At 36.6% G+C, this 144,179-nt stretch overlaps 1 protein-coding gene across 2 annotated transcripts; it reads right to left on the reverse strand.

The window, feature by feature from the left end:
- Positions 1-47,092: 47,092 nt before the first annotated feature.
- LOC149802598 (uncharacterized) lies at positions 47,093-111,484 on the reverse strand. 2 transcript variants are annotated; one of them, XM_089951876.1, is made up of 17 exons: positions 111,393-111,484; positions 107,709-108,212; positions 97,829-97,988; positions 94,408-94,541; positions 92,226-92,294; positions 89,373-89,502; positions 82,022-82,143; positions 75,088-75,564; positions 71,719-71,750; positions 69,571-69,602; positions 65,730-65,798; positions 63,832-63,908; positions 63,153-63,227; positions 60,753-60,827; positions 58,657-58,731; positions 52,338-52,580; positions 47,093-48,385 (listed from the first exon to the last, which is right to left on the reverse strand). In XM_089951876.1, exons 2-17 carry the CDS (start codon positions 108,121-108,123, stop codon positions 48,363-48,365), a joined length of 2,208 nt encoding a protein of 735 aa, XP_089808002.1. In that variant the 5' UTR covers positions 108,124-108,212; positions 111,393-111,484; the 3' UTR covers positions 47,093-48,362. The 2 variants fall into 2 exon arrangements, with proteins under 2 accessions (XP_089808002.1, XP_089808001.1); XM_089951875.1 differs by having other exon boundaries at positions 111,363-111,467.
- Positions 111,485-144,179: the final 32,695 nt, after the last annotated feature.

The raw sequence follows: 144,179 nt of genomic DNA on the forward strand, positions 1-144,179 counted from the left end.
AAACACGATGGAATCGCCTTGACTTTCTCGCAAGAGGCTGTACACCGATTGCCACTATTTGTAACACTACACGATCTGTTGAGGTGGACGATCGATCAAATGATGTTTATGTTCGATCAAACGTTTGACAAATTCGGTTTTGCCTTAACCGCTGGGTCTGGCAATCAACATGTTAAAGGGACGGCGAAGATACAAGGCCTTCCAACTAGCACGATCTAAGCGTTCGTCGATGACTTTGAAACTGGAGGAAGAAGGAACAGAGACAGCAGAGTTAGCCGTAGTGCAAGGAATGACACTTTTGACACGAAAACAAACAAGACAACACGTTTTATACTTTTTTCAGGACACGTTATTTTTGTAAAAATGAAACAACACGAAAGACAAAAATACATAAAAGCCCAATGGTTAAGTACAGCAATAAAACACACATCACAACAATCAAAGTGAAATATAAACAATACACTGTACAAGATGTTTTTGGTAACAACGGTGTCCTTGGAACAGTGTGTAATGTTCCTAGGGTGTCTACAGTGGGTACAGTCACACAGATGTCCTCCCGGAATGGCCTTTCAGGAATGTCCATGAGAGTCCCGTCCTGAACGGAGCGGTTTTCCTCGGTGATGGGTTCTTCTGGCACTGCAGTTAACACAGGTTTAAAATATGCTTTTTTCACTGGGCACTTTAAGTTCAATTATTTCTTTGAATGCATAACAAAATCTCGGCCAATGTATGCCACTTATCTTGTCCAAGTCTCGAAACCCCAACTTTTCCAGTCACGTACATCTTTCCAGTGAGAGTGTAAGTCACAAACTATACACACATCTTAGTAAGCATCCGGAGTGGCTACAAGTTCACAAAGAAACTTTTCTTCAAACAGAGGTCCACAAGTTTGTAGAAGAAAGCGTAAGGCTTTTAGCAGAATGAGTTTCTCGTGCTCATTTAAACGAAATACCATCATGTTTTAGGTACAGTGCATATCGTTTCGAGCCCATAAAGAATCGACTGGTAAACGAAATCGCAGAAAGCAAGTCACTATGACACACACCACACGTCGACCCCAATTCATTCTCGTAATAAGTGTTGGTATTTATGCACAGTTTGAATACTCTCATTGATTTCGATCCACGAAATCTGTTGTATCACCACTGATAAAGGCCGTGGCATGAGAGCTCGTTTCTATCTTTTTGTCGGAGAAAATAAGTGTGCTTTCTGCACAGAGATGATCGTACTCCAGTGGCGAATCTAAATGGCATAGTCACTAACTTGCACATCACAACACACCGTTCAGAAGTTTCCGCTTAACCAAGTTTACATTGTGTAAAAGATTTTGGTAACCCTCTAACTTTTCCTCTGGAATTCATTGAAGTATGTCTACCTAGTAGTAAAAAGAAGCAGTCACAACAAACCAATCCTTCTCGCCCACGTATAGTGCAACAATGTCTGAACACTGGAACACTTTCATCTGAATCAGTCCTCTTATAGCATTCAGGTACCAGTGGTTTAAACATCGTTGACGTGACGGATGCAATTGTTCTTTGCATTTCACTTATATTTTGACCAGCTCTCAGTAAATGCGTTCTCTTAACTCCGAAGGAATACCAAGAATGCAAAGTATCCACCAGAGATTACTGAGGTCGTCCCACTAAAGGTAGGTAGTTACAATCCAGAGACCATCTAGCATGTTCCAGGAAAGCTGGATCTTTCTGTTCCCACTCGTGAAGTGACACACTACAACTGAAGCACTTGATTTTATCCCATGTGCCCAAGTAGATAAATACGGCTATGGCTATTTCTTCTTGGGTAGGTCCTCCAAGATTTTTAGGCCATTTTCCTTGGAACGATTGAAATCGACTTTCCAAGTCGCAATCTTCAAGCAAGCGCAGATGGAACGAATATTCGTCTTTCACAGGTTCATTTCGATGAGGGTACGGTGAAATCCGCATGCGTTTGCTCATTTTTGGATGATATCCGTAGTGTGGTATCTGCATGGTTTCACGTGGAGGATGACATTGACAACGAAAACCAGTAAAGTGATATGGTTTTCTGTAACGAGTGGCTTCGCTTTCGCATCCCGCAGGTTTGACACGCACAGCATCACTTTCCATGGTAGGTGTGGTGGTAGTAGTAGTAGTCACAGCAAAGTTCTCATGAAGTGGTACTGAATCGCTCAGGTCACAGCGTACAGCATCGCACTCATCGCAAGGCACATCATCACACTCCACTTGAGAATCACCGAACTTGAATGATGTCTGTTCAAAAGTATTCATCTTTCTCGCTTGGTCTTGGCAGTTATGATGAACTATTGGTTTTAGACGTTGTCCCTTTTTATATGCTGACCAATATCGACGTGTCCGTACGGCAATGTGAAGTGGTTGAGGAGTGGGTGGCCTTGAAACGAACTGTTGGGTGTTTGTTTGTTTTTTTTTATATAAAAGAAACTCAGGAGCGGTACGTAATCAGCTTTAACTGCCTTAAGCCTTTGACACGGCCAAGGCCTACTTCTGGACTGGCTCTTGTCGATGATGATTTGGTAGAAATCACTAGGGTGGGTATCTCAGGTGTAGTATCAGGGTTGGGATGTTTGGCTCAGGAAGGTCTTTTTCTCTTGGGTAGTAATAGAGAAGTCTGATACATTTGTTTCAGACACCTTAACTATGCCGAAATGTGTGGATAGTATATTTGGGCTTGTTTTTTCTTCTTCCCGTGTATGGATAGTAGTGTGTGTGTTTGTATGCGTTCTCGTACGTTTGTGTGGATAGTATATTTGGGGTCTGTTTTCTCTCCCTTCTGTGTTGATAGTATATTTGGGGTTGTTTTTCTTTTTCTTCTTTCCGTGTGTGGATAGTAGATTTGGGTTTATATGCGTGCCCGTACGTTTGTTTGGATAGTAGAGTGTGTGTTTGTCAGCATTCGCGTACGTTTGTATGGATAGTAGATTTTGCGGGTTGTATGCGTGCGCGTACGTTGTGTGGATAGTATATTTATGGTTGTGTGGATAGTAGGTGTGTGTTTTGATAGTAAATGTTGGGGTATTTTGCATAGCAGAGATTGGTTTCTTTACCCTTCCGTTCTGTGCGGATAGTAGAGTGGTTTTTTTTTTGTCCCTCTTCCCTCTATGTGGATAGCATATTTCGGGTTAGTATTTTCTTCTTCCCTCTGTGTGGTGTGTGTGTATGTGTATTTGTGTGTTTATATGCATGCGCGTACGTTTGAGTGGATAGTAGAGTGTATTTGTGTGGATAGTAGAGTGTGTGTTTGTATGCGTGCGCGTACGTTTGTGTCGATAGTAGATTTGGGTTGTGCTTTTTTTCTCCTCTTCCCGTGTGTGGATAATATATTTGGGTTTGTTTTCTTCTTCTTCGCGTGCGTTGATAGTAGAGTGTGTATGTGTGTTTGTATGCGTTCACTTACGTTTGTGTGGATAGTATATTTGGGGTTTGTTTTTTCTCGTCTCCCCATGTGTGGTTAGTATATTTGGGGTTTGTTTTTTGTTGTTTTTCTTTGCCCCTTCCCGTGTGTGGATAGTATATGTACGGGTTTTTTTTCCCTCCTGTCCCCGTGTGTGGTTAGTATATTTGGGGTTTGTTTTGTATTTTTGCCCCATCCCGTGTATGGATAGTATATTTGGGGGGGGGGGGGGGGTCCTCGTATTCCAGTGTGTGGATAGTATATATGCGGTTAGTATTTTATCCTCTTCCCATGTGTCTATTGCAGATATTGTGGTTTTTTGCTTTCTCTCCTCTTCCCGTGTGTGGATAGTATATCTGTGGGTTTTTTTCCTCCTCTTCCCGTGAGTGGAGAGTAGATATTGTGGTTTGTTCTTTCTCCTTCCCGTGTGTGGATAGTATAGTAAGGGTTCGTATGAAAAAAGATGAAACGCAAAGGCCCTTTTTAAGGACCACTCATATGACTCGAACAGATTTGTTTTCTTGCCTAATTTGTTTTAGTCAGTTGTACTGTTGTTTGTGAGATAGAATGATGTTCACCAATCTATGTCTATTTGTTATATATGTCTATGTCGATATCCGATCAGTCCCGCCCCCGCAAGGCGTTGTTTTATTGCTATGGTTTATGAACTAGCTAAACTTACTCGCCACTCGCTACCCGCTGAACTAGCTGATTTCATCCGCCACCCGCTACCCGCTGAACTTAGCCGCTACCCTCTGTCACTGTTTGCTGTTTGGCCTGATTGAAGTCAGCTCCTTGCCACACTGTTGCTGATGTCTAGTACATTGACGTCACCTCACCTATTCCATTCCTATTATCCCTAAACAGGCCCAGTACTTTTTGTCTCTTTATAGGCCCATGTTAAATTAACATTATCCATATAAATCTTGTCCCATTACAGCCCCAGGGCATATTTTAATGGTAAGTCCCATTATCCCTATACAGCCCCCATACACAACTTATATCCGAAGCATATTTTAGTCGCGCAGAAATAGCTGAGGTAGTTCCAGTGAGCTGTTGAATTACACTAACGTAAAGTGTAAAAACCGCAACACATACGGTACTCACTTTACCAGGCTTGAAGGTGTGGATATAAAGCAATAATATGGGCTGACGCATATGTCTAATTTCTTAACTCAGAATGAGAACATTATTAGGACTTGCTAATTGATGATAATCATAAGATTGAAATACCATATTAATTCACTCCCCTTGTCCTTTGTCTGGATAATCAAATCTGGTCACAAGATATAACAAATAAAGCTGCCTCAGATGGTGTAATATTAAACTATTAGCAAAACAATTGTTTCAAGTGCTTTAATTATTCTGAAATAAATTTCATCAAACAATTATATAATTCTAGCCACTGCATAACTGTATAAATGAAACTTATACCGTGAGTCACTAGGATATAAATAGTAGTTTTTCTCAGCTGGTTTACATTTTTGCAATAAGGTTAATGTGAACAAGTTTGGAAACATGTGTTTTATTTAGTTTCTTGCACGTGAAGTTCATTAATATTTATTAATCAAATGATGTGTGATTAATGCTTATCAGACTGTGTTCTGTGAAAATTATATAACGCTTAATAAAATAACAACAACAAAGCACTGGAAATAATCTTTGGGTTAAGTCCTTCGCGCTGCTAGTGAAAACACCATGCCGCTAGAACCATTGTTTCTTCTCGGAGCAATAATAACACTATTTTGAACATGGTTACCTTGTAATTAATGGTTGATTTAAGGGAGACATCGTTTTCATATAGGGCCACCAACATTATAATAAGAATGCTTTTGTTTCTCTAAAATTCAATCTTAATATGACCACCTGTGAACGAGGACTAACAAGAGAAAAAGTTTCAAGATGGCAGCATAATTTATGCTAAAGAAACGAATTACCATTACCTACATTTAAATGAAGATCTAATGTAGAAGCAATCATAAGTGCAGGAAGAGCATAACAGTTTTTCAAAAATATTATTTTAAGATGGTTTCCGTGGCAGCAAAGTTGGACGTCATTATTATTTTTTATCCTGGAATCAATATATCGAAATAATATTTTAGGCGAATTACTCATATCAATATGTTCATCCGCAAAGAAAAGAAAAATTTGTATGCATACAGCCTTGGCAATAAGCTAGAGGTCAGATGAGTACCAGTTCATTTATACCAGCTAGATTTCGAAACAAGCCATTTATCTAAAGACCCATGTTGGTGTGGCTTTTTGATCAGACGGTGGAGGTATACCAAGATATTGAGGATATACACAATGGCAACTACAGTGGGCATCAAGTTGGCACCATTTCTTCAAGGACCAAAGTGAAAAACTAATGGCTTCCGATGTAGAAGTGATAAAATATTTTCAAGATGGACAATATACAGATGTATATGTGCGATGTCCGATAACACGATTTTTATCAGGCCCAATTTGAACGTAGGCCTGAAATCATATGCTAAGTTTCATGTACGACTTTCTTCCAAGCAGTTTATAAATAGTAGTCTTAATTAAGAAACCGATAACAGGTAGCGAAATCTGGAAACTTGATAACTGTAAAGTGATAACAGACAACAGGCCATATGATAACGTACAACTGATAACAACGAATTACTTTGGTGACTAAACAATGGACAAACTAGATAATTGAGAAATAACTATTCAACACACAAAAATATCCAGTGATTTATCGCAATAATGCCCTTTGGCTCACATGGAAGAAACATATAAGAAAACAATTGATCATCTGACTTTATTATATAAAATTCATGCTTTGAACTCTTTCTTTCAAGTTCAGCATGCATATTGAAATAGTGCACTTAAAATTAACAAGGGCTTCAAACGAAGTGTTAGTACTACTCTAATTGATCGCGGCCATGATCGGTCAACCCTAAACATCGCTGTCATGTGGGGACATGCGTCAATCATTGCGAGCTACAAGTTCCCCTGGTTCTAGTCCCAACGGTGGATAACTATTGCATGGATGTATGCGGGGTTGCTTTCATTGCGAGGCCATGTCATACGATAACATAATACCCAGCGTAATGTGGATAGAATAATTTATTAACACATGATGTAAAAAATTGGCAGATGCGAATGCGTATGACGGTAACTGACTGCTGCCTTAAATAGTTGCTAATAGAAAATTACATATGTACATAAGCACATCAGTGCTGTGAGTATATTTATCATGTGTTGGTATAAAGTATTTTCTTAACCATCAGTGGTAATATTGTTTGTGATTTCAGTCTCATTTTTCTAATATTATTCTCAAATATAATGTTTGTTATAATATCTTTTGTTAGAGAACACTTTTCAGAATCATTTCAGTCATGCCTCACAGTAAGAATGCAAACCACTGACGTTTTGGAAAAGTAACTTGAACTATCGATGGCAATTTTCAGTTGCCCACTCTGTTCTCAGAAACTCAGAAAGTTATGAAAGAGTGATTTTAATAGAAAACATACTTTGATATGGGCCTTTATTTGGCATCTAAAATGAATGTTTGATTTTAATTTTTACAACTTTGTTCTTGATCTTTATATTATTGATGTTGGATATCAAAGATTGGATTGCAGGAACCGTGACTCTACTTTTTCACAAGGTTCCTGTGTTTGTGGAGTTCGTCTATGATGAAAACCAAGAATTTAAAGACACAAGGAAATGTCACTTTTATGTGGAAATATCACGTTGCCTTTTCAAATGGAAGACATTAAGGTGTTGAAAATGTAACTGTTCGCATAAACACTAGACACTTAAACATATGAATCCAGACGAGCTTACAGAACATTAAGATTTTTGGTTTAAAAGAATGACATTCGGCTACCTTATGGAGAATAGGCGATCCATAATATACCAGACTATGATAGTAGCACGAGAGCTATTCCTGTAAATCACTTTATTTACCTTTGAATGCAAATATATTATTCATAAAAACATTGTACTTTAATATTTTCAGAGTAACAAACCATGTAAAGTTCCATAGCATTGGTCAGGACAGTAATGCTTGAACTACCACTGTGTATAGAACTTAAATAAATACCAACGTATTGTTCGCAGAACAAGATAACGGTATTCATAGAGTATTTAATTTACATAAGAAGTCAGCATTGCAATTAGAACTCATATGTCGTATTTTTGTATTGCATTGTGTTATGATTTCGGTTATTAACATTTATTTTTCAACGTGCTTTTCTTTACAGATTTCAAAAATGGCGTCAGTTTGTTGCTATCTCACTAACTAATAAAGAAATAGTACTTGCTAGTTGCAAAATCTAGTTTGCTCTTCGATACATGAATGTTGCCTTGCGCGTCATATTGATATTGGTGAACGCACTTTTCACAGTTAGATGGCATTTTAAGACGTCCAGTATATTATGGTACCGTACAACAAAGATGTATTTATTAACGAACAGAACTTCAGTGCACCCACTCAAAGTACTCACTGAGCACTTATATAAAACTTCTCAATCTGAGTATCCAATGATTATGTCATATTGTATTCACTTTCTGATAAATTGTTCATACTCTTGAAAGCAGCATATTGCGACTGTGTAAAAGGCTGTTAACAAGCGGATCTAAATTTCTGAATCAGATAAAGTACAGAATAGATAGTTGGATGCAAGGGATGTGAGAAATGTGGTATTGGCACACACCGACGTACGTGAATAACTAGTTGATCAGCATTGTCTTTAATGGCATAGACCTATAATTAAGTCAGTAACTTCGTAATTCTATACTTATAGTTTCTCTCCACAGCTTTGTCATACACAGTTTTTAGATGCAAGAGGCACACGTAATAATCACGCAGTAATAACTAAAGGCAATATTATCGTCGCCTTTCAGCGTACTGGTTCCTATTTGTACTCATCTGTATTCGTTATTTTTGTAAGATAATAGCGTGCAGCCGTCCTACTAGCAATTTGAAACATGGTTATCTTCTTTTTATGTCGTAATTAAGGTTTTCACTTACATCTAAATGCAAGGTCAACTAAACAAATTAAATCCAAAAAATATTTCACCTATCATGTTCCTTCGCATGTTTTTGTTGTTTTGAAGTGGGACTCTACATTTTAGGGCCATGATTAAAAACACATTTACACCGAAAATCAGATAGATACAAAGACGTTATAGTCATATCCTACATTTTGTACGTGTGTAAAAACACGTCCCACCCCTCAGTCTACCTATCTATCTATTAAATATATATATATATATATATATATATATATATATATATATATATATATATATATATATATATATATATATATATATATATATATATATATATAGAGAGAGAGAGAGAGAGAGAGAGAGAGAGAGAGAGAGAGATTACTACAAATAAAGAAATTATATTTAATTATTTTATTTCAGTATGATTTTGTGTAAAAGACAATATTTTCAAATATTACAGATTTGTGTACGGTCTACCAATTTGCTAGTTTAAAATGAAAAGAAACAACCTTGCTCTTAAAAAGCAATTACTAACATTTATATCCAAGTTATTAAAACAATCAATATTATTGGCACATATTTTAATGTAAGTACAAGGTTTTAAAATCCGCACTATTTATTTCAAATAATAATAATAATAATAATAATAATAATAATAACAGCAACAACAACAACATAACTATTTTGGGGTACTTTACTTGTTCAGTATTAGAAAATGGACCTAATATCATTATGAAAAACACATTCACTCTTTTCATTCAAATTAGTAGACTGCAGCCTTAGTTTTATTTGAAGGTAGAGTAAATGTTTAAATTTTTGCCCAGAATCAAGCCACCCCATCTTAAATTATCAAAATCTGTTTTGTTCGTATTCACTTTTATTATTGATCAAAGACTGGAGACTTTTGGAGTTCTCTGCAAAGAGAACCGTATCGTCAACATAAAGAAGCAAACATAGTTTGAAATGTTGAGTGGTTTCATAATAATCTACAATTCTTAGTTTGAAGTCATTGCAGAGTTTCGATTCAAAATATTATACAAGGGCATTTAGATAGACAGTAAGTAAAAGCGGTGATATATTATCAACCTGACGAACTCCTTCCATGAAAGGAAAAACAAACATAAAAACATTGACATTGTTATATATACTTGATTTTCTGTCTGTATACATATTAAATAAACAATTAAATAATTTTACTGAAACATCGCTCTTGAAGTCGTTTTTCTCATAACCATATTTTCCATATATTATCACAGGCCTATTTAGAGTCAACAAATTGCAATATTATTTCTATTATTTGGCAATTTCACACACACACACACACACACACACACACACACACACACACACACATATATATATATATATATATATATATATATATATATATATATATATATATATATATATATATATATATATATATATATATATATATATATATATATATATATATATATATATATATATATATATATATATATATATATATACTAGAAGATTATGTATTGCACAAATATGGCCATTGGAGAATAACCTGATCTAAATCCGATTCTTTGAAAACTGGTATATCAGAATAATAGTCATTTAATCGGTTGTTGATGATTGAGGTAAAGAAAAATCACTCCCCAAAGCAGGTATGTTATATTATGGGTATATATTTATTTGGTTGTATAGGGTTTCAGTATTTTACATTACTTTTGTTATCTGATAGTCCATGCATGTAGAATTATTCATGTGTTTAGTGTTTAAGTGAAAAATGAAACGTATATTTACATACTAATAAATTCATTATATTTAAATATTTAAGGTCTTCATTACATATATCATCTGACACTCACTGGAGTTTTGCTATCTTTATAGATTTGACAGTGCTTTACGAAAGAAAGAAAAAAATATGTAGGTTGTTTCTACAGTGGACTTCACTCATGGAAAGGTTCTAAATATTTTAAAAAGGAAATAATAAATCTTACAAGAAAGCTGCTGTGAATCATTTGCTGCATTTCTTATGTCAACTATGCATTATGGATCAAAAAAATGGTGTATTAACAATATCAAAATATTGAGAGACTAGTATCAAACTTTTGTAAATCTTTTTAAGAATAGATTAATGTACCAAGTACTACCTCATTTTGCGGTGAGTTAGGTCATTGTAAACTTCTGCGAATAGATATGTACAGTTTCTTGAAGCATTGACTTAGAAGGTAAAGAAAAATCACACTTCAACTTGTTTACAATATTGTTTTTAATTAATCAATTTAGGGGAAAAGTGCTAGGCGAAAAAATGTTGAATATGTGCAGCATAGGTAAGGTTTGTCCTTTCTCCGTGAATCAATATATATATTGAAAAAATGGATTTTCAAAATGTGATCTTTCAAAATAGCTAATGTATAATTTTACTACAACAAGTTGAGAAAAAAAAATAAACAGTGATGGTGAAGCTGTTTTTCACTGATATATATTTTTGTGCATCAGTGTTGAAATTAACCATGTTTTATGACGACATGAAAAAAACACAATTTTACAATACATGCCACTACATCATTTACATCATTTAATCTTAGCATGTAACGATTAAATGAACAAGGTGGCCATTTCAGGTGCTCGTCAGGTGCTCGTGACAAGTGATGTCTTGCTGACTGTAAATACATTACCTTATGAATTTTAGCAGCACAGCCACGCACTTTCCCTGTTAGAGCTACATGCACGTGAACCTTCAATTCCATCAGAATAACCTCGCAATGATTTGTCGCTCGAGCTAAATGGACGCAAATATGTGGTTCTAACAACATACATGTTTGCTATTAAAATAATCAATTTAAAAATGAATAAGTTTTCATTATCAATTATATGCCAGTTTTTAATTTGCTAGACGCGCCTACGTTTACTGAAATGTGTTGAACTAATACCTGGCAAATAACGAAATATGTCTGACTTCACCAAAAAAGGCAACTTGTTATTAGCATTGAGATTCTTTGGGTTAGATTAGGACAAGAAAATACGGAGAACTTGCAAAAATGCATATGTTTCTATAAACACTTACCACAAAATCGTATACCATCCCTGTTTAGTTATAAAAAAAGTATTGCATATTGAGAAACAAGAAGAAACAAATAACAGATTGTTGTTGTTGTTGTTCTAGGGTTTAACGCCATTTTTCAGCACAAGATAGGCTATACATGGCGGCCAATATAACTGGTGGAGGAAGAACCCTGGAAAACCCAGGGAAGAACCACCGACCCACGAGAAGCTACTGGCAGGCTTTCCCACGTACCCACGCTAGCCGAGCCTTGGACTCAAACCCACGCATACAGAGGTGAGATGGCAGTGATCCAGAACGGTGAGCGTTTTAGACCACTCGGCCACTCGGGGCCCCCAAATAACAGATAATGGAACTACTAGTACAAGAATTGGTATAGATGTACCTACGGCATGCTTTCTAGTCATAGTTAACAACAAGTTTCAATAGTTCTCGAAGGATTTTAAACATAAAGATGGATTTCAACAAGAATTTTAAACACCGAAAACCTGGAGACGAACAAATTAAAAAACTAGCTGAGTAACCATCCTACGTTACAGGAGGCGGGCCTTTAAAACCTTACATGTATGTAAAAGTCGAAGAAAGTGATTTTGAATTATTGGTAAAATTGATAGTCAAATGAATATTCCAGAAAAAAACACAGAATATCTTAGTTAAATTTGCAAGTGATAAAAACTTATTAGACAACTTCCAGGGAGAAAAAATAATAGAATCAAAGGAGTCTATCTTTCATATTCCTGGAAAAAAAACCGTTACAAACCTATGTAGCTGTGGTCGAAGACCCTTTCCAGAAATATGATTGTGATGAAAGGCGAAAACAATTTTTCGATGAGATACATATAAGTGTATGCTAGAAGATAACTTGCAACAAACTGAACACCTTCTGTTACTTGATCTAAACACTGTTCAGAAGGTTGATAAATTATTCCGACAACAATAAATTGGTCATGAACAATTATCGTCAAAGTAAATGGCTGATATCTGAACATGGTTTTGTCTTTTTCTCGGAAAATCAACCACAGGAAGTTTTATCTCGCTCTATCAGCATTTAAAACAGAATTTAGTTTTGCGTCATCGTGTTAAGCGTCGCCTTTTCAAGGCATACATTTCACTTCTATTTTTTTTTTTTTTTATTGTTTCTGATATTGTTTCCTTCTTTTTACATAGGTTAACTTACAGCCTATTCATGTATGCAATATTCTTACTAATATATACCCATTTGCTATTTATTATCCTGTGCTAAATTTATGTTTTAATCTAATAAAGACGTTTCACATTCAATGATATTACAGAACTGTTATGGATAATTATTCTTTCATAAAATGGCCATATGGCAACAAAAAGTTTTCCAGATTTCGATTTTTCTACAACTCGTTTTTGTAAGAACTCAGTTGAACCTTCTGCTGATCTTCATTTTGGCAGCGACAGCAAAGTGTTCTGCTTGTCTTCCGTTCTTAATAGAATGAGAGAGGTGTTTTGTAAAAAAAACAAATCATCATTGGCAAGGTGTTCTGTTTGTTTTCCATTGTTAATAGTCAGCGAGATGTTCTGAATATTTGTCATCATTGGCAGTGTCAGCGATATGTCCTGTTGTTTTTAATTATTGTTGATAGAGTAAGTGATATGTTCGGCTTGTTTTCATTTTTACCGTCAAAGAAATGTCGTGTTTTTCATTGTTGACCGAGTCATCGAGACGTTCTGTTTGCTTTTCATTGTTGTTCGAATCGGCGAGATATTCTGTTTGCTTGTCATCGTTGATAGAGTCAGTGAGATATAGTGTTTTTCACTGTTGACCGAGTCAGCGAGATGTTCTGTTTTTTATTGTTGACCGAGTCAGCGAGATATAGTGTTTTTCATTGTTGACCGAGTCAGCGAGATGTTGAAGAGTCAGCGAGATGTAGTATTTTTCATTGTTGACCGAGTCAGCGAGACCTTGATCGAGTCAGCGAGATGTTGAAGGAGTCATCGAGACGCAGTATTTTTCATTGCTGACCACGTCATCAAGATGTTCTGTTTGCTTTTCATTCTTGGCAGAGTCAGCGAGATGTTCTGGTTTTCAGTATTGACGTTGTACAAGAGATGTTTTATTTGCTTTTTCATTCACACATCATGTATTGCGAATATAGCAGCATAGAATGAGCGGGAGTGGTCGTTTGTATCAATAGCAATGAGTATTTCAGTATAGCATAGGAATTTATATAAATTAGGCTGAATATTTTGTTAAGTTATTTTATTTCATTTTTAGTTGAAATTGTGCTATATCATGTGTCTTATGTGTTATATCATGTTATACCATGTGTCTTATGTGTTATATCATGTTATATCACGTGACTTATTAAGCACCTTTGTGGTCTGATGATTCTTTTTGTAAGTTAGATAAACCTTGAACGACCCATTATTTCGAAATGCGAGCTAAAAGCCATACGCCTTTAAGATGATAATATTTTTCTTACTCAAAGCATGCTGCATATTTTCGATATGATTCTTGCTTTTTTCTTCTTCAGACGAGGAACTGTACAGATCAAACCAATAAAGATATATTTCTTTTCTTTTCTGTTCGCGTCAAATGTCAAGAACAAACTAACGAAAGGTAACATTTACATTAGAATGTTTGGCAATACCTTGTACAGGCTAACTCCTGCTGTTTAAGACTAGTAACATGAGACTATCTAACCCACTGTCACGTAATTCCAATAATATAAGGGCTGACAGTCCATTAACAGTTTGTGGCTAAAAGAAAAGGCATCCGTCGATGAAAGGCACAGAAGCGATCTGTGATACAAATAACTATGAACGTAAAGTCAAGCTATATGTAAGTGAGAAAATTCGAAATTCAAGTTCTGTAATCTTAATCAATAGAAACTATAATGTTCTATGCAACTAATTGTATTACCTTCTTTAAGCAAAGTCGTTATTATTATTATTATTATTATCTTTATTATTATTATTATTGTATTATTATTATTATTATTATTATTATTATTATTGTTGTTGTTGTTGTCGTTGTTGTTGTTATTTGAATGCAAACATCTAATTTGAGAACAATTGGCAAGATTCCAGGAGGACAGCAAAGAGGAAAATTTGGTCTGGCTCTGGTTAGGCGACATTTGAGCCATTTCCAGTCCATGATATGAATTTGTATTTAAATGAGTAAATTTTAAGTCAAACTAAATCCCTGCAAGATTTTAATTTGTTTGCAAAACATGAAATCGAGTTTATTTTATTAAAAATTAGCATATAAATTATGAGAATTATATCCCAAGTAGAGAGTTTTACACACTTCCCTATAACTTGTCCTAAGACCACCAATGACCAACACGACAAACGTCATTCACTGGTCACAATCGCTGTTGGCACAGGATAATGTGATTTCTAAATCTAAAGGACGATAAGACTAAAAAAAGTTAATATGAGGGCAAAAGTCATACGGTGAAATTTGAGGCGACATTTTCTCAGTTTTAATTTCCGATGGGGGATACGAAATAAACTGACATTTGCTAACAATCATAAGTGCCTTCACCGTTTTATAATTACCGTAGCTGACAAATGTTACATAAAACTTTAGCAGATTTTGCAGTTATTTATTTTCGGTCGTTCCCTCCCCCCCCCCCCCATGCTTTCAGATGTCATATTTAGCAGAGTTTCTAATCCCCGTGTGGCACTTCCTTAATGGATGTAAAATTACTGACCTAAAAGTGGAGCCTTGCATGGTAATATCTGAGACAATACGGACGACTCATTTCACCACTGAGGAAAGTAAAATAGACCATTTTAAAATTACCTCCCCTTGATGCCATCAAACTAGGATAATTGGCAGAAGCAACACGCACACATAAATGATTGAGAATTTCTGTCGATAAGTGGGATGGAAATGTTTTGTTCTCTGTATTATTGTTGTATAAAAAAGGAGTGGTTGTTTAATAAGCTGAAGATGATCACTGAACTGTTTAGACATTAACGGCACGGCGCTGATGGAAGGAATCAACTAAACTGGTCCAAAATTACACTCTCATTGGCAGCTGTGAGATGATCAGCCTAGCCATTTTCTTTTCAGTCGATTAAAGTACCATGCCAGATGCTGAATTTGAGTTATAACTTGTCAATAATATGATAGATTTTAATCAAGAAACTGTCGGGAATTAAACATTAGTGCATTTTATGAAAGCACTATTCCCACGTTGTGAAGTAAACTCTGTCTGAAACTTTCCTGTATATGGGGAAACCTTTTTCATGTATCATTTCATAGATAAAGATTGAAAATTAATATAAAAAATCAAAGTTGACGTTTAAAATTATCCTCACAATAAAAATGCATTAATCAAAGAAACTGCACGTATCTTAATTAATAAAAAGGAATTTAAGTATGTAGACCGTTCGCACATATTATATCAAGATCGATAATCCATTTCATAAATCAAGATTCGATTTTAGATCGATAATCCATGACATAATTTAAGGCTTTATTTAAGATCAATAAATCAGTAGCATAAATCAAAGTTCGATTTTAGACCAATAATGAGTGCCATAAATCAAAGTTCGATTTTAGATCGATAATCAGTGACATAAATCAAGGTTGACTAAATATTAATTTTACTTTAAAACAACTATCCTAATACTATAAAATGTAAGAGAATCTAAATAAATATAAGAATTACTGTATATATTTAACTATGTTCACTTTACCTGAACATCAAAAACCGTTGTCATAAAAGCCAGTTTAATAAATAGATTCTAACACTGAAGGATGGATAAATTAAAGGGTCAAACAGGTAACTCTGCAGACTGTAATTATTAAAATATTCAATCTAAAGTTTGCAATTATTTCAGCTTTACATATAAGCATTCTTCATGTGTCAAGAAACCACTTCTTTCTTTCACCTTTCACTTCTTCGATCAATATTTTTAGACCCAAGAAGATACAATAAATTGTAAAAAGGATGAATTAATGACCTATACGTTCATTGATAATAAAATAGAAAATGTAACTGTTGAATTGTTCCAAATTGTCTCGATGGAAAGAGGTCGATGTCAGTAGAGTTGCCTTGAATATCCATGTTAAAAAGGACGACCATGATAAAGTAATTCCCTGTTTGCTGAATCCCCTACCCCTAGCCCTTCCCTACCCATTTTTCAGATTACGAAATGGAAAGTACTATACTTTAACAGAAACAGAAATATGGATGAGAAACAAAATCAGAAATACTCATTAATTAAAATGATCTAAATATTAAATATTCATGTATCAAAGAAAGGCTACACATGGCGACCAGTATGACTGGTGGAGGAAGAAACTGGGAAATCCAGGAAGGAACCACTGACCCACGGAAAGCTACTGGCTAGCTTTCACACGAACCCACATTTCCCGAGCTAGAGACTGGAATCCAGGCAGGCAGAGCTGAGATGGCAGTGACTCGTAACAGTGAACGTTTTAGACCACTCTGCCACCTGGTGCCTCGCAAACATATATAATATGTTGAGTATGATATGAACACTCAGATGAAAGAAATTATAGTAATATATATATATATATATATATATATATATATATATATATATATATATATATATATATATATATATATATATATATATATATATATATATATATATATATATATATATATATATAACAAAATAATTTTTAGGTGAGAAGATTATATTTTAAATCTACCATGTATTTTTTGAAACAGTATTTTCTTTTTATTATTATAATCATCATTTAAGCTTTCTCCAAGGTGTCGAATGTGCTATGCGGGAAAGATATGTACGACTGACATGCTGAAATGTATGTATACGTGTGTATATTTATTGTTCATATACGTACGCGTTGACCACTATAGTGACATATATTAACTAATTTTCAACCTGTCTGATTGGTGTGCAAGCAAAGCTGAATGTCAGTAAGTTACATTTTCGAATAGCATAACCAGTTACAAAAATTGAGGATCACATGGCAGATGGGTCTTTCCTGATCAAATGTGTATCCTCGTTAAATAAGGATTATTATTATTATTATCATTATTATTATTATTATTACCCGTGTTCATAGTAACGGTACCTATCGTCTAGATTTCGTGCAAATGCGCCTTTACACACACAAAAATGCCTTCAACTCCAACCCACCCGCTAAGGATGAAAATAAGTCTGAAGGATTCGAGAATTCAGTCCTAGGCAAGTGGTAATTAACGAATGCTACAACCTGATTTTTCAGTAGAAATACATTTAGATTCAGATTCGGAATCAGAATTTTTATGATAAATTTCCGCTAACAGGTTCTAAAAAAATGGCGTTAACCCACTAAACCATACAAAATCAATATAGGACTCACGGTACTAATGATAATGAAGAATGAGAACTAGCCTAGACTTGGGTGAAAATAATGTTGGGTATATATTGGTTTGCATGTCCATGATTGGAGATTTCAGTATATATCAAAAAATCTTTTTCGAGTTTATCCTAGTTGTAACTGAAAACAAACCCCATTAAAAAAAAATTATTGATGGAATTTCATTCCTTATACAGACCTGAGTTTGGAAAACTCTTTACTGAAATCAACACCTGACTCCTTGGTGTAGAATTGAAATCATGTTTCAAAGACATCCTGGAAATGCCAAGGCTCATACGGTTTTCTCTGCACAGAAGCTGTCATCAACGATTTGTCTATAAATAATACAGGTTTGATCGTCAGCGTTCGGAAATTTTAAAGTAACTGAATTTTTAATATTAACGTCGTGGCATAGGTTTACAATGTGAGCCCAGCAAGTCCAACAAAAAAATCTTGCAACGTCGTCAGGGAGAAAACTCTGACAAGTTCACCTTTCAAGAGTCTCATCATGGGTTGTCGCAAACCGGCTACCACTACTCGCTTTAAAACTTAAAAATTATATGTATTATTTAAGACGTGATATCAGTGTTGATTGGTGGTATCGCGCAATCATCATGAAGATAATGATGCTGAGGAATGTGATTAAGATCATCAATCTTATCATCTTCGTCATTTGTTTTTTCTGTGCCCTCATGAATGTTACTGATTAGTGTTTATGACTTAGAAGAGACTATTGTATCTGTTTTAGTAGTCTTATAAAGGGGTGTTCTAACCCCAAATCCTATTTTGAACTTGACGACAACATGATTCTTCCCCCCCCCCCATGGCCCCCTCAAGTTAGTCTAAATAACTACGAAAACAACTTTGTTGAGACAACATCGTCTATTTCATAATCGTTTACTCGTCGAGGACATGTTATTGAATCGTCGCCGTCGTCGAACAAAATAGTTTGATCGAGAAAAACCCCTTGTATTAGATTATTCATATATTTAAAACAAAATTTTACTTTGAAATTGCTAACAATTTTTATATCTGATGTTTCACGCAAAATTACTGTACATAACATTCACAAAAAATTTAGTCCGCTATTAATAACTCGCTGTGATTTGCAGGTCAAACGTCTGATTAATAAAATGAATGCGCTTTTAATAACTCGCTGATATTTTACAAAAAAGCAATAATTACATATATAACAACAGACGTTCTAGAGATTAGTGTCTGCTTCGTATAGTTATGTATCTAAATTTCATTTGTATATCTGTAAGAGCTCGGTAGCCGTGTGGTTAAGGCGTACAGACGATGTGATGTGATTTTGATTTTTAACGTAGCTTTAACGATTTTTCAGTCATATCGCTACGATGTCTGCAATGTGGCAATTTATAGTGATGTCTAGCACTGGGACATCATGCCGCAGATATGTAGCATGATGTCCCACCCAGTCACATTATCCTGACACCAGGCCGAACAGTCCTAACACTAACCTCTTAATGCTGAGCGCCAAGCGAGGCAGCTGTTAGTACCATTTTTGTAAGTCTCTGGTATGACTCGGCCGGGGATCGAACCCACGACCTCCCGTTTCTGAGGCGGACGCTCTAACCACTAGGCCACCGGAGCGGTCAGACGAACAAAGAAAAAGGCGTACGAACGTTAGAATCGACAAGCGGAAACTACTTCATTTGCTCGAGTCCAGAAAAACGCGATAGACATATTGTCTTGCGTTCCGCAACAGAAGCTATTAGGATGGGGGGGGGGGGGTGCCTGCGACGCATTGAAAGTAAAAAGAGATATACTTAAATAGGTAATTGTAAAATCGCAAATAAAAACCTAATTCCAGGTGCAACTCGCCGTGTACCTCTGAACCTCGAAGCGTCCGGGATTCGCTTAGATTGTAATTGTATTTTATTACAATCTCGCGCTTAGCGTTCCAACAATGCAAATTTTGTTTCTTACTTAGCGATTCACCAGGGGGATATGTTTACTCACAATGTAAAAAGAAATATAACAATTACTCAAGATAAGAGATATCCAACATCATTCAACCTGGTCGTTAGGTGCTCCCTTTTGCCATTTTTTTATAGTATGGTGGCTCGTACTGTGATTTATATTTCACACAAAAGTTTTATTATCCTTATTTTTTAATTGAAATCGCCGGCGATTTACTGTAATAACCAATCTAAAAAAATTCAACATTATCAGACATTTTATATCCCAACGCAAATGTATTAATTCCATTACAACAGTATATCTTATCATCGAAATTGCAAAGACCAGATTTTATTATAACATCTTTCTCAATTTATGACAATTTGATTTTATTGCCATCATTTCAACATGGCTACTAAAACCGTCAAACGCCGACTTATACTTGTCAAATCCGATGACTTTACCGATCACATTTCTTTTTATTCCCTTGGCTCGTTTTCTAACCTTATTGTCTGATACTTTTAAGCAATATATTTGACTACGTATCCCAATAAATTCCGTTATAATTTTCATAGAAACTTTATCTATAAACTTTTCTATTACTTTTTTATTGTCATTACAGTGATATTTGTTGGATAATCAGAAAGATCAAACAGATCCTGGTGTTCATAAAATTCTTTGTAAATATCATCAGATTCTATCTTGTACATCAACGAGTCAGTATCTGTAAATTGCAGCTCTGCATCAGGTCACACAAGCTCAAAAAAACTGTAATGAGACTGGTGCATCAACCATTTCGATATCTCACGTACCGCCATACCAACATAAACTGATTTATCCAACGTTAAATTTTTCTTTCTCTTATGTATAAAAATGTTCATACTGACTAAATTATCAGCTGCTACAAGTTTATTACTTTCAGCGTTATTAACAATTTATATAATGACTCTCTTTCTAATGTTTTCCATGGTCATTCCAAAGACACAATAATTCTTGAGCTTGAAGACGTCTCTCTCCAATTCTTGTACTGCAGTTGCTCTTTGTTTAGTATTAGAGTCGATACAATATTTCATCCAACAGGACTGATTAAACTTTAACACGATGAACTTTTCTTAGTATCATACCATGATCAAGTGCCTGTTTCAGATTTGTATAGTGCAAAATATATCTCCGTTTGTCAAGAAGATTTGGTACTAGTTTTTTAACAACAGATTTACAACTAGTGCTAGAACTAGATGAGTAATTACGTTGTTGCTATGACAACAAACTGTAATCGATCAGCAATGACTCAGGACAAAACAGATAATCGTTATGTACGTCATGTAGTTTTACCGATAGTCGAGATCAACTTCAACAAAATAACCAATAATATCAGGTACAGTTTTATCCGTTTCATTGAAAAACTGCTCTGGACTTATCCAATGAAATACGGCATCAGCTCAGACATTGCATAATCGTAGAGGTTATTGATGTCAAAATAAACTATGAAAAACCACGGCAGTGTCATATCATAGTTGCTCATGTACTTGTTATCGGCGCTAGTACATTGTTTTGTTATGACGCTTATTCCTCCTCCGATTTTACATTCTATGAAATAAAACATGTCAGAGTCTGTTAACAATTCTATTTGTATTTTACTGTGCATGAGTAATGCGTCGCAGCCTAATCCTGGGGCTGAGTAATACCATGCTGGGTCGAGTCCGTAGTTATCAACACTGATATCTCTGAAATTTTCAAATATATCAGCGACCAACTACACATCTATGATCAGATACAGATGACGATAATCTACAAATGTTTTACAGTCGAAATCATTCCTAACTTGCTGAGCATAAGCATGGTCGTCATCGCTAACACTTTCAAGATTCAATCGAGAATAAAAACTTTCCCGGTCAGGTAAACTTGTTCCATTAAATCTATCCCAGTCGTCAAGATATTCATATGGAAAGATACATTTTGTTGTAAGTAAATTTGCTTTGTCACCGAAATGACCAGTCAAATTATCAAACTTTCCACATCCTTTCACAAGTTCGTCTAACGATGCCGCCATGAACTGGAGACTATCAATAAACCTCAACTTGCCGAGTGTCACATATATATACTTTTCCGTATTGCATTTTATTTTATCGTTGTTATTTATTTTAGGCGGTTAATTATATCTTTGTTGCCGAATGCTTCTACGATAATATGAAAGTCATAACCACGGAATTTATGTGCGACAACAGGAATGAAATCTGGTGCGGTATATTTAAAATTACATTTGTCATGAGCTGAATCGCTATACTTACCTGGAATATGACAATGATCTTTTACTCGATCTTTAATCGTAAACAACTGCTCGCAAATATGACATATTTTTGCCGAAGCAAATTCTGTTTCTTGTTTTTATTGTCAGCGGCTTCATTTTCGTTATCCTGCCTAGCGAAATCATGATGCAATCAACCTCGCTAATGAGATTTTTCGACCACAAAGCAGGATTTTCTTCATAAAAACGTAAAACAGGTTTTGATAAACATTTACCATCAGCACATACAATTTTATCGAATCTCCAGCCAGATCCGGATGTTGTGCATTCATCAATATTGTTATGTATCCACTGAAAGATATCATTTGACAATGACAACAAATTTGTTCCAATCATCAAGTTCTTCGAATTGCTATTGAGATGATTGCTTCTAATCATATTGCCGATCCAATGAATTTAACATGAAATTGCACAATGATTTTTAGACCTTTATGCGATGTAAGCGCAGACTGTACGGTTGATTGGTGTAGATGAAACAGATTTGTTGATGAGAAATTTGTTAGTAAAAGTTGATTATCAAATCTCCAGCTATTGTCTAATCCAGCAAATGTTGTTGAAAATTTATGGGACTGATATCTTGTCACGAACAAACTTAGTTTTGCGATATCTGTAAGTTTCAGCATCATATAGTGTTTTTTATTTCTCTAATAGTACGATACAAAATTGTTAATTAGAGATTTGAAAAACGTTATAGTTTAACATGGCAAAATTTTACCAACGACCTGTCATAGGCAATAGCATTGCAAGGTGCCAGGAAATATTCTGGTGTCATCCAAAATATATTGTGTTCGTCGGCAATGAACTTGGAGTTATTATTAATCTTAAAACTAAAGCTTCGTTTGGGATCTTAACACCACCTGGCTATAAGATAAAAGTAAAGTCCAGCGATGATGCAAAGTACACTGACATGTTCTTGCACGACTTTATCTGGACATTGTTCTGTGATGATATTCCAGCTGGAATGCAAGTTGATCATGTTAATGTTCAAGTCACCGACAATAAAATTGCAAATTTGTCTTTAAGAGAGGAGTTCAACCCACATCCAATATATGATTTGTATGAGGCTAACAGAGGAGGTGTTGTCAGTAACATTAGAACAAAAACGTTTTTGGTAATATTAATAATACAGGATATTTTTGTGTAACAGTACGAGGAACACACACCGCTTGTATTAACTATTACTCATATCGTTTTATTTATGAGGTATTTAATGGACATATCCCCGAATGTCTTATCATTGATCACATAAGCGGAATAAAGACGGACAACCGACCTGAAAATCTTGACATTGTTACACCAGAGAAAAATTCGAGACGCGGAAGAGGAACACGAATAAGTTTATGTTGCAGCACGATCACAACATAGTGTCAAGTATCACTTTGTGAAGAAGGTAAAAAAAAATGATTTTACTGTCACAGACCATCAGATATTTTCGGATATACTTAAGCCGTGTATGCGTATTGGACAACTAGAATTTATGGTCGTAAAAATGTATAAAGTTTGATTTTATTCATTTTTTAAAGATTTTGAACCTTATGATAGATTTAACAGAAGATCGAAAACAGTATCTGATATCGTTGTGCAGACCCATTAAATGCATGTCTGTTCTGCTAAAATATGAAAAGATCTACGGCGATCTAATCGGATCGCAGAGATCTAGTCAAAGATCTTTGATCGAACTAGTTGGAATCCAACTGTTAAAACTATCACCGTAACCGAGCCATTTAACTAACCGTTTTACCACGTTTTTTAACATTCGTTCGATGACAAATATATCTTGTGTTGTTAGTTGAAGTTCTTGCTCATGAAAACTTCCTATGACGTCTTCGTTTGCAAGATCTTTTAGCTTGTATATTACCGGTATTGTTGTTAAAATCTTGTCGATGACAATCACTAATTCAGACCAGTTTGGGGTAAAACCTTTTTCAAATGTCTTTTTTTAAATGAAATTCTGACACGATCATCAACGTTAAACTTTCGTCTGTCGTATATGTTCTCGTTTGCATGAACCGATTTTTTTTTGCATCATTCGGTGACATACATGTTGTACTGTGTTTAGTGTTATTATATTATGTCATCTTTTATTTTATCGTACGATTAACTCGTTCGAAAACAACACTCTTTCCTTCGTTACCGGTAACATACTTTTTATATTGTTTTGTTTCAGAAACTGGTAGAACTTTTTGTTAAAAAAAAAACTCTGTTCAATGGTCAGTCCAAATCTTATCTTCTAACGCATTTGTTATCGTCAACCGGTTTTATCTAAAACAGGAACGCTAAACGCGTATTTGCTAAAGACATAAATGATGTTAAACAAGTTTATTTTGTTATCGTTGTACTGCGCAATGTTTTGCATATCTGTGAGATCTATCGACCAGATATCATCAACTGCATTTGCAACGACCTTCCGTCGAAGAAACTATTTTTAGGTATGTGTAGCTCATGCACTAGCCGATTTGACGCAAGCTTTCCAGGCATCCCAATACCGAGTTTGTATTTGCTCCAATGATATCTTGTACTAGTTTTCTGTCAATTCGTTCTCGCATATTATCCGGTTTCATATCTCGTATTTCGTCAAGCATGACCCGATCGCAACTTTGTTTGTTGTCGACGTGATCACGATAACAGATATCATGAGCATCGCAATTGCATCAACTGCTTTGTAAGGTTCTTGTCCTGGCAATGGATTGTCATTTTCATCGAGTTACTGATCAAGTGGATTCCATGGACTGATATATTTATGTCCTGGCAACGTCCAACCTCCCTTTGGTTTTGGTAATTTGCCAATAATCGTAATTATATCCAATCCTGCTCTGTGATTCCAAAGCTGACAATAAGCGACTATCTTATTTTTTCGAGGCACATATCTTTGTTCACATCTTCGCAATTACATTCCATTTATTTTTAGTCTCTTACTAAAATAACTTAATCGTCGGATGTTATTGTCGGAGTACAAGCACTCTGGGTTTGCATTGCACAACCATCAGTGATTGTATCACCAGATTTATCTTGTTTAAGGATCTTTTTCTTACCACAGACATCATATATTCTTTGTAGAATTTTTCTGTTATTAGCGGTTATTTCTGTTGTTTCTTCAATGTTATTGGTTTTGGTTCTGCATTTGAGACAATATGTTATCATTTTTATTGTTGATGTCAGACAAAGTTAATGCTAGATCGTTTACAATCGAAGTACCGCTTTACAATCATTGATCATCCTAAGAAATGGGTCAAATTGCAGAATAAATTTTAAGAAATCATTGTGTTTAGATCCGCTATCGAAACTAGATATTTGTTTGATAAACATAACTCAATAATAACCGCAAGCTGACGTTCCAACTGCCTCAAGCTGATTTGAGTTATATTTTATTTTCATATATTTTTTAAGATGTACTGTTTGATGACATCATTCGGAGGAAGACCAAACGAATCAAAGTAGTTACTGTTGTAAAGCGCTACCCAATGCGTTCCAGATCAGTCGTTGAAATCTTGTATATTGATGACACAACTTTGATTAGTTTCTGGTGATCTATTTGCCAACTCATCTTTTGAACATTCTCCGATAAATCCGCTGGCATCATTAAGTGTATCAGCAATTTCAAAATTGTTTAACGCGGACTATTTCATCTATTGGCTCCCGGTAGCGTCCTGTTATTTTTGCATTGCCTCCATCAGATACATATAAAGTATACACGAGATAAATTTTTATCAGCATTGTCAGCAAAATTACATTCGATTGCTCGTTCAGAATATTGTTTAGAATTGATTCTAACAAATATTCGTCTTACGTTAATGTTATCGAAAGCAATTGTTTTGCAGTTGATTATTACATCGATCTTGTCGATGAAACACAACAAACACATGACGTGGTAACTGTTCGTTGGGTGCTTTTGCTATCAGCCATGTGTTATCAGCTGGATTTGGTACAGCTGTTTGATAAACCCTGTGCTGTTCGAAATATAATCTTCTGCTTTACGTGGCTAACATTGTCTGAAGCTTTATCAGTTTTGAGACGGATACGACAACTCCTGGAATCCGCAGCACAAGCCAGGAAATCATAAAATTAAAATTATTATTAATATCATTAGGGTTATTAGTACAATCAACACCAACAACGTTTCTCATCAAACAATCGTTTCGATCAGCTCTGTAAAGTATAAGCGTATGTTTTATACCACGAAATACTTTGTATAATCGCGACAAAAAAACAAAAATTGGTCTCAACGGTAACATTATCGTAATTTGTTTTGATCTGTCCGTGAACGCTCTTCGTTTACTATTGTCAGCATTACAACTCCATCAGCGGCGGCGGCAGGTGGATGAATTTCAAAAAAGGTACAAACTTTTGTCAGTAAAGTCCTTACAGCATCTGCAACTTCAGCTACTGCTGATGCAAAAATTCCAAAAGATTCAGAGTTAACAATAAGAAAATTTCTTACTAAAGTTAAATCAGCAGCAGCATCAGTTCCAGAATTAATTACAGTAAAATAAGTGAACTCATTTGAAGTAACATTTCCGTTTCCAGTATTTTTTTAACCACATCATATTTGTTGCAACAGATACAACGATACAACGTTTAAGATTGTGCTTGAAACTGGTAGGTGCATAGAAATATCTTCAACTGTTTGATTGGCGAGTTGATATCTGGCGCTTTCGAACAAACTTCAACCATTTTTGAGCACCAATATTAAAATCAGCATTATTAGTTGTTTTTATACTACCTCGTACTTCAAGTACTGCTTTGTGTGGCAGCAAAAACACATCGATATCTCGAGTATTAAATGTTATGATGCCCATCTTGTTAGGCTCATTAAAAGATTTATCCGCACTTTGTCCATTATTGTGAATAACACTTTAATTTTATACTTCTTTACAGTCTAAAAACTTATCAATTCCGCGTTGAAGCATATACTTGGTATATGTGGCACATTTACTGAATAAGAAAAAAATATGATTGCTATGAGCTTCCTCATGATAAAACTCAACACATGTATCTCTGGAAACATCACTGCACTGTTCTCGTGATATTTTTTGCACGGTAATATTGTCCAGTCCGTTAAGCAGTATAAAACAACCCGTATTTCTTCTGATAAAACGACCAACGTTATAACAACCTTGGGCAAGATAAACTGCATTACATCTTCGATTTCTTTGTAATGAAAAGTAATATTTGATCTTGTCCATTTCATCATTTCTCAACGGAATATCATCAAACACAATAATTTTATGTTCGTCCGAGTCCGGTTCTGCAACAGGAACGAGGTCTTTTTGGTGTCCTTATAACAAATATATCTTCATCAAATCCAAGTTCATTTTTAGTTTTTCGTTGCACTCGTTCAGCACTTCATATTTTTCCTGCTGAGGATTGGTCGTATAGATTAATAATCGATAGCAGTTGAATATTTCGTTGAGTAGCAAGTTCATTATCAAGTTTGTTTTCCAGATCCAGTAGGTCAAACTGTCAGGTAATGGCAATCTGGTAACTCAAAGTTATGTTTATATTTTATCACTCGTTCCGTTTCAAAGTTTATTATGCCTATCACATTACATGTGTACAAAATTTTTTCGGCAGTAATTACAATAACATGAGTTACTACACAAAATTTAGTACGTTAGTAAGTGGTTCATCTGCTGAAACAACTGCAACAACAACAGATGTTGATCTAACAAATTATCTGAAGTGATCCGGTGACATAATGACCGACAACCTTAACGTGTCAGGGCAACGAGTGATAGATCTAGAAATAACATATCATCCTGTCAACGTCAATAACACACAAGCCGTTAGTTATAATCAACTAACCACAGCTGTATCTGGAAAACATTCACATGCATGCGCCATAATGACCGGCAACATCAACATGAGCAATAATAAGATAACAAATATCAGCACATCTTATACGCTAAACAACCCTGATATCACACAGGCGGTAAGTTATAATCAGCTAAATAAAGCAGTATCTGGTAAACTTTCACTACCAGGTGGGATAATGACTGGTTTTTTAGACATGGGAGGTAAAGTGATATACAACACTCAGCTTGACAATACTCCGCTGTCCAACGATAGCTGGGTAGCAAACGTAAAATTTGAAAGACAAAATTTTGTGATGAAATCTGGCAATACAATGACGTAATCTTGACATGGGCGTCAACAAGAAAATATCAACTGCGTTTCCAACAACAACATCTGATCTGACAAACAAGAACTAAGTCGATGATATGATCACTGGTTATACCGCAATAGGAGTAGCAAAATCTGGAACACAATGACAGGCCGGTTAAACATGGGATCAAATAAAATAACAACAACATATTATCCAGTATCTCCATTTGATCTGACAAATAAATATTACGTCGACGTTGCAGCAAATAATTATCTTGCCGTTGCAAGTACATCAGCTGATGATCTTTATGTTAAACGAACAGAAGGTACAATCACAGGAGCCATCGACATGGTATCAAATAAAATACCGTCAACATACGTTCCTGTTGAGTTTCTGATCTTGCAGATTTAAAAAAAAATTATGTTGATAGTGTTGTTGGCAGCACAAAACCAGCTCGCAGTAACGTCGGTTATGTTTCACATCTTGCTGAGTCGACAGAAAATCGTTGGTGTTTTACAGCGACAGCGTCAACACAATACCCTGGGAATAATCCAAATAATGCTTTTTCGTTTAAAAACGCTATATCAGGAGGTCTCGAGTTGACAACATATCGAGAAAGAACTTATTTTTTGATGACAAAATACAATCTCCAGCAGTTGTTACCGTTTGGAGGTCTCATTTACGAGGACGATCAAATGCTGGTGTCTGCCGCATATACAAATGGAGATTAGAGGGATAGACAGATACTACATGGACAACTCTGTGCAGCGTAACGGGTGTTTATATCTCAACGAATCAACAGTTTACCATCGCTGATGCTAACACGGTTAGCTACTGCATCCAATAAGAATCAAGATGTTCAAATATGAACAATCTTCCTACCTGATCGAGACAAGGGAAACACACAACTGGAACGGATTAATAAATAAGCAATTTTCAACTGTCTGCACAAATACATCTTTTTCCTCTAATACGCATGTAATGGCTTCTCTCTGGTATGTAGTCAGACTTTCTATATTAAATTTACAAAGTATCCTTTTGAAGTTAATTGTCAACACCATTTTTTGCGTATGTATAATGCACCGCGGTTAAACGTTATTGCTTAGCTGGCATTACATACTAAGGGAGGCAGCTCGTAAAATTCAATAGATGTCGCTTGTACAAAGCACTGAAATATCTTATCGATACGCCAAGGTCAAGATAATTTAATATATCAGAACTTTCGTTCATGACAATTTGACGATGGATTTTATTATTTGTTCCTTACTATTGCTTCTTGCTCTGTAAAATACTTTGCTTTGCCGTCACATTCGCTGTTATTGGACAAGTTATAGACTTCTGACATTTCCTGTTAAATACAGTTAGTTGTGGACGGACATCCTTCTGTACTGATTTTCGAGTTCCTTTTTGGAGCAATTAGTACTTAATGATATAATTTCTCAGTCCTTGTTGTCCTTAATAGAGTTACAACCGTTTGTTGTCAAGTAAATTTCTTCACCTATCGAATGTAAGTTTGTTATGTTTAGCTAGTGTTAAAGCTAGCTAAACCTGGCATTTTACAGTTAATGGTCCACATTGAGCATACCCTGCCCCCGGAAACCTTTACGCACACACACACACACACACACACACACACACACACACACACACACACACACACATATATATATATATATATATATATATATATATATATATATATATATATATATATATATATATATATATATATATATATATATATATATATATATATATATATATATATATATATATATATATATATATATATATATATATATATATACACACACACAAATAATATTATCATGCAGATTAGAAATTTTTTAATTCGTACTCTACGGAAGTTCAAATCCATGTCTGTGGGTAAACGGCACCCATCGCCTTGCCTCCACATACGAGCCCATATTTCCTCACGACTAAGCACTCGTCACCAAAAAATGATGTTTCTCAGTCGGTGTTATATGCATTCATGCGTACCAGGCACACTCGCATGACGACCTAGTGATTAATTCTCATTTATCTACACAGTCATTCCGAATTCCTATGCAAGAAATCATGCTATATAGAATTAATTATTGAGAATTATAAATATAAACCAGACAGAACGGAAAGTGCTATCCCTAGATTCTATAGAAGAATTCTTGATAATGGTATGCAGAATTAATATCTGAATACAAATAATAATATCATGCAGATCAGAGAATTTTTTAATTCGTACTTAACGGAAATTCGAACCCATGTCAGCGGGTAAAGGGCACCCATCGCCTTGCCTGCACATACGAGCCCATATTCACTCACGACTAAGCACATATCACCAAAAAATGAAAAAAAGATGTTACTCAATTGGTGTTATAACGGTATTAAAGTAATAAAACAATTAAGGGATGGTGTTTCGCTCCATGCTTTGTTTTATTTATGCTGTCAAATATAGATATTGGTCACTGTTTGTGTAACATCATGATGTTATCTATGGCTCTTCATTTATACATGGCAATTAAAACAAGCTCCTGACATTCCAGAATCCGAGATCAAGGTATGGCATAGTAAGCCTTAAGTAGTCAATTCGTGTCATGGATAGCTTTCTCGTCCGCTTTCAATAGGAGTTAAGTAGTCAACCCCTATCATAGATAGGTTTCATCTAGTTATATAACCGCATCTTGAAGACTGACAGATGGTTCTTAGCCCATCTTGAATTCTGTCGACATGCCTATTTGATGTGAATAGTCCTCTTTCTTCATGATGCTTTTATATTCTATTGTTGCTGCTGCTATTATTATTATTAGAAGTAGTAGTATTGTTGCTATTATTATTGTTATTATTATTATTGCTGCTGTTTTTATTGCAGTTATTTTTCTTGTTGTTTTTTTTTTTCTTTATTGTTGCTATTGTCTTTGTAATTTTCATTTTGCTTGTTTCTTCGTTTAGAATAATATTTTGGGGTGATACTGACAACCTAGCTAATCAAGATTTTTGAAACTCTTTTAATAGCGGTTAATTAATTTAAGAAGTAAGTAAATAGGAAAAATATTTCAGTTATGTTTTTATGGCATATTTATATTGACAGATCACCTGACAGTAGCATTTTAGTCCTCTGGGTATGTAGTGCTACTGTTTCGAAAACGAAACAATGACACATAAGAGGATTTCACGATTATCTTGGATTAAACAAATTTCTATATAACAAGCACGCATACAATCGGTTTGTCTGTCTCAGAGAAATAACCGCATGTTTGCTTATCTTAATGAACTCTCGCACCGCATCGCCACTTCTCCAGCGACACATTTTATGTGTCAAATTGAACAAACAATGGACGTGGGAGTAAGCGTGTACAAATAAAAAAAGCTTCTAAAATCAAATGTAACAGCAGTCTGATTTAATGTTCTGTCATGGAATAAAGATTGGTGTTTTATTAGACCGACAATAGTCTTTCTACTAATTAAGTCATGCTGCTAAAAATAGACATGGTTGTAATTGTTCAAGTGTTGATTAATGACGTTATAGGATTAAAGAAAGAGTCATCAGAGTCAACCTGTTAGTTAAACAAATAAAGTTATAAATACAACTGTTTGCGAAAAAAAATGAGCCTAATCAGTTCACGTTGTTACACAGAAAATTAAAACCCTCATTACGGTTAATCTGAGAATGTTTCCAGTGTCGTTAGATTAATATGTTCTCTCTCTCTCTCTCTCTCTCTCTCTCTCTCTCTCTCTCTCTCACACACACACACACACACACACACACACACACACACAGAAAATTAAAACCCTCACTACGGTCTCCATTTATTAGCTTACCGCTGGACAGTCGTCGGAGTCTAGACATTTTATCAAAATTTTAAATGATATTATATGCAAATACACGCATAATCTTGCTGGAACATTTCTGGAAGGCTTTGGTGGTAGTTATGTAACCGTTTACTGTTTGAGTTCTGGAATGGTTTATATTTCTCATAAATTCTTATTGACTCCGAAATATATACCATCATTAATCACAATAGTCCGATACTACTTACGTATACTTCCTGTTTTACTTATTCCAAAAATATTTCAATATGTTTATCTACTATCTTAATTTTGCTTGGAATAAAACTTAAAGGATTTTGCTGGTTTTACTTCACATTCAACTAAACTCATCTTTCATTTAATATCAAAAGATGTATATGTTCTTTTATACTTCCCCTATGCTATATCAGTTTTTCTAAAGAGCCCTCTTTTGACATGCAGATTATGTACAGCTGTTACACTGCGTTAACACATTTACTATCAATATTTAACACTCTGTTTGGATAGATAACCGTAATTACCTTTTTACATTTCATGGGTCGATCATGTTTTGACCAGTTTTCAAATGTAATTGACTTCGTTATCTGGTACATCTTACGTGCGTGTCCTTTACACTGACAAGTAAATGACTAATTTGACATGGCAATTGCCTGCCAAGGCAATTAAAGGTGTGCGATTTGGTAATAGGAAAGTTGACGTGACATGGCGCATTAAAGAAGAAGCATATGCTCTTATTATTCTCTCGCCTGTCTCGATTGTGTTCAAACATTTTGAAAAGCGTTCTCTCTGAAATAAAAGAAAAACTAAATTTCCATTATGGCAAAAACATCTTCTCTATTTCAATAGGCAGGTTTTCGTTGTGCTGTTATAGTTCATTATGTCTAATGCCGTTATCATACTCCTGAATTTGACCCCAGCTTGAATCCTTCTTTGAATAGGACTGATTTTACAGGCATTTCTGAATTGTAAACTTTTGTAACTGGGTAGTTGTCATTGTACAAAGAACAAGAAAAAAAGACATCTAACAAAAATCACTTGATTTTATTCATCAATCATGCTTTTTATGTTTGCGCAGTAATGTAGATAAGGATTATCTGGGGAACTAAGCCAATAGAGAAAATGCCTCGTAAACCTGCTTAAAATAGAAAAAGAACAGCAGTCTGACGGCCATGTATAGACCCATATAAAACAGAGTCCGACCATCACTTGCGTACAAGCAGACCAATAAGAAAAGAACAGAACATTTAAATATGAACTTGAAATAAGTGGAGCATAAAAAAATGTCATAAAATAGTGTAAGCTTGACATCTTTTCTGCATGCTGAATATGTTATAACGCACTATATTACAAAGAGATCAAGATAAGTGATGAATCAACAAATTTATATAATTTAGTCGATTTGCTGTTTCGTTATTACTTAATGAACTAATAGATATGGTCTCTGATTTAATATTTTTAAAATGTTTTTCATGTATTAACGGGAGCGTAATCAATAATTGTTATGAGCAAAAAATTTATTTTTACTTTAATCTATGGAACTATTTCAAAGCAAGTCATTGATGTCAATAGGATGCGTCACTTTATAAAGAAATATATAACAAAAAGAACAAAAAGCAAAGGAACCGATAGGAACACATTTAATAGAAAATGTATTAGTATTGTTAAATGCGTATTGCCCAACTCCATGTAATTAATTTCTATTACAGAAGCACAGATCAATTTTCTCGTTTTCCGCTGCGCGTTAGCGTGAAATATTTGCCAAAAACGTCCTTTCTAGATGTTAATGACCACTTACGAAGTTCCTTTTCAGACACTGAATACGTTAGTTACGATATCAGAATGTAATATATAAGCTTACCTGATAGTTTTATAATTACACGCTTTATACAAAGATGGCACATGGAATCACATAAATGTGTTATTATCAGTAATTACATCGTCTTACCTTGCATCAGTAGTTATTATCAACTCTTTAATAGACATTTTCTTTGAAAATAATAAAATAAGGTATCTGAAAACGATTTGAAATATTTGTTATTCGCTCATATTCCAACCACCAAATCTAGCGAGGGAGATACATTTAAAAAACCAAATTCTTAAGTGCATATATATATATATATATATATATATATATATATATATATATATATATATATATATATATATATATATATATATATATAGATATATATAGATATATAGATATACATATATAGAGATATATACATACATATAGAGATATACACATATACATACATATAGAGATACATACATACATACATACATATATATATATATATATATATATATATATATATATATATATATATATATATATATATATATATATATATATATATATATATATATATATATATATATATATATATATATATATATATATATATATATATATATATATATTCAATCCTTCGACTCTTGCTTCGCTACACCATCTTTACATATTTTGCTTGGGGACCCGCGCTCATCGTTTGCTACCTTGGGCCCCACACATCCTAGGACCAGGCCTGACAGTGTGAATTTGTATAGGGTAACCATTAAATTCCAAATGAGACAGTTAATCTGCTGACCATATAGCGTTACAGTCAGACATGATTAGCATTCTGTTTTATACCTAACAGAGACCGGCGTAAGAATAGGCAGTAATCCATCCGATTGACCGAGGGCGGGGGGGAGGGGCATTGACTAACATATAGCAGCAGGTAGGATGGAGCTTGGGGATTCGTTAAATGTTGAATAATCTCGGGAATACCCGCCTTTACAAAACATAGGTCACGAAGACAGACTGGAATGCTTTGTTGATTTTGTCAGTGAAAAATTAAGTGTTAGCTAACACTACTTTTCTAACTCGGATTAAACCCCGTAAGTGCAAATTTTGAGGTATTTCCCCACCTTCCGAAACTTGCGTTTATGTGGACCAGTTTTTACGTCTGCCTTGTTTTGTCTCCGAAATGCACTAGTCATATCCTCAAAACCATAATCCAATCACTCATGAAAATTTCTGGAGACACATTTTATTGCCACAATGCATCAACAAAATTAGGTCAGTGTGACCTATTAATGATGCTTTGATGATTATTTTTAACCAAGACATTTATTAATCCTATGTTCGAAAGCATACGCAGCACTCATCACCACAAAAAAGAAAGACCTTAACCATAAAGTTTACCAGAATCCTTCCGGTTGATATATACGTTTGCCTGGTTGGAATTTACAATTAAAAAGTACAGCCGGCGTCGGGACTCGTGTTTTCATAAACATTAGGATGCTCAAACAGCATGATGCTGCATTTTGTGAAATACGCGCCACAAATTCTATTTAGTTTGAAATGTAACCCATATCACTAATTAATTGTTTAACCATATAGTGTAATTGTTTTCGATCTACACCCGAGCAAGTGGTATATTTTCAGTATAACATCATGCAAAAAGAAAGAGTTATTTGCGCCAAAGTACAATTGTTTAATGTGTTCATATCGTCGTAGATAAAAATAGGATGGAACAATATGGTTACGTAGTTTTCTTCGCTGAATTCGTGGTCTTTGCTTTGGTCAAATTACGAGCTACATGCAGAAATACTGTTGGAGCGTCCTTAAATATTATTGCAGATGAAGCTCAATGTTATTCACAAGATATATGTGCGTTTTACTAATTTTATTTTCCGTTATATCAATCCTCTAACAGAGTATTAATAATGAATATTTTCAATCCTTAGGCATTCTGTTTCAACGACTTTATGCTAAATTGCTTTTAAAACTTCAGGCTTTTGTCCACTGAATATGATAAACGGGTATCACCGTTTACTCGAAATTTCATCTATCGAGATTCTTTGTCTCAGATATATATATATATATATATATATATATATATATATATATATATATATATATATATATACATACATATATACATATAGATATATATATACACACACACAGACACACACACACACATATATATATATGTATGTATATATATATATATATATGTGTGTGTGTGTCTGTGTGTGTGTATATATGTTTGTGTGTGTGTGTGTGTTACCTATAATCAAATAAGTATAAACCCATCAAAAGGTCTCAAATGGAAATAGGAGTACAAAAGGACACCCTGACAACACGCAGTCCCAGTGCGTTATCTTTTCCTTTTATACTGCATGCATGGATACCAAAGAAATTGAGAAGCGCATCATTCCAATTATTGCAGTCTCAAATTTTCAAATATTTGCCTTTTATTTTCGAGTGTTATTAACTGACTTTATTTTTTCAATAGGCTTTGCTGGTGACATGTTTGTCATTTCCCAACACAGAGAGCTATCTCTAAAGAAAGGAAATTTACTCTCAAAACTGCTAAGAATGAAGCCACCAAAGCTGTTAATTTGACTAGTATATGGTACTGACAAAAATGCGAGTTGCTGATGAGAGAATAAGTAATTAATGCAACTTTCCATTGATTTAAACAGCACAAATGCAAAATGAATATTTACCCTATTTACAAATTAAAGTGCGAAATATTTCATTTTAAGAATGCTCCAGGATAACATTAGTATTCTTATTACTTTCTGTCTCACAAATATTTTAAAATTACAAGTGGTAGTTTACCAGAGTTTAAATAAAAGTGTTTTATTTTTTCTTCATAATCAACACATATCTAAGACTTTATTCCATCGGAATTGAATATACAAGGGAATGACACTCAAGTGTAGATAAGTAGTTAAAGACTAGTATAGTCCCAGTAAGTGTGTGTGTGTGTGTGTGTGTGCGTGCGCGCGTGCGTGTGTGCATGTGTGTGAAATGATAAAATGGATTAACAAAGATTGTAGTAATAATTGTAGTAACAGCAGCCGAGAAAATGGGACCTAAGTGCCTTTCCTAATTACACATCTGGGCTGGTATCTAACTTGTAACCCTTGGATTATGTGTCCGACGCTCATCAAACTTATCTTCCGTGACTATAATTATCAAGAGGATGTGAATCCTCAGTTCTCAAATTTTAAAAATAAATTCTATATAGTATTAATTTCACAAAAACGTGGTCTTCATCATGTGAAGCATAAATATTAAAAAACTAAATTCATGCAGAACCGTAGATGTCTAGAAACCTTTTTTAGAAACCTTAACCAATACGAACTCCTTGATATAACGAACGCCTACATTGGACCCCAGAGAACAGGAGAATACTTCGTTGTAACGAATACTTATAAAGAACAATTGGTTTAGGCTCAGAATTGTTCGCTATAGTGAGGGATTACGGTATTTAAGTGTTTCACAATATCTTTTTCGAACAGTAGGAGCTACTTGTCCTCAAATACATTTCATGCAATACATGGCTTATTGAAAGAACTTAATTTCACACAATACATGGATTATTGGAAGAATTATATTTATGCAATACATCGCTTATTGGAAGAACTCTATTCACGCAATAATTGGTTTATTGGAAGAACTTTATTTCATGCAATACAGGCTTTTTGGAAGAATTCATTTTCATGCAATACATCGCTTATTGCCGTATTTCTGTTTTAGACAATAAATGGCTTATTGGAAGAATTCTTTTTTAAACAATGCATGGCTTATTGGAAGAATTATATTGATACAATACATGGCTTATTGGAAGAATTCTACTTTAAACAATAAATAGTCTATTGAATGAACTTTTATTTCATGCAATACATCGCTTATTGACAGAACGTTATTTCATGATGTTGTTGTTGTTGTTGTTGTAGGGTTTAACGCCATTTTCAGCACACGATAGGCGATACATGGCGGCCAGTATTAATGGTGGAGGAAGAACCCGGGAAAGCCCAGGAAAGAACCACCGACCCACGAGAAGCTACTGGCAAGCTTTCTCACATACCCACATTGGCCTAATCCGAGACTCGAACCCACGCAGACAGAGGCGAGATGGCAGTGATCCGTAACGGAGAGCGCTTTAGACCACTCGGCCACTCGGGACCCCGTTATTTCATGCAATACATGGCTTATTGAAAAAAAAAAACTTTATTCATGCAATACATGGCTTATTGGAAGAATTTCATTTCATACAATACATGGCTTGATGGAAGAAGTTTATTTCATAAATTGCATTTCTTATTTCTATTCATGCAATACATGGCTTATCGAAAGAACTTTATTTCATGCAATACAAGGCTTATTTAAAGAACTTGTTTCATGCAATAGATGGCTTATTGTAAGAACTCTTTTTCATGCACTACACCGCTTATTGCAAGAATTTTATTTCATTCAATACATAGCTTATTGAGAGAATTTTATTTCAGGCAAGACTCGGCTTATTGGAAGAATCATATTCATGCAATACATGGCTTATCGGAAGAATTCTATTCATGAAATACGTGGCTCATTGAAAGAACTTTATTTCATGCAATATATGGTTATTGGAAGAACTTTATTTCATACAAAAAATCGCTTATTGAAAGAACTTAACTTCATGCAATGCATGGCTTATTGGAAGAATTATATTCGTGCAATTCATGGCTTATTGAAAGAATTATATTCGTGCAATACATGGCTTATTGAAAGAATTATATTCATGAAATGCATGGCTTGTTGAAAAAAAACTTTCTTTCATGCAGTACATGGCTTTTTTAAAATGAACTTTATTTCTTGCAATACGTGGCTTATTGGAAGAGCTTTATTTCTTGCAATACATGGTTTATTGGAAGAAGTTTATTTCATGCAATACATGGCTTATTGGAAGAATTATATTCATGAAATGCATGGCTTGTTGAAAAAAAACTTTCTTTCATGCAGTACATGGCTTTTTTAAAATGAACTTTATTTCTTGCAATACGTGGCTTATTGGAAGAGCTTTATTTCATGCAATACATGGCTTATTGGAAGAATTATATTCATGAAATGCATGGCTTGTTGAAAAAAAACTTTCTTTCATGCAGTACATGGCTTTTTTAAAATGAACTTTATTTCTTGCAATACGTGGCTTATTGGAAGAGCTTTATTTCTTGCAATACATGGTTTATTGGAAGAAGTTTATTTCATGCAATACATGGCTTATTGGAAGAATTATATTCATGAAATGCATGGCTTGTTGAAAAAAAACTTTCTTTCATGCAGTACATGGCTTTTTTAAAATGAACTTTATTTCTTGCAATACGTGGCTTATTGGAAGAATTATATTCATGCAAAACAAGGCTTATTGAAAGAAGTTTATTTCATGCAATACATGGCTTATTGAAAGAACTTTATTTATTCAATATGTGGCTTATTGGAAGTTTTCTATTTCATGCAATACATGGCTTATTGGAAGAACTCTATTCAAGCAATACATGGCTTATTGAAATAATTCTATGAAAGAATTTTTTACTGAAATGTTTGTAATTTTGTATCTTTTATGCACTTGCAAGCAATAAAATATATATGACCATATCTAACACACAAAACAGCTACATATCTTGCCATTTCCGTTGAGACGCACTTGTGAGAAAGAGAAAAAATGTCTCCTTGAATCAAAATTACCTTTAATGAAAATTAATTCCGAGTCTTTATTTCCACTTAGTCAATGTCAATGAATTACTTGTATGACTGATATTAATTACGTTAAATTGTTTGCCTGTGACATTTTTATATAGCTTGAGTTGTACGGGTGTTTTGTGGTCACTAAATAGTATTAGTCTAAGATCATCGAATTTGTCAGTTAAAATCGTTTTAAGTATAAATCGATTTCTCTAATCTACTCCAAAAATTAAAAATTCAAACGTTTCCTTAAAGAATAAAAAAAAAATTCACGCATCTTTCTGCTACCGTTCAAACAAAGTTTATTGCTTATACTTTTCATAGTTAATTTCAGGACGTAATTTTTGGAGGAACTTAAAAATTAATAAAATTAAAAGGTTTACTTAGTAAATATTTATACTGCAATTTTTCTACTCAAGCTAAAAACAAATCACTCATAGTATATCTCGCGTATTCATTGCAAGCTAGTAGAAGTACCCGAAAAAAAAGTGTTTATTGTTATTATTGTCTATGTATTTACAACCGTTGCACTTATTTAAGTTATGTTTCACTGGGCTTGTTTAAATCACGTGTTAATTGGTTTACTTAAGTCATGTTTAATTTTTTCCCTCTGGCATCCTCCCCTCAATTTTAGTTATGAATTTCGCCATTTTACACAGTTCCATTAAAAAAAAATCAAAATTTCTGCCGAAAACACCACAAACCCAATCTGATTAAAATCAGATATCCACTGCCCTACGTGAAGATCTGACAGCGACTGTTTAATGGTCATGTTCAGGTGACCTTTGAATTAGCCAATTGAAATGCAGTTTTCATGTATCTGAAAGTAAATCAAATCGTTCGGCAGACATTGATGCTCCTTTGTGTTATTGTTCAGTCTTCCAAACGTCAAGATGTAAGACTTCATTTGATCGGCTGATAAAATTAGCGATTATGGTAATAATATAGGTCACCAGAACATGACCCCTAGGAGGTCGCTGTTAGAACTTCACGTAGGATAGCGGAGATCTAATTTTAATCAGATTGCCCATAAACTTATATTTAATCAATTTTTGTTTTCGAAAACGATCACAATTAGGTTTTAATCTCGCGTAAGAGGTGCTTTTGACAATCAAGTTGTGCAACATATAATTTGGTTCCACACAGAATATGTAACTTGATATCCACATATGGCCGACCAATGGCCAACATTAACTCAGTGGGAAAGTCACAGTCGACTGTAGGGAAATTACTTCTACTATCTCATAAATATAGAATTTTAGTCCCATGGTGAGTTCTTTCATACCTTACAATATCACCCTTACTACGATATGAAGAGGCCCCGAGTGGCAGAGTAATCTAAAGCGCTCTCCGTTACGGATCACTGCCATCTCACCTCGGTCTGCGTGGGTTTGAGTCTTTGATTTGGCCATTGTGGGTATGTGAGAAAGCTTGTGAATAGCTTCTCATGGGTCGTTGGTTCTTTCCGGGGGTTTCCCGGCTTCTTCCTCCACTATTAATACTGGCCGCCATGTATAGTCTATCGCGTGCTGAAAAATGGCGCTAAACCCTACAACAACGACATGAAAATTTTGCAAGTAAACAACACACGGCCCTACAACTAATCAATATTTCGCAAACGCTTTGCGCAGTTTTCGTTGCGTGCATGCGTTGGTCCGAGCGTAACGTCGCACAGATTCAACAATCAAATAAAACATAAATATGTATATTGTTTTCGTGCTACAATGTTATGGAGCAGTTGTCTCATTAGAAAAGCGAATCATCGGATGTTGCTTTATATTATAATTAATACAACTACAGATCCATATCAGCTTTAAAATACCGTATTTTTTCGTTGTTTCGTCGTTTTTGTTTTCTGTTGTTCCTTCTCAAAGATAGATCCTAGGTGAGTTTTTCACCTGAAATGTCCACAAAAATGTAAAAACCGTTTAGTACAAGTGTGCGCGGTATTAACGGTATACCGGTTTAACGTGGTATTTATTTCTGGTGGTACGTAATACGGTATATTTTCACTGTACCGGTACTTAAGTAATTTCTGTCATTCAGGAATGTACTGAAATCCGGAAGGATTTTTGTTACGAATTTAATGTGATGTGTGATGTGATGTGATTTTGATTTTTAACGTAGCTTTAACAATTTTTCAGTCATATCGCTACGATGTCTGCAATGTGGCAGTTTATAGTGATGTCTAGCACTGGGGCATCATGCCGCAGATATGTAGCATGATGTCCCACCCAGTCACATTATCCTGAAACCAGACCGACCAGTCCTAACACTAACCTCTTAATGCTGAACGCCAAGCGAGGTAGCTGTTAGTACCATTGTTGTAAGTCTTTGATATGACTCGGCCGGGGATCGAACCCACGACCTCCCGCATCCGAGGAGGACGCTCTAACCACTAGCGGTAGGAATATAATGATATTAACAGCATGTTTTCATTTTTCATGATAAAATAAAGCAAGATTTTGTTCAAAACAGCCGTACTTGTCTCAAATTAATTTTGAATATTACATATATAATTATATTCATGATCTTAAATTACACCATTGATAGGTGTGACGCATGCCAACGTGGTGGCCGAATGGGATGTTGTGAAAGATATTTGGGCCAAATCTAACTTTTGGATACAAATTCAGATTAAAAAACCGCACACACACAAAACACAAAATGGCAATTTTAGTTATTTACAATTTTCAGGAAAGTTGTGGTTTTCTGTTTTAATTTAACATAATTTCTCAGGTCCACTAAAAGTTTCTCATCTGTTTTAAGTTTATTGGCCCTCTCTGGCAAATTCCTGTCAGCACAACGTCTTCTATAGGGTGTCAACTATAGTGCCAGCTTAATGGCTCCAGTTTAATTAGTTTTAGGATTACAGCTTATGCAAGAATTAACATACACATAAAATCCATCTAAAATATAAAGTAGTTACCATTTAATTTTCGGGGGAAGGCATGCGAATTATTCTGAGCTGAGAGATTTAAAAAATATTTAATCTCAAGATAATTATTTTTCTTTAAAAAAATAAAACAACTGATATAATATGTCTATTTTGATTTTTTATAAAAAAAAATCACAGCAAGATATTTTTCCAGCTATTGAGAGACTGAAATTCAGAAAAGGCACAGGCCCCTGCCCAACAGCAGTATAGTGTTGCTCCTTAATATAATTGCGGTATATCGTGGTGTTCAGAAATACCGCAGTATACTGCGGTACAACTTTTCTTCGTACCCAGCTCTACCGTTTAGGTCCGTCTTTCTCTCTTTCTTACCTGAGCTCAAGCCTATGTCATTTAATTACAACTGAAGAACCATATTTTAAGAGAATGACACTTTTTTTGCTCTTGGATGTTGTTCACGTATTTTATATTGTCACTCCTGCATTACCTGAATAGTCGACGATGGATTATTTACTAACACCTGAACATGCTGAGCAAATTGCAAAATGTAATTGTACTTCTTTCTGCGAGTCTCTAAATGTTCCTCTTCATTAAAATAACATGTAAATGACTGCTTTGATATTACAATGATATGTAAATGACTGCTTTGATATTACAATGACATGTAAAGGACTGCTTTGATATTACAATGACATGTAAAGGACTGCTTTGATATTACAATGCCATGTAAAGGACTGCTTTGATATTACAATGCCATGTAAAGGACTGCTCTGATATTACAATGACATGTAAAGGACTGCTTTGATATTACCATGACATGTAAATGACTGCTTTGATATTACAATGACATTATATCAGCGGTACAAATAAAAGGATGGTTGTGGGTAAATGAGTAGTTGCACAATATGTTACTCGAAATAAATTGCCATTTTAAATTCTCACCAGCCCGGAGGAAGTTAAGCAATCTTCATTTGTAATCCTGGGAATCGATAACTGCTATGATAAATTTCATTACGATTATCCTTGCTTGATTTCAAAAACCGATACAGATTTTCTTCTGCTGATATTACCGATTTTCTGCACATCGTCTTTTCCCTCCTCTGTACTACTAGGATAGCATTTCCCTCCTCCGTACTACAAGGAATGCATTCGTATTTGAATGAAAACGATCGCAAATATATACTGGAACTTGTATAGATCATTAGTTGTTTACTAAAAGAGAAACAATTATTTCATTGCAAACTTTATTGAAAGTTTCAGTCACACGCTTTCTGTTCGTTATTTGTAATTGTTTTGTGTGTGTGGGGGGGGGTTTACAGTATTTCACAACGATGCCATGGACAACTGTGCAGGTCAGAGTAAATACTATTAGGCCTACTACGTTTACCCTTATTAATTATGAAAATGTGTGTGTAATTTAGTTTTTAAGGGATGAATTATCTCCGTTATGAAATTTAATTGTAAATATTTTTTCTGAATAATTTCATCTTTTGCAACGTAAACATCACAACCCCTTTAAGACTGCATGTACACCTGTACTCGGACACACAGTTCAGTGTTCCTCCACATACCAAAATTGATATGGTTCGTGCTTTACCCTTAAGTGCAATCCGACCACAAAGTTTGGTAAATGTAGACCAGGAGTCTCAAACTCAAACAACCCGGAGGGTATTTGCGATGGTCCAACGGCCGCACCACCTTTGTTATCTCTCATAACACCTTGTGAAGCCAATAACATTGCGGGCCACAGGATACGGCTTGGCGGGCCGCGTGTTTGAGACCCCTGCTGTAGACGGTGGACAACTGGAATTAATGTGGAAACAAAACTGGTATCATGTGGACAAACATGTTGTTGACATCATAACATAATAACCACATTAGGTCGATCAAACAAAAAACAAATCAACCCTCAAACCTGTGCCGATACTGACGGACAGTAAAGGTGTGATGTCATCAAGTCATTAAATCGCGCAAATGATGCAGATAAATGTATAACACATCGATATACATATTCTCGCGGCTCACGAGTTACGGTGGGCCGAATGGTCATTTCAGCGACACGCACACCATATTTCCGGGTCATATCCTCATGTGACCATCTCGAAGTTTATGGATAAATACTGCTGTTCCCATCCGAATTTCAACCAATCTAATACGACTTCGGCTCGTTCGCTCCAATTTTCTTTTATAAAATTCTGGGAGTTTAAAATCAGTCACGTGACCAAAACAACGGAAACGTTCAAATAAGCGAATGAGCGGAAGTAACATCAGGTTAATTGATTATCTGATAAAACAGCAGTATGTAGCAACGAGCGAAGAAATGCGAACGGGGGTAGGGTTGAACTTTTACATATATTGTGTACATATCGCCGAATGGACCATTCAGCCGACTGTGACTAAAGCTGCGACAAATACGGATGCTAAAAACATACACCGATGTGCTGTGTACAAGTTCGTCTGCATCATTTGCGCGATTTAATGGAAAGGTGACATTAGATACTATTTTGTTGGTCTAGGCGAGGATTAAAGGAATATCCAATGCAAATTTATAATTAAAAAAAATCAATTTTAGCGCATTTAACGTTCTTTTTATTGATTGATCCATAGCAGACTAACACATTTCTGATAATTTAAATTTTAAAAAATTTCATATTCATGTGATTTCGAAGGCATTCACAAATTTGTCATGCGTACCACAAAAATGGACGATTTTCATAATTCTATTATCTTAACAATTTCATTGCTAATCTGAAATTACGCATTAAATTACTCAAATACACGTTTTGGAAAAATGGTTTCCTTAAATAATTTCTCCTAGACTACAGATGAGCTATTACTCTGTTCATTTAAAATAATTTTCAATAATTCCTTTTAGGATTGGTTAAAACGTCAAGCACTTGACACAGTACCTTGATATCAATTAAATTTTATTTCACAAAAATATGGCTATTGCCTTTCATTATTTATGACTATCACTTAGGTTTAATTAATATTGTCAAACTTGACAACTTCAATAAGTAGGTTAACAAACTAAAGGCATTTTTCAAAGTCATTTTTGTTGAATACATTTTTTGTATAATTATTTAATTATTCACAATTTATATCCAAACAAGAGTAACTATTATTAGCTGCTTAAGTCTGGATATCAGGTTAATGGTGATATTCTGTTGTGGCTATGTTTAACTCTCTCGCTCTCTATATATATATGTAATTCGTTTTAACATAATATGGCAAACAATATACCCTTTGGTATTCTAATGCATTTTTCAAATTCTCTCTCATTTTGCAGAACCTATTGTAATTTTCTAAATTTAAATTTTCTTATATGTCAGCATATTATATTTGCTAAACATTTGATATAGCTACCATTGGAGGGCTATCCAACCCATGAGCAGTCAAAATATGCAAGCAATACAGCTGCCTTTGGAGAGCAATCCAACCCATGAGCAGTCTAAATATGCAAGCAATAGCTACCATTGGAGGGCTATCAAACTCACGAGCAGCCTAAATATGCAGGCACTACAGCTACCATTGGAAGGCAATCCAACCCATAAGCAGTCTAAATATGCAAGCAATACAGTGACCATTGGAGGGCAATCCAAGCCCATGAGCAACATAAATATGCAAGCAATACAGCTACCATCGGAGGACTATCAAACTCATGAGCAGTATAAATATGTAAGCAATACAGCTACTATTGGAGGCCTATCAAACTCATGAGCAATATAAATATGTCAGCAATACAGCTACCATTGGAGGGCAATCCAACCTTTAAGTGGTCTAAATATGCAAGCAACACTGCTACCATTGGAGGACAATCCAACCTTTAAGTGGTCTCAATATGCAAGCAACACTGTTACCATTGGAGGACAATCCAATCCATGAGTGGTCTACATATGCAGGCACTATGGCTACCATTGGAGAGCTATTCAACCCAAGAGCAGTCAAAACATACAAGCAATACAGCAACAGCAAAAACGGATTCTGATCGGTCAGTGCATTATGCAACAGCAGATCAGGGTCTATGTTACTTGCAGCTGAAATCCTCATACAAGTAATTATGTATGTGAAACATATTGCCCGTAAATTAAATAATATAATAAAAATAATCTTCTCATTGATGACTGACTTATTCTAGAATGTCACCAAACCAGTTTTGGTACTCACACGTCAAAATTAGGTGCGAGTCAACTGCCAAAGAATTAGATTTTTAACTTCCACATACTTCTACATGCATCATGAAAAATGTACTTTTCTCCACATTTGACTTTTAAAGATAAATTAATACATCTTTTCTCATGCAGCTGTTTTTTATGTTAATTAGAAAATTACTACACATGAATGATCAACTCCTTCATATCTCTAGCCATCACTCACTACGTAGCTGAATAAATACAATTTCTAAATATGGTCTTTATTTCATGCTTTTCTCATTTCTTTGTAAAAGTGAAGAAAATAAAGGTTTTCCAGTAAATCTGTATATCCACAAATTCATGTAGTCTGGCATATAAATGAGGATACCTGATTCCATTATTCGTTAGCTGCTTTCTGCCTGCCCATGTTTCTTCTTTCTCTCATCCTACGGATCAACCAATGAATAAATACATGTATTTATGTTTGTCAACTAATGCAATTACATAAAATAAACTCCTGGAAAAGTGTTACCTAACACGTTTGTTATCTGTCAAAATGGTTTGAAACAGATTGATACATCTGTAAGCAATTTAAATCTGTATTTGAATGAGTTATTAGCAATAGAAATAAACTGAAAAGAAACACCATGAAAAGATTGAGACTCGGACGTTTTTATTACAGAAATACAGGTAAAAAATGCAGTGATCAATCATGAAACGTTCTCCTCCTGCATCAGAATTCTGTTCAATGTAATCTTTACTTTTAAACATTTCAAACAAAAAGAAACTAAAAAAAAATAGTAACATCCAATAACAGCTGAAGAATATGTAATTATGAGAGTGAATCAATTTTAAAGCATCTTTATTATGCAAATGAAGATTCATGTGATGAATATGCTTTTCAAGAGAAAAAAATCAGGCCTTCTTTCTCTCAATTCCATGTCTGGTTGTGTGTTCTTTCTTTCTGGCTTTTTCTCCTGGTTCTCTCTCTCTCTCTTTGTTCTATAAATGGTAATTGTGCCAATTTATCACACTCACAAAGGTGTAACTGAAGTGATGCAATTAGTAAATATGACTTCTTCATCACTGTGTTGCCAAGGATACAGCACTCAACTAGCTACTGATTTAGAAATTCACTAAACCCTAATGATGATAACAACAGAAAATGGACTGTTATGTCTCACTTTTCACAAACTTTGACTCTACCATAAATCAGACATAGCAATTATAGATATGTGTGCTTATATACAAAGTGTGCTTAATGATGACAAGTACCAGGACAAATCTGCTGTCACACGTTGCTCTGGGATATCAAGATCTATACTGTTCATTTTACAGCACTGACCCTAATCTGCGAACAAATTATACTATGGCTTTCTCAATGGGTAAGTTATACACATATTTTGATTCATTCTGGCCACGTTACCATGGAAATTATACCTGAAATTTTTCTGATAATTCAAAATGTGGTATTTGTTAATTTCAAGTAATAGCTTCAAGACTGAAGTAAAATATTGTTACATGAAATGCTAAGTAAAGTTTTATGACAGAGGGGCCTGAATGTATGATTTGCAAGATATTCATTTGCAAATCTCTTGTCTCTTTAGTATGTTCAAAATATACAAGTTTTAAAAATGGATTTCTTTACACAAAATTTCATTAATAAAATGCTAGCTGTACAATCGTTTCTTAATAAAAAATGAGTAGTCTAATCCATTTCTTACTTAATAAACTGATCATTTCCCAAATTTTAATCTAGTTGAAGTAATTCCTTGCTAAAATATAATGTATGAATGTCACTGATGAGCACCTCAATGTCCCTTTATGCTAAAATAGAGATAAACAGAGTGTTATTGCATGTCTGGTGACTATTCTTTACAACGTCTTGTGTCTGTGCAATTAAAGCATTCCTTCAAAGTTTGAAATTTATCGTCCAGATATGCTACTCACTGCAAAAGAAAAGAAAAGGAAAGAAATTTTAACAATGGAACAAAGATTCCTGAAATTTTTTTCAAAACTTAATGACATTATTTTACTGTTATAGTTATTGAAAAGATCATTGGAAACTCATACAAATAAACTGGTGCAAGCTATTGATTATTCACTGGTGTGCATTGAGAGTAATATTGTAAAACTTTGGAACAATATTCTCAAACCTTTTACAATATTAAACTTTCAGCATCATAAAATGATGAAGATACAAAATTCATGTGAATACATAACTCAATCAAGATACAGGCAGAACAGTTCTTTTAGTTATTGTGACAGCTGGACATTTAACATTAATCTGTGTTACAAATATATTTTAACTATGTTAAACACTTTTAGAGTTGAACACTTATATATATATATATATATATACACACACACACACCGCTCCCTCGATAACTCGCGCCGGAATAACTCGCAATCCCGCTTATAACATGGTGTCCGTCTTGGCTCCCGATTTTTTCCAGAGAAAATGTATTTAAAATATCTTTAAAATATGCTGAACATGAAAAAATTACGATAAGAATTGATGAACTAAACCTTGATACATTGCTCATTTTATCATCGAAAATGGTGATTAATGCCCGTAAAAAATATAATCCATATTTTGAAATTTGCAAGTTCTAAAGAAGAATTAATTTCAGAGATCTCGAAAACGCTTAATTACACGTATTTGGACGCCAATTTTTGATCTGGGACGCAGAAAATCACTGAGACGGGAGTCCTCCGTACGCATGTAATAGGTGCGCGGGAAAATTCAAAGATTTGCCGGTCCTGTTTCAGCCACCTGCTTTGTGGGAAAATGTGTTGATCAGTTAACTGTGCTGATATTTACAATGACAGAATTCAGTGACTGAAAGACTCTTTGATGTACAGTTGCCATTTTATAAGAGTACATTAAAACAAAAAAAGAACATGATGCAACAGCTAGGCGGCTAGTTCAAATGCTTTGACTAGCGGCCGAGTGAGAAAATGTACTGATATTTAGTGATTGAATTCAGAGGCAGAAAGACCGAGTTTTAAAATCCTAGCGAGACCTCTGTTTAAAGATATCATATATTATGTAAGTTTTTATGATAAATAGTTGTCAGTATACTGTAAATAAACAGTCTGGTGAAATAGCGATCAATGAAAACTTCTGGTAAATGCTAACAGGTGGCAACAGAAAATGAAAATAAACACCAATTAAACATCTTCCTGTGTGAAAGTCATGTTCTAATCCTTTAATTCCGTTTCAGTGTAAACATTATAATCACAACATATTCTTTTCATTGAAAACATGAAAAGAGTCAATCAACCGTCACATCGAAACCCGTGAGTACTTCTGTGAGAATCTAATTACATGTACATGCCGGCTTTGTTTTGATCAACAACTTGGGAAAGAGTTTGTTGCATTAAAAAAAAAAATCGATTACAAGAGACCTCGGGTGCTGGATTAAGGGTCTTGGAGCTGCCTTTGATGTAAAGCAAAACAGTAACAGAGACAACAACGATAGTGACTTCGAATGTTTCAGTGAAACTGATGTCATTAATGCCGAGGCTGCTTGGGAGAAATTCATACAGACTCATGGTCCTGAGATGGGCGTTTCTCTTGATGACATGGAGGAGTGGATTTGTGCTGACAATGATTGCCCCACAGCCGAATACATGTCAGATGAAACTATAATTATTTCTACAGCGAACAAATTTGCAGCAGAAGACAATTCTAACTGGAGTAACACAAGTGTTGAAAGTGATGCAGACGCAGATGTTGCACCCCCCACCCCTCTGCACAGGAAGCAATCAAATATTTTGATATTGCCATAAGGTGGCTGGAGACCCAAAATGTTGACTACATAAAGCTCATGCAGTTGAGAAATCTGAGGGATTTTGCTCAGCGGCAGAGAAACCAAGAGTAACACACACACACACAAAAACAACTGATTTTTTCAAAAAGTGAATTGATATTTGTCAAGTGTGGCACAAACGGCAAGTATTAACTTGTTCTAATTTAAGTTTTTTTAATTTTTAGACCAATTAAATATGTTAGTACTGATTAACCCTTTTTTTTTGTTTTCCATTTTACTTCTATCACATTCAACTCTATTTATCTATCTATCGTTCGATCGACACAGTTTCTCGAAAAGAGTCGATCTTTTGTATATAAAAAAATGTCTAATTTGGATCAAACAATAAAACTAGAATGTATCCAATTCAACATAAAAATTAGTGATGTAGTACACAATGTGTGAAGTGGTACACATGTTAAGCGAACGGAAACCACGTGGAATAATGTTTTCGATGATCGCTCAATATACTGTAATTTATCCTGAAATTAATGTTGTCCTATGAGGAAATAATAAAGTACACCGTTATGAAGAGATATTTATTAACAGTTAATCTCAGAACGATTATAAAGTGAGTATTCAACTGTATAATCTGCCTACCCCCACCCCCATATTTCTCCTTTATGTCGTCAATCACTTTATTGGTTTTGGGCTTATTTTATAGGTCCCTCGATAACTCGCGCCTCACTTATAGTACGGTCAATGTTTCTGCACCCCGATGTGCGCGAGTTATCGAGTGGTGTATATATATGATACCAGTCAATTCCAAACAGCAAAGATCCTGATCTACCATAGCATGATGCAGCTGCTGATCAGAGTCTGTGCTGTATGTTCTACAGATTACTCCTAATTACTCCTAACAAACTACACAGACCAAGATCTGCCAGAGCATTATGCAGTAGATCTGGGTCTGTGCAGTTTGCAATTGGATTTGTCTTACAAGTATATATGGTAACTCAAATATTACAAAGTCTTATATGTGTGTCACTCGTGTTCTGACAAAGGCACAGTCATCTAAAGACAATAAACCCACACACATTGTATATCTAACTTTTCAAGTATTTATGTCATTATCATGTTTATGTATCTTAATTAAAAGTGCAACTTGCATGCATTAATGTAACAATCACCCTGATTACAACTGCCAAAACTGAATATCAAATACACACTGTTTCAGTATTTCGATATGGTGATCACACCATCATCATCTAGTCAAACCCTACATTTTACATCACACTTGAGCAAGAATTTAATTTTATCTCTGATGGCATATCTATCATTAAACTGAAGAATAAGTACTTTTAAATCTCGAACATGTTTTTGTTTTGAGTCAGAGGAAGACCATACAGTACACTAGGTATGACTTGTGTCATGCTATGACAGTTTTCTAATTTTTAGAAAATATACTTTACCAAATTCAAAGTACCTTAAGAAAATCATTTAATTATTTTGAAAATGTAAAGAAATTTAAATTATGATTAGAAAACTTAACAAAATTACAGAAATTTCTCCACAAAATTCCTTCCAAATTGGCAATAATTTCTTATTGTCCTTTTGACATAATTGGTATAATGTTATAACCTGAATGGTTTGTCTCTGAACTCAACAACAGAATTTAACATTAAAAGGGTGCCATTTCTGCAAGGAAAATGACCCTAATCAAGTGTTGCACATAGGACATTAAAAGCAATGTGTGCCCCTGCCTTCCAAATCTTAGGAAGATGCACAATGTTTAAGGATATACTAATTCCATTTTTTTCTTCGCTAATTTTCTTTTCAAGCTAATAATTAATTGATTAAATACTAAATTACATCAATCAACTCTTAATTAACTCTGAAAATATGTTGCACTATCTGCCATCAGTGCCTCTGTAAAACCCAGAATATCTGAACTGCCAATTTGTTGTCATTTTAACTGAAATCAACCGCCAATTGAAAATTTTCATTGCATTTCGCAATTCTGGTGATCTACACTACAAACACACAACAATTGTGTACAAGGTCTTAATTACACCTACATGTGTATAATGTAACTGTACGTCTTTACTAAACTTCATGTGGATTTTAACTCCCAACTAGAACTTACTAAACTTGTTGTATGCATCCTCAATCCTACTTGATCCTCCTGCAGATCGAGGTTGGCTTCCTGTATGGTATGCAGGGTAAGCAGTCTGCATAGAATCTGCTGATGTGTGGCCACCTGATCCATAACCACTATAGTTGTAACCACCTGTGTATCCACCAGAGGCATAACCACTAGCTGGTCTGACTGTGCTGCCATATCCACTGGTTTGGATACCTGATGAGTAGCCAGCCCCACCAACTCCAACTAATCAATATATATATATATATATATATATATATATATATATATATATATATATATATATATATATATATATATATGTACACTCACACACACACACATACACACAGACACAGAGGGTATATCTGATCTTTTGAACATTGGTGCTTGGATGTAAAGACTGAAATGACATTAATTCTCTACAGGACACATGGTACTAAATGTATGGAAAAATTGGAACCAGACTGGGAATGGGTGAACATAAAATGAGTATATAAGGGTTTGGCAAGCCAGGATTGGTTAATAATGTAAGTTATTTTTAAGGAAAAAGAATCATTAGAGATTATCCTAGTTGTAGCTGAAAAAAAAATAGAGACATTGTTTTATTGAGGGAATTTTGGTTTTTAACAGTCTTGAGTTTGGAACAATAATTACTGAAATTAGCACCAGACTCTTTGGTAGGCTTGAAAGCACCAGTTTCAAACACATGTAGGTACAAAAAATGCCACAGCTCATATCCTTTTCTCTACACAGAAGCTGACATCCTGGTTTCATCTATACTGATAAATATAGGTTTGCTCATGAGCACTGAGAAATCTGAAGTTATTGAATTTTTAATATACTGACGTTTGCATAGGTTTACTATGGAAACTGAATTAGTACCTCGAGTCCTACAAGCACAATTCACTTAACTTCAAAGATCATTTAAACACCAAAATTTTATCATATAATGGTACAGTGTTAGTGATAACATAAAAGCACAACTCTGCTTTATATTGAATATATTGATAATACAAGAAAGCACACAATTTCCTCAATTAAGTCCTGTCTACTCATTCTACTGGAACAGATTTATGCACTGGAACTTACTAGTACATATGTATTGCAGTGGTATTTACTGGTACAATGTGCATGTGTTATCTGGATTTTTAATGCAGCTTTAACAATTTTCAGTCATACTGCAATGATGTCCCACCCAGTCACATTATCCTGACACCAGGCTGACCAGTCCTAACACTAACCTCTTAATGCTGAGCACCAAGTGAAGCAGCTATTAGTACCATTTTTGTAAGTCTTTGGTATGACTTGGCCAGAAATTAAACCCACAACCTCCCACATCTGAGGCAGATGCTCTAACCACTAGGCCACTGGAGAGGTTATTTACTGGTACATATTTATGCACTGGTATTTACTGGTACATATATATGCACTGGAATATACTGGTACATATGTACACACTGGTATTTACTGGTACTTATGTATGCACTGGTATTTACTGGTAAATATGTATGCACTGGTATTTACTGGTTCATATGTATGCACTGGTATTTACTGGTACATATGTATGCACTTGTATTTACTGGTACATATGCACTGGTAGTTTCTGGTACATTTGTATGCACTGGTATTTTCTGGTACATTTGTATGCACTGGTATTTAATGGTACATATGTATGCACTTGTATTTACTTGTACATATGTATGCACTGGTATTTACTGGTAAATATGTACGCACTGGTATTTACTGGTACATATGTATGCACTGGTATTTACTGGTACATATGTATGTACTGGTATTTACTGGTACATATGTATGCACCGGTATATACTGGTACATATTTATGCACTTGTATTTACTGGTACATATGCACTGGTATATACTTGTACATATCTATGCACTGGTATTTACTGGTACAGATGTACGCACTGGTATTTACTGGTACATATGTACACACTGGTATTTAATGGTACATATGTATGCACTTGTATTTACTGGTACATATGTATGCACTTGTATTTACTGGTCTCTTGTATGCACTGGTATTTACTGGTACATATGTATGCACTGGTGTGTGTGTGTGATTTGGATTTTTAATGTAGATTTTTTTTAAAATCAGTCATATCGCAACAATGTCTGCAGTATGACAGTTTATAGTGATGTCTAGTACTGGGACATCATGCCGCAGACATGAAACATGATGTCCCATCCAGTCACATTATCCTGACACCAGGCGGACTAGTCATAACACCAACCTCTTAGTGCTGAGTGCCAAGTGAGGCAGCTGTTAGTACCATTTTTGTAAGTCTTTGGTATGACTTGACCAGGGACTGAACCCACAACCTCCTGCATCTGAGGCAGACGCTCTAACCACTAGGCCACCCGAGCGGTTGTATGCACTGGTATTTACTGGGATATGTGTATGCACTGGTATTTACTGGTACATATGTATGAATTGGTACATACTGGTACATATTGAATGCAAGTGCATCAGAATTGCTAATTAGGGCCTAATTACAATAATATCCTTGACTTTGACACAGTACATTTACTGTTAAGTCATAACAGAGATCTCACTTGCAAGTAAAGCACAAAATTGTACAGTGGAGATGTCCAGTCAGACCATGAAGCCTGTTACCAGGTTTCATGCTAGTGCAAAACCATTTCATGATATTTTGTCATGAAAATTTGGGTCTAATAGATGATGCAATAGAGGTCTGACAAAGTCAAAAGGAATGTACATTTGTAAAGTCTTGTGTTCAAATGACCAAACAGAATCATAAAGCTTTAACTGGGCAGATAAACCTATCTGATCATCCCCATCACAGATATGACAGATGGGAATCTCAACAGGTAGAGGAGTTAGTGAAGGAAGGTGTTTTTGTCAGAAATCCCAGAGTGAAATGAACTCATAATTACCAGTAAACCATAAACAACACTTTTCTACAGACAAAACATTAAGTTTAATTGCCTCATGGATGCTAAAAATAGTAGAATGGTAGTTTTATTGGAAAAGTTCTCTAACGAAGCTTCATCAATGGTTCATAAAGGGGTTTTGACAAAGGCCACAAAATATTGGAGAATACATCTAGGTATTAGCGAGCATGATACAGGTCTCTGCAGCTCAAAATACTTATAAAATTGGTGATGCAGATCAGAACCAATGGTCAGACCCTTGGAAAACTTGAGTGTGTTAGACAGGGCTTCATTATAGCTCTCAACAGTTGAGACTGAACAAAGTTGACAGTGACAGCTTGGATCAACACGCTTCCTGCTGTACCGATCACAAATGATTCTCCACTTTGCATTGCAGACCTTAGACACGGATCATCCCTTAACAAGGACAATGTAACTGGCAACTTTATTAAAAAATTATCCAGACCGATTTATCTATTGAGCTAAACCAAATGTAAAGTTGGAGAATCTGGGGGATACTATGAAGAGACCCACTGCGCTTCAAATTCAGGTCCCTTCTCTGAGGTAATGCCCTGGGTTGGGCCACCAATGTGAGAAATAGATCATGAACCACAAAATTGTTTCAGGCTACAGAGGGGCTATCAGAATAATCTGAGAAGTGAGGAGTGGAACTACCGACTGTTGAGCACCTGCAGAAGAACTCTGATGGGTGGAAATGGTGTAAGTGAACAGATAATTCCACTTTCAACAGGTGACAACCACTGCCAATTCATCTTGCCATGTACTGGTGAGATATAAAAAGGGAGCTTATTGTGGTTTTTTGTGTGTGAAGAATTCCTCTAAGAGACTGACATGGACTTTTGCAGAGACAACTGCTTAAAGACTACCTTGCACTTCCTGGACAGCTGTGTACCAAGCTATCAAGGTGCAACACTGCAAGCATCCTAAATTTGCCTTGAAATTTATCAACCATTTGTCATTGAAAGAAAGGAAATGGAAAGTAAGCTTATTCTATGTTTATTGCTCTTGCATTTAAGAACAAGTCATGTTCCACAAGGGCATAACATTTTTCTGACACCAAAAAAAACACCACTGTGTGAGGGAGATAATGTTTTGTTCCTTTACACCTGGTAGTCTATGCACCAATCAGGAACAGTTACTTTGATGAAATATAATAAACATATCTGTGCATACTAATTTATGGATTAAATATTGTGGTGCTTGGTCAAATTTCTTATAAGCTACACTGCTCATAGTGCTATTCTTGCATAATTTTATCTCGATAAAATGTACATGAATTTTATGTCATAACATTCTGTTATTATGCTAAGTCTAGGTTTAATATTTCATATCTTTATTTAAGCATACAGGGAAAAATGTCCATTGACATCGCTCTGCAAAGTGTGGGAGGATGGTTTCCTCCAAGAGAGAAAATTAACTCCCAGACACTGACATGTCTCTCAATTTTTAAAACAAAATTTTCAAAGTAAAATCATTTCCATTGTTTAAAGTGGGGAAATCTGCTTGAACATCTAATCAAGTTCTTCACTTGACAGGATCTGCTTCATGCATGACATGATATCATGTAATTGTAGATACATTTGTCAACACAACAGACCTTTGAATGACTGATAGAAAAAGTGACAAAAAATGCAATTACTTTCAGGATACATTTAACACTACTTTGCAAATGTCCAGTTTATCAGTTTCATTCTGCATTTAATTTGTCATATGCATTTGTGGCAAAAAAGTGACTGTATAAAATGTTAACATTATTTTTTCTTCAATATGGCCTTGAATTGTCTGTGTACCTGTCTTTATACTAGCACAACCATACACAATCCATGTGGACACTTTCACATCAAAACAAAGTTCCCTCCATCTCCCTCTCATTTGCAAACATACACAAAGAACACAACCACATGTGTGCATGCACATTCCTTCAACTTCTTTAATTCCACTCTATGCAAATCACCTAAACTTGTAAACAATATTTTCAAGAGAAATATATTTAATAAACAAGAGTCCCTTGAAGGCACTGATGCTCTACTGGCTGAAAAGAATTTCCATGAATACAATGCAAGACCATTTCTTCTTTGTAACTGTTCAGTGCCGAAACTTGTTCTAATATTAAGAGACAGCACGATTTTCAAAATATTTACTTGTGGTGGATATAAGATTAACACCATTTAGGGTCAAGAAGACATCGTACAAAGTCTTCTTGTTGCAATTTCATTTTCAAGCAACTTTCCTACAATAGCAAGATTATCAAAATGGCTGCCATGGTGGCCATTATCAAACTGGTACCAATTTACCATTTAGTACAAACTAGTCTTCCGGTGCAAGCAAAATGTTATGTCTAGCCACCTAATAGAAGTAGTGATAGAAAGATTAAGCTGGTCATTGTAGAGCCGTATTAGAAGTCAGTCTGACACCATGATCATTTATGACAAACCAGACATAAGTAGTCTTTCAGTGAAAATCCAATGCTTAAATGACCATTAATTCAGGAAAAATAGTAATAAATTTTTTTTCAGAAAGACCACTGTAGCAGGCATACTGGATGACTGAGTGGCACTATTTTCATTTAGTGCCAAATAAACTGTTAAATAATTCAGTAACAGCACAATGTTGATCCAGACCATCCGATCAGCAAAGGTAGTGACATTTTCAAGATGGCCACTGTGGTGTCCATATTGGATGAACAAGCAGCACCATTTCCACGTAAGTCTTGAGTCTTCTGATGAAAACCCCATGACATTAGTACTTTTCATTCAGAAGGTGTAGCAATAACAATATTTTCAAGATAGTCACTGTGATACCTATATCGGATAATAAATCAGCACCATTTTCATTTAGGACCAACTAAACATCATAAAAAGTCTTCTGTGAAAACCCACATCAAAAAAAAATCTCCAATGAAGAGATGTAGCAGATTACAGTTTTCAAGATGGCTGATGTGCCAGCTTAGATCAGTCAGATCAGTACCATTTTCATTTACAGCCAACTAGTAATCTAATAAATATCCCAAAGGAAACCTTGTGCCGAGATGAACATCATTTCACAAGTAGAGAAAACAAGATTTTTAAGATGACTACTGGTCTATACTGCATGTCTGTGCAATACAGGCTGACAGTATGTGCACTCCACTTTGCTTTGTCCACCTAGAGTTAATAATCATCTCCATATTTTTTATATTAAAGTCACAAGATATCCTCCTTCTGACTCAATTTGTCCAAATATATAATTACAAGTTGGAACCTGGAGATTTTTTGCACTACTAGTCTGGTTTTGAACCCTGGTTACATTAAGGGAAGATGATTCCAAAAAAGTGGACCTCAATATCCTGTCTGCTTTCTTCACATACCATCCTGCTTTAAAATTGTATGATATTCTTAAGTCTCACCTGTAAGTCCTCCACTGCTGTAGCCACTGCTATAGCTCCTACCTGAACTGGAAACAGGACCAGCTGGAGGTAAGACTGGGAAAAAAAAGGGTAAAATCTTTCAAATGCACCATCATTTCATTTCTATACACAGCCCACTCATTTAAGTCCAAGAGGTCAGCTGGAACATCATATCTCATACCCCATAGGAACAGTCTGCCTTAATTAAATGCCTCTTAAAATATGCATGAGAGTGTACTAAGCTTACTCTACATCCCTAAGCCTGCAGGGGGCCATTGAAGGTCTTAGACTGATTTCACGCATTCCATATCATGCAAATACTAACACAACACTCAGTATACTACAGTGGTATTATACTTGCATTCAGCATTTACAGTACTGGGTTAATTCCTCAGTTTCAGCAGATGCATGGCTTGGCGATCATCCACTGAAGATCAGCAGTTTTCTTGTTTCTTTCACTATTTTTGCCATTCTTACAAACAACCAAAAACATGCTGTACTATCAACATAAAATGAAGTTAAAAGCTGCATTCCATCCTAAAATAAATTTAAAACTAAACTGTTTATAGTGTTCTTTGCAGCCCTCAACAATATAAAATGACTGTCTTGCTGCCAAAATCCCCCTAGACCATCCAGTTTGGCTTAATTAAATTTTGGGCTAATAGAACTGTAGCAGACTAAAACCCGAGTAGGGCATAATACAAATTCACCCTGTCTATATAAATAATTTATCCACAAGGTATGGTGTGCATCGTCATAATGTTTACAGACAAAAAGAACAAAAGGTGAGTGCACACCATGTGATGCTTATCCTGAACCATACCTTATACCCTGTGAACTATGTTGTTATGCTGATATCAAGATGTACAAAATAACACTTGAAGAATAAAATATTAACCAGATTTAGTCATCAAAGCAAAGCAAAACTGTTATTTTCTTAATGACTTTAATGTTTCTGATTTTGGGAGATTAGTGATTTATCAGTTATGAATTGTTTGATTCTTTGGTAAAAAAAAAACTTACTAAAATATTCCTTTACACAGTAATCTCTGTTCACTGTCATAATTTTCATCTTTTATTTCTACTTCTGGTTTCAGCAAAATAATAATGTCCACTTTGAAAAATGTTATGGTCTTTTCTTGCTGTTTATTCTTGTTCATGTGTAAATTCATATAGTTTGTAATTCTCTTACATGTCCATCTTCCCTTACATTCATTATAACTGTTTGTTATCTGTATGAACATCTTGCATGCACCTACCTCTGTTCATCCATTTCATTGTGAAGTCATTTTAATTATAATAAATCAAAAACTAAATAAATCAATAAATCTGATTATTAAAGCAATTTTAATAATTATTTACAAGAAATGAATCCTCAGAAAAATCTTAAGAAACAGTTATAATTAAATTGATACAGCGCTTGTGAAAGAATTCTTAAACATTATTTCAATTTTTTTTCTAGCAAACAATTTGTGCAATTAAAAACTTTTCACGCATTTATTCTTTCAGACATTAAAAAAAAGATTGTATGTGTCCAAAATTGGCATGAAAAGTCAAATCAGTTAACAAAATGTATTTTTGATAAAGAATACAAATCATTATGTCATGCTGAGAAATATCTATGAAAAGGACTGCCTCTTTATATTCCGCTGTACTTTTCTATTCAATTACACTCATTTTTTCAGATTTTGAAAACAAGACTTACTTTCTATAGATTGTAGCCATGTATTGTGTTCTGATGATTATTCTGGTTTATATTTGGTCTATTACACTCTTCAAGGTAAAAAAGGTTTTAAGTCGAATACAACTTGTCTGACAGATCCATCTGGCCTAGCAGCATGTGCTCTACACTTTGCTTTTCCCCATCCCAAGTTAATTACTTCATCATCTTTTATTGGGAAGGCCACAAAATTATCTCCATTTTCATTTTGTGTAAGTGAATGCAGCTTCAAGCCACAAGATATAACTCAACATATCCAAGAGGATAATTACAAGCCAGAAGCTGGTGATTTTCCACTGCAAACTTTGCCATTGAACCATTGCTATATTAAATAAGAGTTGATTCTAACCCCAATATCCCATTCTTGATGTCTCACCTGCAAGCCCTCCAGTGCCATAGCCACTGCCGTAGCTTCTTCCTGCAGAGGAAACAGGACCACCTGGGGGTATGGCTGGGGATAAAAAAAGGTAAAATCTTTAAAATACAAAGTAATTGTTTTTAATACATAAACCACACTCTTTTACGAAGTCCAAGAGGCCTGTAGGAACATTATCAGGATACATATCCCACAGGAAACTGGTTAACTTCATTATTTGCCTCTTAAAACATGCATGAGAGTGTACTTGTCTTACTATCCTTCCCGAGCCTGCAGGGGGCAAAGGTCTTAAACTGATTTCATGCATTCCATATAACACAAATGCTCATACAACACTCAGTATACTGGTGTGGTATTATGCTCGTGTTCAACCTCTACAGTACTGGGTTCACCCCTCAGTTCTAGCACATACATCAGTTTGTGATCATCTATCCAAGATTAGTGATTTCTTTGTTTCTATTGTTTCCTGTCCATTGTAGCACTGCGTTTGTCATCCCCTCGCCAACATGATGTACAATCAATTTCAAATAAAGTTTAAAGCTGCAATCCCAACCCAAATAAATGTAAAGTTGTTTATAGTGTTCTTTGAAGCTCTAAACAAGAAATGATTGTCTTGCAGCCAAAATCACACATGATTTATGATCTTCCATAAAAAAAGCTGAAAAAATTTAAAGGGGGGTTTGTGGGTCCTCAAGGGGCAGCGCCCCTGATGTGAGGGTCCAGGGCCCAAAAACACATTCTACACTCATATGATCATAAAATAAACCAAAATAATCATTTGAAAAACTATTAAACTTACCAAAACGTGTTCAACTTTACTTCAACAATTTCACAATACTTATAGTCACATGAATTTGTTCTCCAATACAACTGATGCAGAAGTTATTTCATGTGCATGTCAGTGTTCAAATCGTAATTAAGTCACAATAATTTGTCAATTTTTGCAACAAATATATTATACTATTATACTTCCCTCTTTTCATAACAAATCTGTAAAATGAACACCCAAGTATATCAACTATATACCATTAATCCCATACATTCACTTTTTCTCCAATGGACACAACCTGTTAATATGCAATTGGAGCTCTTTTTGCAGCTTTGGCAAAGATTTCTTAAGCCGTCCTTTTTGTCATCACTGACATTTTGGGCTCAATGTGCAATCATATCTTTTCCTTCACAATGAAAGCCTTTTTCCTTTCAAGCTGGGGCTTGTATTGGCGACATGTAGTGCGCATATTCTGACAGAGGGCTATATCTGTTCTCTCATGCAAGAAATCTTTCTTCTTATAGTAATTAACTGCACTTTTTCCAGATGTCTTCTGAGCTTTGATTTTTCTGTGTGCAGCTTCTTTTACAGGTGCTGTTCTAAACTCTTCCATCCACAATTACTCTAATTCAGATCTTTCTTGCTGAGGTCACAAAATGCCAGTCCTCTAGCATTCAGTTTTCTTATAAACTGAACAACTAAAATTTCCGTCATCTTATAGCTCCAGCCATTCCCATTTCAATATGTTTTTTAACCTTTATCTAAACTTTTTGTGTCATGGTCTCTCTCAACAACTTGGGATGCCATGTTTTGCAAGCATGCTTCATCTTTCCATTGCCATTAGTTTCCATTACACGAAGATTCACTGGATGAATTTAACCTCTGACATCAGAATACTCTTTACGAGAGTTGTGTGCTAACTAATATATGAATGAATAATTTACTCATTGCAGAATGGAACCGAAAAGACCGTTTTTTTAAAATTAAAAAAACCGGATCAGAGACGATATAAAAAACGACTATATCAAGAAAAATCTGATTCACGTCAGGAGAAAAGCGGAATTCCACTTTAAAATGGAGAAAAATCATGTCTGCAAAATCCACTAAGGTTATCCAGTTAGGATTATTTATGTGATGCAGACTAAAAATAGAACTGATTGCACTAAATTTCATACAGATTTTTAAAACAAGACGCACATTCTACAGATTGTAAATATGCATTATTTTCTGATGATTATTCTTGTTTCTTTGTTCTATTACACTCTCTGGGGTAGCAAAGGTTTTAGGTCGAACACAACCTGCCTGCTGGATCCATCCTGGACTGGCAGCATGTGCTCTACACTTTACTTTGCCCTCTTCAAGTTAATTATTTCATTATTCTTCACTGAGAGAGCTACAAAAGCAACTTGAGATTACATTTTGTGCAGATGAATACAGCTTTCAAATCGCATGAGATAACTCATGTCAATGAGGGTAATTACAAGCTGGAAGCTGAAGATTTTTCACTGATGACATGACCTCTGGTTACTTTAATGGCTGCCAGTTCTAATAAAGCTTACCCAAATATAACCTGTCTGCTTGATTCACATATCCTCAAGCTTCAAAACTTTCTGACTTTCATAATATCTCACCTGTATGTCCTCCACTGCCATAGCCACTGCCATAGCTTCTTCCTGAACTGGAAACAGGACCAGTTGGAGATAAGGCTGTGGGAAAAAAAGGGGTAAAATCTTTAAAATATTAGCTCTATATAAACCACACTCTTTTAAGAAGTTCAAAATGCCAGTAGGAACATCACCCGCTCTACATCCCTAAGCTTGCAGGGGGGCCACTGAAGGTTTTAAACTGAGTTCATGCGTTTAATATGACATGCATGCTCATACAACACTCAGATGCAGACTTGAATTGATTACACTCAATTTTGTTGAGATTCTGAAAACAACACCCACATTTTACAAACTGCAAACATGCCATTAATCTGTTGTTTAGTTTTTGTCTATTTAGCTCTCAGAGACCAAAATGGTTTTAGGTCAAACACAACTTGTCTAATAGATCCACCTGGACTAGCAGCGCAGGCTCTAAGCTTTTTTTCTCTAAGTGACTGCAGCTTTAAAGTCATTAAATGTTACTCAATATATCCAAAAGTATAATTACAAACCAGAAGCTGGAGATTTTTCATTGCTAACATAGCCTTGAATTCTAGCTACTTTAATGTGAGTCGAGTCTAAAAAAGTGGAAACCAATATCACCCATCTGATCTCTTTACATACCCTCCTGCTTCAAAACTTTATGACATTCTTGATGTCTCACCTGTATATCCTCCACCACCATAACTTCTTCCTGAATTGGACATAGGAATGGCTGGGGGAATGGGTTGGGAATGCACCCTACAGGAAAAAATTGTATGGAAAATCATTTTTCATGGAAAAAGATTTTTTGTGTCAGTTGTGTTTCTCTAATAATGCTTAGCCATTCACATGTTAGGAAAATAAACTCTGCTACCTTGCGAATCCAGCAATCCATGAAAGTAAAAAATTTGAATTTCTTCTCTAGATACTAAAGGGAAGAAACTCTTACCCATTATCTCACCTTAGAAATGCTAGGTGGCTACCGCATCAACCATATGCTTATCAGTTTAACTTAAGCTATACATAAAAAAGAGGATGTTTACATTTGCATCAAACTGTGAATAGGTTTAATAGTAGCTGAGTTATTCTCTGCAAAACATAACATATACATTCCAATCACATTAACATAATGAAAATTGGGAATAGGAGCATGAAGACCCAATCTCTACAATGGGCGTGTGTGATTTGGATTTTTAATGTAGCTTTAATAATTTTTTAGTCATATCACTATGATGTCTGCTGTGTGGCAGTTTATAGTGATGGCTAGCACCGGGGCATCATGCTGTAGACATGTATCATCATGACTCACCCAGTCACACTATCCTGACACCATGCCAACCAGTCCTAACACTAACCTCTTAATGCTGAGTGCCAAGTGAGGCAGATGGTACTACCATTTTTATAAGTCTTTATTATTACTCAGCTGAGGTTCAAAACTGTGACCTCCTGCATCAAGGCGGATGCTACAACCACTTAGGCCACCAAATCCATGCCCAATGAGAAGATGCCAATTTGGTATGGTGGTCAACTTGACCACAGTTACTGAAACCATCACTTTTATCTGTTGTCTCTGTGAAGCCTGATCACAAAGTTGAAAGCCTGAGAAGGGTGACTGTGCATGCCTGCCAAACACTTCTATTATGTCTCAGATGAAGACAGGTCAGATCAAGTAGATTTTGCCTTGCTATCTCATATTAACAGTCAAGAAGGTGTGGATGCCACTGTTGGATGGTAACGAATTTGAGCCTACACAGCCTGGTTGTATCATTAAGACCACTGAACCATTTCATTTGAACTGTAGGTAGTTTGGGTTCATTGTAAGAGCAGGCAACTCACTCACAATGAACGCCAAAGCTAGAGCTAACAAAAAACATGTTTATATGATAGCAGCTTTAGCAAGGTTCTGACTCAAGTCTCAAACTGATCTGAGTTGAGCCTTGTCGAAACACATGACAGACTCCTTTTAGAAAACAGGTGGATGAGTCAAAACAATATCCCTGAATTCTGAAATTTTAAGTGGTACAATCAACATCCTAAAAAGTTAAAGCTTTAACTAGTCACCATCCTGTCGATGGTGGCTACCTAGCTGTGTTAAGAGTAGATCTGTAAGGGTTTCTTTGTCTACATGACACAGATGAACTGATGAATTTGAGAGGTAGTGGAGTTAATTTTCCTAACATAAATGTGATTTGGGAATGTATCTGACAGAAACAGAGAATGTATCTTTCATGATGAAATAAATCCAAAAGAAATATAAAAAATATATCAAAACAGCATTACCTTTTAAGAAACACAAATATAAAGAGCTGAGACTACACATACCAGCATTAATTTTACAATTACTTTTTAACAAGATCTTAAAGGCAAAAAGTGAATATTAAAGAAAATAACTACACAAAAATAAAAAGTTTGTGCTTGAAAAACAGATCAATCTGCAAAACCCATTTCTGGAAAAAATCCATCTAATACTGGAGTAAGAAGGTCAATTAAAAGGATATCAGAAAGAGCAATCAAGATTTGAAATATAGCCACCTTATAAGTATTTTGATTTTATTAACAAATGGGAAACAAAAAACTCACAGCTTCTTCTCCATTACTGCCAGTTGCTGCCTCAGGTATGCAAGCGTTGCTTCTGCCTCACCATCAGGGCTATTGGTAAAATATGATCAAGTTTCACATCAGAATATATATATATATATATATATATATATATATATATATATATATATATATATATATATATATATATATATATATATATATATATAAAGATAGTAATTTGCAAGGGTAAAACTACTTGCCTGTCAATATTGCCCTGCTATCTTCTCAGGAATGCAGGTTCCCTCATCCAAACTCTTGTAATTTCAACTTTCCATTAGATACAATGTTCTAGAAATTTAGAACAGAAAGAAACCAGAACTAGTCTGGCTACCATGTCATAGGTTCATGTGGTATACTCTTTCTCTCTGAATTTGACAAAAAACCTAGGATTGAGCCATTAGTGAAAGGTTGTAGGATGAACTGTGTTATAGTGACAAGTACTACATTATTAAAATTAGTTTTACCCCTCCCCCATTTCAACAGTAGTATTCCAATACCCGTCACTATCGCCTTTCTGAATTTGCCATTTTGGATGTAGTTGATAGATTCAGAAAAACTGGAATAAAAATGATCCTTACCGTAGGAATGTCCACTACTCTAAGTAGGCAGCAGAATGGACCACTTGGTGTTAAATTAATTGGTCCAAGAAAATATTCCTTCACTCCAATGTCTCAAAGACCAAAGGTAACAGAAGGAAGTACCAAACATACGTCATAACATCTTCCAAAAAACAAATGATTAAAATGGGATCATGAAGTAGAAATAGATTTGACTTTATGGGCTTAATTCTTGTGAATGAAGGGTTTCTCAGCAAGGGACAGATAGGCTCTTACTTTTCGAGACACCACAACGGGAATGAAACCTCAGACGAACATCTCTGCAGCCAAGGAAGCTTTTTTATTGTTGTTGTTGTAGGGTTTAACGCCATTTTTCAGCACATGATAGGCTATACATGGCAGCCAGTATTAATGGTGGAGGAAGAACCCGGGAAATCCCCAGAAAGAACCAACCCTCGAGAAGCTACTGGCTAGCTTTCTCACATACCCACATTAGCCGAATCCATGACTCGAACCCACGCAGACAGAGGTGAGATGGCAGTGATCCGTAACGGAGAGCGCTTTAGACCACTCGGCCACTCAGGGCCACGCCAAGAAAGCAACCCGAAGGAGATTCTTAATGAGGTTTAGTACGACTATTTTAGTGTCCAATGCAGCATCCTGCTCTCACGTCTGGGGGTAGGGGTGGGGAGAGGGCTTTCCAACCAAGAGTCTCTTTGATCAGGGTAGGACATCATAGTATGGGTAACTTTCCCACAACTACTCATTCTGACTGGTGGGACTGCCCCAGCTGGCTTTTAAAAGGACTGGGAATGTTTCTCATCTATTCAGTGGGTATATCATTGCCACTCAACTGCTTATAGGAGTGGAGGGATTGTCACTATCTGCAAGCTGTTTATTCTTCTTATACCTCTTTGACTGACTACGGGTAGAGGACAGCCCCCTCCTTTTGTCTAGGTCCAAGAAAGCAAATGTTAAATCCATGACATGTAACATCTGAGGCCAAGGCATGGGTATCCAGAGTGAAGCGTATGGCCAGAAAGGTTTGCTCTCTGGAATGCATGTGCACACATCAAGAATGAATTAAAAATGAAAATATGAAAAATGGATGGGGGTGCTTATCTGATCCTTGTCCCTAACTGGACACATACACTGGCTTCCTCATTCCAACAGGATTGCACTGAGACTCCACTGATAAGTGACCAGTCAGGTGACTCAGATGTAATGAAACAGCTCTCCTCAGAATTTGAATAACAAAATTGCTGCTCTCCTCTTTCAGGGTGCCCAAACTGGCAAAGACTGATTTGGATCAACTGTCAAGGATCTAAGGTCTTCTAGTTCTCTATAGAGAAAGATCCCATAACCTCCTGCAATCTAAGGAGATTTTCTCTAAAGAAAAGGTCTTCTTTTGAGCCCCTAAGGGGTCTGAGAAGGATCTCATGCTCTTCTGAAATATAGGAGTGTTCTTCTGAGCCCTTAAGAGGTCAGTGATGAATCACATTCTCCTGGGATCAAGGAATGTCCATCCTAATAGACTTGCTTTAAGAATATTTTTTTTTTACTGAATCTATCTGAAGAGAAAATATTTTGAAAGCATTTGATTTTGAAAATTAATATTGCCAAATTGGTGTCATATGGTGTTACTTAAAATAAAGATCCCATACTCAGTTGGAATCATGAGTGTATTTTACTTACCAGGAACAGTACAATTATACTTTGATATTATTGCCATTTTACTGCTTAAGAAAGCACTTACCTGAAGCAGCGTAGTAATTTATTCATGCCAACACTCCAAGGTAGTACTATCCAAGTACTGCCAAAGTAAGTAGTTTGCAAAAACAGTTAAATAAATTCATTGCAAAGATTAAGTTAGTACTATTCTAGTACTGCTAAATCTAGTAGTAACTATGTCTGTGCCTAAAAAAACAAAGGCAAAAATTTAAAACAGTACAATTAGATATTCTAAATTATACAGAAAATGCAGTACAATTGTTTTGAGAGTGATGTCCACATGTTCAGAGTCCAATAAAGAGAGTATGCTGCATGAACCTAAAACATTGTAGTCAGACTGGTTCTGGGTTCTTCATGTTTCAATAACATTCTATCCAATGGGAGGCTGAAATTATGAACTTTAACAAGATGACTTGCATCCCTGAGAAGGTAGCAAGGCAATAGTAACAGATAATATACTACCTGCCAACCCTGACAAGTCCATCTCAGTAAGGTAGTTGATTGTTATTCGTAAGTTTGACCAGTTTTCAGTAATGTGCAACAAAATACCATAAACTGTTATTGTAAAGCTGGAAAACATAATTAAAAGTTCGGTATTCAGAACATGCAGCTACGATAAACATTATGTTCAACCAAAAAGTCTGTAAAGTACGCGTAGACTTTATTTACCACTAGTACAGTTGCACAAGTTTTAGTCCCAAACCCTATGGCTTGTTGCTATCTCTCAACTTGATGTGATGTAATTCTTGGAAATTCTTTTTTCCATTTCACATGATGACGGCAATCATATTTCCTGCCACGAGTCATACTCAAATTGGCACGTGATGTCCAATAACCATAATTGTGTCCCTTCCAGCTTTTATTCACTAGAATCTGAATATTCCTTTTTATTTTTCTGTGTTAATTATTAACACTTTTCAAGAGGCTTATTTCCCCTTTTGTCTTAAACATGCATTGCTTGCTGGATGCCATTTTTAAAAAAATTCTATGATCAACAGTTTTATCATGTAGATGCTTGGCATGAACAAATATGTGCAGTTTAAAGCATCTGATGTGCTGCTGTAAAGTTAGTCTGGTTCCATGGCCAATTTCACTACTTCTAATATGAAACCTGGATCCAAATCAAACACGGATAAACAAATTTTCCGGATTTTTCGGCAATGATCATTTTTCTGTAGTTTTTGCTTGTATGCCTAAGTCTGTATTTTAAGGATAAATTTCGTGACTTACAGCAAAATCGTAAGAGTTGGCAGGTCTGTTATTATAATAATCAAGTCCTTTCAGATACACGTTATATTGTCAGTTCAATTCAAGGAAAATTTCATGTTTTTTGCATGCCACAGGAAAGAAATATTAATTAAAAAACGAGACTTGATTTTCAATTATTATCAAAGAACACTTGTAATAAACAGAGTTTCAGAAAAAAGGAAGATTGCACTGTAAGAATATAAGGCAAGAATGATGTGGTATAGACTGTGTTTTTCCTCTAAAATCTGAAAACGAGGTAAAATTACCAGACATATTTGTCTTACCTTCTGCTTCTGCCTGTATTTGCAGGACCACCCTATGAATAATGAATAAAAAAAGTCATATATTAAAAGAAATGATATTCAATAATTTTTATACCATTTCTTATTTTTCTTAATATTCAGATAATAAAGGTTCAATGATTCATGCAAAATCTGACAACTGTGCATAAAGAACTTAAGAACTCTGGATGCAATCTAAAATCTGCCTGATGGAGTCCATGGCTCATAAAAGTTTGAAAATGGGCCACAACAAATTGATATGGGGCCACCTCTTTTCTTCATGACTTCCTAACTGGTGACATGAAGATTACATAATAAATGTTTCCCAAAATTATGCTCAAAATATGAATTTTTCTTCTGATAGCAGAACATTGCACTTTTAGTAGAACATTGCATTATTTTTGCAAAGAGTAAGAGTGAATAAAAAATTGTTTTAAAATTCAAAATGAAGAACTTGTCATTAATGACAGCAATAAATTATAATTTACATTCACTGCTACAACATAAATAATTATCAGTGTTTGGTTTCATAAAATCAAATATAGATGAATCTGACACACTAGACACTAGTATATGTATTCTAGTCAGCACAACGATTTTGAAATACTGCCAGTATTTTTCTTATGCATGTCTGTGTATGTGTAATATTCATGTACTTATGGTAACCATTCAGGCTGGACCTGACAGGTGCCACTGGTCCCTACTTTTTCCATTCCTAAATGAACAATGGCTTACTGTCCTGCATCTTTATCTTAGCCAGGATACTTCAGAAAGCTAATGAAATAATTGATGAATTGCCAAGCTCCACCTACTAAGCTCCAGCTGAGAGTCAACGACTTTTTATTCAACTTTCCAAACGACCAGTGCCCACAAGTCAACCTGGCTGTGTTTAATTAATGCCTGGGATACTAAGCTTGTCCGATCTTGATCTACAATGGACTGGCAGTATTCATTCTCCTTATGATTTCAAGTATGTAGATACTGATCAGCCAATGTCTTATCATATAAATGGTTTTAAAATGTCAAGAATTATTATTTTAATAGATTTAATCAGAAGAAACTGTAAGTTGTCAATTTATCTGTGAAATATTTACTCAATGACATATTTGTATTTTGCTCTGGTTTTGTCATTATATTTTCTATCTAACTAATTTAATCTAATCTTATCTAATCTATCCATCCATCCATCAAGTTTGGTTTGTTTATTTTTCCAAAGTGAAACTCGGACTCACTAACAAGTCAACCCTTCAGACGTATCTGACTTGAAAAATATACACTCACTTTTAGGAGCATCTTCACTAGCCAAGATTCCAACATGTTAACCCTATCTACACCTTGGCAGATCGATCAGATATTTCGGTGCTTTGGGTCTGTGAATTTCACTGGATGCAGCAGCAAGCTACAATATCCGATCAAAATGTTCCTACATGATCGAGAGAAGGGCAGCACACAAAATGGAATGGACTCATAAATAAGCAATTTTCCACTGCCTGTATGTATTTGTAGAAACAGATCTTTTCCCTCAGATACACCTGTAATGGCTTCTCTCTGTAAGTAGTCCTACTTTCAATGTTAAACTTACAAAGTATCCTTTTGAGGTCAATTGCCTCTACCATTTTTGGCTGATGTGCAGAGCCTTGCTATTATTACATGCTATTGTTTAGCTGACATAACATACTAAGGGAGGCAACTATGATATCCAATAGATTTTGCTGGGACAAAGCTCCAAAATATCTGATCGATCTTACAAGGTGTTGAGAGGGTTAATATATCAGAACCTTGGCTAGCGAAGAATTTATAGAAGAGTCAAAGAAAACTTGGCTTCTTGTACACTTACAAGAGGGGTTGACTTATAAATAAGTGTATATGGTAAATCAGTATTTTTTTTAATGCTGTTAATGGAGGGAGGGGCAGACATATAAATGGTTACCAAAGTAATAACCATACACAGTGTAGCTTTCACCAAAGCAGGCTCCACAACAATAGTCATCTTTTACAATATCTGTATCTAATACTATACATCAAACATTCTAAGTAACTACTAAGATAGAAACAATATACTATCACAATAAACATAAATCATGGTAATTCATATGACAAAAGGCAGTTGCAGAACTGATTAGCTTCCATCTTGGATTAGTCTATACATACCCATCCACTGGAATTTCCATGCCTTGCATCACCTAAAAGAGATAAGAAATAAAGGTTTAATCTAATGCAGATTCACACCAAACATCAAAGGAAACTGCGATACATAAATTTAACAAATGATGGGTATCTACAATGATAAAAACTCAATGACTATAGTCTGAATATACCTTCCATTTGTACTTCCCATATCGATTTAAAAAATGAAAAGCATGAATGAGATAAAAGATGCACAGAATTTAGTCAGATCATTGATTTATGATTTCAAACCTGATTATAACCGGGGTATGGATGTGTGTGGGGCCTAACACTGTTGTCAACTGCGTGTTTCATACCACACGGAACTTTTCAGTGTAAAAGATGACTCTGCTTGCCAGTTAATTCCAGTTTCTGGACAAGTCCATTTTCAGCAAAGGGGTAGATGTAAAACTACACATGTATGTACATAGAAGAAAATTCTACAACAACTGCTTACAGTATTTACAATGTTGAATCAGGTATCGGAAAAGAATGACAACTATAAATTTGCCTTTTATGTGCATTTAACAAACAGTGTGATTTCTATGAACATGAGTGCAAAGGGATATAACTCTAAACTCTCAACCTTATGGTATTTTACCTAAAAGGATGAACTATGGCACTCAGCTGTCTGAGAAAAATAGACTTGCCCATACTGTACACAATATGGTGCCATGTTAGTATGGAAATTCCATTAAGCATGAAAACGCGCAGATGATGCCAGTGTTAGGGCCACTCTGGTCACAGTCAGGTTAGATATCAATGAGTGAACTAAGTTTTGTGTATTTCACCTATCAAACTACATGTTTTTATCATACTTTTCAACACTGTGTCAATTTCTTGGTGCAACTGCAACTTTATCAAATAATACATGAAGCTAATTAGCAGGCCACCAGAAAAATAAATATTTACATACAATGGTCTACACAGCAAGTGGAATTTTCCACTGAATAAACCCAGAGAATTCTGCAGCATAAATGAGATTTCATTTATAGCACCATGTTTGAAGCTGAAACAGGAATAAAAAAAATAATAATAGTTATTTAACTCCAGTAGCTGTGTGTGTGTGATTTGCATTTTTAATGTAGCTTTAACAATTTTTCAGTCATATCGCTAAGATGTCTGCAGTGTTGCAGTTTATAGTGTTGTCTAGCACTGGGGCATCATGCCGCAGACATGTAGCATGATGTCCCACCCGGTCACATTATCCTGACACCAGGCCGAACAACCTTAACACTAATATCTTAATGCTGAGCGCCAAGCAAGGCAACTGTTAGTACCACTTGTATAAGTCTTTGGTATGACTCGGCAGGGGATTGAACCCACAACCTCCAGCTTCCAAGGTGGACACTCTAACCACTAGGTCACCGGAGTGGTCTCCAGTAGCTGTAACAGCAGTTATTCTTAATTAGATCAATCAACTGCATTTCAAGACTACATTGTCAGTGGAGTATTTAGCTCGTGTTCATTCATGAAGTTACATTTTCAAAAATGTCTTCTCATCCTCCAGAGAAGTCAGATGTCCTAGTAGTAATATTGCACATGCATTATATCTGATATCATTTATTTCAGCAAATTATGAGTTCATGTATTACAATTCATGCATTTGCAGATTTTGGGAGTGGAAATTAATCGCTCATAGACAAGACTGAATAGCAGGGATCAATATTAGAAAACTTTGCAATCCAGATAAAACCCGAGGCATTTCTTTAGAGGAGGAAAAAGTGGGATGTTTGTTTCTTTGTGTTCCTGACTGAAGTGGTAGTCTCCATCTTGAATGGTTCCTCCCGAAGAAACTTGTTCATGGCAGAAAGATCAACGATAAGCTGAAACTTTTTGCATTTGTTAAATACCAGGAAATGTGGAAGAAGGCAGGACACTGGTTCACTACCATGTTAATTGAACACTTTTTCAGAAGTATATGAATATCATCACTTATTTGAACCAGTATTGACCGGTGAAAAAAAAATGTGGGGTCCTTGAATGAGGACAGTGATCTTGGAATTGAAGATGGTATCCCTCCCTTAAAAATAAAGTGGACTTGTGCATCTTCCATGATGCCCAACCAAACCTCTAGAAAGAGAACTAGCTGAAGAGAGGTGCATCGCAGGAGGAAATTATTCCCTGGGGCTACCCCTTAGAGAAAGGGGAGGGGCCTGTGGAGGTAGAACAGCTCTGTTAAAGTGCCATGGACCATGACAAGTCATGCCTGGTGGTTATGGCAAATGCTTCCATGAAGCACTGTAGCATGGCTAAAGAGATAAGCTCCATCAGCCAATAAAATAGTAGCATACAAGGCTATGGTGATGAATGACCTTCATGTTGCCAAGGTACTGGCAAGCTTTTATCACATATCCACATTGGCCAAGCTCAAGACTGGAACCCACTGGGATTGAGGTGAGATGTCAGTGCTCTGTAAAGGCACGTAGAGGCCCTACTAGAAGTATTGCTTACCGTGTTTGATTTTTTCCCAGATTTTGTTTTGTGTGATTTTCTCTTACTTAATACGGTGTGGGCAAGTGTAGGTATGAGAAAGCCCTTCACTGCCCATCATACACTGGGGGCACATGCCTTGATGGATTTGTCTCTGGACAGGTCATGTGTGGGACTTTGCAGAAAGTCACCACCCATACTGCCTACACTTTTATTTTTGGAAAGTTTATATACGTTTGTTTATATTTCATTCTACTATTGTCTTACCATCATTACTGAAAGGGGTCTTTTGGTTTGCTTCATTCAAAGGAATAGAAAGTTGACAAGAAAATGTTTACTGTTTGATGGCTTGTTTTGTTCAGTTTATATTTTCATTATATTATTCTCATCTATCAATAGTTTGAATCTGTATTGTGATACACTATTGAGAAATTTTTTTTGAACTATCAATTATATCGATCTACCCCAAGAAGAAAAAAGGTATGTACTGTTCGATTATGTACCTATGATGTTGTGGGGACATAGCTGAAGTGTATTTATTATCATGAGCTTCAGTGTCGTGAAATTTAGCCATTTTTTTGATGCACAGTTCAGGAATCAGCTATAATACTTACCATCATGCTGTAGGGTTAGGGTATTGTGATACCCTTCTTTTGTCTGTTCAAAAGTCAGTCTGTAACTCTAGCTTATCCCAAACTGCAAGATGGAAATTCATCTAGCTCCCATGTTGCATTTCTTTTCTCCTTCATCTCTCAGGTTGTCAAGTTTTAAGATTCAATAAATAAAAAATGTCATAATGGCTAACACTAGTTCATGCTCAAGGTGAACACTATACACCAGTTTGGCATTTGGAATTTTCATGTAAATTCTAGCAAAATGTCAGATGGCACATATAAAGTACAGAATTATGTTTAGGCCTACCTCTTCGCCTGGAATCTTCCATTCTGCCATAGGAACCTTCTCCTCTGAACCTCTTCTGATCCCTTCCATCTGAAGGGCTTCGTGACCTCTTTGGTGAATGGCCTAGAATACCTACACGGTTATCCTGCCTATCATAGCCTGATTCTTCAATACCTCTGCCATTACCATACCTAGACAATGTTGAAATATTGCCCATTAGTGGTGGTGGCATCTGGATATCCCTGTTGTATGGGGCTGACTGTCTCCTAAACTGGTCATTTCTTGGGCCTCTACGTTCTCCATTTTGATTCCTCTTATTTCTTTGCCGATTTTGTTGCTGATTTCCACCTTGTTGATTTCCCCATCTTTGATTTCCTCTTTGCTGCCGATTGCCCCTCTGCTGCCGATTTCCTCTTTGCTGGTTTCTCCCCTGATTTCTCAGACCTTTTCCTCCTCGTTTTCCCCTAGGCCTATTTCGTTTCATTAGAGATCCATCATCTTGAGAAACAAAAACAAATTTTTAATAGAAAACAAAACAATCCTGTTATACTAATATCTGAACTCCTACAATTATTTTAGAGTTGTGGAATATGGATCTATTTTTCTAAACAGAAATCTGAATCTAAGAAATTCTTATAGTGTGCACAAGTTTGATGGTATTACTGTAAACTACTTGATTTTTTTCTGCTATCTGTTCATGCCATACATGATTCTAAACTGAACAGCACAGGTCCAGTTCTACCAGCCCATAATGGGTAAACTCTTTTCTTCTGAAATAATAGTGGAATAAACAGAGCACATCCTGAAATGCCAATGCAATAACATCTGGTTAATCAGGATCCATGCTGTGTTCATTTAGCCAAATATTATAGACAGGTAAGTATGGCAAAATGAATAACATCCTCCAACTACTTTGTCTCCCCATACCCTATTTATATGAATCTTGCCACTTTTTGCCTGATCTTATTATACCATATGTAGCATAAAGCATAAAGCATAGCATCATGATAAGCATAGTAGACTTGGAATTGTTGGACAAGTTCAAGACCTGCTAAAAATGTTGTTTCCATGGACAAGGGGATTAATCTCACTTCTTCCAGATGACAAAGGAAACAGTATCACTGGGGTTGGGGTGGGTGGGGGAAGAAAAATAAGATGAAATGAAAAAGTGTTCCATTCATGGAGATTCATGCTCTGGCAGCCACTGTACACCAGGGTTTTCAATAGACACATACCCTTTGGTTTTGATGTGTGGAATTTAAAAATGACCCATTTTTGACACAAGGAAATTCTGACTTATGCGTCTTTTTGATGAATGTAGTTTTTGGCTGAACATCACTCTTAATTACCCTTGATTCGCTTCCAACTTAGTTTCTTACTAAGAATATGCTGTCCATAACAAAGTTACTTTAGGAGGCAGTGATTGACACATGCTTGACAATAGTTTAGACCTTGACGGCCAATAATACTGCACCAATGGAAAATGAGCTGGGTGGAGCTAACTGTTCAATTAAGTCTGGATTCAACTGACTTGGGTTGGATTGTTTTAAGATTAAGATTGAAGTTTATGATAGAGGAAGAGGAAACAATTGTGACATAAATGGAATGCCTTCTGATCAAATATCAGCACTGGTATAATCGGACATCTAATTATAATCAACTGGTCAGAACTGGAGCATATATCGTTATGGCAGATCGTGAAGCCAGTTGTCAATGTAAGTGGATCAACTTTAATTGTTTTACTGGCAAGCTGCTTCATTTAGTGGGATGTTTAAAAGTTTGGAATCATTTCTGATAAAATATCAGCATTTGTTTGATTGCGTTTTCAATTATAATCAGTTACACAAAATGTGAATATATGCCTTCTCGATAAGCCAGTTTTTGGCGTGGGATTGTGTTCTATTGGTGATTCATTTACTTAAATCAGCAAAATGTTCAAAATTTAAAATGTTTTAATTAATGGATCATTCAGACAAAAATTGAACAGACATAACACTCAGTGCATACATCTGAACTTTAAAATCAAAATGGCACAAAGAAGTATATTTTCTTTTCTGTCTCTTCTCGGAAACGACATGGTGGTGATGAATTTTCTGACCAGGAGACTCCAAAGAAACAGAAAGATAGTGTCAGCTCTGAGAAGGAGAAGAAGAGTCAATCCCTGAAATCTGTTACAAAATTTAAGGATGAGTGGAAAAGAAAACCGACAGTTCTGTGATGTAAATCCTTGACATTTGAATAATACATAACCTTCATAGTTGTATTTTTTAAAATATAAAATGATTTGAGCAGTTGATAATAGAATATGTTGCAAACTTTAAAATACAATAAAGTATAAAATAATCCACTGTTTCATGTACAAAAAATACACATAGTAACATATAGTTAGAAAGAGAAACACTTTTACAAAATACTGTACAGGTATTTCTCAATTATTCAGCATGTGACAATAAATCTTAAGCATCATTTGTTTCCACTAATAACAAGGAATCACAGCTGTGGGATTATGACTGTCTTTTAGTTTTGACTCTTCATATTTTTATTCTGACTCCTGAGATTTTGGGGTCAAGGATCAATTGTCTCTTCAGTTTGGAAATCTCTTGAGAACCCTGTATACTAGCCAGTCAATTCAGCTGTATGAGCCACTAGCAGAGATCTGGACAAGTTTTACATTTAAACTCTGTGCTCAAATAAAAATGTTTTCAGACACAGGATTATGACAAGTGACTTTTAAAAAAATCACAGACCTGACTCTCACTAGCCCTTAAATTCCATGAAATGGAAAGGACCTAGCTTTTACTATTATTCTGACAGTGGTAAGAAATTACCAAAAATCATAGTTTATTTGCCTCTCAAAATGTTTCTCATAAAGGAATGTTTTCCTCAAGGTCCTGGTCTCAACTGCTCAGTGCTCAAATAATTTTTATAACACTGGTCCAAGGCAAGTATCTTTTTTGAAGAAAAAAAAATCACTTGTCCTGATGTAAATCAATTAGCCTGACAGGGCCATAATTTTCACTATTATTCTGACACACCAAGTATGGTGAAAAAAATGGTTGGTCGCTTATACTTGTGATATTGGTCACTGAACCCTCATTTCCATTCTGCTAAAGAGTTCACAACCAAAGAGGTTTCCCACAATTTCACAATTTGTACAAGCCAAGGTGGTAAATTCTATCTAACTGTGACATAACACTTCTGCTCTGACAATTCTGACTGTATGCCTCCAGCTTTTCTTTCAGGTCAGTGTACAGTCTATCATAATCTATATGTAGGAATAAGCATTTAGGGACTGAAGTAATTAAGTGCTGCAAAAATCTCTCTCTTTCGATTTCAAAGTTGAAAACAGAACATGGAGAGACATTCAGCTGATACTGTATCAAAAACAGTAACTTCAAGGATATGCCACAATTGCAGAAAATACTTCATATTAATGGAATCGGTGGCTACCAACTCATTAAATCAAATGGATTTAAATACAATGATTATCAGTTCCTTAGGGGTCAAAACATTGTATCAGGGTCTTTTACAAGTTGCTAATCTCCTTGCTTTAGCTTAAATGTCAAACAACTGCATAGGTACTGCTTGATATATTTAACCAAGTCAGTGTGATCATGGACAGATTATTATTCACACTGTACAAGTGAGTGCTAATTATAGGTAATCAACGAAATACTCAGGACAGAATAGTACTGTTCCTCATTCATAGGTCATGTGCTTCACAAAGTACACAGAGTTTATGAACAGCTTTTAATACAATTGAGCAATCTTCATAATGTGGAGGGATCTAAAGGCTGGGTCCAGCTAAGTATCTTTTTCTGGGGGGTGGGTGGGTAAAACTTAGTATTATGAAGTAATGCTTACCTTTTGCTATAGCTAGTATTTTTCCAGGAATAAAATCAGAAGCGGAGCAACTTAAGAAACATGTATTTTCCTCCTCCCAAAAACTGGTTGGCATAGGTGTGTGTGTGATTTGGGTTTAATGTAGCTTTAAAATTTTCCAGCATATTTCTAAGCTGTCCGCAGTGTGACAGTTTTTATAGTGATGTCTAGCACTAGGGCATCATGTTGCAGACATGTACCACATTTGCCAGCCTATAAGTCGAATCAGCAAATTTTCCATCCTTCATCCATGTATAAGTCAATGCTGAGTATAAGACGAGGCCAGATCAATACCTCAGACTGTGGTTACTGTCAACACCAAAATACACTGAAAAACTGCAATACACACGTATGTACATGTTCTGTATACATATTGGTGTAAACACAGGAATTATTTGTTTTTGTTCGAATAGTAATAATGAGCAAAATAAAATATTGGAGGGATTTTGATACAAATTATTTTTTTCTCTCCTAGTTATAGCACTTGTCAATCAGTCATACTTAATTGGACAGATATCATAAACAGCTGATCCTTTATTCCTGAATGGCTGTAATCTCTGGAACGGACGGTGCAAGTAGGTTTAATTCATATTAATCAAAAGTTAAAGTAAATATATAATATAATTTTGGTAAATACTTTTCATCCTTTTCACTTTCATTATGTGTATTTACTACTACGACTCTTTTAATACTAATGGTCATGTAATTGTTTTAAATACTTAATGTGGGATCCTATATCTTTTCATACAAGATCTCTTCCCCAAAATGAAATATTTTTTACACATTATTTTTTGTACTTCTGGAGAATTATTTTCCATAAGAAAACAAAGCTAAGATTTTGTGGTCAAAAAGTATCGTCTTATAGGCCGGTAATTATGGTAGCATCAAGTACCACCCAATCATATTATCCTGAGAACAGGCTGACCAGTCCTAACACTAACCTCTTAATGCTGAGTGCCAAGTGAGGCAGCGATTAGTAACATTTTAAAAAGTCTTTGGTATGACTTGGTTGAGGTACGAACCCACGACCTAATGCATCCAAGAGAGAAGCTCTAACCACTTAGGCCACCAAAGCAGTAAGTTGACAAATGAGAAAAACTAACCTGTAATTTCCACTGAACCTGATACAGCCGTTCTCTATGGATAAGCCATTGAGCAGGCCCATCAATCTTGCTAATGTGGACAATAAAACTATCTCGAGGGTAAGATATTAAAGGATGCGTCACCCAAAGGTTCATCGTTGGGTGGGGGATGGGGGTATTTAGAGACAACAAGATGCAAGAGAGTCCCTTTAGGCAACTGAGAACGAGACACTGGTTTCTGCAATTTGAAATACCTGATCAGGTCTGTTACAGGTGAATCCATCCCAAAAATAGGGCCTTTTGAAAATTTTAGTATGCTGGAAAGGGATGCTCAAAAGCCTTTAATAGTAGAAACTGAATATTGCTTCTCTTTGAAAAGGAAAAGAAGAAAATCAGCTAATGTCCAGATGAGATAGAGCTAGGATTGACAAGTTTTCCACTTCTCCAATCACAAAGATTCTCCATTTGGCATCATAAACTTTAAAGGCTGATCTTCTCTTAGACAGAATGATTCATTTGGCAACTTGGTTCAAAAATGTTTTTTTGCAGAGATATCACTTGAGATGAGCCAAGCGTGAAGGTAGAGGAAATGTGGGTTGTTATGGAGGAGAAAGCCTCTTGGCTGCAACAAAAGGTCCTTCCTCTGAGGTAAGGTCTTGGGATAGACACCAGCAAATCAAGATCACTGAACCATGATCACTGGGGCCACAGAAGGGTGCTCAAAATAGTTGAGCTGTGGAGTGCCCAACTTTGTGAAGGACCTGCGGGATCATCCTAGTCAGATAAATCAACCCCACAAACCTGTGTTGATACTGATGGACAATGTTGTGGGTCTGATGTCACCTGTTCATTAAAATGTGCAATTCTGCTGCATGCAAATGATTACGGGACAAACCCATGCACACAGACACATACCGGTAATTGGTAACAATCATATCAAATGCGAAATTCAAAACGGCCACAGGACTAGCTATGCAACTGCAGGCAAGATATTGCTGATATTAAATCAATAATTTACCAAAAGTGTTTTAAGAACAAATTACATGTTTTATTGGAAAGGCCTGACTGGCAATATCAGGAGCCCAACCCAGATTTAAGGTGCATGAGGCTTTCACATATTTCAGAGCTCTGGTTTTATAGCTTAAAGGCTAGGACTGAATTCCTGATCGAAATGTCACAAGTCCCATTACCACAATGGTGATCACTGATATAACCTTGATAAAGCCACTTTGCCCTTATTACCCCAGGAACAGGAACACACTCTGGCCTTTCTGCGGAAGACTCCAAACTCAGTAATATTGAAGATACCACTGCGTATCCTGGTATCTTACAGGTCAAGTGTACGTCATACGCCATCACAGCATTCATTATGGTGACTTATTATGATAACTTCTTCTTTGAAAAAAACCCCAAAATATTCCCAATTTTTTTTCAAGCAAAACCTTATTAGAAAACTTCTCTTTACTACACTTATGCAAATAATTCCACTAAAGTATTGTAATGCTTTTGTTATGGTACTATTATGTCTTGCTTACTTCAATGTTTAAATGATCTCAATAGATTTTTCAAAGTTTCTCATTTCTATAAAAGTATTTCTGAGGTAGATTTCCAGCAGAAAAACCTTGAGTTGTTCTGATTACAATGGCTGACCCAAATATAAGTGGTGATAAGCACCTTCATTTGCTGCATGCCATGACAACCCATCTGAGTTACACCTGGAGACAGTAAAATTATGAGCTTTAGCTAAAACATGTGAATGAGTTTCCACCCAAAGTCATAGAGTTGCTAAATGAAGACAGTGTTATGGAGTTTTGGCTATGAAATCCAGGGTCACAGTCTGGAGTGGAAGAGGGCAGCTTTGGGGGGAGGGGGCAAACATGTAAAATATTTCTAAAAAATAGCCAGTCATATGACAAGGCAATCCATAAATTTAGCTCTAGAATTAACTAAACTATGAAAAGAATCATAACATTTGGACACTTCTGACTTACCTGGTGCTCCAGAGAGAGACATTTTGGTCAACTCGATCTTGTTGTTCTGAATGTCGACATTATTGTGAGTCTCTAAGCACTTCGCTGAACTCTCTATGCTCTCAAATTCCAGGACAGCAAACCTGTAAGAAGTCACATTCCATATATAACCTGTAATCATTATAGACCCAGATCTGTGATGGCAGTATGCACATCCACATCTTTGTCTATACTGTTCTACAAGAATAACCAATAAATAGTATAGACACAGGTCTGTGATGGGAGTATGCACAAACACATCTGTTTACAATGTTCTACTTAGAATATCCACCAGCAGTATAGATACAGATCTGTGACTGCAGTATGCACAAGCACATCAGGGTCTATAATGTTTTACAAGAATATCCTACAAACAGTAAAATCAGATGTGTGGTGTCAGTATGCACAAACACACATGTCTACACTGTTCTCCTCAGAATATCCACAAGCAGTATAGACATAGATCTGTGACTGCAGTATGCACAAGCACATCAGGGTCTATACTGTTTTACAAGAATATCCTACAAACAGTAAAATCAGATGTGTGATGTCAGTATGCACAAACACACATGTCTACACTGTTCTCAGAATATCCACAAGCAGTATAAACACAGATCTGTGACTGCAGTATGCACAAGCACATCAGGGTCTATACTGTTTTACAAGAATATCCTACAAACAGTATAATCAGATGTGTGATGTCAGTATGCACAAACACACATGTCTACACTGTTCTACTTAGAATATCCACAAGCAGTATAGACACATATCTATGACTGGTGTTGGGGCCCCGAGTGGCCGAGTGGTCTAAAGCGCTCTCCGTTACAGATCACTGCCATCTCACCTCTGTCTGCGTGGGTTCGAGTCCAGGATTCGGCCAATGTGGGTATGTGAGAAAGCTTGCCAGTAGCTTCTCGTGGGTTGGTGGTTCTTCTCGGGGTTTTCCCGGGTTCTTCCTCCACCATTAATACTGGCCGCCATGCATAGCCTATCGTGTGCTGAAAAATGGCGTTAAATCCCACAACAACAACATGACTGCAGTTTGCACCAGTACATCTTTGTCTATACTGTTCATTCTATTTAGCATTTCCTGCAAACAATAAAGAATCTAGATCTTTCTGTACATTGTTGCAATTTCAGATCTGGGTCAATACACTGATTGTTAACATCACTGTTTTCAACCACTTCTACCAAACTGCTAAAATTTTAATACAACATATTTGTGAATGCAATTGGGAAGGGAGATGTATGTGTCATACCTGTCTGTAAATCTTTCACCTCCTAAACTGCAAGGTGGAAATTTATCAGAAGTGCAACTTGAACTGCCATACATCTACAACCCTTAGTATGCTTTGTGAGGTGAGGGGATGATAGGGTCAAAGTCAAGTATACATTTTTTAAATACTTTCTGATGAAACATTAATCATGCATTTGTAGAAGGACACATATTGTACAAGAGTTTGGGTTACAAGTCCTCAGTCATGAAAAGGGCAACTGGTTGGGGATGGGGGAAGAGGTGGGGGAGTGTCAATAAAAGCAGTTGGATTTAATGTTATGAGTCAAAGAAGGTAAAGTCATACTGGAATCAGAAACCTATCTTGAGATGCATGTAAAATAAATAAAGGACCTTAAAACAAGTGCTCATTAGATGTTAATTTATTAAATTACTTTATTATGTGCAAAGAAGCTGTAAGTTTACTGATCAAAATAGCTCCACAGAATTTGCATTTTTCCACGTCACTGTTATGCCACAGTGTAGTGTGTACAATATTTATGTAATGCCTGACAAACATTAGAGAAAGCCATTTCAAAATTAACTGTAATTACTTGCTTACATATAAACATTGTGATGGCATATCAGGGTCTGTGTTGTTTGTTAGGATTAATCCGTAGTATGTGATGGCATATCAGGGTCTGTGTTGTTTGTTAGGATTAATCCGTAGTATGTGATGGCATATTAGGGTCTGTGTTGTTTGTTAGGATTAATCAGTAGTATGTGATGGCATATCAGGGTCTGTGTTGTTTGCGGCTGGACCTGATTTATGAGTATATATGGTACATGTACTTCAATAAAAACTTGCTGTAAAACAACAGCACGTATACAATTACAACCATCATCAATTACAGCTAAAGACATACAATACAAAACAACCCCAAAGGAACCCTCTTACAACAAACTAAGACTTAAACAAATTTTGCATTAATGTAAATGTGTACTGAAACTTTTTACATCCACATGTGCTTCCTATTTCATAATAAAATATACCAAGTTATAAAATCACCAAATTGAAAAAACAAAAATAAAGGGGTGTAGTGGAGTCATTCAACTACTGTATGTGCTCGCTTATAAAATCTGTCCAACTGTAAACTGCACAGACCCACATAATTCATTGGCAGATCTGGGTCTGTGCAGTTTGTTAGGAGTAATCAGTAGAACAAAACAACAGACTGGCGCATTATGCAATGGTAGATCTGGATCTTTGCTGTTTGCAGTTTGACTCAACTAATAAGTGAGTACATATAGTAGTTTTGACACGGATGTCTATATTGTGAATCGAATTTAAAAAATAATTCGAAAAAATTTCTCCAGACAATTTTTACAATAATTCATACATGTACTTTCCCATTTCCAGATATTTAAATATTTTCCAGATACTTTAAATAATATCAGTTTTAAAACAAGAGTACCATGAACAGTACATTACACATCTGTCTAGTGTTTAACAATCCTCTATGTGGGCACTAGCATGAACTGGTTGACTGCAGAGATTATTAACCAATATGTCTCAATGACCCTGATCTTTGGTCAAGCATGCAATCTCGAACAAAATGTATTGTGCTGAAATACTGTTCTTATTTGACTTACCATGACCTTGACCTTTAGAACCCAAAATCTTGAGTTTTATTACTTGATCAATGGCCATTTGATTACAAAATCAACAGTCCTCATTTTTCACCTTGAGTGCAAGCAGTCCACAAACTCTGATCAAAGCAGATGGTCAAGAACTAAAGATGGTATGCAAAAATCATTTTCTTCTTTATAGCAGAGTGATTGACCTATGACCTTTTGACCCAAAATAACTTTGCTTCTTCCTTACTCCCAGTGCAAGCCATTCACAAAATCTAATCCAGGTCTGTGATGCAGAATTAATAGGACTGTGCGAAAATCATTTTTCTTCATTTACCCTGTGACCCTGACATTTGACAGTTTGACCCACAGAGTTACAGATTTCTTAAATAATCCAACTGCAAGCCATCTACAAACTATGGTCCAGGTCTAACATGTGGAACGAATGTTATTGTATGGACAGGACATTTCTGATTTGTCAGAGTGAAACTGACCTTTGACCTTTTCATTCCAAAATTAAAGACTTCTTTCTTACTGCATGTACAAGCCATCCACAAAGTTTGGTAAATATAAATGTTGAAAAACTAGTTATTGTGTAGAAATAAAAAAGGTAACAAACAGATGGATGTGTAGAGGGATCAAAGTACATACTTATGTATATAACATTATATGATCCACCTGCAAATTTGTGATATAGCCTGGCATTTAATAAAAACAGAAAATCTCTAGTCGGTGCTTTGAAATAAAGCCATAAATTCGTTTATGCAAAGCATAAATAAAAAGTATACAAAAACAAAGGTACAAAAATAGAAAACAGAATATTTTTCATAATTTTGCAATGTAAAAATGTTCAGTTGTTTTATTTTAAAAAAGAATACGGTGAAAACAAATTACAAAATTGTCTTAATCTGATTCTGTTCTGACAGATTTGTGTGTGATGACCAAATGTTTAAGTCACAGTAACCTCAATTAATTTGTGTCATGTCATCAAATTAGCTGATCTAATAAAATTGCCTCAATTTATTCATTGGTTTCAGTACATAATATTTTTCAAACAACACAGTTCAATTAACAAAGGATTATTCTTCAATATATTATAATAAAATCTCCTGCAAATTAAACTGTATATTTATGAAAATAATTCTTCATGAGAAACAAGTTTTTACAGTCCCAAGAAATTTAACACAAACAGGATTCACTGCATGTGACTTCTGGCAGCTATAAACTGAATAGTGAGCTCCACTATTAGAGTGTCAAACTCATAATCAGTGGGTTAGGGGTTTGATATCTCCTTCCAAGACAGACCAAGCCAGCTGGTTCAGTGTTGTTTTGGGAAGGCACATAATGCCCACTTACTTGGTGTGACATAGACAATATTATGTTTAAAAGTGCTGTTTAAACAACAACAAAAAATGCCAAACCCACCCCCACACACACATTTTCAAATAAGAGAAACTCTTCTGCTAGTGTTCTGAGAACAGGTCACTACTGGTATTATCAAATATCTACCATATAATTTCAATACTGTAATGGTAATTGCTGCCATCAGCGTCCTGTCAAACGGAGATGTTAGTAACACATACGGCAGTCAACCTTAAGAAACAATAGTAATTAAGTAAGAATTGTGAAGTAAAATTATAGTTTCAGTTGCATCTTTTATTTTGGTTTCAATATAATCATCATAAATGTGCCGAGACCTCTTCATCAAAAATGTGAAAATTGCCACTCCACTGTCACAGTGATGCAAATGAGTGTTTCCATGAGAACAGAAGTGCCTGTGTTTTGATCTCCAACATGTGTGTTTGTTGCATTGTTTCAATCAATTAAAAGTAGCCATGTTTTGTATCATCAGTATCAAATCAAGAAAATGAAATAAAATAGTTAAAAGAAATACAAATCTTACATGCATAAGAGATATGGGTCATAGTCATATGACAAGTCAACTTGTTTGAAATGTTACCTTGAAAAAAAATTGACACAGAAAAGTAAAAAACTTCATTAGAAAAAACTACTTACAGTTATTCCCAGTATGAATACCTGCTGAGTTCATTACCTGTTCAGATGAAACTGATTCATCAGAACCAAAATATTCACACTGACGAACTTGTTTTGCAAAGTAAAGGGGTGTGGAATAGCCTGAAACAACTGGGTAAGCAAACTGCCTACTAGCATGCCTCACATCTAAAAGACGTTTGCTTCTTTGGAATCCCTCCTTCCTTCCTTCCTTCTCCAATAACAAGCAACACAATCACATAATGGGTGTGGTTGTTGAACTCCTTGTGTAGCTGGAATGTATTCATGAAAATGGCTACAAATGAGGTGTTAAGGCAGCTCCTGATAAATTTTCTTCCTCTCGTAGCAGGCTTGGTCACACCAGCTTCCTGACTGATCACAAATTCAGCAGCCAGTAGGAATGGATATCAGATTTATGAATCAAACCTATGGTTATAACCACACGCAAAAACAGTTTTAATTTGTTAGGCATCCATCTTCTCATGGGTATGTTGTCTTTGAAGTTTACCCCATTTACTCTCTGATCTGTCTAAAGATTTGTCTGATCTAACATATAAAATCTGCATTAAAAACACAGCAGTAAATAGTTCATAGGCTTGGTATTCTCCATTTCAACAATTCAATATACCACTGAATGGTGGTTGACCAGCAGGCCATCTGTTTTCGTCCAGCCAGTATGTTCATCAGACTTAATTCAACATAACTTCTTGGTTCAAAATCACTAACTGCTAATTCCAGCAACACATCCTCAACTCTATTAATCTCATCTGCTTTAAAACAATGAAAACTGTTGTCATCATTGCTGTCTTCAGTCATCTGTTGAATGAAATCATCTGAAGATGAATCTTACTGAGTCTGCCCTTTTGTTACCCATCTAGCATGTATTTTACACCAGCATTTGTGATCTTCTTTGCTAAATGCATAGTAAATTATGACACAATGCTTGTTCCAGGGCTCAATGTACTACTCAGATCTAGTTTTACGTCCTTTCATGTCAGCTTGAAATACCTTGACATGTACACAGCTGCTTCCCTGAAAAATGACAAGTGCCACAAGACCTCTACTGATGGAATGATTCATGCCACTTGTACTTAAAGGTTAATACATGTCAGTTATTATGATCAATTCTGGACTGTATGAATCCGCATCTCTCTGAAACATTCTATACTCAAGAAATGTGTGCCAAGGGTTTGCTCAAGTTGTACATTTGTACTTTTTAAACAAACATCCACTGCTACACTCATTCAGGATCGATCATATTATGTTTGTCAAGAGTATATTTACATCATCTGTACTAAACCGGGTAATAACTAATCTTTAAAAATAAAAAGTCAGCTTTCTTCATCTATCGACAGGGAGCGATAACCATGCCTACTCATTCTAAAAACATTAGAAATTAAAATATCTTGTTGTTGACACTTATCCCATGTGAATCAGTGCACTGTTAAGTGTATACTTAAATTTTCATCAAAACGGTAGACAAATTTTCAATTTCTGACAATTTGAAATTGTAAATGATATATAGGGCCTGTTGATGATGTGATGGATATTAGGCCTAAAATTCATAAAACTTTCCAGTATGCGTGTAAATCATCTGATGCATCACTCCTTTGCCAGTGATGGTATCTGTCAGAAGTCCAAAAGTATCAGCATGTGTTAAGGTTAGACTGACATATAGCAATACATTAATTAGAGCTAGACAGTAATTTTCAGTAGCAGTGAAAGTTACTTTGACTAGTAACCTTTAGCATCTACCAGGACACCTAAATTCGGTCACAAATTGTGTTCTTGTGTTCAAAGGTTTTTGTTCCAGAACCAGTTTTTCTAAATTGAGTCTTTAACTTGATGTGTCAGACCCAGCCTCCTGTTTGTTCTCGTGGTTATTATTTTATTTGCAATAAGACTTGAGTTCAAGAACATTAAACTTAGAGCCCATGAGGCTCTTTATCCCACTGGAAAAACAAAGGAAAATGTTCAAAGGTGACAAAATTAAAAAAATGTTTCAATTTTCCTTAATGACAAGACAAGGTATTTCAGCCTTGAAAAATCTGGCATTACAGGAGGCCATATAAAAGCTGACCCAGGAAAGATAGGATACAATCAAGATGTAAATGTAGCTACCTTTCCTTAAGTAATCGGTCAGATCTTTGAGGAACTATTATTACCAGGTCTCTATTCATCTTGACAATCTATAGTGAATAAATTCTTTCCTCATTTCAACAGGTTCTACATATGTACATGTGAACTTGTGTACATGGACAAGGATAAAAAGGTAGGTGACTAGTCCATGTGAACAAGATAACAGAATCTTCTTCCTGACCCTGTCAATATTCCAGGAAGAAGTTGTGTAGATCATTAATATGTGATAAGCTGAGCAACACTTGAAGGTGTGTAATGAAGCCTGAAAAGTTACCCTTGTCAAGCTTTTATGTAATACTAAACAAATGAAAGAAAGTATCACATAAAACTTACCCAATGCTAATTCCCTCTGAATTTTTGGGTATTACAACATTTGTACATCCAGGAAATTCTGCCTTCAAGGTTTCTTCTTTGATATCTGGTGGAATGTTTTTAGCAAACAGTGACTTCTTCTTTGTTTCCACTGTAAAAATATTGAATGCAAAGCATACAGTGTGACATTTTATGCATGGCTAATAAACCAGTGTTTTGACTGGTGCCAGCAACCACTGGATACAAACGGAGTTCAGCTCTGGTTCAATGGAACAGTTTGGAAGTTCTTAAGTAGAATACCCACAATATGAATGACATCTGCATGATTCTTCACATCTAAATTGATGAACTACTGAGAAATCTTTTTGCATGTGGGATGAGCTACTACCTATTCAGGGTCAAAATTTGCCCACAGTCCAGTAGATATTAGAATGCTGGATCTTGACTACCATTATGTTAAATTCAGGTAATCCAGCGGGCAAATACATGATACCATGCCCAGAATACATTTTTTTGAAAATGTAAAAAAAATTTCACACAGAAAAATATTTATAACTTGTAACAAGGAAGAAAAAGAAGTCTTAAAACTAACAATTTCATTTTTACATGCCCCAGCTGGACATACAAATTTAAGGAGGGTTACCCAGTTCTGTTGCTGGTAACCTGCTGGGGTACAAACTAATTTTAAAATTGATTGGATTCTGCAATCATTATTTGGATGTACAGGTAGACTTGAATTGTTGCCTTCTATACTTGCTTGAGTAATTTATAAGACAGGTTGTATGAACAGCATATAGCATGGACATAAATCATCTCACTGAAGAACGCCTGCTCCAGACCAATTTTGGAAAACCAAGGGTCATCATGTACTTTATTTTTCATATAAGATGAAAATGGAACAACTCAGTGCATGTACACAAGCAGTGTTTCCTGCACTGTGTCAATGATATAAATACAGACATGATGTCTCATCATGGCTATATCAGAATAATTACCTTGCCATGGCAATCTCAGCAGAGATTTTGGTTTTATAACTGAATACAACATGATCTTCAGCAAATTAACAGGTTACATAGGCTGACTTGAACATTCTACAAGTAACAGTCCAAAAGTATCACAAGCAGTTAGCAAGTTCCTCCAAAATGCATGGTTTTGCCTCTTAGCCAGTTACATAAAAGTGTTCTGACAAGAGGAAACTGACATTTTAAAACCAGCAAATAGTTTATATCATCAAGACAACAGACATGTTCTTCTGCTCTCTTTTATCAGGGTATTTCTCCAAAGCAAGCTCATCCATTCCTTGTTGCAACTTAATTAGCCACAATCAAACCATTGCTTAACAATTCCTCTGACTACCACAAAACTAGGCAATCACAATGGAGAAATACTGTTGGTGGTTTTGTAGGTAATTGTCTTTTTTTTAAAATATCCTCCAATTTAATGGTGCTGTACCTTGGATTAGAGTAGTTTCATATGTCCTAACTGGATTTGTGTGACCATGTCATGCTTGGCAAAAGATCAGTGGAAAACATAGTTTCAAAAGTGGTGTCGAGTAAAACATACAACAGGACTTCTGTATTGACTGCATGGGTTTGTACATAACATAATTGGAGAATATACTGAGAGACTATGGCATACGAGGAATATCTCAATTTTAATAAACAAACTCCTCCAGACTTTAAGCTCCTTCAGTTAGAAATCATTTGCACTTAAAAATCCTTATAAATGAAAAAGGAAAATTTGAATTTCCCTGCCTCACTATACAACATGCATATATTAGAATGCTTTCAACACATAAAGAATCCAAAGTATCATAGGCATCAATAAAAATGTTTGATACCAAAGGTGTACAAGTTTGATCTGGATAAATTTTGCTTATATCAAACATTTAATAAATAAAGCTGCAGATGACCCGGTGTGAAATGATTTATGGAATCAGCTAATAGAATGTCATCATGTTTGTCCTTAACACTGAAAAAAACATAGTCCATGTTGTCCAAAATAAAATCTGATCAACTAACTGCAGAATTCTGAAGATGTTATATGTTCCTTGTCTATGAACAAAAGGCAATAAAAATGTTCTGGAACAACATGTTATCATTTGTGCTTTTCTGCATTGGAAAAGGATGTCGTAACTCTTTTGCACTCGATGTCCATCTGAAACTGTCAACTAAAATAGTTATCAAAGATCCCTATTTTCTTCTTTAAAGTTTATCAATTATGTCAAAATATCAGTTATTTGGACTATTTTTCAGCTGTCTTGTGGCAAACAGTATTGGCAGAATACCAGATATTTTATTTATGATTTACATCATACAATTTAAATGACATTAGAGGCTTGTAGAGTGCTGGTTCCCTTATGTTATAGTTTGATCTATTTTTAACAAGAAATTGCAATAATTTTAATATATTATTTAGACATGAAAAGTGGAATGTATTCTATTAAACCTTAAAAGAAGTTTGAGTAACAAAGTTAGGTCCTAAAGGTACAATGTTTTCTTGCATCACCTTTAAATAACATGGATTTTCCAAATCTAACATGTGCCTCTACATGTTCTTGCAATTCTCTCTATTAACTGTAAAGCTAACATTTTCTCAGTTCTTTTTCTTTCACAATATTTGTGAGCAAATAGGCTTTTGTAAAACCTCATACCAAAAAATAGATTTTGATAGTACTGCCAAAAGGAGAAAAGCAATAAACTATCACTAAAATGTGATAAAATCAGAGGTACAAATTTGGGCACGAAAGTAAGCCTGACAAAATTATACAATGTCATTTTATCTTTTCTAAATGCAAAGATCACGACTCTATTACTTTAGTACCAGATAAATTTGAACTCAATATGCCTTCAAGTTCTTAAGTAAAACACAAACCATTTGCTCTTCTCATCTCTTGTATCTGCCTCCTTCTCTCCTGCCTTAGTCTGATTCTGGATGCACATTCTATAAAACAAACAGGGCATTGTATGTCAAAATATTAAAAACAGGTACATGTACATACGTAGATATTATGATTTCTTGATGACCCAGTCTAATGTATACTACTTATAATGTACATATTCTATTATCTGTCCATTCTCATACCCATCATGGTCTTGGTCTCACACCCTGATGGATAATCAAAGTTCACTGTACAAGTCACACAGGTCTTGTAGGCATTCAACACTGAATACTTCAGTAATGGGTATATTGTTTAGAATTTGATTCTACATACCTTTAAGTGGCAATATTCACTTCATTTGGATTCTTATATATCCACATTCCTTTGGAAGGTCATTATTTAGACACCTCAAAAAGTGCATATGGCAAAAACAATGTTAAAGTAGGTAGAATTTTTGGACGAAATGAATCAAAAGGTGTGATCCAGTAGAATCTGGATTGAATGTTATGCACTGTGATGTCATAATGAAAGCTATGCATAATGATAAATAAATCTGTACTACCCTATACTGTGATGATTCCACTTGGTGTGCTCTTTTCTTGACCAAAGTTTAGTACATGAACACCAGTGTTTGGTTGTTTATTTAAAACATAAAATTGTAGAAACATTCCTCCATTCATAGAAATGACTGACATATTTTTGATGTCCAATGGGCATCATTTGTGTTGATCTTAAATCCTAGAAGACAAGATGCTTCTTGTTAAATCTGATCAAATTCTGTTGTTGGGTTTAACGCCATTTTCAGCACATGATAGGCAGCCAGTATTAATGATGGAGGAAGAACCCGGAAAAACCCAGGGAAGAACCAACAACCCACGAGAAGCTACTGGCAAGCTTTCTCACATACCCACATTGGCAGAATCCTAGACTCAATCCCACACAGACAGAGGTGAGATGGCAGTGATCAGTAATGGAGAGCGCTTCAGACCACTCTGCCACTCGGGGCCCCCGATCAAATTCTGTAAAATTGTTTTTGTTGTGTATGTTTTAAAGTCAAGGTCTTTGTATTTTAAATAACAGCTGTCACATTTTGAAGGCAAATTGGCATCAATTGTAAAAATATTAATCCTTGATGCTTTCTGTCAAATGTAACAAAATTCTGCTGAGTGGTTTAATGTGAAATCCTTTAATGGCAGATTAGTATAATTTGTATTAATCTGAAACCTCTATTGCCAGAATATTGTTGTTAATATTCTGTTGAGCAGTTCTTGAGTAAAAGTTGGTAAGCTTTGTTCTATAATTATACATAGTTGCCATATTGGATGGCAGACCAGTATCATCTGTCTGAAAAACCTTAACACCATGATCCTTGATCAACTCTGGTCAAATTTTCCTTAGTGGATTTCAAGAAAATGTTCTTTGAAAATCATTTTTTTCATAGTAATTTCTACCCTACTTGATGGTGAACTGGCATTAATTCAAAAAAATCGAAAACCTTCCATGTCAGAATTCTTTCTCATTAAGTTGGTGAAATTTGTGAAGTAGTTTATGAGAAACAGGAAGTCTTTCTATTTAATTAACAGTGCCATATTTGATAGTGGACCAGAATCATTTTTTGAACACATCTGAAAGGCATTCAGCCAGAATTCTTTCTTCTTCTGTTGTTGTTGTTGTTGTTGTTGTTGTAGGGTTTAATGCCATTTTTCAGCACATGATAGGCTATACATGGCGGCCAGTATTAATGGTGGAGGAAGAACCCGGGAAAACCCCGGAAAGAACCACCGACCCACCAGAAGTTACTGGCAAGCCTTCTTACATACCCACACTGGCTGAATCCGAGACTCGAGATTACGCAGACCGAGGTGAGATGGCAGTGATCCGTAACGGAGAACACTTTAGACCACTCGGCCACCCTGAATTCTTTCTGTAAAATTAGGTCAAATACTGTTGACATGTTCCTGAGAATCTGATCAAATGATTTCTCCAATTTAGTAATGGCAGCCATATGAAAGACAGATCAGTATCAACTTAACAAATTTCAAGAAAGATTACTCTAATAGAGTGCAGATTGGTTAGGTGGTTGAAGAGGTTTTAACAAAATTAGTTTAAACATGATCGTAACAGGTTAGAAAACATTACACTGCAATGCTCTGAAACCTTTAGCTTATAAATTACCTTCAGTAATTTTGAGAAATTCTTCAGGGAAAGTGACACTCAAATCCCTGTTGTTAATACGAAGATTCCTCAGTTTATTATAGGTCTTCATCAAGTATGCATCATTGTAGAACATATACGGTATCTTCACAAATCTGAAAAGGAAAGCAATTGTTTAAATTATATAACCAAATACAACACTGTCGGTTTAAGGAATTGCCAAATTCTCCTTCTCCTGAAAAAAATGAGACTTTTATGTGAAAAACATGAGTCACTTGATGGGACTGATCCTTTCCTGGCTGAAAAAGAATTTCCAGATATCCAGGACAAGCCAGTTCCTTCCTTTTAACATCTGAGTATTGAAAACATCTCTGAAATTCTTTTAAAAATAACAAGATTTACAAAAATTAGCTGCTATGGAGGTCAGATTGGCACCATTTTCATTTAGGACCAACAAGACATTATTCTGAACCAAACAAAACTTCATCTGAATAATTCTGGTGGAGTCACACTAACCAGTTTCAAGATGGCTGACATGGTGGCCATGTTGGTTATCAGATTGGCACAATTTTCCATTTCAAACAAGCTAGATATCATAAGTCTTATCAATATGATCAACCATTCATTCAGGAGTAGTGATAAGATTTTCAGGACATCCACTGTGGTGGAGGACATACTGGATGTTTAAGCAGCGCCATATTCATTTAGGTCCAACTTGATTGCATAAGATGTATTAATCCCCCCCACCACCAATCATGTTCATAAGATCATGCATTCAGAAGGAGTAGCAATAACAAAAGTTTCAGTGGCACCCATTTTATTCAAGCCCAACCAGACTCCAAAGAAGTCTTCTGGTAATTACCCCATGCTAATATTGCTTTTTGTTCATGAATAGCAATAACAAGATTTTCAAGATGTCCATATTAGGAGAATTCAGACTTGCACCATTTTAATTTAGCATCAAGTGGACATCATAATAAGTCTTTCAGTGAAAATCTATGTTTATCTGAAGACCCATTCAGGAGCCATGATAACGATTTTCAATATGGCCATTTTGGTTGCCTTACTGGACGTCTGGCAGCAACAATTTCAGTTAGAACTAAGTAGATATCATAGGAAGTTTTTAAATGAAAACCCCATGTTGATATCATCATCCATTCTGAACAATAGAGATAACAAAATTTCAAAAGTGGAAATATATATACAGGCCCAGCTAGATCATGGAATGAATGTAAGAGTGAAGTTTCATGTCAATCCTCACACATAGTTTAGGAGTAGTGATAACAAACTTGTGCTTATGTTTGGGCAGACTACAGACCACTGCATCAGACCATCTGGTTTATGACATTCACCAGTCAGTAAAAAAGAGCGTCGCTTTCAAAACTCTTTTACATTTGGCAACAAATGGAAAACCTAGCAGAGGCTCTGCCTGAGTGAAATATTTGCATAAAATCAAAAAATTTAACCACACGAAACTTTTGGACCTTGAGTTATGTTTACTTTCAATTCAACTAAGCTCTTCTTTGTCAATGAGTGCAATTCTGTGTTCACTTTCTACCCAAGAGGGGATTTCTAACGTAACATCACAATGTTGTGATTGCTGTAACTATCACTTGGAAATGGATAAATTAACTTCATCTTGGCCAAAAAGTACAAGCGTCAATTACATCTTTACCTTCAGCATCAGCAATATTTGAGTAGCAAGTAAATAGTTTGTGTTTGGCATGCAAGTACGGTAATCACAAATTTCAACTGCATAATACTTGTAGCCACTATAAACAAACAGACCTTGTAATTTCACATACTGTAAATACTATTTGCTCAAAAATGGTTATCAGTAATACTGAAGCCAGCATTATATCACTAAGATGTACGCTGGCCAGTTGACACAGTACTGTACAGGCTATATTCATTTTGTTGGAACAGAAACATTCAAGTTGTAGGGGATAAAGAGCTGTTGTCATCAAACTTACTATTCCGTCTTTTTCTGTGCCTTAGTAAAAAGCCAGCTATCAATATATATCTTGATCTGTACAATGAATAAATAACTCTTCCTTCATTCATCTTTTTGAGAATTACATAACTGTTTTTTCTTCAATTAATCCCTCAATACCCATGAAATCAGATGGTCTGCTCCCAAACATGGCTGAGGCAGGGAATTATAAGGCATGGCTAGTTTTCCTGGTGGAAGTTACATTAAACCAGGGGTCTCAATCTCAAACCAGACAGCTCCGGAGGCCTAGTGGTTAGAGCATCCACAGTGGATGCAGGAGGTCGTGGGTTCGATCCCTGGATGAGTCATACCAAAGACTTACAAAAATGGTACTAACAGCTGCCTCGCTTGGCACTTAGCATTAAGAGGTTAGTGTTAGGACTAGTCAGCCTGGTGTCAGGATAATGTGACTGGGCGGGACATCAAGCTACATGTCTGCAGTATGATGCCCAAGTAATAAACATCACTAAAAACTGTCACACTGCAGACATCATAGCAATATGACTGAAAAATTGTTAAAGCTATGTTAATAATCCAAGTCAGACACACACACAAACTAAAACCAACAAGGGTGCCACATAAGGGCATTTTTGATGGTCCAAGTGCCGCACCACCTTTGTTATTTCTTATGATACCTTGTGATGCCAATCATTTTGTGGGTCACAGGATACAGCTCGGCAGGCCGCACGTAGGCAAGTGTTTGAGAACACAGCATTAAACTGTTTACAGAAACCTTGAGGCAATTTCACAGTTTACAAAATTAGGACAATTATCCATGTACCAGTTACAATAATTATTTTATTAAGTCAAAATATTAGATTCTTAGCAGAAAGTCCTGTCCAATTCTTGGGCATTTTAATGTTAGCCAAAACTTCAGCCCAGCTGGATATGTCTGAAACTGATAAATTCCAGATGTCCAATCTTGTAATTGATCAAGAACTTTCATCTCATCATTAAAATAATTGTGGAGGCTTCTGAATTATTTTCACGCCCCTTAGAAAATAAACAAAAGATGACTTATTGTGTTGCACAGGCTTGGGAAATTGAGTGTTTTAGCCTAACTGACCCATACCACAGTGATAATGTCCAATAATTATCATTGCACACAGAACCTAGGTTACTAAATAGTTCCTGTTAACAGGTTATAACTGTTGTTTGCATTTTTTTTATTTAACTAGACTTTGGCTGACACAGCGATTTGATGAAATCTTCTGAGTGTTTTTATGTCAACACCTCCGTTTCCATTTCAAATTTAGAAAATAATGGTCATGAAACAGCAGTAATAGGATCATCAGAAACTCAAAGTGCAGAAAGATGCTTTGCAGATCTACACTTTCAGAATCGCGGTGATGGTGAGGTCATGTTAACATGCTCAAATAAGGGATAGTAGATATACCAAAGGACTACTAAATGTTACTTGGGTAGGGGGATTCTTAATGTAGTTCATACCCCTCATGTTTAGCTCTTTCTTTTTCCTTGCTTAAAAGACCCTCTTCTTTCTTTTCAAAAGTCAATGTATAGCCTTTACTGTAGTTTAGAATATCTCTCATCTGTTCACTGTCCAGGTCCTCCATCCTAATTGGTCCGATGTTCACAGTGATGGTGGCCACTAGGAGAAAAAATATAGTTATTTCAATTTCTGAAACAATTACGAGAGAATCTGTTTAATTAAGTGCAAGAACATTACAGTAATTGACTACTCCCTACTGTCAAAAACAGTTCACAGCTGAAAAGATGAAATGTCCAACACTTTCTCAAACTCTATGGTACTTCTGTACATCATTACAAAAAATATGGATTTTTCCTTCGGTTCATCCAGATGCAATTCTTCATCAGGGTCTATTCTTAAATAATGTTTGACTGCAAAATTCAAATTAATTTCGTAATTTCAATCGCTAAGTTTGCTTACTTTGTTAAACACCTTCCTCAAATGCAGGCAAGAATTTTACCCATTAACTTTTCAATTCTTAAATAGATTCTGTTCACAGGTTCTCAACTGATTTAATATGAAGTACTTTATTATTGTGGTTTTAAAATAATTTTGGTTTGGGCACAAAATATATATTCATGGCCCCATAATTCCAGGAATCAATTTAAAAAAAAAAACAAAAAAAAAACAAAAAAACCAATGACAGTTTTCAACAGACGTGTACCCTCTGGTTTTGATACGTGGAATATAAAAATGACACATTTTTGATGCACGGAAATTTCAATTTGTGTTCAAACAGCAATCTTAATTACACTTAATTCGCTTCGAGCCTTGTTTCTTACAAACTGCAAGAGTAAATTTTTTCTGAGAATGAATTAATGACAAAATGGGCTCTGTTAGCCAATGAAGAAATATACAGAAACACCATATTAAGCAAAAGCATCATGAAAATTTATTTCAAAGATAGAAGTAAAGACTTTTAAAAAAAACCATAAAAAACATGTAGATAATGAGTGATGACAAAAGTACTTTGTCCAGAATAATTCAGAACCTTCCTTCAAAGGTTTCCATTTTGAGGCAAGATCAATTATTTTCAGAAAAAGTTTTCAATATACTGGTCCACTGGTATGGAACAACATTCCCAGTGACATAAGGCAGGCTCCTAGCATTTCATCTTTTCATAAACAATGTCTTAAATGGATGAAATCTTTAGAAAATTGAAAAGTTCTAGTACAAAAAATACTGCCTGCTTTTCTATAATTTTGCATCATTTTCCTACCTGCATTTTTTAATGCAGGATGATATTTTATGTTTTATATGTTTATGTTTTCACTGATGCCTATGCATGTGTTCTGGGCTTGATACTTCGAATTTTAAAATTACTTAATTATTTAGTGTCAAGCCAGAGTCTTCACATCATGTTGTATATACTGTATATATTGTACATAACAGATAGAAGGCCTCAAGGTAGATTAGTTCTGTAACTAACTGAGTTACGTTCTCTAAATAAAGTCTTTATTATTATTATTATTATTATGATGATGTATACTATGCCCAGAGGAAGAGTCTCACTAAATCAATCAGACATAACACAGGGCACTTGGAGTCAAGAAGTAACACCTTGTGGCAAAGGAGGGGTTATGTGTATACTTGGAATTCCAGCAGAAAGGTGAGAGTGTTGGTCTTTCCTGGACGGTTTAAACAATACACCTCTAGTCCTCCTGGCTGATGCTAAACAATGAGATTGCTGCAAGTTCATGAGCTGCAACATCAGCTCTACTCTGGGTCTGGAAGTCAAAGAAGGCATAAAGGGCCAATTCCCTAGAACTGGTGGGACCAATTAAATCGCTTTCATAGCCTGAAACCCATAGGCAGACAGTGGGGAAAAGGGGCAGTGACTTGGCCCAACCCCATCTAACAAATCAAGAGAAATGTGTATGATCACGATGACAATGAACAGTGAACAGCAACTGGTATGATCTGCCTGGTCACCAGTCAATGGCCAGTCTCACTATTCTTCCAATCCATAACTGTGAGGGGTGCAGTTCTGCTCCTGCTTCATGAGATGGTGCAACATGCTACCCAATATTTGAGGTGCGGTGCTTCTCCACTATCACAAGAGTGTTCAACATGCACCTTTGAATGTGTGGAGCACTCACTTGCTTCATCTGAACTCAGAAGTCCCCAGCCTATTTCTGTGATTCCCTGGCATAAACTCGCATGTCCCTGACATTCAACAGGATAAAATGGAAAATGAAATACAATATAATCATCTTTAATTAATATCTGGATTCAATTCTCAGCCTCATAAGATGACATTCAAGAGAAACTATTCTTCAGCAATTGTCCAAAAAACTTACTGCACTCTACTATCTGCAAACACATTTTTCAAATATGTTCATTTCTTTGCATTTTACTGTTCTGTCACTTACTGAAGTCTTCACTTACTGAAGTCTTCAATTACAGAAAGCCCTTGATTATTCTGATTAATTTATTCACTCTTTCATTCTACAGAACTGTGCTGCTTTTGCAGTCATCATTTTCAGACCAGTTTTTGTCAACAGCATAGGGACTATGTCTTTTCTGCATAGCACTGCAATCCTTAGCAATTATATAACCCAGATTAAATTTATAATTTGCATTCCACCCCTTTTATACCACTCACAAATTGCTTTTAATGTACCATCGAGGGGTGAAACGATACACCTGTGCCGTGTATCGATACACACAAACTTGATGGTCTTTCCATCTTTGGAAGGTAGGTGGTGCCCTTCCATGTATGTTGACATTCTCTGTTAAATTTCCATTATGCTGACTAGAGATAAACATATAGTTACAATATATTTATATGCATTCTCATTGATGAGAAGATAACCAAATAATTTCAAACAGACAACCTGTTGGTGGCAGCAAGTTTTATCCAGTGTTTTAGGCCATTTAATGGTGCCTCCATTTAGTTCTCCTAGTTTTGTACAACATGAATGATTTGAAAACATCTTATTACCAATTTTATGTCTTAAGTTACACTTGAAAGACATTACAATGTTATCTTCAAAACAGAAGAAATAATGCAATTTCCTCGTGAAAAGAAAATCTCATCTAGAACAAATCCAGGCATGGGAATAAGGTTGAATACCAACACAACCTAACACATTTTATTTCCTGCAGATGCAAAATACTGCATCCACAGGTACTAGTATTTATTAGTGAAGAAGGAAAACTAATGACTATACCAAGTCCTATTCTACAATTTTCTTTTAACATACAGAAAGTGATAAACTTGAGCAAATTGAAATCTGACCCTTCACTCATTCTATGCTAATTTCATTTATTCCATCAGCACCTTTATTCACTGGTCAAATATCTCTGCATAAAAAAGAGAAACTCCAAATTTGTTTCCATGTGCAATTTAAGGAGAGATGATAGGATTTTATCTTAACAGAGACCTCCCCCATTATCAAAGAAAATAAGGGAGGAAGAAATGGTCATAGGTCAAGATTTATTTAAACTTCAATATGTCTCTTTCTTCCTGTTCCACTTTGTTAAAACTCTACTGAAATCAACATCTTTGACAGATGTCACCTCTAGTTGTATAAGCATTAATCTGTTAATTCTGAGCATAATCTACTCCTTTTCTTTGTATAATATTGTTCTGTGCTTCTTTCTGAAGGGACATATACACAGCTAGCTTTGTCAGCTTGAATATGTTGGGAAACTGATCTTTGTGGCTGTTATGTACAATTTTCTAGAGATCACAGACATTATCTTTTGGATACATCTGCTCCAAAATAGGATTTTTCACTAATATAAACTTTCTTTGTTAAATGAGTAGTTTACTGACTAACAGGGCTCGAAATAAGCGGTAGTCTGCTAGCCTGAGGCTAGCAGATTTCCTGTCGGACCAGTAACTTTCATAATGTTAATAGTCCGATGGGCTAGTAAGTTTCGGTTATCAATAGTCTGCATTTGTTTACGCCATTCCCTAATAAAGACTTGACTTAGCAGATGTTCTGCAGAATCAAAGTAGTGACCATTGTAAACACAGTCATAAAATATTAGCATGAGAAGATGAAGTCAATTTCTGCCTCGGAAAGGTGCATTTCTATAACAAAAATCCATCCGATTTTGTGCATTTCACTTAACAGTGCAAATTATGGTCCTGTCATTAACATAGAAAGTTTGGTAATTGATCCTAATTAATCTGATAACGAATTAAATGAAAAAATGACATGGTATCACACTTTATTCACTCGACCACACTAACTGGAAAGTGGTATACCACATAAAAGAACACAGCAAAAACTATTCAAAGAAATTAGTTTGCATGTTTTTTTGCTTAAGGTTCTTTTTTTTGCTCGCTACCCAAACGCTCTAACAGTCACAAACAGGAAACTACATATTTTACATTTCCATCGAAATAATTATAATAATTAGATCAATTTATTACGATTACGTTACTGACACATCCTTTCCATACAACTACTTCTTCTATGATGATCAGAATAGTTTTTAATTTTTCCATTACAAGAATGAACAAATAATTGAATACATGTGGAGATATCCAAGCAGAATGCTGTACATTTGTTGGGAACTGAAATCTCTGAGCATGGGCATCTAAGATTTGAAAATGTTCCACCTTATTAATAACTTCAACAATACATTGAAGTTCGATTAATTAGAAACAATTACCAAACTTACGACTTATGATACCGTAATTGGAGCTGTTAAATACAACGCGCTGAGTGTCAGATAGCTTCGTTTGATGGGAACACACACTTTCCAAGCTAAAACTAACACTATCTTCTGATGCTAATATTTTATAACAGTGTTTACAATAGCCACTGCTTTGATCATGCAGAACAGCCGCTGAAGTTAAGTCTTTGTTAGACAGAGGCCATTTGATTGTGGGAGGGGGCAAAGGCACATGTTTTGAAATGTGTTTCTTGCTCTTTCCTTTATAAAGGACACTGTGCCGTACCTTTTCTTGCTTTAAATAATTTGCATCAGCTATACTATAACATCTCATATTTTAAAACAAGGCACAATTCCCTCCTTATAAGACAGGCAAAATGTGGCATTTGATAGAAGGTGTTCAGCCACCAGAAAAAAAGCAAAAGTTGAATGAGAATGATGAGGAATAATTCTTATGATAGGGAAAAGCGTAATGGAAAATTTCAGAACAAATGGACAAAAGACAAGGAATGGCTGAATTATTACGAGGAAAGGAGCATTATGTGGTGTAACTGGTGTATACAATTCGCAGAAACAAACACACAGAACACATCCAGTTTTGTTGCAGGTTGTTTGAACTTTAAAACTGAATCGGTTAACATACATGAAAGTTGTATGACATTATTTTGTGAACAGGACTACTAAAGATTAGGCAGGACTAGCAAATTTCTCAATATACTAGTCCTTCTGGCTACAAAGAAATTTGTGTTAAATTCGAGCCCTGGACTAATATGCCAAATTTTGTATTTGTTCCATAATGCTGCAAAAGGGTATTTACTCCATCAATGCTTGTGCAGAGAGAGATATTAAAATAAATATCTTTACTTCTTAATTGCATTTGTAACACTTATTTTATTCAATTTATCTTAATCCTGATATGGATATATGGTTTTGTAGCATATGATCTGCAGGCTGAATTTGATTAATTAAAAAAGAGAAAATTGCATTATACTTTTAAATTGTTTGTATTTTAATTAGGCTCAGTATTCTGCCCTATGTACATTTAATTTCAAAATACCACTGAAAGGATCATGACCAGAGCTGCCAACCCTCCAGACTTGCAATTAGTGAAAAGTGGGATAAAAATTAGTGAATTTTGAACGCAATTAATGAAAAATTATATCATGACACTAACTCCATCCACTTCGATGGTCAGTACTACATCATAAGAAAATCCCAAAATAAAAATAAAGCATAATATTTACTGATGTACACAAACTTCACGCTATTTGTCATGATATGATGCTGTGGCAGTCTTGAACTTCCTCAATCATGCTATAGTAAATTTGTTTTCAAAACTGTTTGGGTCCTTGCCTGCTAGTTAATCTTGGTGACTAAAATTGCTGCAAATTTTCAGCACCTAAGGAGGCACTTAAAGTTTGCCTTATTTTTCCTCACAATAGGAAATAATCTTTCACTGTCACTGTTGCTGATCTTCAACCGAGAAAGACTGGTTATGTTCAACAAGAAAGCTACAAACAATGCTTCAGCACTGGTAGAATACAGGACTTGAGTAGGTGGCTTAAAGCACTCCAAAACTGAAATCTGCTGGGGTGCTATAGCGGTGTGCTGTTTCACATCATACTGCCACATACCTCCAATGCCTCGTTTTATTACTTACAATTTATCTTTCATACATGTACTTATAATCGGCGCATGTGCGGAAAACTGTGAACTCAAGCAAATTATGATATATGCTAATCTTTCAATCTAAAAAATTCCAACACGCAAAAAAGCTGTCTTCATGTAGTTTCCCAATCTCCATGTACTTTTAGTTACAAATGTGCTTCATCACATCATCTCTGCCACCACGCCCAAAGCTAAAATTGGTGGCACACTGTAAAAAAAGCAAAAAGCATGATGTATATCAGTATTTGATGGCTGAATGCATGGCAAATGTTTGGTATTTTCCAAAGTAAAAGTCACGTTTTGTGCAATTCATTTCTTTGTCGCTGGAAACGTTTTAAAGATGTGATGCTGAACAGTAATTCAAATCAGTGTTGGCAGCACATGCAAGGAGAAAACTTCCGGTTAGGCCCTGGTTTCTTTCAAAAGCATTTATAAAACTACTCTTATACATATAGATTAAAATATGCTAAAATGCCAACAGTTCCAATTGGCTATAGTTCTACTAGTATCGCAAACAGTAGTGCCAAACCATTTCGGCAAAGGCCGATATCACGACTAGTACTTAATTGGAAAATTTAAAATAAATGAGAATTGGGGAATTTGTGATATTTTGGCATGTGGCATGAATCCTGTAGAAAGTCATGAAATACATGCCAAAATCGTAAGGGTTGGCAGCTATGCGTGCTGTCTACTTTTGTCTATCCAGCATGTATATCTGACTCGAATTTAACACCATTTCGGACTCAAAATCACTCACTGGTGTCTCCATTAACACTTCCCCAGCTCAACTAATCTGATATACTTCATAAATTTAAAAATTATTGTCATCATCACTATCATCAGCAAGTATTTGGCAAACGAAATCGTAATGAACCATGCCAGGAATAAAACATTTTGGGTTTCTAGGTAGCCCATATTTTAAATACACATCTGTAAACCTTTCTTCACGAATGTTCAAAATAAGCTATAATTTTTATTCCTGGACATGTTTTAATCAAATTTAGTTTCACTACCATTCAGGTCATGCTTGAAGAACCCAGATGTAGAAAAATATGTCTTGACAACAGTTAAAAAAAAAATTAATCTTCACCAAAGCACATTTTCATATGTGGGACTTTCAATGAATTTGTGAGTTCACGCATTTTACTGTTTCCCAAGCACATGATTTCATACAAATTGTGCATGATTCATGCAACGGCACACCTTGACAGCATCTCTACTTAAGTCTTGACATATCTAATGACTTCCTTGCGAAGTCTCTCTGTTGCTCTGCCAATATTACCTGTTTGTCAGGCAGAGAATGAACTACATTGATTTCTGATTGGTGGTTATTATTTAACCTGGAGTGGAACAGCCAATAACCACAAATGAGAATTCAATGTAACATATTTCAATGCGCAACACACCATTAGTGTAGCTTTCAAATCAACCAAAGGAGGCAAAATACAATTCAAGGTAGAAACTTTGTGTGAAAGTTGTTATTAAATGATGAGTCAAGTACTTCATTCATGGAACGTTTTAAATGTATAGTATGTATATGCTGAACATTCTGGGTTAAGATAATGAACATGAAATGGGGGGGGGGGGGTCAGATTATAAACCATGTCACTTGTGTTCACTTGTAGATGGCGAGTGAGTATTCTCAAAAAATCTGTTTGTTCTCACTTATAAACACAAGTGCCTGTGACTGCAAATGCTGTTTCAGATGGTTATAATTTTACAGAATCACAAGGCAACTAATAATAATTATTCATGAATGCTGAAGACTAAAATAACATGCATGCGGTAAGTATCATTTTGTATCAATTCTCTATCTGCTGTATCGATGTATTGTTTCAGCAAAAGTACTGATGCATCAATTATTCATTTTGCCTCTAGTACTATATGATTCTATTGTTTTATAACATTAAAACTGCCTCTAGTACTATATGATTCTATTGTTTTATAACATTAAAACTGCCACTCCCACTCAGATCTCAAAGTTCACACATTAGTAGTTTTGCCATCATTTTGCTGTTTTCACATGTGCTATTACTTTCATCCATGTTTTTGCCTTTTATGTGTGTCTTTTGGATTTTTAACATAGCTTTAACAATTTTTCAGTCATATCTCTATGATATATGAAGTTTATAGTGATGTCTACTACTGAAGCATCATGCCGCAGACATGCAGCATTATGTCCCACCCAGTCATATTATCCTGACACCAGGCTGACCAGTCCTAACAATAACCTACTTATTCTGATCAAAAAGTGAGGCAGCTGCAAGTACAATTTTTTAAATAAGTCTATGGTATAATTTTGGCTGGGGTTCGAACATGCGACCTCCCACATCCAAGATGGATGCTCTAACCTATAGGTCACCAGAGGGGTAATTTTTTTGTGCCTTTTATTAACATTAGTGTCATTTTCATCCAAATCCAAGTTGAGTTTAAACTGCTGTTTTCACATGTTCCCACTTTCAACTATTTGTTTTGCAGTTTATTAATATTAGTGTAATTTTCATCACAAGACCATTTGCCAAACATGACGGATGACAACAGAATCTGCCAACTCAAATTACGAGTCAGGTACTTTCCTTCTCTTTTTCAAAAAGAGTCTGCTGATACTGTAGTGCCCTAGTCTAAATCACATGCATGAAAGTAGCAATTATTTCTTATTACTGCATATTAATGACTGGACAGTAATGTCCAACACAAAATCTCAGAGAGCTTTGATTGCTTTCAGAATTTATATTATTCATCATTACCAATTTAAGCAGCATTAAAACAGCAGTTGGCATTGTTTATTTGCCAAACAATCAAAGGTGCTTATAAACATATTCAAATGAAAAACCATTTCTTTTAAATCATCACAACAGAGAAGAATTAACTTTTAATCTGATGGACTTAGGTCTATTTCCCCAAGTCAAACCATTTCACAGATCATCCATGTATGACCAAAAATATAAAAAGGGAGTGTCATGGAGGAAATATCTTTGCCCTGAAAGCTTAGATCCCCATGACCCTTGACTGATACCTAAGGCCGAGATAGATTCAAAACGATACTTACCTCATAAAAGTGACGTTTAATCTTTGACTTCCATGAATTATTATTAGGTGCTTACCTCTTCATTATTTTTGTGTATTGATATTTGTCATAACATAGGATGTATATCTCAATAAAGCTGACTGTTTTACCCTACTTAATATGTAATTCACCAGCCAACGTAAAATAACTACTTTTGAAGAAACATAAGGACCATTTATGTACAATATGACCATATCTCAACATGTCACTCTTGAATCAAGACTCAACAAACTTTCTGCACAGAGCACAGAGGCTGCCATATGAAATCATAATTTTTTTTGCATTTCTGGAAACAAGCTAACAAAATTACTTTACAAAGGATAATATCTGTTAATAAAATATAAATAAGAAAAGGATTTTCCTGAAGGTCAACAGTTTTAAGTTCAAGCGCCATCTTTGGGCAGGCCTACCAGGTTCTCTTCCTGGTAGCACACATCTGATTTGAAAATTTGTCAAACACTGAAAATGCTTACATAGTGTGCGCTCTTGTCTTTCTGGTTGGCCTTCCTTATCTTCATCCATTTTTTCATTTTCCTTAGCCAACTCTTTCTCTTTTTTTGTTTCCATGGATTCATCCAGTTCATCACCATCATCATCTTCATCCACCACCATCCATTCTTCAACTTTACTTCCATTTTCTTCTTCTCCACTCTCTTCATTGTTTCCTTTACTTTCCTGTTGTTTTCCCACTTCATCTGACAAGACCTTTTCATTTAACACTGCCTCGTGTAAGACTTGCTCTTTATTTTCTTGAGGTGAAGTAGCATTTGTACTCTCCACATTTTCCTCATTTTTCAATTCCACTGAATTTACTTGTACACTCTCGGTCTCCAAAGACTCTCCAGATTCAGGTGCTTCTACTTTGATAGTAGATGCCTCCTCTGCCATTTTGCTGCTATTTATGTCAGACCTAATATTCAGAGTTGACTGAACAGGGGATCTGTGATCTGCAGATTATCTTCAATTTCTGGGAAGACCTGGGAAGAAAATCAAGACACAAATTGTATTGATCCATATTTTGATGTTCTAACACATAGTAGACATGACGAAGGACCATGCAGAAAGAAAGAACATAAATGGAATCACTACATAATTCAATAGCCCCTCAAAGAGACTGACACTCTACTGGCTTTAAAACATTTCTAGGAATATAACATGGTTACCAATACTTTCTTGGACTAGTTTATATACCCCACAAGGTCAAATGGAATTACATCACAAATATTGGGAGTGCAAACTGAAGAAATCAAATAGAAGCAATGCACTGGAATAAACAAAATAACATGCATCACAAAACAGTGCTCAACACTCCCATAGCCCGATGCCACTCTAATTTTAGTTTTGGCCCATATTGTATTCAGGGTGCGGTGCCCGTTGGGGTTGGCGAAGAAGAAAGAAAATAGTTTACCTGAGGAAACTGTAATCGTGCTGATGAAATGAGTACATGTTATTTCAAAATGTTGGCATACATGCCATAACTAAATCAGATTACCACTGTCCTGCATGAAATCAAAATCTGATTTGAATCAAATGGAAGCTTTGCTAAAATTACGATTTTGTACTCCCAAACCCCTTGACAGTTGTGTTTCAAGAAAACGCAATTTTCCGTAATCTTAATTTTAAAAAAAAACAGCCTATGCCTTTTACAAATAATATGCATAAACAGTAATCTGTAATGATTGGAACTGATATAAAACTAACCCATGGGCAGTTTAAATAGCGGCAATTAAAGGAAAACAGGTCAGGTATAAAATCAAAGTTTCATATTAAATGGCTGAAAATAGCTAGTGAGATGTGTTGAAGGCTGCAGTGGGTGAACACATTGTGCTAATTTGCAAAGGTAGGATCAGGAAGTGGAACAATCCATTATAGATACATCAAAGAGATGATAGATATGTGTACAAGAACAAAAGTTATTACATATTATTGCCTTGAATGAGAATGTTTAAGCCACTATGTATTATATTTTTGACAAGTTTGTGAACAGTGGTAATGTTTCTTTAAAGTCGGATTTTACAGCTTATATAGAATGCAAAGCATGATCATTTCAGTTATCAGAATAGTGTTAAAGTGCAATTCATTTTTATTAAATTTATATTCAAATTGCACCTATTGCAACGTTGTGTGACAATATTAAAAGGGGGTCATTTTGGGCATGTGGAAATTGGAGTGCCTGTCAACTTTTCAAAAGCCAAATAGGGAGAATAGCAATTAAAATAGTGAGATCTGGATCTAAAATGGGGAGGTTTTAACATGGCTTTGTTTAAGTACCAGCTTCATTAAATACTGACCAATCTTCAAGGTCCAATAAAGGCGAATTTCTCAAAGGACGCACCAGAGGCGGCTGCAGAAACTTTTTTTTTGGAGGGCACATAATGGTGAGCCATGAAATTTTATGGATGTAGGCATGTAACAGTTTACTAAAAAAAATATTTACTCTGAATTGGTTCATTGGGGTCACATATACTGTGTAGTGTAGTTTGTTTTATTCCTCCTTTTAATTCAATCATGGTAATTAACGTTTACATATACGGTAGAGGAATCCTGGGCGTTTACTGGCCAAGTTTCTTTGACGGAAATGGAGATTCAATTTGTTTGCTGAGAAAATTACACACAGCATTCCAGTGATCAGTCATGGGATTGTTGTTGTTGTTGTTCTAGAATTTAACGCCATTTTTCAGCACAAGATAGGCTATACATGGCGGCCAGTATAACTGGTGGAGGAAGAACCCTGGAAAACCCAGGGAAGAACCACCGACCCACGGGAAGCTACTGGCAGGCTTTCCCACATACCCATGCTAGCCGAGCCTTGGACTCGAACCCACGCAGACACAGGTGAGATGGCAGTGATCCATAACGGAGAGCGCTTTAGACCACTCGGCCACTCGAGGTCCTGATAAATTTATAAATAGTAATAAATTTGATACCAATGTTTAGCTCAGGCATTCAACATTGTATACATATCCGAAGCTGGGCTTACTATTATGCCTTTAAGGAATGCCAGACCACTTTTTCCATGCTAATGCTTAATGTGGTCATGATCGCACCCACTTACTATTCAACAAGGCGCTGAATGGAATACTGTCTTCTCATTGGCCAACTGAAAATAAGTTATAAACAAATGCAGGACGTCATTTTCTTTTAACCAATGAGAGAACATTATTCCATTCAGCAGGATTTCACTTGCATATTAAGTATCATCTTCTGGCTTGCACACATGCACTAGACCCCTCAACTGAAATCAAAGTAATTTCAAACAAATTTCTGGTAATTACACATAAAATCCTTGAAGCTATGTAGTGTTAATTGATTGTGCTTCAAAGCTATGTTAAAATTAAAGCAGAGAAGAAGCTAGTAATATGGAAATCAAGTTTCTGAAATTGTCAAAACAACTGGAATCCTCAATTCCAGCAGGTTTTTGGAACTTAATGTGACTGCACTACGAGTTTAAGGTATCAAGAGTTTATACTGGATGTCAATTTTATAATGCCAATGAAAAATGTAAGAAACGGCGTAATAGAATACCCCTGAGAGGCCAGTTAACGTGGACATGAAAGTGAGGATGTTTTTTTTTGTGCGGTAAGAGTTGTATCCCTTGTTGGTTTATGCTATCAATAAAGTACATCACGTAAAAATCATGACGGGAGCTTAAGAAGGCACAAAAAGGCTTCATAAGTACCCACAACAATGAAAAGGTTAATTTATTATTATAGATGAATGTTCACAAAACATTTCTATATAACCATATCTAATAACTATGCAAATTTCAGCTTGTACTTGGCACGAGTAAAGATTTTGCAAAATGTGACCAAAGACCAATGTTAAAAATAGTGGACGGTGCATGTTAGAATGCGTGCTGTGCATTTATTTAAAAAGAATACTATCATAAAGATGAGTCCGTTTTATTTTTCAATTCTGTGCACTCAATTATGCAGAAATTACTCATATTTTTATACATTCTTTAATACAACAAATAAACCATCCCCTGTTGCTTCCAGTAGCGGTTGAATTACGCTGTATATTTACTGAATTAAGACCGACGTATTGCATATGGGAAACAAAGAAAGCTTAATTAATCATCACCAGAGGTCAAAGAACGTTATATAGAGATCGTGAATTTTTCTTACCTTATAATGAAAGCGTAACTATTTCATTACCTTCTTTCAATATCAATATTTTACAGCCCTGCTCGGATCGAAAAGGAGGCTTTATTTTGTACTTCCGGTCTCTGCTAAAATTTAAGTAGAACGCAAGTCACAAGTGTTATTCCAGACAACATTTTCAAGGACAAAAAAAAAATAGTCGCTATCTATTACACTGGTCTACAGTCAAAATGCTTCTGAAATACATGTAGTCAAAATTTACTAATTATGGGTCACTGAGAACGAAAATTATGCTTAAAATTGTTGATTGGCTCTAGTTTTAAAATATGATACTAGATCAGTATATACGAATCTTGACTTGGAAATGGCGGAGGACAAATGAGTTATAAAGGGAAGGAATCTCAATTTGAACAAGAAATTACTAAACTACATTTTTGACTGGATCTATAAATAAATCTATGACTGTGTTTGGACAGTACTTGCCTTTTAGGCAAAACAATTAACGATGCAATCTGAAGCTGGTATTGTGTCATACATGATCTGACTTGCATCATGTTATTCATAGGAGACCTGGATGATGCAATCATAACTAAGCTTACATCACTCTGCTGAACAAATTGCCCTATATCAGCTCTAGAAATCATACAGTGTCATGCTTTCTTATTTGTCAGTGTTTGATTTTGCAATGGGGCACATTTATATTTAGCCACACTGCGCAGAGATGCATCGTACTTGTGTGAACAATGCAGATAATTTCTGCTACGTCTGTGGTGAAGTGACTTTTGAATCACAAAAGCGCAGTATAACCATTATGGTTAAGAAAGCCTATCACCTTTATCTTGGCTGCAAAATTGGATATCAGGACAAGAGGTGCGCCCCACACATATGCTACAACACTTGTGCAATAAACCTCCGCCAGTGATTGAACAGGAAAAGGAAATATATGCCTTTTGCAGTGGCATTGATTTGGAGAGAGCGAACTGATCATATCAGCAGTTGTTACTTGTGCGTGGTGCCTCCATCTGGGAAAGGTGTGTCAAAGAAGAGAAAGTGGACTGTGTATTATCCAAACATTCCATCAGCTATACGCCCGGAACCCCACGGAGAAGGACTGCCGGTTACTGATGTACCAGGATCATTCTCACATGAGTCAGACGAGGAAGAGGATGAAACTTCTAGTCCTGAACCATAAGTGTCACAGGACCCATATTTTCTCCCATCCTCCTCCTCTGAACCACACCTCATAACACAAGGTGAACTGAATAACCTTCTCAGGGATCTGAAACTAAGAGTAAGGCAGAGCTGTTGGGATTCAGACTATAGCAGTGGAATCTCCTGGCAGGTGGTGTTAGGGTTTCCATGTTCCGTGACCGTCAAAAGGATATTGTCCCGTTCTTCTTCATGGAAGGTGATCTTGTAGCCCTCAATATTGTTCATGATCCAGATGAATGGGGGGATGTTAATCGATTCATCGAAGACGAGTCTTAAATCTTGTTCTGCTACATAATGGCAAACCTGTGAAAACATGAAACGACTTTTGAAGTGCATAAACTAGGACCAACATCAGTAGCACTTTTGTGGCGATTTGAAGGTTCTTGCTCTCTTGCTTGGTCTGCAGACTGGATACAAAAGGTACTGCTGTTTTCTCTGCGAATGGGATAGTCGTGCGAGAGATTTACACTGCAACAAGCGAGACTGGCCACTCCAACATCATTTTAAACCTGGGAGGAAAGGTGTTCAGCATCCACCACTTGTTGAAACAAGGATGACTTTATTACCACACTTACGCTTCAAGCGGGGTCTGATAAAGAACTTGATCAAGACAATGGACAAAACACAAGCAGATTTCAAGTACCTCCGTGGAAAATTTCCAAGGTTAAGTGAAGCTATGATAAAGGAAGGTGTCTTTGTTAGTCCTCAGATTCGTGAACGTCTTCGAGATGATGCATTCGACCATGCACTGCATGGAAAGGAAAAGATGCCAGTAGTAATAAGGGATACCGTAGAGTCTATGGAAATCCCAGTAATAAAGCTCGTGGGAACGTTTAGGGTCACCACTTTTTAAAACATCCTGGGAACATTTATGGTCAATGGGAATTTAAAATAGGAAATGTATGGACAATGGATTGGAACTGTTTAGAGTCAATAGGAATTGGAGAGGAGTGACGTCACGGTACTGGAGATTGGCAACATTGTTGCAAAGGGCTGACCTCAATCGCACCCATACACACACACACACACACACACACACACACACACACACATCTCTAAAGGAATGAGTGTTTATAATCACACTACTCCACATTTACACCAATTGGCAACTCGAATAGTATCTTTTCTAGAGACTCGGGTAACCCTTAGAAAGGCTGTTGTTTTTAACTCCAAATGCACCTGTAAGTGATGACACCTTCCAGGCCTAGCCCCTCCCCCCCCCCCCACACACATCTCCTACTTCAATCTTGCTCCCAACTGACTGTCGCTGCTGCGAGTACGGCGGCAGCTTCAGTGGCCTCATCATCCCAAGCTTCAGTTTGCGGGACCCTGAAGACTTCCCTCTGTCTTCTTCTATGCCAGACCCAGGGATGTTGTTGTTGACATGGTTGCTCTCGCAACTCCTCCTCCCAGTTTTCCATCTGGGGGATCAAGACTCTTGCTCTGGTGGTAGAGGCTATGGTTATGGCAGTGGCTGTAGCTGACTTTGTTGTGGTGATGCTGCCCGTGAAGGTATCCCCACTTCAGGCTTGACATCACACAGAGTTCTTAGGATGAGGTGCGGAATGATTCTTTCTTCCTTCTCTTTCTTCTTTTTCCTCTCCTCTATTTAATTCTTACACTTTCTGCAATCACCTCCATGGCCATCTCGTCCACGAGGTGCCTGGCATACTCCATGTGCGTTTGGAGTTCAAGCGATTTGGTGATTCTGTTCAACTTCTTTTAGCTGATGAATCCACGACGGGTAGCCAGACTGACTCAGTGACTGACTTTGGATTCAATATGTTTTCATACGTATGTCCATGTACCTCTGTTTAATACCTGCACTGCAGGTTATTTAATTATTTGTGGGGAAAGCAATATGTGCCACATCCCCCAGGCATTTATGTGCTCACAGAGCACTATTTAATTTAGCCTTCAGGTCGTGGGACTAAATGTCCCTAACAACCTTAGCTGGAAGACTTTCATGAGTGGGAATGGACCCAACGCACAGTCATGTTAAAAGATGGTATTTCACTCTGCTATCAACTGAGCCAGGTGTCGACCAAAACAGTATGTGAAGCCCATAGCGATTGGTCGCCACTATGATTCATTTATGAAGTTGGAATTTAGTGTACAAAGTGTACATACGATAAACTAATTAAAAACCAATCAACAAAGTCGGAATGACTTATGCATCGTTTGTATCATGCATACTTAAAAATGGGAGGATAAAAATTGTGATGGTGGTAACGAAACAAATCAAATTAGGATATTAAAAATAAAGATATTATCAAAAACGGATTTCAGCCAAATGAAAACCATATACATTCAGGCAATATGGCAGTAAATCTTGTTTCTTCTGTTACTGCTTCTCAAGGCATCATCCGGAATGGAAGGCTGCTCCGGTTTACAACGGCGACTCATGTTTTTTTCTCTGACAACAGCTTGACACTGGCTTGGGATAGCCTTGTATCTGGTGCCTTTCTATTAAACTGGTGCAACGTTGTTTCATCATGCAGCGTAGTTCTTTATCGCTGGCTTGCTACCACTCGGTTTCTGGTGGAGACTCACACTCGTTACCTCCCTTTTGGCTGCCTCGTGTTCAGGACCTCCTCCATTGTTCCGTAGCGGCTGTCCAGAGACTTTATATCTGCAGCTGTTTAATTTCCATGATGAATTGCAGGCAGAAGCAGGAGGCTAACACGTTGTGGCCACGTTGTGTTGTGTTGTGGTCCTGTGTGCAGCACGTTTTCTCTGCTTATCCCGCCAGCATCCATTCATGAGCCTCTGCTATTCCGGTCCTGCCTTCTCTGTGTCTACCGCCTGAATGGGGAAAATGGAATGAGCCAGACTGATGGTCGGTCGGTCGTTTCAATTAAAGTCGTGTTCGCCCTTACAGGCATGTACGACTAGTTAATTTCCCGTTTGGGAATAATTGATTTTTTAAGGGGGAAGGAATGGTGCCACTTCCCCCAACGCATTAATGCACTTAGGAAGTGCTGTTTCATTAGTCCGATTTCGAGACATTGATGTCTCACGGGACTCATGGTAAGTGGGAATGGTCCACACGCACTCACTTATATGATACATGTCTGGCAGTGGCAAAGGTATGTAGGGCTGAATCCGGGATCGATTTTTTGAACCCCAGTTTTCGAATAGTAAATGTCGTCGTTTTGCCGTATTTGTAATTTGGAAACTCATTTGTGCTGTTAGTAGAATAAGGTAGAGATGGCATGATGTATTTCCTAGTATATTTAAGGGAGAAGTTAGTTAATCGAATACTATTTGGGGTTTCTATTCTAATAATTAGTATTTCCGCCTTGTGCGGGGTGCCTGATGACTGAGATTTAGTCACCTTATAGTTCTAATATTTTAAAGACATATTTTCTAATTATGTAATTTGGTGCCACATTGTGTAGCTGGTCTTGATGGCTTTGGGTCATTAGCCACCTTATAGGTCTAATTTTGGGTTCTTACTTTAATTTCTAATCCGTTTACGAATCAATTTGTTTCCGCATTGATGGCTGAGACTTAAGCCACCTTATAATATCTAGGTTCATTGGTCAGTTTTAATTCGTGTATTTTAAGACGGTTCATCATGCCTTAAGTTGTATGATAGAGCAGATAAATGTTAGTATAGTATGATGGTTACTTAATTACCGATCACCTATTGCATTGCTTGATTGATTATACATTTGGACGACGCAGGGCGCTGCAGTGAGTGATAGGTGTATGTGTGCCATCAGCCCGCCTCACGCGGTACACTCCCCATCTTGGGCTGTAGACCGTATGCTACCCCCGCCCCTAATGTCCCATCCAGCCGCTCCAAGAAGGATGTCGGGCAATGTAATAATCATATATTGTACAGATGAGAATTAGTTAACTCCTACTTCTGAATCTGTCACTAAACTGCATTGCTTGTATAACCACCCAGGGTGCCGTAGTGGGCGATAGATGCAGGGGCAGCATCAGCCCTCGTTTCGCAATACACGCCCCTACTCGGGCGCTAAACCTCATACTACCTCCGCACCCACTTCCCCACCTGTTTCAACGCACGAAACTAGCTGATGGGTGATTGGGTGAGTAAGTAACTGACTGTAATTATATATAGGATGTGTGATTTCAATCCGGTCTGAGTATAATATATTGAGTTATATTTTATTGATTTTGTCAATCTCCTTAAGGAAGATTAACATGGCATCATTTGTTTGATTGGGGTTGGGATTAGTTTGATTAAAAAATGTTCGGGATAGGTATATGACCAGCCAATTTTCTTTAACGTGGCGGTTAATTTTTTCCTTTGTTCGTCAAATTTGGGGCATATGTTGAAAACATGCCAAAAGTCTTCATCAACAACGCAGTTGGGGCATTTTGCTCCATTTCCACAATTAGCCAGGACATATTTCCCCATACTACTTGCAAGTAAGGTTTTTCCTGTATTAGTTCGGTTAAAGATCCGTTGATGATGTTTGATATTGGATTTTGGTGCTTTGGTTTTTCGACTCACTGTTTTTTAAATCGTGTACAGCGTACGTCCTTCAGGCATGTATCCCAATGGGTTTGCCATTTAGAGGCGATTTTTTTAGGTTATCATGCTGTAATCGATGTGGGCTGGTTCTGGTTCGCTTAGTGCGTTCTTTGCTGCTTGGTCGGCCCTGTCATTACCGGGGATGTTTATATGCGATGGGACCCACATGAATTCTACAATTTGGTCTTGTTTTTCCATGTTTTTAAGTAGCAAGTTGGCTTCTTTTCGTTTTCACGCCCCTTTGAGTTGCCTGTTTCCAATGATTTTAGCACACTCAGCACTATCATTAATATTTTTTGGAATTTCTGTTGATATGCTGTATTCACTGCTTCAAATATGGCCTATAATTTTGCTGTGTATATTGAACAGTTATCCGGGAGTCTGCTTCCTATTTCCTTATTCAGTTCCAGGATAGTGAGTGCTGCAGCAGTTCTGTCTGGGTTGTTTGATTTAGATCCATCTATGTATATTACGAAGAATCTTATATAAGAATTGTCTTATCTAGTCAGGATCTTTGATCTTATTTCTAAAGGATGTTCTTCTTTGGATCCGAAAGTTGTTTCTAACGTGTTGATAATAGTTTTTTTTTCCTTGTCCATGGAGTAGGGTCTGGATATCGTGTTAATTCTGCACGAAGGCAGTCGAGTTGTAGTTCTTTACCTAATGTGTGGATCATTTTCCCAGATGGCGGGAGGGGGACGAGTCTTCGACTAAATGGGATGTTGCATTTGTTAATGATGTTCCTTGTGGAATGGCTAGGATTTTGTATAGAGATTCTGGATGCATATCTTAATGTTAATTCTTCTCTTCTTAATGTTAATGATGTTTCGCCTTTTAGGACTGTAGCTCTTCTTTAGATATATTTTGGAGTGTGCTTGTACATATACGCAGAGCTTTTGCTTGGATTGTGTCAAGACCTTTAAAAATTGATGGTTTGGCAGATGCATAGATCTGACATCCATAATCTAGTTTGGATCTAAGTAAGGCCCTGTAGAGTGTTACCATTGTATCTTGGTCTGCAACCCATTGTAAACCTTGGATGTTTTTCACGAGATTAAGGTTTCCGCTACATTTTCGTATTAATTCGGTGATGTGATGATTCCATGAGATGTTGGTCGTAGTACATGCCTACAAATATTGCCACTCGTTCACATTTGATTGGTTCGCCTTGGATATCTAGGGTTGGTGGTTCTATATTATCCTGGGGGGTGGGGGTGAGAATAGTATTCCCATTGTTTTTCCTCTTGATAATTTGAACCGCCGTTTATCAGCCCATTTGCCGATGTTAGTTAAATTGGCTTGTAGTTCAGTTAATAGTTGTTGGCTGCGTTGGTTGCCCGCTTTCCATAAGCCGCTGTCGTCAGCAAATTGTGATAGGTCAATTTTACTGAGGTCAACAGAGCGTTCTTGATCGTTTATCATGATGTTAAATAGGGTCGGACTTAGGACACTTCCTTGCGGGGTGCCGTTCTCTAGTACATATTATTCTGAATATTGTGCCCCTATTCTGGTTCTGATGTGTCTGTCTTTTAAAAAAGTTTTGATCCATTTGTGCAAGTTGGCGTTGATTCCGTAGGGGTTCAATTTGGCAATGAGACCATCAGTCCAAACTAAATCGAAGGCTTTCTAAAGGTCTAGGAGGTGTCTATCGCATTTTCTTTTAGCATTGAAAACTAGTTTGATACGAGACTCAAGCCTTATTAGTTGGTCTACGGTGGCTCTTTTATTGCGGAAGCCACTTTGGTTTTGTAAGACAAGATTGTTGCTTTCAAGCCAGACTGATGAACGCTTTCGATTTATATTTGTGAGGTGCGGACGTGAAGGGAAATATTCCTTGTTACCAAAACGTACAAGGCCCACATTATCACCAAAAAAAACCCCACATTCCATTCTAAGATTCAGGCAGTGGACAGGCAAGAAGCAGGACCGGCGTACCAGGAGCTGTGAACCGACAGGAAGAGCAAGAAACACGTGCAGTAGGATCACAGAACAAAGAATGTGGCCACAGCACTAGAATTAGAAGAGTAGAGTACTCTACACTGCTCTACCTTAGACCTTCACTAAACAAAACGTTGCTGAAAATAATTTCACCGAGACCGACAGAGAGGGAAGGAAGGAAGCAGTTTTACACTTTTAAGCCCAACACAATGAGAAGCGCACCACCTGAACCATGTCAGAGAAACAGTGAATGAAAATACTAGCTGAACAATGAAAGAGTGGACTTACGAGAGTTTAATGGGATGTCTAACTGGCAGACTTTAAATGAAGAAAGACGTTAGCCTTACATCTAGGTTGTTAGGGATTTAATAGTCCTACAACCTAACGGCTAGAATTAAAAAGTACTCAGTGAGTACATTAAAGCCTGGGGGATGTGGCACAATTCATTCCCTCAGGAGTAACTAAAAAGCACGCTATGCGTGAGTTAACCAGTGATACATGTTCTTAACGAAGGAACATCACTTTAATTCAATTAGACAGACAGACAGACAGACAAAAAAAAAACAGGGAACGCGCGTACCTAAAAGAAACACTTATTCATTTTTTACTTACAAACACTAATTAAAAACACAAACACATATAGGATATGTTTTGACAAACCATGGAGACAATTCTATTTATTTTGGACATAAAACAAAGAAACGGAGTGCTTATAGATACACTTCTATTTTTTTAACTTACTAACATATAATTGGTAATTGAACTAGTATCTCGTTTCTAGAGTATTGGGGTAACCATGAAAAGGGTCGTTTTTCTTGTGGACGGGGATTTATGGCAATCTTTTACCGTCTAAGATTGCGTCCCCGTTTGGCGACAAGCTTACCCACAGGATAGGGCCTGCTTTTTCTGAAAGAGGAGAACTCCTTCACGTCTAGACGGCAGTCGACAAATCCCCTGTCTGGTTCCTGCTGTTGCCGATGTTCTCTCTCTCTCTCTCTCTCTCTCTCTGCTAGTGAAGTCTGTACTTCTCCGTCCACTCTTCTTGCTCTTTCTTGATTTCCACTCTGAAGACCTCTCCCATCAGGTCTTCGACCACTTTCAACATTCGGATATTATCTCTTTGCATGATACGGTGCAAATGCACGTAGGCTTAGTTTAGTTTAGCTAAATTAGAATGCATCTTCATAGGAGGATGAGTCAACAATGGATGGTTAGACTGGAGACTGCTTCGCTTTACATGGTTCGAGCGGACGCGATTGAAAGCATCATACAATGTTTAGAGTCGGAACGCTATGATTGTTGATTTTAGGGTGAGGAATAAAGAGAATTCAAAGAGCATGTATCATAATAAAAACTGAAAACAAACGACAGACACATTTTATTTTCAAAACACAACATTTTTATTCAAATAACTAACAACCAACAATAAAACATTTTTTATTCAAACACCAAACAACCAACAATTAACCATTAAACATTGGGCTTTTTTCAAACTAGCAATTTTTTAAATAAATAAACTATTTTGGACAAGGTTGACAACGTTGTGAAGTGAAGCTAGACTTCCACTGATGGAAGTCATTGAGCCACTGATTTACACTATATTTCCTAGATAAAGACAAGAGACATCCATAATGGTCACAAAAACATCAATCTACTTTGTCATCGTTTCTAGAAGAGTGACGATCAATATAAGTCACTAAATGTTCTAAAGAATATCAAAGGCTGCGTTGATGAAGAAACTATACACATTATTGTCCACACACCATGGAATATGTGCCATGTAATTTCACATTATTGGATCGTTCCGTCTGGGCATTTCTTCTCATAAAGTTAATGATGTCTTCTTCCAAAGGTGGCAAGCCATACGAATCAAAATACTCCACACAGCCATCACAGGGAAAGTAGACGGATACCCACTGGGCTCCTGTGAGATGACTGTCGTCCGTGTTGATGACATAAGCTTGATAATCGTGAGGTTTGCGATGAGACAGTTCATCTTTAGCACACACGGCATGATTCCAAGAAGCAGTGTACAAACTGGGGTTCGAAGGGTAATAAAGTTCCCAGGTATCCAATTTTAGTGTTGTTTTTTTTTTTTGGGGGGGGTTGTCTCTTTTTTTCACAGGTAATGATAAGTCATCAATTCAATCCGAATATTTAGCTTGAAATTCTCTGACAAGTAACCGTTTCTTCGCTTCGTCTCCGCACTCTGAGCCTAGATAGCTTCGGTGTGATGGATCTCTCGTTCGATCAATGGAGGAGTGGAATGATCACACAAGTCTTTATACCACTGATGCAAAACTGCTTCTTCTGAGATGAGACTTCAAGCTTCATTCAGATACTCGTCCAGTTTTTCTTCTTGACTCAGCATAAGACATTTATCATGTTGAATTTGACTGGGATGCTCGTTTTCACATCCATAGAAATCTTTCTTGATCAATTCCGTATAAAAAATATCTGCCAGGTATTTCGCAAAACAGGAGACTAAATGTTGTTATTGTTCTGGCCATCAGGACTTCATCACTATGTCCTCTTCATCGTTGTTTTTTGGATTCTGTTTCCGTGGAATCATCACATTCAATTTCCATATATTATCCAACATTCAAAGAAGGATAACAGTATTCCATTGCTTCTAATAGTCTAGAATGACGTATCTCAAACTTTTGATTTCTATGGTATTATCTAATTCGGCATACAGGATGACGTTCACCGTGGTATTTGTGGGTAGAAGTTCTGCAAACTGAAGTTCCACACGAATCTAGCCGGATTTTATAGGGAGGAAATGTCCCTCGTCGCTGCTTTGGTCTGGAGTGAAATCAAAAGCCCACAAAGCATAACCTCCTGTGTAATTTTCATACGAAATGCCGTGGCTGGTGTTATTCCCTAGCTGTCCGGTGGCTTCGTACAGGGACAAGTACGATCTACAATCTAATTCTTCTCGTTACCAAACTTAGGTTTCTGGGGTCTGGTACACAATGTCTTGCCATCGCGGATGACTTCAATCTTGCACACCCTGTAATGGTTAAACTCGAAAGGATTTTCATTGTAGACTCCGTTGAAGGCTGAATTCTTGACAATACCAATGATTAAACGTTTGGGTAACTGTCCTTGGAACAGATGATCTTCGATCATGGATCGCTGTCTAGTCGAAACGGTGAAAGTTTTCACTTCCACGCTTCGTATAGGATACTTGACGGTCGTTCTACTCAAAGTGTGGCTAATGTCGTTTCCCACTTTAGGCAACATTCCACACGTCGCACGTAGAGCCTGGCTTCTTTGATTTTGGTTTTGTAATCGGCAGCATCAGCCTTGAAATGGAAAGCGACACTCAGGTGGACGTCAACGCCGTACAGCAAATACTTTTCTTGTAACCACATGTCCAAATGCAAACAATCAAACAGTTCTGAAATACGTCCTTGCATACTATTCTTTAGACGGTCGTTGAAGCCCACATTGTGAGTATTCGAAGCTGCTGTCAGGGCTGTGTCGCTAAACTTGTTCTCAACCGCTGTGTCAGGTTTCCATACCACGCAAGCATCCAGATGGGCTTCTTTTCTGTTCTTCAAGAGAGTTTCCAGGTAGGCTCGGTAAGGGTAAGTATCCACGCTACTGCTGACCAGTTTGTTATCCATATACAAATCCACTCCGCTGAACAAGTAATGCATACAATTGTTCACGGAAGCTACTCTAGCATCGAGTCCTTTATTATCGTTGTCCGTTTCGATTACTTTGACTTTCAGGTACAAGTAACTGCTAATCAGATTGATGTAATCTTCGGGCTGTCCTTTGATTTCAAACTCATTGGCAGCTGATTCCGTCAAAAAGGAGTTGGGAGGAAATTTCACCCAATGGGATTCTTGCATCGTCATCATGGTGGGTGGCATGGCAAACAGATCCGTTCCGACTTGGAATAGGTGCAAGACCCTCGGTGCATCATTTTCTTTTTTCTCTTTGTGATTTGTTTTAATAATCAAAAACGTCTAAGTATCGGACGGTTCTTCTTTTCTCAGTTTTTCTGGCTTAATCAGTCTGAAGTCCTCAGAAGGGTGTTTTCGTTGTCTCTTTCTGCCTTGCCCTTGCTGTGGCGTCAGGGAAGCAGGGATGCCTGACTCAGCAGTGTCCACGGCATTTATAGGAGTTTCTCGTTGGCCCAAAATGTCTTTGCCCGTTTGAAGTAAAACATTTTTGCCTGCTCTGAAGAAAGCTTCTTTAGGGTTTTGTTTGTCGATGATGACATTTTGGAGAAATTCTTTGCTTTGCGTCAATGCGGCATCTTTCAAAGTGTGCAATCCTCTTATCACCATCTGTTTCAACACCAGGACCACAGAACAAAAGGCCAATTTCAGGATATCTCGTAAACCATGTCCTCGCTGTCAAGTGACGCCGCGGTACAATGGGTACATGACTTACAACTCCATAGACAATCGTTTTCGAAAATGGAGTTTCACCGTGACTTTCCTTTTGGTGAATAGAGTATCTTGTCCCAGATCGCCTTTTCTAGCAATGTTGACAGTGTCAAAATACGACTTACTGACGGGTAAATAATGAGGATGTACAAATTCACGGTGAACGTAACACCTGTTTCCAACTTCCTTGTCAGAGTTCGTGGCAGAATCCACTTTGAAAGGAATGACACACAGTAAAGGTATCGAGGTGTGTCATACCATGTTGTACTCCACTAAATTGGAGTTCACAAAAATCAAATTGAATCCTTGGGTAAGTTCTAACGGAGAACGAAATAAATTGATAAAAAGAATCGTTGTCGGAAATGACTAATAATTCATTTTTCTTGATCATTGCCCCCTCATTTCCATGTCCCCACCCAAAATGTCAAACAATTCGGGACAAAATGAAATTGACACCACTTTGCTCTCCGAAATTTCACCAGCAGGCGACGAATCACTTTATGATACTCAATGGTGACACTTTTTTTGACACTGTCCAAAGCTTTACCAAACAGTGCATTGAACCTGGTAGCAATCGTGCTCACCAATTAGTGGCCGCTAAAATAATAGCCTTGTGGAATTATTATGTTATAGGTCTACTTTTGAGCTTGTGGGTTAAGTGTTTTCATTTTATAATCTATGCTGATATTTAAGTACTTAAGTACTTGCTCTACATGAAGTTCGACCGCAAAAAAAGTATTGATTTGAAAGGAGGCCATTTAGGATTTGTGTAGGGTGAATGATTCCTGACAACGCCATTTCCCAATGGGCTTCGAGATCCAGTTGGGTGACCTGAGGTAATGTGGCTGTGAACCAGCATAAAGTGTTGTTGCGAAACACCTCCATGGAACTGTCACCGGGTAACATTAAGTAAAATTGGTTGTTGTTCATAATTCCAGAGGTCTGCTGCTGTCCGGAGGGTGTCTAAAAGTGGATTATTTGGGTGGTAGTTGTTGTTGGCGTTTTGACTGGCGTTCGACACAAGACTCTCATTGTTCCCGTTCGAGGAGTATTTCAGGGAAGGATTAAGAAGAAGGTAACAGATGCAGCTGCTCAGTAAAATGGTCCACAATTGTTTTTCTCCTTGTTGAAAACTCAAATTGGCAATGGAATTATCGATGACACAATACACCACAAAGCTATGGCAGAAAAAGACGATTTGTGTTTTAGGCACACGTGCTCCATACTACACCAACAAAGGATGCTTTTGTAGATCTTGCAGAGAAGAATTAGGTGAAGGAGTGATCACTGTGTTGAAGTGCATGATGGTCACTTCTTGTTACAGTCGATGTCTTGCGAAGCATCGATCCAAGAATTAAAACTGGCAGGATATCCTTTCCAACGCACTTTGACGTCTTTGACACGGTGTTTTCCCAATTTACGGGTTCTTTGTTCGAGAATGCTTTCTATGTCCTACACTTCGTCTTTTTTGGTCACGCGTTGTAACTCGGGCAAGTCAAACGTTCCTTTTAACACTTCCCCGTTCATGTTTTCCAATTCATAGACGGCAGGGTGACGGCCACGCACTTGTCCAGTGACACGAAACAATTCGGAATCCAGTTGGGTAAGCAACCTTTGTCAAAAGTGCGTTTGGGTTTGCCAATGCGCACCCAATCTCCTGCTGACAACACTCCACCTTTCTTTTTGGGGGGGGGGGGCAGCCACCGACGAGGACGTACCAAACAGGCGCTCAGAAACGGTCACTTCATTGTCGGGAGTCACTTCTTGGGGGGGGGGGGGGGGCACATCCGATGCTCCAATGGTAATATTGGTTGTACGCTTGAACCAAGTGCAGTAACATGTCGATGTACTCGAGAGTGTGTTAATGCGTAAAATATTTCCTCATGCGTATTTTCAAGGTGCGTAAAAAACGTTCCAAGATGCTAACTTTGGTTTTGGGATTCTTGGTGGTGAAAAATATGAATGTCACGTTTCTTTAATTCTTTGTGGAAAGCTTGGTTCAGACATTCGGTGCCTTTGTCGGTTTGCCATCGATGAGGATGACGACCGTTATTTTCAATACCAGTTAGAGGGCTCGCACGAAGTCACTGCTCGATTTGTAAGTAAATGGCGCGACTCAGGCAAATTTAGAAAAGACGTCGATGACACAAAACAAATATTTGTAGCCACGATTGTCGGTGGCCAAATTAGAGACATCGACTAAATCGGATTGTCATTGATGGTCGTTGCCCTCCACTCAGGTGCGACTTCTGGAAACTTTTTGTCGAATGGGTTTGTGTAAAGTGTACTTGTCTTGTTCTTGTAAACATCGTTGCATTTGAGGTAAACGGAGCTTTTTCGGACGGGTTTTGTCAGCACGATACAATTTCTGAACTCCTCTGTAACCTGCAGGATGGGATGTATCGTAGTAAATGCTGGCTAACACCTCCTCCACTTTTTAATAAGTCACACACTCTTCGCTGATGCTACTTTGGATGGGGCGAAATGGTGGATTGGAAACGGCTTTACGTGTCCGATGTGCCACTGGAGTATAAGTCGAGGGTAGTGGTGGTGGTGGAGGTGGTAATGTGATGGCTTTGGTCTTCTTTTCTTGTTTCACGTCTTGTTTCCCTTCTTTCTTTTACACTTCTGTCGGAGAAGGAGTGGACATCATCTTTTTAACCCATGTCTTAAGTTCTTCTCGTTGGAGAGTAGGGGAAGGGTTCAACAAGGACGCTGCAATCTTGCTAGGAAAGAGTACTGCTGACGGTGTTTGAGAAACTTTTCGTGCCTCTAATTACTCAGGCATTCGTAGAGCTGCGTTATGTCTTGAGCTCTGGAGGGGGGTGGGGGGTGGACGTTTCACCTGAGCCTTAAATAATTTCAGAGTTGGCAGAACTGTTTCGTCTAAAGCTTTGTGGTGAAAGAGTTGCAGTCTTTGCAATAGTTCACCGTACTTTTGCGATTTTTCTGTTTCAGACAAATCGTTGCGATCCATCAACGACTGCAATTCATGTTGTAACTGGGACATCTCGGTCTAAAGAGGTTTGGTAGGTAATTAATGGGTCCATTGTTCTTGCCAACGACGGTATTCAATTCATCGCTTGTTTGGCACTAAAGCCAGTTTTCGTCCTTCCATTCGGTTTCAGTGATCACGTCTGCAATTTTTTTACTCTAGAGGTCCCTTTTATTTTCCTGGAAGCATGGTTAAAACACTTCCCATGAGCCCCAACGTTGGTCCTACTATTCCTTTGACGAAAGTTCCCAACAGGGCTAAAAATCCTCCGCGTTGGACAAACATCTTTTTCTTTTGACGGATGGGTATTTTCATTTGAACCATTTGGTGAAGAACGTGACGATGTTTGGCTAAGCATTTTTTTCTGGTGTTTAGACAAAGGTATCATGCCGTTCAAGACGTTCAGACAACATTCGTACACTGTATCGATGACGTCTTTCGAGTCTGTTTGAATGAGGTTTTTTTCGCATGGGTGGAGAAGCTGCTTTGGACAGGACGGACAACATGTCCCCATGTTTGACTAAACGAGGAGGAAGTCCTTTCCTTTTCTTTCCTTTTGGAAGTGAAGAAAGTTGTTTTCGGGGGGGGGACATCTTTGTTTGTCGGTTACGGGGCACACATCAAAAAATACACTGACGTCGATGACTTCGCAGACACTCTATTAACTTTTTTTGTCTATCGCTTCGTCAAAAAGGTGACGATGTGTTTTCCAAAATCGCCAAAGAATCCTCCCCTTTGGTTGCTCCTCTTTTTCTTTGGACGACTGTGTCTTTTCTGGGGTTTACGTTGGTGCTTGGCTAAGTGTGTTTTCGGATGACGAGACTGTCCTTGTCTTTTTCCTTTTTGAACAGGAGAACGACGATGGTGACGGTGTGCACTTCTTTTAGGGGACATCTTTGGGTGTTCAGGAGCACACACAAAAATCACTTAAGTCCATGACTTGACACACGTCCTTTTATCGTTTCTTTGGATAAAGGTTTTTGTTCAAGGTTTAGTTTAAATTGATTGACCATATGTTATATGCCAATGTATCCTCCACTTTGCTGGCCTCTCCTTTTCTTTGGACGATATAGTCTTTTGTGGGTGTAACAATATAACAGGGTGGGATTTCGGACTTACAACATAACACTTTTGATGGTGATACAAATACAATGTTTAATAATGAACGACTTGAATGAGCAATTAATTATGATTAACATGCATGTGTATGCGATCCCAATATTGGATCAGTTAACATAAAAACGCACGGACTTAATAATGAAAATACGAATAAATGGCTTTACACAGTACAAGCACAGGGGGTGAATAATTTACAATGATTTCACAACGAAAGAATGATGTGTTTTACTCAGATAGTAAAGAAATGTAGTATTTTACTCATATGGTAAAATGTATTCGCTGAAATAGTGAAATTCTGTAAACAAAAATGGACAGATATACAAATTATCTTGACATTCCCCCAAACACACTGGGTTTTACAAACCCCAAAAATTAGCTCTCGGCTACAAGATTACATGTATGGAGTCACATTCCGCCACCTGCACACTCGGCTGCCAGTCACACTGGCCAGTCAATCCGTCAGTATTCCATGTTGGTCAATCAAGCAGTCAGCACCCACCAATCTCGGTCAGCAACGCCCGATCACCTGCTACTCAACCAGCAACACTGTTTATTCAGCTCTACAGCTGCAATGGTTCAGCTTTACAGCTGCTATGGTCGAATTCTAGGGAAGACTCCGATCACTCCGATAACTGATGGCTCTAGTCACCTCTACAGCTGATCACTCTGGTCATTCGGGTCAGTTGAAAATACATCTAACACTGTGTACTATACATGACACGGGCATATACGATAAAACGTAATGACGTTATATACGGTAGGTTAAACAGATTACATTATCGGCACAATAATTACAAAACAACAAACAGGTTCAGAAGTATACCTAATTGTGCCCGACATGAATCATACCGTAATAAACTTTTCTTAAATTGCAACTTTATATATTGCTAATATAAATCTCTTGCTAAGTCACAAACAAGAATAGAACATATCTGCATGATACCACGTAAGCCGAAGCTACATAGAAAGTATACAAAAAATAAACGTGGTAGTACAATAGTTATAAGTTATGCACAAGAAATTAATAATTCACATACCTCTACAGCTGAAGATGTGCAAGTCCTTAAAGCAGATCACTCACTGATAAGACGTTCCGTAATGTGAAGATTTAATCTTATAGTGAGGCATTTATACATAGACGAAGTGGTCATATATTGTCTGTGCGCTGGAGGCATTCGGTTTTTCCCATTGAAAGCACTTCGCACGTGCGGCAGAGGATGAAACGAACTCACTATTTCGAAAGATAGTACAATATACATAAATAACCCTCGGGGATAGTTGTACACAAGAAAACGAAACCCGAGTGTATGCATTTAATAAATAAAAGGATTTATATAATTCCGTGACACGGGGGGGGGGGTGACATCGATACTTGGCTTAGCATTTTATCGGATGACGAGACTGTCCTATTATTTTTCCTTTTCCTTTTTGGTCAGGAGAACGACGATGGTGACGGTGTGCACTTCTTTGAGGGGACATCTTTGTGCGTTCAGGAACACATAAACACTGAGACCCATCCTTTTGTCACAAGTCTTTTATATACTGGAATGCGTCACCACAAATTGTCTTTACGTCGCATCAACTTGATGACAGGCATCACATCGTCCAACTCAACGAATCGTGTGGTGTTGCATAGTGTGGCAATCCGCGTACAGCCTTTTGGGAGAAAGTCAAGGCGATTCCATCGTGTTTGTGGAAGGCATTCCTGGAGAATACGATGGGATCGTGTCTGACCCCAGTCAAACCCATCTGGTCATTTTCGACGACATGTTAGGAGAAGACGAAGAAGAAATTAAAACCGTGGTTTACGCGCAAATGCATCATGGTAATGCCATGACTCATGCGTACGATGATGCCACTCAAACCCGACACGCCTATTTACTCCTGGATTTAAAACCCATCACCCAGATAATTTGCAATTTTGTACCCATCTGTTTCACAACTTGTGCCAAAACGGAAGGCGTGTCGTGTAAGTTGGACGATCGATCAAATGATGTTTATGTTCGGCCAAACGTTTGACAAATTCGATTTTGCCTTAACCGCTGAGTCCGGCAATTAACATGTTAAAGGGATGGCGAAGATAAAAGACCTCCCAACTGGCACAATATAAGTGTTCTTCGAAGATTTTGAAAGGGAGAAAGAGGGAGTAGAGACAGCAGAGGTAGCCATAGGAGTGCAGGAATGTCACTTTTGACACGAAGACAGACAAGACAAGAGATTTTATAGTTTTACAATACACTTTGTTTTTCTTCATGGAACAATACGAAAGACAATATACATAAAAGCCAAAGGATTAAGTACAGCGATAAAATGCACATCAAAAACAATCAAAGTGGAATATAAACAAGTCAGTGTGCAACATATTTTGGTAACAAAGATGTCCTCGGGACAATGTGTAATGTTCTTACAGTCTCTACATTGGGTACAGTAACACAGGTGTCCTCCCTGAATTGCCATTAGGGAATGTCCATGACAGTTCTGTCCTGTAGGGAGTGGTTGTACTCGGTGGCGGGTTCTTATGGCACTGCAGTTAACACAGGTTTAAAAGTTTCTTTTTTCACTGACGTTTGCATTGAAGAACTCTGTCATAATTGGCCACTTCTTTGGTCCAAATTTGAAACCCCAATTTTTTCAGTCATGTACATCTGTCCGGTGAGGGTGTAAGTCAAAAGCTACACACACATCGTCGTACACATCTTCAGTACCTAAAAGTTGACGAATCCTTTTTCCCGTAGGGGTCAAGAAGTATCCAGATGAAAACGCAAGGATTTTAGCAGAACGAGTTTCTCGTGCTCATTTAAAGGGACCACTGTCTTTTTTTGTGTGTGACAAGTTTTGTTCGTAAAGAGTTCACACGGAATCAACTGGAATACGAAATTCCAGAAAACATGTCACTAAGACACACATCACACGTCGACCCAATTCATGCGACACAGTTCTCGTAATAAGTTTGAATCCTCTCATTGGTTCCCTTCCACGGAATCTGTTGTATCACCACTGATAAATGTCGAGGTATAGGAGGTCGTTTTTATAGCTATTTTTGTTGGAGACAATAAGTGTACTTTCTTCACACTCCAGTGGCGAATCTAAATGGTTTAGTCATTAATTTGCACATCACAACACACCGCTCAGAAGTTTCCTCTTGAACTAAGCTTACATTGTGTAAATGATTTTGGTAACCCTCTAACTCTTCCTCTGTAATTCGTTGCAGTATGTCTACCTTGTAGTAAAAAGAAGCAGTCACAACAAACCAGTCCTTCTCACCCACGTCCAGTTTAACAATGTCTGACCACTGGAACACTTTCATCTGAATCAGTCCACTTATAACATTCAGGTACGAGTGGTTCCAACATCGGTGACGTGACTTATGCAGTTGTTCTTTGCTTTTCACTTGTAAATGCGTTATCTTAACTCCACAGGAAAACCACGAATGATCTCTTGTAAAGTATCCATGATCATGTCAGTCAGTATTTATACCCACGTTACGGGGTTACTTCTAATTGTCCTTATTTTATTTAAAATCTTCCCCTAGAGCGAAAGTAATGGACGTAGTAAGTACGTTCTGACCACTGCTATTCAGGGTAACGGTCAATAATGTCAATAAAATTTATAATGTAAACGGTCTAAAGTGGCATAATTGGATGAACGCAGACTTGATCCAGAGAAATCTGACTAGTTTGTTGACTTTTTTCACTTTCCTCTTGTGAATTTCTTGACACAAAAGTTCCACAGTCACCAATTGAGATTTTGCCCTGGCAAGTCTCTGCCAAACATCCTTGTAGATCTTCTCTTGCAGTTCGTTTGGTAATCCTTTAATATTATTTTTAAATACTTGTCTCGGTGTTGCCAACGTTTGACTCCTAGCCAAGTTAGTTTCTTAAACGACATGGTATGTCACGCCCATGAATAGGGCCCCACTAAAGTTAGATAATGACAATGCGGAGACCATCGATCAGTTCCAGTTAAGCCGAATATTTCTGCTCCCACTGGTGTGGTGACATGCACTGAAGCACTTGACTTTAGCCCCTTTACACAAGTAGAAAAATCCGGCTCTGTCTAATTCTTCGGGGGTAGGTCCTCCCAGATATTTAGGCCATTTTCCTTGGAACGTTTGGAATCGATTTTCAAAGTCGCAGTATTCAGGCAAACGCACAGTGAACGAATATTCGTCTTTCACAGGTTCATTTCGATTAGGGTACCGTGACTCAGTTTTGGATGAAATCCGTAAGGTGGTAGCTGCATGGTTTCACGTGGATGATGACATTGACAATGAAAACCAGTAAAGTGACAAGGTGTTCTGTAACGAGTGGCATCACTTTCGCATCCCTCAGGCTTGACACGCACAGCATCTCCTTCCATGGTAGGTGTAGTGGTAGTAGTAGAAGTAGTCATAGCAAAGTTCTCATGATGTGGTACTGAATCGCTTAGGTCAGAGCTTACGGCTTCGCTCTCATCGCAAGGAACAGCATCGCACTCCACTTGAGAATCACTGAACTTGAATGATGTATGTTTAAAAGTATTCATCTTTCTCGCTTGGTCTTAGTAGTTACAATGAACTATCGGTCTTGGACGTTGTCCCTTTTTATGTGCTGACCAATATCGACGTGTCCGAACGACAAAGGGAAGTGATTGGGAAGCCACACTTGCTTCTGGAACAAGATTTGATACACCTTTTCCAAAGGCCGACTGAATATTTGGTGTGTTGGTAAACGTACAATCTTGTGCGGTTCGTAGGAGGTCACTTTAAAGCTTTCATCCTGTCCTGACTGCAAAACTTCTTTCAGTACCTTAAAGTTCACCACTCAACACGGTGCGATAATTGAGAGTCAATCCTTTCTTTTTACACTCGGTGTACACTTCTCATTGCTGGTTCCGGAATTCGTAACCGTAATTTTTGGGATCGCCACTAGCAAAACTTATAATCTTGTCGTCGGGGTGATCGTCCGTTCAGGCTCATAAACGGTCTCTTTCAATTTTAGGGTAACAGAGACCCAGGTTATCTATGTAGATTCAACTGTCCTTGTCAAAGTACAGGACGCGGACTCCCAACAGTTCTAAAACTTCGTACAATATTGAGCGACCACGGGCTGTCGCGTAAAGCAATTATGACATTTCCAAATTCGTCGGCTTCTACAAAGTCCAGTTCTTTTTCGTAATTTACCAGGGTCAAATCCTCACGAACGACGTCCACGTGTTTCATGTATTTAGTTTTGTCGTGAATCATCTGGAAGTAGCGGGAAGGTTCTGTCAAATATTCCGTCTTGGGTAAAGACGGGCTCTATTCCATTTTGCCCCATAAGCAATTCAACATCACTTTGGCAAACGACCGCCTTCTTTTGTTTTTCTTCACATGTTCTAAAGTGATGCCTTCCTGCTCTCAGTATTTTTCTTTGAATTTCTTTTGGTTCTGAGAATGTGTCACCAGGAAGGATAGCCGCTGACTTCTTGTTTCAGTTTCAAAAAGGCATCAACGTAGTCTGCGAAAATGTCTTTCTGAGTTTGGTCACCCTTGTGGTATTTTTCTGTCTTGGGAAAGTGGTAAATTTCGTAAAATTAAACAATTCCACGGTGACCCACGTTCCCGTCAAGGCACGTTCTTTCTGAGTGTGCTGACAAAATCGGTTGATTACACGTTTCGGCACAAGTACGGCTCAGGGGAAACACCAGTTTTCCTTGGCAATGGTGAGGTAAAGCGGGATGGTACAAGTAAGTGGGAGGCAAGACTTTACATTTAATCAATCCTTCGTATTGTCGAATGTTGTCCAGGTCGATGTGTTTCGTTAGCTATTGCGGGTGCCCTTGAGAAAAGTGACGATATTTGCACACATAAGGATACAGCGGACAAATGTCCAATAATCTGATTTCTTCTCCTTCCTCTTCGTCCGCGTGGTACAGCAAACAGGTGACATTTGTCCGTCCTCCGTACAAACTGTCCCTCGGTTCAGTGGGACCACCAGTTTGTAACTTTCCCTGATGCGTTTAAGCTCGGGATCGGTTTTCAAACGGTGATCGTACTCGTGTTCACACATTTCTAACACTTGGTATCCTTGCTGTATTAACTTCGAGCGCCGCTAACAAGTGGCCTCGTACAGATCTTCCATGGTCTGTTGTATTGACGTTTGACAAATTTGGTTGTTTGAGGGCTGATATTTGAGGGCTGATGACAGCCAGCGTGTTTTCGGGAATGAGGGGTGAATACACTATGGAACACGCTTTGGCAATGGTGCAGGCTTGTTTCAAAGGATGGTTCTCTCAGTGTCCCATGAACAGTTCTCGAAATCTTCCACAGCAACGCCATAAAATGTACACGTAGGAACGACAATACTTTAATATTTCTTCCTGAAAGTCGAAAGGGTGCGAGGCGTGAGTCTGGTGCCAAGCATAAAAAGCTTCTTGTTGTTCGGTACGCATGATGTCGGGTTGTAGTAGTGAGCCTCAGGCAAATGGGGTAGAACGGCGTGTTGATTGGATTCGGTATTGAAAAAGTGCGGAAATATAGCCTCTAGCCATTTCTGGCATTCCAAACGTTTTAGACATTTGACTAAAAGGCATGGCCAAATAAATCGTTGAATCTATAAACTACACTTGTCTCCCTTGCATGGAAATGATTTTATGACGTTTGGCACTTTGTATAGTATCTTTTTGTATAGTAACTGTCCATCGTATCCTGAGAAATTGTGAGCTATCACCGTGGCATGGCGATGACAATCTCCGTAACGTTCGATGTAAGATCCACTGATCGAGATTAGTTATGTGAATACCGGTCTCTTACATGGATTCGAAATAGAAAAAGATGAAATTGCCTTTCTTCTGGTGGTCACCTTCTCCCTATTGTTTGGAATGGTATTTTTGGATGTAGCATTTGTGTTCCAAGTCCACGATTTGGCGACAAATATGACATCCTTTCTTTCGTCGACAAACGTGTAACTTTGCACTACTGGCATGTATGCCTTGTCCACAGGTAGGGCACAATCTCAGGAGTTGGCAAGCACTGTTCTGCTGTGATCCTTGCGTATTCATATGTTGCTGGTAACAGGTTGGACTGACAAATGTGCGCTGACAGGACAGGGTTGAAAGGGCAAACATCCCTCACACTTGGATCCACAATACTTGTATTGCTTTCGATTGTTATAGCCATATTCACATTCCTCACAATAATAACCGTATCCCAGGTATGCGGCGATAATGGCAATGGCATCGAAGTGCTCATCATGATGATAGACGTGAATATATTTTCCGTCTTTGAAATCTTTGCCTCCAAACAACAGAGGTCAGCGCACTTCTTGAGGGTGTACTTTCAAGGTGTAGCGCGGAGCCAGGACATCTTTCAATTTTTGCATTTCAGGAATGCCACAGGATGTGTCTTCGGATATCACAGTTTGCTTTAACAGGAGTTCTGCTTCTCTTCGTTGTTTGGGTCAGTCCAATTATCGAATGTTCTCCTAGTCTCTTTTCCGTTCTGCCGTCTCGTTCTTGTCGGCATACGTTCGTTCTACCACGATGGCACGGCTAAACACACCTTGCCTTGAGGGTTGTTAATTCGGACGAGGCTCTTTTTGGTGCTACAAAGTTCGTCCAACAATAACAGCTTGTTGTGTCCGGTTTCTTGAGGAAAAGACACGTGGATGTCGCTTTCCATCGGTGATGTAAAACATGTCGTTGGATTGTTGCACTTGTCGAATCTTGTCGATGACTTTGGAAGGTGTAAATTCTGCCGGGCTGCTAAACTCGATTCAAACCGGGGAATGTCGGGATGAATGGAAAGTCTCAAGCGATTGTCTTCTTTGGCTTTACATTGTCGTTTCATTGTGGTTAACAAAGAATCCCACACATCGCTGATGAACCTCTTTGCTTTCTCCAATGGGGCTTTGGACTTTAAATCTTTAAACTTCACCGTGTACGTGTAAGCCGTAGTTCTAAATTTTCTAGAGGAGCGCTTTTCCGTCTCTCGAACGTATAGTTCTTTTCAGGATTTACTGGCGGACTTGGGTTTAGACTCTATGGGTTTAGACTCTGGCTCACTCATGTCATCTACAAAATCACTGGCATGAATTTGAGTCAAGACTTCAGATACTGTGCGAGGATTTAAATCACGTTTTGTCTCATAATTTCTTCACCTTTTTCCACGAGATGATGCGATCGTTTCATTTTAACTGCAAAAAGTCAAATGACTACATTTTAAACGCAGTGGTACCCTATATCGATGTCAAACCAGTGTTTTCCCCTCCATAAAGGGGCATTGTCTTCCCTTCCATTATTCATTTCACTCTCAAACCGACCAGAACAATGGAATAGCACACACAGATCAAACTTCTGTTCAGAGCTTTGCGAGGTGTCATACGAAAGTTTTCTTCAGACAAGCCGATGGACTACTCAATCTCCTTTCGAGATAAAAGTCAAGATATTTGCTATATCTGTAAGAAGAAAGAACATTGGGCTACATAGTTTCCAGACGGTCAAAAAAGGAAGACAGGTGACAGAAGAGACAAAAGTCAATATACATGTTATCATTGGTCTTCAGAATGTCCTTAAAAAAACTGGAGCAAGAGGAAGAGAGGGGTTCGGAACAGGAAGAAGAGATATCCTCCCAAAAGGAAGAACCCAGACACGTCCAGAACGAGAAAAAAGAGAAGAAAAGAAACGAGGAGAAAGTGAGGTAGAAGAGGAGGAAAAACCTGTGAAAGTGAAGAAATTCAGAGAAAGTGAACAAAGACACAGAAGATGTCTTTGAACTTGTTAAAGTGTTGTGTTGTGAATTGGATTGTAAAATTTGTAATAGAATAGACCAGACAGAAAACGTAAGTGTCTCTTGGTTTTTTATTTTTTTAGAATATAGATCTACACTCATGCACTTACACACGTACACCATGAGCAAACATAACCAACGGATTTTGAGTTTTGATTGATTTTGGCAAAAAGAATGCAATCTCTTTTCGAGAGAAGCGGGTGTTTGTTTTAAAAAAACTCAGGAATGGGACGTAAGCAGCTTTAAGTGCTTCAAGCCTTTGCCACGGCCAAGGCATACTTCTGGACTTGCTCCTGTCAATGATTTGGTAGACATCACTAGGGGTGGTATCGCAGGCGTAGTAACAAGGTTGGGTTGTTTGGCTCAGGAAGGTCTTTTTCTCTTGCATCGTATTAAGGAAGTCTGAAACATTTATTTGAGACTCCTTAACTGTGCCAAAATATCTAAGAGTACCGTCCCCGTTTGACTTTCACTATCCTCCTTCTCTTTTTGGCCTTGTTTCTTCTCTGCTGATTCTTCTTCTTGTCGTTTCCTTCTTGCCTCCTCTTCTTCTCGCTGTTGTTGTTGAAGGATAAAAGCTTGTCCTGCTTCTTTCTGCTGTTGTAAAAATTTCTCCAATTCTTCTTTCTGTCTCTGTTTAAAATCCTCGACGTGTGGTAAAGAATGAAAAGGTGGCGAAGGTACAGGTAGCGGAACAAATTCTTACGAAGAAGAAAGAAAATCGACTAAATCCCAATTAAAATTGGTCTCTTCTGGAAGTAGGACTGTGTTTACTTTGGTAGCTGCTTCTATACCATCGCTTCTTGTCTACCCGGCCGGTGCACCCCAATTCAGTGTCTTCTTAGTTTCCGTCATGTTTGAAAACTCTGTCGCATTGATTCACTGCGCACAGACACAAGCGCATCTGTATAGGGATTGTGACGTCACATGCAGCTCTCTTCGGATTGGAAGACAGACTCCGTACTGTGACTGAATTTTTGTAACGCGTATTGGGATTGGTGAAAAAACTCTATCCGTTTCAATCCGCTCTTCCACTATAAATAACCCCGTTTACTTCATTCCCTTCACCTGTTCTCGTCACAAGATGTGGACTAATGTTGAATCATCTACTCTCGTATTGTCGATGCTGTTCCGTACGGACTTACCCATGTATGTGAAATCATCATGGGCGATTATCCAGATCACCGATACTAGCATTTGGAAAAGAAAAATTGATGTGGAAGGACAAGGGTGTCTGAAGAGTGTTCTCATCTATGGTCCAGAAGTCAAAAGAAGTTAGAGAAATAGAAGAAAACGTATTCGATGCCCTCTTTGTTGTTAACGGAATGGTGTTAACAAATAACCAAAGGCGCTTTTCGGGGCTATTCATGTGCCTCTAAAAGATTTGCTTTCTTGCCTAATGTTTTTTTAAGTCAATTTTATAGTTAACTCATGATAGATTGATGTTCATCAATCTACGTCTGTATGTTGTATATGTTACATATGTTTATGTCCCGCCAAGCTTTCTAGGTTTTTTTCCCGCTCTTTGGTCCGATTGAGGTCAGCCCTTTGCAACATTGTTGCCAATCTCCAGTACCGTGACGTCAGCCCCTCTCCAATTCCTATTGATCCTAAACAGTCCCAATCCATTGTCTATACATTTCCTATGTTAAATTCCCACTGACCATAAACGTTCCCAGCGTGTTTTAAAAAGTGGTGACCCTAAACGATTCCACTACCTTTTTCACTGAATTTCCATAGACTCTGCGGTATCCCATATTGCTACTGAAGGCATGGAAAGCCTTCCAGTCAGTGGCAACATATTTTCTCGAAAACAACAAAGCAGACAACTAAAGGGAGTTGGTGGAAAACAATGTTGCAATATGCCACTAAAGATATATTTTTTGTACTCTCATCTAGATTTTGTTTCCACCGAACTGCGGAGCAGTAAGCGACGAGCACAGCGAGCAATTTCACCAGGACATTGCAACAATGGAGAAACGCTATTAGGGCAAATTTAGCCCATCAATGCTTGCAGACTATTGCAGGACAGTGACAAGAGATGCTCCATTTAATGAATAAAAGAGACAAGCCTAGAAGCGCCGAGTAGGCACTGAACAAGGACTGAACTATGTACTTATATATACATTATAGCTTTTTGCCTTTTATTTCATAATAAATTTTATTTATATAGCCCCTTTGTCTTTTTTAAAGTGTTACATAAGCAGGACAGGTGAATTAGTTTCATGTAAACAAGCATAAACACATGAAAATACCTAGGTTTACAATTTATGATTACAACTCTACTATCTACACAATATACATAGACGTGAAATCTAAAAACTTAAATATCTTGGAAACCATAGCCAATCAGTTATTTAATTGTCATATTTGAATTCAGCACAAAATCCATAATAAGTATCACATAATTATCTCTGACGCAGACGACTTCTAAAAAAATTGTAGACAAGTGTTATTACCAGAGGTGTGCGACACCACTAGTATACCCGTTTACCGCCTTTTTTATACTTTGGGCGTACATTTTTACGGTACCGGTATTTAGTTTCCACCGCTAAGGAATGTACGCAAATTCCGGAGTAATATTGTTACAAATTTCATAATATTAAAAGCATATTTTCATTTTGTTATAATATCATAAATATAAATATATTCCTCAATCTTCGGTCACATGCTTGACAAGTGTCACAAATATCAACATGACGGACGAATCGGATTTTGTGAAAGACATTTGAATCAAATAAAAGTTTCGAAAAATGTCAGCTTTAAAAACAAATGAAAAATTAATCATTTTTAAAGGATTATTTTACTACCGTAGGTTTCAGTGTTACGTATATATTCCTTTGTAAGACCAATAATCATTCTAACATTTTCAGCAGAGCGGGGGGTGGGGGGTGGGGGGTATTTTAAGTATATTCTCTCTTCCATTTAATATTTTCTAGACTGTTGAATAAGTTTGTTGTATGTTCACTGGCATTCTCTGATAACTATCTTGCCCGAATGTTGTTATACAACTCAAAGTTTCCCTGCTTATTATATAAATAGAGTAGTAAAGTAAATTGTACACTTCAGTGTCAGTAGGTCCTACTTCATTTACAGTTTTCACTTGACAGCTTGTACATCAATTAACATATACATATCAACTGTAAGGTACTGGCCATTTAATTAAGTGGTTTTTTTCTTTTATTTCCTTTATCTAAAAATAATTTGTTTCTGTACTTTCTAATATTGTGGATATAATATAGTGCTGTTTTGCTATAAATCAGGGCAAGGCATTTTTCCCCAGCTATTTGAGAGACGGATAATAGAAACAAAAATCCCAGACTCATGGGCAAAAAATTTATTTTGATCCATAAGATGGTCCCTAATATGATTGGTGTACAACCAGTAGAGGAGGTGAACCGAAATTTTGCTGAATCGTCATTTTTTGAAATAAAAAGCTTTTTACGAAAATGAAAATAAAAAGTCAATAACGCCAATCCAAAGCCTCTAACGTGCCGATAGTTTTCCTAATTGGGTTAGTTTATATTGTTACTTTAGGACTCACGGTACTAATTCAGTTCCCATAGCAAACCTATGCAAACACCATGATATTAAAAATTCAATAACTTTAAATTTTTGAGTGCCCATGATCAAACCTATATTTATCAGTATAGATGAAACCTGGATGTCAGCTTCTTTGTTGAGGAATCGGTGTGAGCCGCTGCATTTTCTGAACCTGCGTGTGTTTGAAACATGTGCTTTCAATTCTTCACCAATGAGTCAGGTGCCAATTTTAGTAATGAGTGGTCCAAACTCAAGACTGTTGAAGAACTGAAATTCCATCAATAAAACAATGTCTCTATTTTGTTTTCACTTACAACTAGGATAAGCTCTCAAAAGATTCTTTTTACTACAACATAACTTACATTATTAACCAATCCTGGTCAGCCAATACCAATATACTCTATTTTATGTTCACCCAATTTTTCAATACCATTAGTACGGTGTGTCCTTTATCGTTGTCGTTAGTGTTTTTTAAAAAGTATGCGCGTTTTCGTCTCCCTGCGGAACGTGTCATTGAGGTCGCACCCTCTTTGCTACTATAATTGCCAGTCTTTCATCCAAATATTTTATCAAGACCTATACGATACCGTGATCGGGGAACATGTACATTTATTGTTATAAATCCGTGTGACATTTAAATCGTCACTGATTAAGTAATGGCACCAGCTAAAGAATCCTACACGGCAAGATTAGCTCGAACGCGACCAGAGGCAATAAAGTAATTTCTTCCGGCTCGTGATGATCTTAAACAAAAACTACATAAACGTAAACAATCACTGAATATGCAGAAGGTACAAAACAGTTATTTAAACCTATTACAAAAGTAACGGAAAGAATCGTAACAGCTACTGAAGGTCTTCTACATCCGGTAAGACAAACCGCTGAGCAAACTGAAAAGAAAGCGAGAAGAACTAAACAAACGAAAAAGATTTTACGAGATCTCCCCGTGGCGTAACCATGCCGCTGTCATTTTTTTGTGTACGCGTCTGAAGTAATTATCAAAGTTGAAGGAAGAAATAACAATAAAAAAATGTTTGGTTTTGACAGAGCATATTTATTACGGTGCGTAGAAACATTTTCACGTGATGCAGAAAAATACTTAAAATAACAACCTACGAGATAGCCTCGCCAAAATACTCATCAGGAAAAATTACAAAGACAATATACAGTGACTTTCCTGATAATAGTATTAAAATTGTGTGTTTAAATCTGACGAAAAAAAAACAAATTGTGGAGTTTGAGTCGAAGAAAATGACAGCTGCTCCTCTTGGCGTTTCCATATATGTAATTGATAAACCCTTTTTTCAGACATTTGATGAATCATTTTGGATGATTTTTCGGACAGATGATGAACGATTGGAGGATTGGATGTCTGATCCGTACACGGATTTATTTGAACACGCAATAAAAAGCCTTCCGTATAAAAAAGATAACGGCTAATCTGCCTCATGGATACAAACGAGCGATATATGAAAAATAAATAATTCCATTTTGAGCCTTACAACGGTTGTTTTATCATTCTGAGGTCTCTATCGTTGGTGGCGAAAGTCGCAAAATCAAAGATAGTATTATATCTATGCGAGTTTCGCCACTCGCAAAGGTATCTATGGTGGTGGGGAAACTCGCATAATCATATATAATATTATGTTTTTGCGAGTTTCCCCAGTCGCAGGGGTTCTGAAATGTGATGATACAACAGTCTGTTTATCAATCTGTTGCTTGACAAAAGTATGATGACCGTTTCCTGTCCAAAATGACAACAACAAAAAAATATAAAACTAAACAAATTAAGATGAAGATAATTTATATTCATGATCTTGTAAAAACTCCTCAATTGTTGGAGGGTTTTCTTTTCCTCTTCTGTGATACTAATCAACTAGCGACCGGTGTCTACTTCCTCCGCAATCGGTACAAAGTTGAAACTTTCCACGCACTCCTTTCTTGCATTTTATACAAGGTTTTGGGCCGGTAGATTTTAATGCTCTTTGTGATCCACAAAAATCATTATAGCAAATCTTATTACAAAATTTTGTCTATTCTTGCAAGAGCCATTTGCATTTGTTTGTAGCAGATTGCGCTGGCATGATTATATAATATCTAAATTGTACTTGCAACTAGATATTCTTTAATTAGAGATTAAATATAACAAGAATGAATCAGAACTCAATTATAAACTCTATTACTCAGAATAATCATCTTTGTGACATTTGATGTGAAATTATCCATGTTGATTGTCCGATGAGATCCGATGAAGTCGTTGAATATATATAGGTCAACCCTTCAAATACAAAATCGAATGATGATAATGACGATTTTCTTGCTTGTCAAACACACCTGATGATGAACTGCAGGATGTTGCTAAGTTTGGTCGGTTTTATTTGCGTGATTACTCTTCACGATATGTTGATTCGCTCAACAATGCCGTTTATTTCGATAGTAAACAAGAAGTAGTAGATATTCTCGTGGAATATGAGTATCTGTTGCAAGGAATAATTTTTCAACATTTCCGATAGATTTTATCCGTCACTGAAATTATCCCAACAAACAGAAACAGATATCCTGTGTTTGATCTTGATACAAAATACAGGTATGAAAAATGTGTTTATCTTCACAAAGAAACAGAAATAAAACCTAGCGATGAGAAAATAAATCTAGACGAATTTATTATTTTTTACAATTATGTAATTGTTCCCCCAATAAAGTATTTTTGTTTGAGACAAATAAAGGATATCACATATTATGTAAATCAACACCTGTATCTGCCGACCGACACAAAGAACTGTTAAACAAAGCCGCTGATGAGAAAAATCCCGACTGGCAGATTAATAGACAGGCTGGAGTTCACAGTATAAAACTCTCCTCCTCGACAAGATCGCATAAATCCGGTGATGCAGGATTATGTAAAACTTATTTCACACAACGATAAATTCTCCGCCTCTGAGTTGCTTGTTTGTCCAACGTCACATCCGGAGAAGTGTATAAGAATCAACAACAACAAAATCGAGACTCATCAAAATATTGATTGTGATCATATTTCACAAGATGACATGAATAGAATTTCTTGCTCGTAGACAGGTCAACCTGCTCAATTTATGAGTATCATTTCATCCAGCGAAAACAAAGACGTTCGGGGCCTTATTGCAACATTTGTGAGCGTCGACATGGATATAATGGTTTTTATGACCGCATTGAGGATATGTGTGATAATTGTCTCATCAGCATTTATCCGGACTGCTATGTTATAATATGTCCCAGAAATCCCGGAAAACAAATAACAGTTTCTCGTGACATCGATGAAGAAATTAAGAAATTTCTGAACGGAGAGTCAAATAATACAGCGATATCACAAATCGCTGATAATTTACCAGAATCTCAGAAAGATCCAGATTTTATAAAATACTTAATGAAAGCTCATTATCAGCGAAGACATTATCCGGGACATTTTTCAGAGAGAATTGTTGATTATTTATATAACGCATCACCCGCACATGAAAATGGCCCAGGATGCCGAGTTATATATGAAGAAGATTATTTCGATGGTTCTGCATGTGGAATGGGAAAATCCGAAGCAGCATGGAAATCTTTGAGTCCTGATCAATTCGTTGTTGCAGTTAGTTACAGAAATACACTCACAGAAAAGTTAAAAGCGGATCATAATATCGAATGTTACTCTGATGTTCCCTGCGATATAATATTCCAACCAGGTGATAAACGAAGGGTTATAGTCCAATGGGAATCGTAACATCGGATAAAGAGAATTCCTAATGTGTTGATTGTCGATGAGTGGCATGGAATTCACAGGCAGTAATTCTCATCAGTAAAATTTAGTCACGAGCGATGGGATAAATTCACGGGGTTAGCAATATCTTGTAAAAACGCAGATGTGGATAGTGATGATTTGAAATTGTTTCGTGACGAAATGAAAAGATCAACGATGAAATTTGCCATTAACAATTATAAACCCGATCGCGATAAAAAAATTAATCGTGGAAAATTCTCACCAGGATAATTTCGCTCATCTGTTAGGGCAACTAAAATGAGAAAACCGCGTAGCTGTATTTACGCATTAACAAATCTATCACGCAATAATCCGGGGAAAGTCTTGCAAAACAAATACAATTCATGAATTACCGTGTATGGTATTATCATGCAGATACCGACCCAACTCAAAAGAAATTAGATTTCTCCAACACAAATCACGCATGTGATCATATTGATGCTGTTGTATTCAATCATACACTCGAGGCCGGAGTTAGCATAATCGACGATAGATTCAAATTACAATATGTATTTTCGGAAGAATTATGATCCGTCGAAGCAACGAAACAAGCGTTGCATAGATTTTGATGTGTTAACGAAATTCGGTATTCGT

The sequence above is a fragment of the Sinohyriopsis cumingii genome, chromosome 3, assembly GCF_028554795.1.
Source record: "Sinohyriopsis cumingii isolate HCF-2022 chromosome 3, ASM2855479v2, whole genome shotgun sequence".
Taxonomy (NCBI): Eukaryota; Metazoa; Mollusca; class Bivalvia; order Unionida; family Unionidae; genus Sinohyriopsis; species Sinohyriopsis cumingii.

What these genes read in the sequence shown, in the direction of transcription:
- LOC149802598 (XM_089951876.1), bottom strand. Translation starts at nt 108,123, where the DNA reads ATGGCAGAGGAGGCATCTACTATCAAAGTAGAAGCACCTGAATCTGGA. An exon ending in GTCTCTCTCTGGAGCACCAG is followed by an intron (nt 75,565 to 82,021) that starts GTAAGTCAGAAG and finishes TTGTTTCTCAAG; the next exon opens with ATGATGGATCTCTAATGAAA. An exon ending in GGAAGATTCCAGGCGAAGAG is followed by an intron (nt 71,751 to 75,087) that starts GTAGGCCTAAAC and finishes TATCTCTTTTAG; the next exon opens with GTGATGCAAGGCATGGAAAT.